The following is a 143,650-nucleotide window of genomic DNA, read 5'->3' on the forward strand; positions in this document are numbered from 1 at the left end:
AGTAACCCCGGTCAGGGCCTCAAGTGACCTCAAGTGACCCCAATGACCTCAAGTAACCCCGGTCAGGGCCTCAAACGACCTCAGGTAACCCCTGGATCAATTAGCACAGCCTCCAATGACCTCAGGTAACCCCCACAGGGACTCCAATTGGTGCTGTTTGTTTTTCCTTTTTCCTTTCCCTTTCCAACGTTCTCTGCATTCTCTGCACACACAGTTGTAGCTCTGCGCCCTGCTGTGCTATCGGCTCCTTTTCCCAGTAGTTTTCTGTGCCCTTTCCCCAGGCAGAGAGAGAAAACACGCTCCAGGGCCCCTGTGCTGCCTGGGTTCCTCCTGGCTGCCGGGGCTGAGAGCAGCTCTTTGGGTTTCATTTTCACGAACAAAGTGCAGTGAGAACCAAGGGCAGGCTCCAGAGAAGGGGCTCGACCTGGGGGGGAGGGAATTGAATCCCCTTTCATCCTCCTGATTGGTGCTTTTGGTCAATTAGGCTAATTGGCTGAACTTACACAAGCTGTCCTCACCCCGTGTTCCAGTTTGGTCAAATTTGGAAATACATCCTCTGAGAGAAGGCAGGCTACAACCACCCCTCCCCCACCAGGTTTGGGAAAAAATAAATTATCCTCGAAGGAAAGACAAAGAGATAAAAACTATTTATTTAATAAATACACAGGAAAAGGATAATGATCCTAAATGATAAACCCTCCCACTCTGCTGAGAGAAACCTAGGGGAAAATTCAGAGTCCTTCCATAGATCTCCCTCTCCTTCCTTGGAGCTGGGATGAGGTGGTGGGCCCACCTTCAGGGCCAAGGCCTCGGTGGAAATTCCTCCCGATGTATTCTGATGTTGAAACCGTCCAGCAGAGAGAAAAGGGCAAAAAGCGAAGTCCCAGGAGAACAAAAGTTCAACTCTCCGAAGGAAAAGGAGCTGAGGAAAAAAAACCTGCCGAAAGCTGGCTGGAAAGGAAAGCAAGCTGGGTGCTTCCCTGCCCTCTCGCTCTCCTGCCGCAGCTGAAAAAAAGTCTCTCTCTCTCTGTGACCTTGAACAAGCTGCAAACTGCTTGGAAAAGTTTTTCTCAGTTTTTCCTCCCCCCTCCCAGGCTCAGTTTAAAGGCATAGAAAGGCACAGGAATTAATTTCTGGGCATAGGGCAGCGATATGGGATACACATCATAAAGTCACCCCAAGCCACCCCGCGTGGGCGGCTTTTGGGGACATTGCCCAGAACTGCCCCCGGGGCCTCCAAAGAAAGGTTCCCTTGTCCACCACCTCCCACGCTGAGCTTAGCTCCCAAGTGTGCGTTGTCTCACTTCTAGGTTGATAAAGGTGTCCCAACGACCTCAAGTAACCCCAAATGGCCTCAAGCAACCCCTGGATCAATTAAAAAAGACTCTGATGACCTCGAGAAACCCCAAAAGACCTCAAGTAACCCCGGTCAGGGACACCAATGATCACAAGTAACCCCAAATGACCTAAAGTAACCCTGGTCAGGGACACCAATGACCTCAAGTAAACCCAGTCAGAGACTCCAGTGACCTCAAATAATCCCTAGCAGGGACTCCAATGACCTTGAGAAACCCCAAATGACCTCAAGTAACCCCTACCAGGGACTCCAATGACCTCAAGTTACCCCTACCAGTGTGACCTCAAGCAGCCCCCGAGGTTCTGCACCCTCATCTCTCAGGGAGGAGCAGCGTGCAGCACCCCGCAGCAGCACATCATAACCAGGCTGGCAGGGGCAGGGGTGTGGAGCAGACTCTCCCCCAGCTTCCCTCCCAGCCTGGTCCATCCATCCATCCTCTTCTCAAGGCGCTGGCTCCTCAGCAGCAGGATCTGAGCAAGCCAGGGAACTCACCTGGCTCATGGTAGCCCTTCAGTTTCGCTGCACACAGTCAGTGCAGAATCTTAAACTGAGTTAAAAAAACCCAAAAGCAATGAATATTGCTAAACAGAGAAAAAGCATAGAACAGCTCAGTGGGCACAAGCCAACTGAGTGCCCATGTCTCATTGTTCCTGGCCTCTCCCAGCCCTGTGCAATGCGTTTGGAGGGAATGGGCAAAGGCAGCTGTGAAGGTAACGCCCACAGTGGGAATTCCCATCCACACACACAGTCACCAGCAGTGGCTGAATAAAATGCACCTGCTTGTCTTTCCCACTTTTAGCAAAAGAGCATCTGGACAACTGCTCCCCCTTTGGCATAAAATTCCAATCAGACAGACAAGTTCCCGTGCCTGCTAGGAAACACACTTCAGGGTTCAGCAAGGGCTGCAGTGTGGTGAGCCCTGGTACAACAGCAGATCCCGACACCCTTCACAATCCATTTCCAGTGCTCTTTTTTACAAACGGCACACTGATGCCTTCCCAATCGCTGTCCTGGCGGCCGCCCCCTTCCCTTTGCTCCTGGGGCTCCCTGCGCTTTTCCCGTCAGGGGTTGTAAAATCTGTGCCGTAATCCTTGCCTGTACCTTTACCTTGTTCTCATCCCTCCTTTCATATCTTTCATATCCCTGAGGTGCCTTTCTAGCCAATTCCTGCAAGGGCCCACTTGGCCACCTCTCCAGCCCCTGCTCCCACTGCCTGTGGGCTCTCACTCTCCCACAGCCACCAAATTCTTTGCAAAATCACTCATCTCCCCAGTGACCCAAACAAAATCCCTTCTTACATCGGGCCAGCCTTTGGTGACACTTTTGGCACACCAAAGCCGCTCCCTGTCCAGCCGCAGTGTCCAGAACTCCCCAGCACACCCGTCCAGGCCCCCGGGCCGCTCTCCCAGCACCACAACCTCTGTAAAGCACCGGGTCCCGACAGGCGGGCACAGCCACGGTGCCACAGGGATGCGCAGGTGAACGGAATATCCCGCAGCCTCGTGGGGCCGGGGGACACTGCAGCCCCTGCCCGGGGGGTGCTGGGGTCAGGCACCGCCCGGCGCTGGGCCCCGGCCGCCCCACAGCCTCAGCTCGGTCCTGCACCTCCCCGCAGGCCCCAGCCCGTGCTACCAATCCCACCTTCCACACCTGGCCTCACACTCCTCACCATAGAGAAACCCCCTTAAGTCCTGAGTAAAAAGTGGGCAAACCCAAATCCTCCACCCTGGCTCCATAAGGGCCCAGGGAGGGGTGGGGCTGTAGCAACAATGCCTCCCTGTTTTCCTTATCCTGGCAGCTGGGAATACAAAACGCTTGCAGCTGGCCCTGTATCAGACTGCATGTTCTGAAGACAAGGCAGAGAACTTGCGAGTCCTCACTGTTCTCTCCTTGCCACACAGCCTCCCACTGCTATGTGCCCGAGCCAGATTTCTCCACACTCCCCTTTGGCCAGTCCTTTCCCAAACCAACGCCACACTGCCCGCTCTGGGGGCGGGTTGCCAAGACCCTTTCTCAGTGCCTCTTATTGCCCCCTCTGGGCGTCCATGTCCTGAGCTGCCTCTGGGACAATGTGCAAACCATCTCAACATTCTCCCTTCAGAGGTATTTTGGGATTGCCATCCCTGTGGCCGACACCCTTTTTCGACTTTCCTTTGCTGCCCACCCAGGGCGCCCTGCCATGTTTTACTCCCTGAAGTTGTACTCACCGGTGGGATTTGCCAGGACCCTTCTTGACTTTCCCTTACTGCCCCCTCTGGGCATCCATGTCCAGTGGTCCTTCCCTGTGGACTTTTCACAGATCCCCCTGGGCCACCTCTCATCTCTCTCCTGGACAGTCTCGGGTACCAATCAATGCCCGGTGTCGGCCAGCGCCGAAGGGAGCTGCTCACCGAAACTGGGTGAGGCGCCTCCAGCTCCTCTCGCCACGTGCCGGACGGTGGAAGGATCCCGGACGAGCTCCCAGTTGTCAGGAAAATCCACCAACGCCTGAGGTTTCTGTCCAAAAAGGAGACAGAGGAGCCCTGCAACTTTATTGGAGTCAAGGGAGAGAGGCCACCAGGGCACAGCCCGCGGGGTTTCTCTCTCCAGGTACCAGAGGGCACAGCCTCCCTTTATCCCAAACTCCCGGCCGCACGGTGCCCTCTTCCCTTCCCCACTGCTGAGGTACCAGGAAGGTGCAGCCTTCCCGAGCTGCCTAGCCCACATTCCCCCTTGAACCTGGCATTTTCCCCCACAGTTCAGGCTTGTGCAGACCCCTGTGTGTTTCAGGAGCCAGGCTCCCTGGGCTCTGCACCAAAGGCAGTGCAGACAGTCAGACCCATTGCAAAGATGTTCATACCTGTGGCTTCACCCCTCGAATTGTTTGTGAAGACATCAGCTTTCCTCTCAGACTCTTCAGTTGGTTCTGGTTTTATTTCTTTACCATCATATCATTTCTTTTTCATACTGAAGCGAAGGAATCTATTTCCCCATTGCCAGGGAAAGACAGCTTCAGTATTTTTATAATGCTCCTTTCTGATTCACTCCTGGTTTTTACATTCTGCTTGGGGTTTTGTGAGATAATGAACAAAGTGGGTCTGATTCCTTGGGAAATAAAATATACAGAAGTGATTTAGTGCTGGCTTCCCAGACTTGGTCATAAGAAGTTCCCTGAAGCAAGCTGGTATTTCAAAACCTGGTCCCGAAATGTATATTCATCTCTGAGATGAAAAGAAAAGATTCTGGAGCAAATCATCCACTACAAAGACGCAGCCACGGGAATATATTTATGATAAAAACAATGGCTTAGCAAAACACTTCATTACAGCAGAGAGAGAAATCAGACAGGCTTTGAGACAAATAAATGCACGCAGCCCTCAGTCCTGAGGTGTGAGGGGCATTAAGACTAAATGAGTTTGTGTTCAGAAATGTCACAGCTCTCCTGCAAATCAGCGTGAGGCCTGACCCAGCCAGGCGTGGGAGCTCGACTGTGTCCTCCCGAGTGGCTGCAAGCAGCCTTTAGGAAAGGCACAAGAGGTCTTTTCAGGGGAGTCCTGCGTCATCCTGGAAAGCTGGGACAGGGCTGACCCACCGAATAAACAGCTCCTTGCCTTCGTCTCTGGCACGGAAATGCTCTCTGATTTATACACTTTGCTTGCCTGATTTCAGAGTCTGAGTAAGACTGACTTGACATTTTATGGCTACTTTTAGAAGCAAAGAGAAGAGAAAATGAGAAATGCACTGGGCAGGGAAGGACATTTTCAGCTGGAGATTTCTGTCGGTGCTTCTTGTATTGGGTTGCCACTTGCAGAAAATGTTCCAGCTGACAATGAGGACAAACCAAACGTATTCAAAAGCACAAATATTTTGTTTTTAGCAACATCAAGGAGCAGACGTGGCTGGGGAAAGGGTTGTGACAGCAGGGTTAACGAGCCATGTACACCCCCAGAGTTTGGTCTGTTCCAGGGATCAGAAGGGACTGAAGCCAGTGTGTTCTCAGTGACAGTAAATACAACCAATTGCCTCATTTTAAAAACAATTAAGGGAAAAAGAGCAAATGCTGTATTGAACTCATTTGTCTGCACCAGAACAAAAGCAGAGCACAAATGGTTACCTGATGTCGGCGTTTTGGGCGCACGACAAACGGGACGGGGAGCTCGGACAAGCGTTCCAGGAGCTTTTTTATTATTTTATCAGTCTCACATGCAGAGCTGAGACAAGAGATGGTACAGAGCTCACGCTGTCCCAGAGACATCCAAAGATTTCCTGGTTGCAAAGCATTCTTAAAAGCCTTTTGTCCAATAGCGTGCTTCTAAAAGTTACAGACATCTGGCTTAACCAATCAACAATAGCACACGTACTCCAGTTACACACAATGCTGGCTTGTTATGCCTTTTTAACAATAGACAATAATCCATTCTTAAACTTAAACTTATCTGTCATGCTAAGCATATTTTATTTTGCAACATCAAAATCTATTTAGGCCAGGCCTAGAGACTCTAACCATTGTCTTTAGTGTCCTTGCTGCTTATAATTCTAGTTTTCCCAGGCAAAGCTGAATCCTAACTTCTTTCTGACTTTATTTTCTGAAACTTGCTTTTATTTCTCACACCTAAGAACCTTTCACCTTTTGTGTTTCCCCACAATTCCCCTCTTGGTACAACCATAAAGAATCCTCTTAACTTTGTCGCTTATTGACTACCTCGCGTTTCAAAGCTCCTCTATGTAAAGGCACTTCTTCTGCTCGCTCTAAGTGGTGCTATTTTACACCACAGCGATTTTAATCCTGTGAAAGGTCGAGTCTGTTTCAAGAATGTAGGTCAAATCCAGCATTACTTGTTTTGTATCCTACTAGTAAGTCTTCTCCATTCCAAGGCCTTAATTCAAAGCCTTCATCCATAACTGCCTGTGTAAGACTCTGAGAGCTTTCTGTGATCCCTTTTCCTACATCATTCTCTTGTACGACAAAAACTTCCTTAACAGATTTGTCTATCATTCGTCGCACACAGCGAAGTATACAAGACACAACTATCAGTATCACCACCACAATCATCAACACATATAAACTTGCCTTGCAAAGCTCCTTCAACCAAGGTGCAGAGCTCCATCCCTCAAACAAGCCACTAGCCATGATCCACTGTCTCTTTGAATTTGAGATGTTAGGTCTTTCAGCTTTTGTATACTTTTGTGGATGGATTCAGAGCAGTCAGACAAGTTCATACAACACAATCCTTCAAATTCCTCACAACCATGTCCATGTGCCAGTAAAAGGAAATCAATTGGTGCTCTATTTTGAAGGGTAGCATATCTGACACTGTTGACATCAGTCAGCATATCACTGATTGCAATGGATGTGGCATTGGTTTGTTTACTCGGCCAACATCCTACCCGATCCAATTGTTTCAATGCCATTGCTGAGGCAAGTTGGGGTATTAACACACTTGCTGGAACCCTTGCTGCATTTTTCCAGGGTCTAAAATCACTGTTACACTTCTCATCATACGGATGAGCAGATCTCTTCCCTCTTTGTTTTTTCTGAACGACTGTTTTAGCATTGGGTGCTAGCACAGTAAGTTGTCCAGTGCTACATGGACAACCTTCAAGGCGTGATAGAATGCCTTGCCAAGCCCTATTTCCACAAATGAACCAATATCCTTTTGGTAATTGTCATGGATACTGATCAATTCCAGAGTGTCCACCCCGACTGCCTGAGCAATTACACCAAAAACTTGAGTTTTTGTAGACAGGGGGATTAGGAGTGACATTGTGTCTGGGAGGATCTCTCTTTTGCTGATTGCTATCTGGAAAGGTAACGCAGAAATCCATTGTCAAGGAGCGCAAAATTTCCAATTCCTGGGGTTCAGCAGTTGCTCTGGGGAGTTTTATGGTCCAAAGATCCCAATCTTTTACAGGATTGCTCCCACTAGCAATTTCACCTAGCTTGCTGTTAAGTTGCTTTTTAGTTAAGGGATCACGATACTTGGGTATCGGCTAATTTTTTACTGAAAAAGTGATTAAACAGGTTGCAAAAGGGTTTTCTGGATTTGAATTGCACAGGCATAAGGTATCTGAGCCTGCTGCCTTAGCTAAGGTGACCCAAACATCTGTTTTTAGTTGTGCCACAGGGAGATCTGCATTGCAAAAAGCAAGCAAAGCTGGCAAGCTCCAATAAAACATTTGATTTTGCTCCATTTCTGAGAGCTGCTTTTTGGCAAAAGACTTTCCCATATATTACAACTCGCAAATTCTGCTTTTGTTCCTTCCCAAAGTTGCCGGGGAGCCAAATGGCAATGGTAAAACTCCCCAAGAGTGGGAATTTCACCTCTGCAGAACCAGTGGGAGGACACACCTTTACTGAACACAATGGATACCACGCTTTTGCCAAAAGAGCTCTACGAAACCAACAGATCACTCATTTAACATGACATGAAATCAAGGTTTGCAAATCCCACGGGTGAGCAAGGGGCGTCAGGTGTGACTCACAGTCTCTCTGCTCGGCTCACATCTGCGCGCCTGCTTCTTCGCTTGTGGCGTTGTCAGAGCGTTCTCGTGTGGGATATGGTTTGACGTTCCTTGCGGGGACCCACTTAGGTCCTGCACCTGCGGAAACATTTGCCCCAAGTTATTAGTTGAAAAGGACCTTCAGTTTGTCCTGTCTCAGGATTTCTGATTAAAACAGGAGGATTTTCTCTCAATTTTGCTTGTGTGTTATTTGAAAAATGCCTAAAAATTGGTGGATCAGGTTCTGCAAAAGAGCTGTTCAAAAAATTAAAAATATATAAAGCTTTACTCAACCTCATCTGTGCTGTTGCCTCCGTTCCCCCCTTCTATTGATCTAAAATACATTTTAGGGATGTTCTTTCAGTGATTGCTTGACCTGTGGGGGAGTGGGCAACACCAAAGGTGTGGCAAACACCCCAATCCATTAAAAACGTGGCCAATTTTTGGGATATGTATGGGGGGCCATTGTCTGTTTTGATTTCTTGGGGTATGCTTAGTGAAGCAGATGCTTGCAAGAAATGTTGACAGGCATGATTGGCAGTTTCTCCTGTGTGAACAGAGGCAAATGCCGCTCCTGAGAACGTGTCCACTGATACATGGATGTTCTCAAATTTCCCAAGGGAGGGGTATTTGGTGATGTCTGTTTGCCATAACTGCAGGCTTTGCAAACCCCGTGGATTAACAGCTCCTGTGGAAACAGGGGCTTGCACTGGCTGACAATCAGGGCAAGTACTAATGATAGTTTTGGCTTGACTTTTAGAAATGTGAAACATCCTCACAAGTGCTTGTGCATTTTGGTGGAAAAAGGCATGACTCAGTTTTGCTTGTTCAAAGCTGTTTGGCAAAGTGTTTGAAGCAACCATTGTCAGGTTATCTGCTCGTGTGTTCCCTTCTGCCAGGAATCGGGAAGCGAGGAATGAGCCCTAATATGAGCAACAAAATATTGGTTAGTTCTGTGCAATCATCTCCAGAGTCGTAGAAATCGTCTTTGGAGACCTGTAAGGAAGAAAACCCCATTCCATTATTAACAAAGGATCCCTTCCAGAGGGGTCCCATTGAAAAATGAGACCATAAAGCTGCAATTTTGCCCCCAAAACTGCAAGGAAAAAAGGTTTTGATCGTCCATGTAGCGTAGAGTCCTGGATCGTGGGTGCTTTTGTCGAGCTGCAGACAGTGCTTGTGCGACAAAATACTGGCAAATTGCAGGAGAATTCTTCATTGCTTGGGGAAATGATTTCCAGTGATACCTCTGCAGTGGTTCACCTTGGTTGATGGCTGGAACCGAAAAGGCAAATCTCGGGGCATCCTCGGTATGTTGAAGAAACAGTCCTTTAAATCGATGATGATGAAAGGCTGGTCTCTGGGAATCATTGATAAGAGAAGGAAGTCCAGGCTGGAAGGGTCCCATACCTTTCTCAGATCATGAAGCAATCTCCAGGAACCTGAAGTCTTCTTATGTATGACAAACACTGGTGAATTCCGGGGACTATTCTGTGGGGGGGATGTGGCCTTTTTGTAGTTGCTCCTTTACTAAGTTTTTGAGGATATTTAATTTTTTCTCTGGTAAAGGCCATTGATTAATCCAGACAGGATTTTCAGTTTTCCAGGACAGGTTTTGACTGGTTGCCATCACAGGCCCACTTCCAGTCTCGCTCCCCACTGGGACAGTACGTCTCTCCCCCACACGGTGAGGGGTTTCTGCACGATGAAGGGACGAACCGTCACTGCCTTCGCTTCAGGACCTGTAATGGTAATCATGGATTCACTCTGCAAACATACAGCGCTCCCTCCGATCCCTGTGAGTGCACCCACAGGCGCCACCAGATTCCAGTCGCTTGGCCAAAACAGAGGGGGTGAAAATCAGGTGTAAATCCAGGGATCCCAAACAAGGAAAGCTTGGGCACAGCAGAATTAAGCTTCCCTATCGTGTCCCAGACATAGAATATCCCAGACATAAAATATCCTTAAGATGGGGGGTGGAGATTGAAGTTTTGTGCCTCTGGAACAATTGTTCTTGCCTAGGGTGGATGTTTGCCATTAAAACATCAGTGGGTGTAGGTTTTTCCCAGTGAAACCAGGGACTAAAGGAGTCAGTCCTTTTCCAGGATGGCCATTTGGGCAGGGATTTGGCTCAGTACTTGGTACCACTCTCCCACAGGTGCCTTGCTCAGCCTGTGACAGTGACATCAGGTGTAGGGGGGGATCCAGCTGTGCCTCTGGTGGTGGCACCACGGTGAAGGGCTGAAATGTGGAGCTCCAAACTGGAGGCAGATCCTGTTCAGAAGTGGTTGGAAATGAGTGCAGTGTTCCTAAGTCCCTGTAGGATCTGATGGACCCCAGGTGCTGGGATTGCAGGGCTGCTCAGCACCTCAGTTTCTCCATCCAGGGTGGATGCTCCTGCAGTGACATCCCTGCTTTCTCTGCCCTTCCCAGAGATCAGCAACGGTGTGGAGACCACGGACGAGCTGTCCTTCTGCTCCGAGAATGGCTACGCCAACGAGATGGTGACACCCACGGACCACCGGGACACCAAACTCCGGCTCAACTGAGGACTCTGCTCCGGCCCTGCGCACGCTCTGGCAGCGAGAGCCGCGCTCTCCTGCTTCCTGCGGGATGGGAACCTCCGAGGAACTGCTGGTCGGGCAGAAACCCCCTCCCGCTCCCCACCACTGGCTGCTCCACCTCCCTGGTTGTGAGGCTGGGGGGCTTATTTTTGTAAATATGTAGAAAAAACGAATTTTTTGTCTTTTTTTTTTTGAGTGTAATTCTTTCCAGGGCATGAGTGGAAATACTGTGTTCATTAAATCCTCAACCTTATGGCTGAAGTTCTTTGGATCTTGATGTGAGAGCCTGAGTCCCCTTGGGGGGTTTTGGGAGCAACACGGTGGACGTGTGTCCCCTTTCTCCGCCTTTCCCTAATCCAGTCCTTCCCCGGTGCAGCGACTGTGTAGCTGAATGTTGTGATGTTCTTGTGAAGTGTTCCTTTTGTTATGGTTTATTTTCTTTTGGTTTTCCCTCATTCCCCTTTTCCTGGGCAATGGAAGTGTAGCTCTGATGCACCAGGAGGCTGTTGGGAGAAGAGAGGCTTGCCGAGGAGAGGAATTGACGCTGCTCCGCCCTGCTGAAGTTCAGAGCCGGGGAAGGGCCTGCACTGGCTCAGGCGCTCGGGCACCTGCTCCTTGTCCCATCCTCTTTCCCCAAAGCCTGGATGCTCGATGGGGAATGGCTTTCTTGGAATGTCCTGCCAGAGTTGTGAAGGCAAATCCTGAGCATTTCCTGTACATTGGGCTCTGCTGGCAGCAGGTTTGGATTTTTTTTTTTCTCCTTTTTTTCCTCTTCTCCCCAAGCTGGGCTCTGCTGGGAGCCCAGATGGCTTGTGACAGACAGGCAGTGCCATGGGTACCATCACTCCTGGCATCTGGCTGAAGTGCCTGCCACTCCAAGTGGCATTTGCAGTCACTCCTTGCTTCCCTTCTGGAAGAGGAGGTGGTGGTGCAGTGGGAGATTCCCCTCTCTCTGGGCCAAGGAGATGCCCGTGGGTGAAGAAACTGCAAATATTTAGGAAGGCAAAACAACCCCGGGATATGATGTATTCCTGCAAGGAGACCTTTGCTCCTTGCTGTAAAAGCAGGATCTTTACAGCTGCAGGTTCATGTCCTCCAAAGGAGCGATGGTCTTGCAGCCAGTGCTGACGGGCTCTGAAGGCAGGAGCTCCCATCAGCAAGTTTCCAATGCAAAAGGCTTTAAACTAAAATCTTAGAGCAGAGATTAAAAGTAAAAAAAAAGATAAATTGAAAAAGGAGAGGAGAAGGCAGTCTGGGGGATGCCGATACACATCACATTCCACACCTAAAGGCAGGAGAGAAACAGCCCTGAGCAGTTTGTTCTTGCTTTGGAACTGCTCTGGCCTTTTCAGCTGAGATCCGGTGGCATTTTGAAGCCCTGGAGTTTAGGGCTTGGTGTGTAAGAGTTGGGGGCAAAAGTGGCCGACTTATCTCTGTGAAAAACCCCATTGATAATGAAAGTGTGCATTTTGGTGCTCCACCACCTAAAAAAGCACCACGTAAAATCCAGACTTTATTCCTTTGCATCTTCCCTGGGTTTTTAGGAATGTATGTGGAACAAGGCCCTGGTCCATGCTCCCTCTTACCTTGCCCAAATACTCTCCTTCTCCATGGTACTCCCCAGTCTGTGAAATACAGTGTGTCTTGTTCTGCAGAACTGCAAGATTTTGGTGGATTTGAAGGTATTTTGAGAACTGAGTTGCTTCTCCCTTTGATGTGGTGCTGTATTGAAACATTCCTGGTGGATTGTCATTGCCAAGTGAGAGATGTTGTTAAACCTCGGCATCTGTTGGTGATCACCTGCATGTTCTGATTTTATCCTTGGAGATGACTTTATTGAGAGGTTAAGTGCTTAAAAGCTTGGAAGTGTTGAAAGCAAACCAACAAAGAATTGTTTTCACAATTAACTTTTTTTCTTTTTTTTATGACAAGACCCAAATTTCATGCATAATGCACTGACTGTTACTGTCCTGAATATTTGCTACCTTTTTTTTTCTTTTGGAAAAAAAGGAGAATGATACTTTTCTGATGAGAATAGAGCTAGACCAAAATAAACTCTGCAATGCTCTGTGAAATAAACTGTCAGTATTCCCCTGCCAGTCTATCGTTGTTTTGTGTTATGGCACTACACAGGGGCTCCACCGCCCGATCCAGGGAGTTCTCCCATTATTTTCTGTTGTTCTCAGCACCTGGCAGCTCATTTTAACCCCACAGGTTGAAAATGCCCTGGGAGCAGTTGGAATCAGAGCAAATCACACAAAAGCCAGGCTGGGAGAGAATGAGATGTTCCAGGTATTTCCTTTTCCCAGTGCGCTTTTAATTTAACGCAGAACCCCTCTCTTCCCCTCAGAGCCTCTATCTTCTAATTTGGAGTTTTTCTCAGAAAAGAATTCCCTGCCTAGGCTGGGAAAAAAGCCTCCAAATTATTTAGGGTGCTTTGGGATGGTGTCACATGGGTTCAGCTGGTCACTTGGAGCCCTTGGCAAGAAACCCGTCATCTCCTGTGCGCACGGAGAAGCTCAGCGTGACCGTAAGTGAATAAATAATAGCAACAAACCAATTAACCCCTGAAAGGCGCTGCCGTTCCGCCGCTGCCCACCGGAGGGCCCTGCTCGGCCCCGCCGCTCCGTGTCCGCCAGACGGCGCCCGCGGGGCTCCGTGGGGGGGTCCCGGGGCCCCGATCCCGCCTCGGTGCCGCGGGCCCGGGACCCGCGCTGCGCCCGGCGGACACCGGCAGGAGCGGGCCCGAGCCCCCGGAGCGATGCTCCCGCCGCATCCCGGCATGAGCGGCCGCTGCGGGAATGGAGGGCGTTTCAGTTCCGAACCTTCCCATTCCGGCAGCTCTTCCCACCTTTAGAAAAGGTACTAAAAGACAGATCCGCTGCTGGTCTGCAGCGTCCCCTTGTAACCACAGCGAACACGCCGCTGCGCTGCCTACTGCCCTTCTCGGCGACACGGACCGTAACATTCCCGGAATCGCGGAGTGCGAAGCTAAACCAAATTGCTCCCGGCTGAAAACTCGACAAGGAAAATGTGCCAGCACGGAAAGCTTCGCTGACCTTCCCCCTTAGGAGTGATCACTTGAAAAGTTTCCAGCTACATCTTGCAGAGAGATAAACGAGGACAAAACGTTTGCTCAGACCTTGCGCCTGGTATTTGGAAACCTGTATTCACTCCACAACCAAATGACGATTTTCTTTCCTTTGCAGCCTGCAAACTGCACACAGCCCGTGGTGCTCTGCACGGCCTTTTGGGCTGTGCACCAACACTTAGATTCTCGCAGAGCCTGACGCACTTCTCGCACACAAGAATGTGCCGGGACACACACAGATGCTCCATTTCCCCTCCGCCTCGCAGCCTTCCATGAGCACACCACACCCTGGGGCTGTGCGCCTTCCTTCTCAGCTGGGTGCACCTCGCATTTTTTCACTGTCACATCCCAGTGTCCAACCTTAAAACGTCCAGCAAAAAACCCCGGTGCTAGAACAGAAGGCCAGCGGTGGCGTTCCCCTGCTGCCTATAAGCTACGGCAAACACAGCGCTGCTGTGCACTTTCCTCCTCAGCTACTCACACACTTCTGCAGTCAGTCTAAACCGAAAATTGCTGAGCTACAGCTGGCACAGATCAATTGCCAGGACAGAGAGCTCGCTCGGACCTTTCCCATTACGTTGGGAAACTCTAATTTGCATCGCAGTCAAGTGACAGTCACTCTCTCCTGGCAGGTCGTGAACTGCAGTCACGCTCTGGTGCTCAGCTAAATGTCCCATCACCCAATTTTAGTCATGCAGACACCAAATTTGTGCCAGGACAGAAGCAACAGGAGGGTAGTTCCTCCTCCTGGCACCACACTGGGGCTGGGCACCTTCCTCCTCAGCTCGATTCCACCTCCAAAATTCAACACATCCAAGGATCGCTCCCACACAAAAGCCGCCACGACCGACATCAGAATTCAATGATATTTAAGGGCCCTTTTAATGCAATTCTATGATTCTGTGATGATTCTATGAAGTATTTGTGGGGTTTTTTTTCCAGCAGGCATCAAGGACAACGTAGTTCTACAATATGATATGTTTGCTTTTGCTTTGCATATAATTTAGATCCTTAGTACCCAAGTAAGAGAGAAAATAATTAGAAGTGATTTGAAATCTGAAGGAAGTTGAGAAATAGAGCTGGAGGCTGAAATGCAGCTCTAGGAAAGGTACATGAGAGAGGCAGGAGTAAGAAGTAAAAAATAATCACAGCAGGAATAAAAAACATAAGAAAAAAGACAAGGAAAGGTGGGGTAGAGAAATCCAGATAGTATAGAAAATGAAATGCCCACTTAATCCTTAAGGCTTTCCTTTCAGGTCAGCCAAGAAGAATCCCAGCAGGAAGCTAATTAAAATTTGTGCCTTTTCAGATTTCACAGAGGAAAGAAGCTCCTGCATTATTTTGGCAACCTTTTAAAACGCCAAATTTACTCCAAACCATTTTCCCTACCCATATCATTGGGCTTCCTACCTGCAGTTTCAGAGATGTGTGGCTCCACCAGTGCCAGCTCCAAGCTGCCCTTCCAAGGAGCCAAAAGGCAAAATAACCCGAGGACTGGATATTTAAGCAACTGAAACCCACCGGGTATTTAGAATACACATTTTATCCAGGACCCAGCTTCAGGCAATGAGGAGAATGAGGTGTCTTCAGCAGGTGATTAATTTAACTCATCAGCTCTCTAACAACCAGCCTGTGATGGGTGTTTTTGAATTTAGGAGCTGGGTCTCAGATAGCCTAAACAAAGCCTATTATAAAAGAGATGTGCAAATACCTTCTAATGCTGTGAAGATCAGGGAATTTCATATTTGTCTGCTTAAAAGAAAATAGCAAGAAAAAAAATAGTAATAATAAAAAAAGGCAGAATAAAAAAGCTGAAGTAAAAAAATCCCAGCCCTTGAAAAATCAGGTCCTAGTTCCTGTTCAGATAATTTATTTTTTATAGGCAGTATTTTTCTCTTTCCAGTGAAGTATTTAAGTCAGAGAAGACTGACAGCATAGGCAACATGACTTATGTAGCTTTTATTTATTTTCCTGTTTGCTTTCATGGCACCAGGATGAGTTGCCCCTTGCATGAAGGTCATTTCAGTGGCCTTAAAAAAAAAAAAAAAAACAACAAAAACCAAACTAAAAGCAAGGTGCCAAATTGACAGTGACTTGAACAAAAGCCAGGAACCAATTATTCTGCTACCGAATATCAAACGATATTTTTGTTACCATGCATCCCTGAGTACCTAAACCTCAAATATTGTGGAGAATTTCAAGCAAAGAAATAATAATAAAAAAAATCTATTTGTTTGGTGTACAAATATACGTATATAAATACATATATGTATCAGAACTAGAGAAAGGAGGAAAAAACAGTCTTTCTTTCAATTGTGTACAGCGTGACTACTAAGAAACACACACTTGTAAAGAAATAGCTGTAACAAATAGCTGTATATTCCCAGATGATCAAAGGAATGTTAAATGCTACCATTTAATGCAGTCAATATCCAAATCCGAATGTACAGTAGCACTGATTAATAACATCAATCAATCGCTATTTTTACATCAGCTGAGCTTAAAAAAACCAACCAACCAACCAACCCGGCCTTTTTTGCGCAAGTTTCCGAAGGGCAGGCGGCTTTTGGCTCGCTATTGACGCTTTGCGGGGAATTTAAAGCAGAAATGCGGGGCCGCGCTGGGCCGCGGGCCTGAGGGGCAGCGCCGTGCCCTGGCTGCCCCCTAGCGGCCGCGGGCCGCACCCTCCGCGCCAGCGCTCCTGAGCTGATTAGAATGTAATTACAATTTAATTAACCCATGGCTGTGGGAAAGAACCGTGAGGCCGCCGGTGACACCCGCGCAGCGACCCTGAGCTTCCTCCTGCAGTGGCGCTGTATATGTGCTCTGTCGCCACTGGTCAGAAAACAGCTGGATTCTTCGGCTGAAGCTTAGTTCAAATATGTCTTCTGTGCATGGTAGTGCTGTATTTATTTATCATAGTTTATTAATTTTACTTTGTCCAGTTCTGGGCTTCTCAGGACATGGAGCTCCTGGAGCACGTCCAGCCGAGGGATGCAGAGATGCTGAAGGGACTGGAGCACCTCCCTGCCGAGGAAAGGCTGACGGAGCTGGGGCTGTCCAGCTGTTTGTGCAGCCATTCAGGCAAATAATTCATATTTCAACGCACAGGAACCTCTTGCTTTATTTATAGCTTTACAAATCATGCAGGAGCTTTTATTTTTGATAAACACCGGATGCTGATGGTTACCAAATATCCTGTATTTGGATTGTTTTGCTAAAAATAGCTTCAGAGAAAGCAGGTCCAGCACTGGTAGTGATTATTCTGACAAACCCCTGGTTTGGCTACAGCAGAGGATCCTTTCTGAACCTGCAAACCTCTCCCAGCAGCTTTGTTACTATTAAGTGCACCCACAATGCTGCTCAATCAGGTGCTACACATTAACAGCTAACTTGTCCTTTTCCCCACCTTTTTCTCCCAAAAAAGAGAACAGGGTTGACTTTGCTTTTCTTTGATGTACAATAATCTATATCTCCAAAGTTAAGAACTCAGAGAATCTGCTCCAACACTTGTCTTCTATATCTTCCCACTAAAAAAAAAACCCAAATAAGCAAAACTCCACAAAAGATTCAGTGCTGTCTCAGTGTCCTGTTTTGTCTCTTGACACTCACATCCAAAATAATACATGTTGTCACACATGCAGGTAAATAGCTGTAAAGAGTTATAAACGAAAATAAAGTAGTATGTATAATGTATAATATGACTAACGTGTAGACAGAGAACCATAATGGTCTATAATGGTAGAAAGGCTTATTGAGAGAGACCCTATCTTTTACTAGAACAACAGAGAGCTAGAAAAAGCCCTACACAGGCTTTTCTTCAGGTTTGAAATGTGTAAAAACCTTTGCAGTCCAGACTACAGTTGGCAAATTTTACCAGCAAACGTTGAGAAATGCAGTTTTAGGGCAGACAAAAACCTTTGCCAAATCTGAAGTACTCACCATGAGTTAAAGCCAAGAAGAGAAAGAGCTAGAATGTCAAAAGGATTTATCTTATTTCTTCTGAAATGGAAACAGTGACCGAAGTCATAAACAAAAGCCCTGACACAGCCACATGCAAACAGCTCTCGTTCCATTCACAAACCAGCAGGCAGCACTCCCTGAGCTAAAGCAGGGCAGCTGCGAGGTTTGAGTGTCCTCCTCATTTTGTGACAGCTGATTTTTCCATGGACAGCATCCTGACTGTCTTTGGACAGTCCTGAGGTGCAGCTTGTCTGCTTGCACTGTTAAACTGTGTTATATTTTAACCTCATTAGTAAAGGGACCGAGTCAAGCTCAGATTTTGTGTCACCATATCCAAGAGTGGGGGGGGGGGGAAGAGGTAAACCACCCAAACTGATTGCATTTCCATGCCACAGCTTTCAAAAAGATCATTTGGCTTTAAAAAAAATAATAAAAAGTAAAGTGCTTTTTAAACTTCAACTCTTAACTCCCTCATGTTCAAAATACCTGTTTCAACATGATGTTCTAATATATGTGCAACCAAATACCTGCATGCAGCAGCATTTCTTGTAGAATCTTGCACAATTAAATAGAGATTTATTTTTTAAAAGTGTCCATTTTCAAGCCATGAGTTGGAGCACCTTCATATGATTGGAATCAGCAGAGAGCCAAGGTGGACCAAGAAACAGCGTAAGCAAAATAGATATTTAGATGACATAATATATAAAATGAGACTGATTTACTGTTGGAAATTTATAAAAAGGAAAATAATCACAACAGCAGCATTGTAAATCTTGGTTTCTGGTGCATTTTTAACCTCAGGAGATAAATGCTGTACAAAATGAACTCTTGAACTCCTAACTCTTCTTCCTCATCCAAGCCGATCCCACCTCCAACACTGATGAGGTCTAGAAGGGACTAAATGCTCAGGAACACAGATGCAAACCTGCCTCGTGGTTTTCCCTGGGAAAACAGGAGGAGAAAGTGCCAGGGATATTCTCCACAGCTCAGAGGGTGAAACTGGGAGGCTCTTGCTTGGCGAGGACAGTGCCAAACCCCCTCAGGACAGGGCTTATGACCTGACAGGTTTCTAAGACACACACGAGCTGCACCTGAGCCCTTCCCACCATCCCCAGCCCCAGCTGGGCCTATTTAACACTACAGTTTTCAGGACTTGTACGGGGTCAGGTCAAATCCATCTCTAAGAAGTAGTATTACTGAGTTTGTGATGCTCATCCCTTTCCCTCAGGTTAAACCCTTAAGCTACACAGGAGCACAGGATGGTATCAGCTAATAGAGGGGGGGGGAGTTTTATCCCAGAATTTTCCTCTTGGACTCCAAACAGCTCATTTTCAGAAGGGAGAGCAATGACACAGCAGCACTGTCTTGTTCTCAACACCTCCAGCATACACCAGACACAGAAATCAGCTTGCAACAAGCAGAAATATTTCCTGACCCAGATTCAGGCATTTTATGAACTTTGAGCCTCTTTCTGGCTGCAGAGATAAAATGCTGTGCTGAAAGTAAGAAACACTGATAGCTGTCAGAAGCAAAGGTCTTTGCCCTCCCTCACTGTGTGTGGTTAAGGACATTTATATGGGATTTCACAACAAAAATGAATGCATTTTTCGGCCCTGAGAGCCTCTCCACTTGATTTGTTCCATTGCTTCTGCTGCGCAGCGCAGCACTGACTGCAAAATGTTACACAACAAGTGTTTGCTGAGTGCTCCAACAGAAAGACACCTGAGCAGAGAAGTGGCATCCTCCCAAGTGACACGTCCTCCTGCCCGAACTGCCTGGTGCCTCCAGGCATCTCCGCCTGCTCACCCTGTGGAGGTCACAGGGAGAAAGGCAGGGGCTTCACACCCAGAGCACTGAAGCAGGAAAGACCAAGAAGTATATGAAAGACGAACATGAGGGGTTAATGAAAATGAAATAAATCAGTGTTAAATAATCCCTGTTTAAACCCAAATAACAGCACTGCAGATAGCAAAAATAGAAATTACCCTGGACTGTTGTTCTTTATTTTGAAGCTAGGGAATACATTTAATTGTACTGTGTTTGAAAATTTCCTAGTGTTTTCTAACAACAGATGTCCAGTTTTCTGAAGAAGGCAATGTGGTCCATTATTGGCCCCATTCACGACCCATAACAAGAGGGTCTTTATACATGGCTACAACACGAATGCTAATCGACACTTGGGGGGGAAATTGTATGGAATTGCTTCAGAGATTTTCTTTATTTATTTATTAGCTAACAAAGTGTTCTATATTTATTCCTTCTAAACGAAAATGATTTGTTCCGAAATTCTGAAGACAATTCTGGTGGTACTGGTGTGTCATTTTACAGTCAGTGTTACAAGGTCATCTGGCACGCTGAATTTTTCCTGCCATTGCTAAAATGAAAGGTACCCCGTTATCTCAGCCAACATGAATGATAAAGTTTGGTTTCCCACTTCCACATCCCCCATCCTTTTCCTTTTTCCTGCTGCAATGCCCCCACCGCCCATCCCAGGGTGGCCCAAGCTCCGTCCTGTCCTGTGTGGGATGAGCCCTGCACTCCCTGTCTGGCCAGGGGGAGCTGCCCCAGTCTGCCCTGCCCGTGGTTTCCAAAGGAAAAAAAAAAACCCCACCTGAGCCAGGAGGGGCTCTTGAGCAGAGCTGGGAGTCAGCAGGGTGAAAACTCCCCTTGCTTTCCCCATAGCAGAGCCATGTTTTTCAATAAATTCAGTCAAAAACCCAAAGAACCAAAAATGCGGCAGGGGCTGAAAATGACCCAGCTGAAAGAGTATAATTGGATTTGGAGAGGGGAAGCCTGTTTCAAAAGAAAATTCCTGGGATGCTTGTTTTTAAAGGGGTAGCAGCAACCTCAAGAAAACAACGAAGCAGCTGCTAGAAAATGAAGGGTAAAGTGAGGTCTGACCTCAGGACTTGCCCTGGTTCTGCAAATCTCTCACATCCTTGGGAGCAAAATAATCCTCAGCACAACAGAACCCAGGTGAATTGCTCCAGACGCTGCTGAGAGCACGAGATTCCCACTGAGGTAAAAAGGGCAAATGTAGAACAAGACAGGGAGACAGCTTTCAGCCACCTAAGGCAGGCAACATTTCTGGGACAAGTTTTTAATATGATTTTTTGGATGCTTGTGACTTAACCATGTTCCAGTGCTGCTGAAAGCAGGTTGTTTGTAGTTGCAATGCACAGCTGAAGGAGCAAGGCTCTATTTACACAACAATTCTGTGGAACTACCACACTGAACACACTATGGGACAAATCCTAGAAAAAATGATAAATCTGTACAAACAAGACAAGCAGAAAAAGTATTACCATTAATGCTTCGTCTTCAGAGCAAGAGACTGCGACAGAGCCTGCCTTGAATCTAAATTAAAAAGCTTCCAGGAGACTGCATAGTTTTGTTCAGAGAGAAACAGGGTGAGCCAAAATTAGAGGCAAATTTAAGAGATGGCAAAGTGCTGAATGTCTCTATTACCCAAGCAATTTCTTCAGAGGGCCAAATTATTTCTAACCTCTGGGGGGATTGGGTCTGCACTACAGTATCCATATTTTGTACAGGAAAGCCACAGTTAAACGCTGCCTCACTGAGGGGTTCAATGAATGCTTCTGCAGAGCCACGAGTTGCTTTTGAATTTGCTTTTTTTTTTATCAGTTGATTTGCTTTCAGATCACACATGGTAACTGCAGAAGAGTTTTTTACTGTAAGAACATACATGAAACACACAGAGGAAAAATTTCATTGCTGTTTGGCTGGATAAATGTGGGGGGGAAACGGGATTTTCCTCATGATATTCATTCTCCTCAGGCCATCACTTTAAAGTCAACCCTATCTGCCACAAACTGTGCTAATTCACAAAGGAATTCATAAATTCATAATGCAAAGTAAAGAACTTCTGCATAAAAATTTTCAGCCTGGACACGAAGATACCCTGTGTTATATATGACTTCCCAGTGCCAGGGGACAGCAATGAAAGAAAAAACAATAGATGGATATATTGCAATATATAGACATAATAAAAAAGAAAAGGCTGATAAAATCTTTCGATTCCAGCAGTTCCAGTATATGGTTTGTGTTCACTACACCCTCTTCCTGTTTGCCTGAGAGCTTATCTTTGACCAAAACCATCATTGTTTAAGGTCTGGCTAATACCCACAAAAACAAGGACAGGCTGAGAAGGACACGAGAGCTTTGATTTCTGTACGGGAATTGCTCAAGTTAGGCTTCTTTTTTTGCCTAGAATAGGACCACTCTTTACATGTATAGGTAAAATTTATCACCAATCATATAAAAGCAAACAGTTCCTATTGGGTTACTTGCAATGACTAATGATAAGTGTATCCCTAACTGTCTTCGGTATGGATTTAGGCTCACGTATAAAACAGGCTTCTTCTCTTCTTTTAAGACCTGAAGGACATTTAAAATCAGGTGTCTCAGCAAGCTTTTGTAGGGATTTGTTTGTATTGAAATCTAGGGTTTCCAATATTTACTTTGCCTAAATAACCTCTTTAAAATTTTCTGTTTCTTTGCACTTCTCTGCAGGAAAAACAATTTGCTAATATCAAGTATTAAGGGAAATTTGCACAGGAAGAGGCAATCAAATCTCTGATTTGTTCAAACAAGACACTCCCTTCCTCAATTTCCTACCTCCTTTCATTGAAGACTACTAAATTCAAATTACATGCTACAAACTGAATGAAACAGAATTCCTCTCTTACCAGTTCCAACTTCATGAGTAACCCCGTAGAGACACACACCCAATCATTTCAAAATTTATACAAAGGCTTAGCTTCAGCTATATTTGTCTTCAGTGTATTTACTCGTGTCTAAATGTAAATGGGTCCCAAAGCACTTAAAGAATCAGAGGTCTGAGTTGCCACAAGTGCTTCTTTTTCCTTCTTTCTTTCCTCTGGAATTCTTCCTGTCCTCCCTGGTACACTGAATGTGTCTGAGCACGTTCTGCAGGGTCAAACACTGCCCTGCAAAATCACACGGCAATGTGACTTCGCTGTTTGCAGCCCCCCTGACAGGTTTGTCACAGGGCACGTTGGGAAAGCACCCAGCTACTTCACCAGCAGCGAAAAGAGGGGTTTAAAAGAGTCAGATTAATTGGATCATTCATCACCAAATTTGTCTTTGGAGCACAGTTAGTACTTGCCTCACAGCTGATCATTGTTTACTTTATGGAGATGAATAGCTTTATTCAAAAATACTATTGCACTATAATCTTACAGTTTAGCTTCTGCACTCTAACATCTCTATTTTTATTATTATTTTTTTTTAATTACTCTGCATTTTCACAACCTCTGTCTTTGAAGGGGGAGGAAAAGCAGGACTCTGGTCCCCTATAACTCATTTGCCAAGCTGTGCTAGCTAATCCCTTTAAAGAATAACCTGCTGGCCAAGGCTCTTCTGGAGCAAAGCAAAGACTTGGTATCGCCAGCCCCATGGAGCACCCACGAGTTCAAGGGGCAGGGGACCAGAGGTCACTGCTGAGCCTTCACCTCTCTGACAACGGCACGCAGAACCAATTTCCTCTGGGCTTTATTTAGCAGGCATGAGGCCAGCATGGGAAGCAGCCCTTCCCCCAGATGTGCAGCGTAAAAGGAGTTATTTATCAGTGAGCTCCAGAGCCAGGCTGTGATCAGCACAGAGCAGGCCTCTGTGTGACACAGCGGCTCTCCTGTTCCCTGAAACAATGCCTTACAACAGCTAAATTAAAGCTAATCTGTGCCTGGAGCCTGTTTTCTGGCATTATTCTCTTTTAGAGGACACTGCTTTACACCCATTTCTCACCAGGATTCCTGGAAGAATGGGAAGATTCACAGGGCAGGTGGTGGCACTGTCCAAGGTGAGCAGCTGAAGGGACCTTGGGCAAACACCAGGGGTTTCTGACAGCCCAAGCCCCTTCTCTGCTGACCATTCCAGCAGTCTCTTCAACACAAGCATTTTTCTTCCCAAAAAACCTCCTAAAATGGTGGTCTCCTTGCTCTCCTTGTTAAACCCCCCCCCCAATAAACAGATATTAAATAATGCCTGTTCTTCTAAGTTCCTTTCCCAAAACAATTGGGTCTCTCCTCTCCCATCTTTGCCCTTTGTTAGGGGAAGTACCATTGCACTTGTTTTGCATGGAAAAAATATGTCACATATAAACCATGAGATTCTTCTGGGACTACAAGGACCACAGGTATTAATCCATGGTAAATTGTGGGATTGGGCAAATTCTCTTCATTAGGCCTGTTTCAGTATTCTTAATTCTGTCCTTCACTCTAAAGCCACATGGGTCCTTTACAACCTGGAAGAACAAGACAACTTCTCTTCTAAGGCCTTGCAACTGTAATAAATACAAGGAAATTTACTGATTTACTGGACTGATAGACTGAAAACAGTGTAAAATCATCCTTCCAGCACTTGCAATTAGAAGAATAAAAAAAATCTTTCTGGAGCAGGAAGGGGGGACTGGCATGAGTTTAAGCAGAACATTTCAAGTACTGGGACTGTAACTGAGCCATCCTAAACCTGGGTGCTTTCAGAGCCCAGGCTTTAAAACTAATCCTTGCAGATGGCTTTGAGAAACTGATGTTTTTATCCTCATTTTACTAAATTCTAGAGATCTTTTTAAACTGTAGAGCATTTCAAAGCATCCAGGCTTTGGTCTGAGTCAGAAAAAGTAGGGCTACAGAAATCTCAGTCCCACCAGCTTCATCCTTTTTCTGAGACATTATGACACAATTATCTTGAGAGTAGATGACTTCTTTTCTACGTTTGGTTTTTGGTTTTTTTTTCAGAAATGTTAAAAAACCACACCAATAGCGGTAAGATGAAACTGCAAGTATTCACTGGCTGAGACAGAGGCCCGACATAAGAAATTTCAGAGCACTGAAAAATAATTTACCCCAGCAGGGGCAGGATTTTACAAGGGAAGCTGTTGGCCAAGTGTAACTCTTGGCAGCACTGCCAGCTCCACTTAGAAGAAATAACGTGCCTATGCAAATCAGCCAGCTCTTGAAAATTCACAAGCCCCAAAAGCTGCACCTCAGTCGTGCAGCCAAAAGGAAAGGCTATTCCTTCAATGTTAGCCATATTTTGAGTAATTTCCAAAAGGATCCATTTTCCCAATCTTTTACGTCTTTGAATGAATTAGAATTAGGGAAGAGGGATCATTACACCCTAATTCTGCTCTCAGACTTTCCACAGTGCCATATTTCTTTCTCCCTTGCTTCTGAGCCACACCTTTAATGTCATCGGGGTAAGGGAAGGGGTTCAGTGTCATGGGGAGAGGATGTTCTGACACTTTGAGAACAGGGATTTGCGTGTCTGGACTTGGCTTGTCTCACCTTGTCCCACAAAGGCCAAGCAGCGTGGCCCCAGGAAGAGGAGACATGAGTGAGGGGAGGCAGAAGTCTCGATGGTCTGAATTTCTACACCTCCATCCCCTTCCAACATGCCCATCTTTCTCCCCTGAGGATACTGGGAAGTGCAGTTTAGGAAGAGAATCATTAAATACCTGCTGTGCAGCTTTTCTCCCTTCCTGCAGTGCAGTGCTTGCCTTGCTCTCCACCCAGGAACAGATGAAGGATGCTTGTTTTAGCTCTTCCTTTGTCCCAATGCCTGGATCTCTGCAGGTTTGGATTTGGATGCTGCTCCACGTGGACCCTCAGCAGCAGAGAAGCACAAAACAATCTCTGCTTCCCTTCCAACCTCAGCCAGTCTGTGATAAGAAGTCATATCAAGATGCAAATTAAAAAATGAAAGCTTAATTCTTCTACTGCAGGGACAAAAGCATCTCGATGATTTTAAAATGAAACTCATCCTTAATCTCACCAGGGAGTTTGAATTTTTGCTTCAAAACAGATGTCACTTTATCTCACCCAATAAATTAACTTTCTCTCTCTCCCTTTCATTTAGCACTCTTTGCCCAAGCAAAGTGCAAATTTCACGGATAGAAAGAAAAAAATATTAAAAAAAGCAAGCAGAAAGAGAATGGAGGAGAAAGAGAAAATCACGTGGCTCAGATACCAGGGCGGCTTATTGTGCAAGGCAGACTGTATTGCTCTGCTCTTGTGCTTGAATAACACAAAGACATTTTGTTAATGTAGAGCCCATCACATCTGAAAGGCCTACTCAACCCTGGGCAAATTTTAAAAAATCACCTTCACCAATTTTAAACTAAAAACCACAATAAATACAATGCTTCCTTATTTGTCCCACTACTGAGATTAATTATTTATATTAATTATTAATACAAACCGTAAAAGATAAATTATCTTTACCAGCCATGACAATACCCAGTATTTCTTTTAGCACCTGCTAACAGCTTTTAAGAATATCTAATGTTTGCAGCCTTGCACAATATTTACATTTCAAACAAAACAGGAAAACTTCCTGCCTCAAAAACAGTCGTTTCTGATAAAGCCACTTCAAATAATCCTCTACCTCTCCATCTCAAACTCAACAGCATCATTTCACCACTTAGTACGCACATAAAAGAACAAAGGCTGTAAGGTAAGTACCCAAAAGGCAGGAAATTTAGTAACCAAAGAGTGCGTCACAAAACATCTTAACCCCCGTCACTTACAGCAAACACCGGCCTGCAATGAGCTCCATTATTGCAGGGCTGCAGCACAAAGCACTTTGCAGGGACAGGGAGAGAAAGACACCACTCCAAGTCCAACCAGCCGCTCCTAATCCAAGGGCTGCAGCCAGCGAGGCTTTTCTTCCGAGGCGTATTTGCTGTATCTGCCACCTGGGTGACATTAAATTAATCACCATGGGCTGGGCAGGGAAGGTGCAGCAACCTCCCGGCCTGGGATGCTCTGCATTTTTCCCCTGCTTTTCCCCTGCTGCTGGGCCATCCTTGCAGATACAACTGGAGTAGATTGGGGAATGTGGAATATTTCAAACTCTACTCGATAACGTGGTTCCAGTTATAATTTTTACTTCAGCATTTCTGGGCTGAAACCTCCTTGCTGTGACTTTGCAAAGGGGAATGGGCTGATTTTATTCCACATATAAACTGAATCTCATTGACCTCAGGAAGCTCTGCCGTTATCAGTGTGTCCACAGGGCTGGATTCCTTAATCAAGACACCAATGAGTGCATTTATTGTTACTCTGTAATGCTACCACATTCATTTCACTCCCCAGTCTCTCCTCATCTGCCAGTGAGCAAAGTGTTGTGGAAAATCACTTCATCAGGAAGGAATCAAAGGCCATTGCGAAATTTTCCTTGGAGTAATCCCTTAATCTGGCAGTTTTCTGAAGAAGCCGTGCATCTGTGATGTGCAGACATCTCATTGCTAGGGAACAAAGCTCGCCTGTAGTTACTGCTTGATGTTAAATTCAAGCTTAAACAACACTGCTGTAACTGTTGCTCCTGCATGACACAGCCTTCACATTTGGTTGACATTAAATTGTTTAAACCCAGCATTTATTGTTTCCCCAAACAATGCTGCCATTCTCAGATTTTAAAGTGCTGCTAACTGTGCTTTTTCTTCTTAGACTTCCTCAGCTTTTCCATCCCAGACCCTGCTGAGGAGTGTGTGGGGTGGGTTTATCATCTCCAGCCAGCTCCAGTGGCAAGTGAGGCGAAATTTTGACTCTCCTGGGTGTTGGATGCTTATTTGTGAAAATTTATGCTCATCAAGGCAGAGGCATCAGCAAACCTCATATTCTACTCTGTTCCTGAAATGTTTTGAAATTTCTGATAGCCCAAATATTTCAAGGCAGTGGATATGTTAGAGAATGTGTGTAACGCCCACCCTCCTTAGTTTGACATGATGGGGGAAGAGCAGGATTTTTCCTGCCCAAGAGGATTTCCGATTTCTTGAAGCACGCACGAAAAAAAAGGCTATTTAATTATTTTCTGTAGGTAAATGCATTTGCCAGCACGGCTGTAACCAGTGAAGCTATTTCAGTCCATGCGAAAATGCAAATCTAATTCAGTTCAGCAAATTAAACTGCCTTGTAGGTGCAGCCTAGATCAGCTCTCAGAATAGAATAAAGGACTTGGGCCAGTATAAATGCGTCTTCATGAGGATTTTGTGCTGTTGCAGCTACAACAAACCGGGCTGTGCTTTCCTTTCCCGTGTTCTCCAGTGACATGACTATGCCAGCAATGCTTTTAAGAGCAAGCCCGACTTAGGCAGGTCTTGTGTGAGTCTGTCAAACAGCCCCCAGCAAAAGCAAACAAGCTCTCACTGGTGAGACAAGGAGGGAACTGGCTACAGCCTACATCAGGCTCCACTGAAGGCTAACATGAAGGAGATTTAGGCCACTGGACTGGATTCAGGATACTCAGGCAAAACCCATGGTCATGTGAATTGTGTCAAAAAGCAGCTTGCCCCAAAGGTAAAGGCTCTCCTCTGGAGTCTCAAAAACATATGTGCCAAAAACTTATCTTTTAGTAGCTCAGGTCTTGAGTAACAAATTCTTTCCATTCTTTGAAGCACTTTCCTGGCATTCAGCTGAAATTGAATGCGAATTGTAGGATCCATTTTTCCTGGCGCTGAAAAAAATCCACCATCTTTGTGTTTTCCACCACACAGCCCCACAACAGGCCAGGTCTTCAGGGGAGCAGAGCTGGGACTGTCTGGATAACACCAGGTCAAACCTCATTCCTCAACTTGGTTCTCCTAAAGAACCCTCCATCATCACTGACATTAAAAAAAAATTTATTCTCCCTCAGAAGAGACAGATGGAAACACCTGGGCAATAAGTTTAGTTACTTTATGAAGTTGCATTTTCTGCTCTCTGACACAGTGTTCCTCTTCAGGCCAGGGTACTAAAACAAATCTCTGCTAAGTCTAAACTGAATTTTGTCCCCTCCTGATTTAGCAAGGTCCTTTACAAAGCTTTTGTTTGGGCTGCATGACCGGGAGCTGCTCCCTGTTCTTGGAAATTAACCCCTAATCATCCACACTAGCAACTTTGTCGCTCCACAGTCATCAGAACAACCCTTTCCAGTGGGAAGCTCTTTCCCAGGATCTCATGGGAACGTAGCATGCAAATCTTGGCTTCATTTTCTGGTTTTTTTTTTTTTTTTTAACAAATAACCAGGGATGCCAAACACACAAGCCCTGCAGTAGCTCGGAGCTCAGAGCAGGTTCACTGCAGGCCCCACGCTGGAGGGGGTTTTGATTGTTCTGTGGCTCAGGGACAGCCCTGCTTCCCCATGGAAATTCCTGGAGCTGGGAAGGGGAACCTGGCTAGAGAGGCTGCTTTGCAAAGCCCCAAAGTGATGTCACCACTTTGCTTTAAACCACCCGATGTTGCCAGTATCTCCATCTCCTCCTTCAAGCCTTGACACGCCCCCTCAATATTCGAAAGTGAAATTGCCAAACTGCCCTGAGCAGCCCAGAGCCTGTTACACACCTGTCAAACATTCTGTCCATGTCAGCCATGAGCCTTCATCCAGAGGCTCTCCAGAGCTCATCTCGCAGCAGGAGAGCCCAGCTGCAAACCCTGCTCCTGTCCTTCCAGGACTGGGGGTGTCTCCAGCAGAATGGAGTCAGCACCTGTCTCCTCCTCTGGGCTACACCCCACTCTCTCATTCATTCCTTGCAGTCATGCAAGTGATGAGAACATCTGTGGCACAGACTTAAATAATATCAGCCTACTGATTTTTCAAGTCAGACCAACAGGAATCTGATTTAAACCCTGGAATAAATTTGTAAGTAAATGGCTTAGCCTCCCTAAAGCCAGTGTCCTCATGTGGGCAATATCCATCACTTCAGCCTGAGCTTTGGGAACAGGATTATACAGATTTTTGTCCCCATGCAAATGGCAGCATTAGCCCTGAATTGCCTGGCTTTTGCTAGCTTAGATCAGATTCAAAATTATTTTATGCAGGATTTTGACATTTATATTCTTTAATGCCTCTGACTGACCCTCTTGTCTGCCAGGCAGCTGTTCCTCTGTTGGCTCTCCTTTCTGACATCAGCTATTATGCCTTTAAAAGTGCAAATAAATAAAATTATAAATTAAAAGAGTGAAGAGGAAACATGTGCAGAGGACTTCTTAAAATTTTTTTTGTAGTCATCAAAGGCAGCTGACCCCCTCTATGCTTCCATGTTGTGCTTTGCATTTGTTCCAGCAGAAGGACAATGAGAAATGGAAAACACCAGTGTTCATTATTTTAGCGTCTCCCCAAATGTGTGTATTGGTTCACCAGGAGAAAAAAAGGAGATGGACTTTGCACTGCATTTAATTCACTTCTAAGTCTGCCCAGGCCTGATACTGAAATCTAATCTCCAACATAAGTTTCAAGTTTCCACAATTAACAATTCCACAAAAGTCCTCTTACCTCCCTTTTTGCCCTCTCCCTCTCTCTTCCCTTTTCCTCACAGTTTCATCTCTGTGAAAAACCTCTCACCAAAGCTTCACCTCTGGGGTTAATTCAACATGTAATTAAGACTCAGATTAAACACAAGAAGGCAAATTTTTCTTTGGTCTCAGGTTTAACCAGGGCTGTCCTGAGCCAGGATGGGTATAGGTATTCCGTTCGAAAGACAAATTAGAAAATATTCTGTTAACTTGTGCTGCTTGACAGAGAAATTTTAAATCAGAATATCTGAATTTCAGTTGTTTTCTTCCATCATCTCCAGTTTTGTACATGAAAAATCATACGAAGTGGCAGCAGACAAATTGTTTGGGACAAGCATATTGTCTTAGTTATACTGAAAAAAAATATATTTGGTGCACAATTAAAATGGCCACTGCTTTCAGTTTGCCTGATTATAATCTTTACCATATGACTTCCCTCTTGGAACGTGCAGCTCCTTTTTGTGTGTTTGTAGGAAAATATCTTATAACTGAGGGCAGCTAATATTGGAGAAAATACTAATTTCCAACTGGAATATGTGTGAAGGATCATAAGATGGGAGAAACTCAGATTTGCAGCATTATGACACAAAAATACAATGTATTAAAGATGACAGATTCAGCAACTTCTTAGCCTCTGGGTGTTTAAATTCAGATGTTGTCCAGGGGTCTGGAATCTCATCAGCTGCTGGTCCTGGGCTGCAATAGCACCAAGGAGGATCCTTTATCCCAGTGAGGTTGTCAAGCACAGAGTCCAGGCAGAGGGACTGTAGGAAACTGCACTTCTCTTGCCCAACATTAAATCCGTTTTGCACAAGCCTCTCTTGCACTGTTGTGGGCTTTAAACTCACCTGCAACGCTGCTTCCTACAGTCCCTCTGCCCCAGGCATCGGGAGCACAAAGAGGTGCTAAAACACCCCGTGCACAGCACCACCTGTGAACCTGTTAACTGTGTTTTGGCTTCCCTTCTGTCCTGTTCTGCGTTCCGAGGGGGAATATTGGGCATGAGTAAGTGTTTGGAGCTGTTTTGCTAGGAAAGCATGGGATAGATCACCGTGGAAGGGACAGCCAGCGGGTGCAATCTCCTGGGCTGTTCTTCTGCCTCCACATGTTGTAACAGAGAGCTCTGCTTGTGCAGAACAGGGCAAAATGCAAATATTCAAGCTAAATGAGGCTGCTGCTGAATGCTCTCTTACACTTCTGTTGTAGCCTGGACATGTCCGAGGGATCCGCCTGCCAGGAGATCCCTTTGCTATATTTGGGTGACCTTTGCTAGGGATGAAACTTCACCTAATTACACCCCCTGTGCCTCGAGGGTTCAGCAGCCGTGGCCACATCCCACAGGACTGATCTCTGCTCCAAATGGTGCTTGGCAGGCAGGTCTGCCACTCCAGGGGCTGAGCAGCCTTCCAGGTGGATGAGCTGGGATAACACCGGGCTGTGGGAGCAGAGCTGGGCGAACAATTTCACAGGGAGCCGATAAACAGAGCCCAGCCAGAACTCTGGGACTGTCTGCTGAGCAGCCTGGGTTATTCCTCTGAAGATGCCTTTCTGAATTTCTCCAAGAGTATTTACTTCTCCATTCCCTAATTTCCCTAGTGGGTTAAGATATTTTGTCCAAAATACCTCTATTTGTCCTACAAAATTCAATAAATCATCACTTTGCTTCTGTTGACCCACTTGTGATGTGAAAATGATAAAAGCAAAAGTCTCACTTGTTACAGAAACATCTCCAGGGTTTGGAGATGTTGATTTGAATGAGTTTTGAGGTTTTTTCCCACTTACTGTTAGGACAATTTCAAGCAGTAAGTCATATTATTATTTGAGCAGCACCAGAGGAAAAGAGCTACTCCACATTTCCTAGTTAGACCATTGGCCGTGCTCACCCAGCAGATACCATAATTTCACATCTCATCAACCTGGCAGGCTCCAGCATAGTTCTTCTCTTCAAACTCCCAGTTATTTTCTAGCCTACGTGGTGAATAAAATATATATGTACATATACATATATAAAAATAGTTATTTCTTGTATTTATAAATACTCTTAACTGTTTATAAAACCAAAAAGGGACTGGCTGCCTCCTGAACAATGTTAGCAATAAAATATTCCCCAGCATTCCTGCACATCAAAGCAATGCCCAGCGAAGTGTGACATGATGAGAACTCTGTGATTCAGAGGGGCCAGGACTTTATCCACGGAATAAAACGGGAACTATTTCTGCAGAGACAGAGTCCAAACATTGGCATAGGAAGTTGTAATAGATTTTTACATGACACAAAGCCAAAAGGATCCAGAAATGACTGATGTCTCAAATTCCATAGCAAAAATCCGACAGAGCCCAACAGAAGATTTTCCCTTGACTGCAGTGGTGATGAGACCAGGTATGAGGGAACAAAAATCAGTTTTTGATGCTTAGTATCCGTTTTAACATAATGAAACGTGCTACCAACAGCATTCGAACAGCTCCTTCACACAGTGCTTCTTGGAAAAGTAGCATCAGGAGAAAATCAGAGAGGAAAAGGGAAACCTCTGACTGCTCATGAACGGCTCTGGATTTTCACTGCTCCCTTCCCACCAGAGTAAGGCAAAACTGCTGCTTTTGTATGTATTTTATTGGTTCTAAACACGACTGACAGCACTGCTCCCTCTGCAAGCTGTTACTACAACCAGTGGCATCAGTTTGGTTGCACTCCATTTTCTGAAAGAGATGAGTTAGTGGTTAAGTAATAAAATACAGAATGACCTCTTTTAAGGTGGTGTGGGATATTATGGGGAGAGTTCTCCAAACCTCTTCACTAACACAGGTAATGAGTTGCCTTTTGCTTAATATTTTCCTCAGATTCCAAGCTGTTTCTGCTCCATGGACTGGTTTTAGTCCAGTGAAATAAAGACACTCCATTTCCAAAATTTATAGGGTTCATTTATTACCTCTAGTAACATATTATACTGTATAAATACTCTATCCTTGTTATATGTCCTTTTAAAAAAGCGATAACTTAGAAGATCACATTAGACAAGAAGTATAAAAATAAATACGCTCATTATATGCATTTATTACAAATTATAACCCTTCCCAGAAGGGAAAGAAATATGAAATACTTATGAAGTATATAAAATCTATAGTAATATATTTTACTATATACATATGGAAAGCCATATTCTCTTATGGTCTATGGACTGGCACAATCTTCAATGATGTGAATGCTGGCGTTTTGCTGTGGATGGACCTGCAATCCCTCAGCTTTGCCTTCCCACCTGATCAGTGACTGAGCTCTACAAACCCAGCAGAGGCCACAGAGGATGTTCCCATTTGTAATGGGATTCTTTTTTTTTTTCCTTTTTAACTCATGTAATATCCATTGGCTAGGGTAAGGCCAAAGGTCTGAGTGTGAAAGCACGACTGGAATGCTCACACACTCCATGAATCTGTTCTGCAGGAAGGCAGCACCAAGCCGGAATCAGAAAAGCCAGCAGAAGGTAGGCAGAAGGCACAAAGAGCAACTACTCAGACTCGGATTTCTGCTTTTCCAAGCCTCTGGATTACACATGTCACCACAACGGCACTGGAGTGGCTGAGAGAAATGGACAGGCACATTGGGATGACATAAAGGTACTTTAAAAGAAACATGAAACTCTAGTGATTTGTGGAGTTGATATTTGTTCTTGGTATTTCTTACTCTTGACAGGTAGAGAATATGGCTTTATTTTTATATAAAACTATTCTCTGAAACAATAGCAGCCATGAATGACATAGTTAAAGCTCCTTTTCCAATCTTTTTTTTTTGCCCTTTGTGAGGTAGGTAAGCCCTGACCAATTATTTTAAGCTTTTTCTCTCCCCTTCCTACACGTGGGGATTTGATCAGTACCACAAGATAAATCCAAAAGAAGGGAGAAATAACGGAACCCCAAAATGTTTGCCTGAATGTGTCTCACTGCTCACGTTTGGCTTAATTTGTAACAGGCTGAAAAAAAGGCAATTGTGATGCCTTTGGGCCTTATCTGCTGAAGGCAAATGAGTGACATGGGTCTGCTATCCCATCCAATTTTCAGTTGGCAGGGGATTTTTGGGATGCAAAGCCAACTCAAGCTGTTTGCACTGTCCCACCTCAATGGATCCTCACCATGAATTTTTTACGCAAAAACACGCGCGCTGCCTCTAGCCCTCTTTTGTGTTTTTCAGTGCACTGGTCTGAAGGAAAAAATAAAATAATAAAAAAAACTTTCTCGCTTTCCCAAGTCGTCCTATCTAGCTGCAGTCCGTGGCGTTGCAGAAGTCTATCAGGTGCTTGGGTTTCTTGGAGGGCTCACAGCTTTCCTGGGGCAGCACGCTGCCGTCCGAAGAGACACATTTCAACAACCTCTTCTTGAAGCCCTTCCCACACGTCTTGGAGCAGGGGGACCAGTCCCCCAGCTGCCACTGCGGGCAGGGCACGTCGGCGCAGGGCCGCAGGTTGCTGGGCTTCAGCTCGCGGGCGCAGTCGGCGGCCGGCCGGCCCCGCGGGTCCCGGCACTCCACCGCCCGCCGCTGCCAGCCCGAGCCGCACGACTTGGAGCACTCGCCCCACTCCTCGATCACCCACTCCGAGGAGATGATCTCCCTGATGGCGTTGAAGGATTCCTTCTTCCTGCCGGGCGCCTTGTCCGTGCCGGGCTGCGCCGGCTTCTTCACGAAATAGGTGAACTTGATCTTGGGCTGCGGCAGGTCCCCCACCGTCAGCACCTGGATGGTCAGGGGCTCCTTCAGGGGGCTGAAGCTGCGGATGCGCTCCAGGGCGGCCGAGGAGCCGCTGTAGCGCAGCACGCTGCCCTTGTAGGTGATGTCCTGCTCCAGCGTGGACAGGGTGTAGTCACCGTTGAGGATGTAGGTGCCGTCGGCGGCTTTGATGGCCAGGAAGCTGCCGTCGTGCCTCGCGCCCCGGTGGTTCCGCTGCTTCACCTCGATGTTGGTGGCCCCCGCCGGGATGGTGACCACGTCGTGGTAGCCAGGTCTGCCCGGGAGAAAAGACAAACACTGAATCTTCTGCTCTTCCCTGGGAAGGGAAAAAGCCTCCGAGCACAAGACTAAACTTTGTCTGAAGTCAAGGCATTTAACTCATTAGTGGATGAATCCCACATTGGCAGAGGGGCTTTCTTTTGTGCTGGGATCTCCCTGCAAGTTATCCCCAATCAGACAGATAAATAAACGCTCAGTTCTAATGACAAACTCAGGCAACATCCACTGGAAAGCCAGAGCTTCCACCCACAAAGCACCCACACGGAGATGGTGAAGCAGCAGCCCTACACTCACTTGGCTCTAACGAGGGTGCCAGACACTTTCTTGCAGGTGGAGCCGTTGCCCCCGCAGATGCCGCACTTGTCGAACTTCTTGTTGGAGCCGATGGTGCGGTCACAGCCGGCCTTCACACACTGCCCCTGCACGCACACCGACGTGGAGTCGGGGCTGCACGGGGTGCCATCCACCACCTTGGGGACACAAGGAGTCTGGTTACAACATGCACAGTGCTCTGAAACTGCCTAACACAAAATATGGACAGGTGGAAAACTTGCAGCACTGGTCATTTTCAGGGCTTTTGGAATTAAAAACCAGAGTAGCCCACAGGTAGCTGGAGGTATGTGGTGCTACTTCATCTCACTTGCAAAAATGATGCCATGGTGAGAAGAGAAAACGATCTCAGTCTTCATTAATACACCCCCCCAAAAAAAACCTACAAAACTGTTTTACTGATTTCATATAAAAAAGCCCCATTGCTTTCTAGTGTCACCAGAAGGCAGCCATGTCCTCAAAGCACACTGCCAGGGTTGCTTTTAATGCTGTTCAGCACATCCTTTATTTCTAGGAGTGCTGTTCCACAAAAACCCTCTGTGTCATCGCCCTGGTAGTTCCTGGCTCTCACCATCTGATGACAGCAAATTCAAGTAGCTATGCAAGATGAACATTTTTCCTCGTGTTTATTTTAAGCTGTCAGCATATTAGTAACCAGTATGAGAAAGCACCAATGTTCTGGCAAAGATCCCTCAGAGTTTTCCAAACCTATCTCAATGCAATCAGATTGGTAGAAGGAGAGGGAAGGAAACCAGGGTGGAGTGGGAGTAGAGGAGGTGGAAGAATTGTGCCAGAACACTTAAAACATGCCTGCAATGATCCAGCTGTACTTGGAGGAATAATCCAGTTTAAATATGAGAAAGACATAACTTCAGATTTCTACACTGCATGACTCTTCACATAAAGAGAGAAAATAAAAATCCTCCTCATGATCAGAGGGAAGGGGTGCAGTTTCAAAATACCTTTGGCTGTAGAACAAAGAAGTATCCCGTTCCTTTGGCTCGGCAAACCAGCTTGCATCTGTCCTTTGGAGACACACCGGCAAACTTGGGTGTCCACTCCACTGCAGGTCCACTTCCAAAGGGAGACTTGGAAAACTCGTTGTGCTTTTCACACTGTTCCTCCCTGAACGTTTTGCCTGCAGGCAAAGACAGGTGGGCATGAGACCATCTCTGTCCGTGCTCTTCCTCCACAACACACCAATCCCGGGTGTCAAAAATGGGGAAAAATTACCGTTGTTGTCTGGGCAGTCCTCGATGTTACAGGACCTGTACTGCACCCGCTTCCCTTCGCAGTATTTGCCCCCGTTCCTCGGGATGGGGTTGTCACACTCCCTGAAGGAATACTGCACTCCCCCGCCACAGCTGCGGGAGCACTCGCCCCATGCCCCCCAGGACCCCCAGCTCCCATGCACTGGAGTCTGGAACGACAACAAAAGCAGGACACAAGTTAAGACAGGAAAATCCATACAAAGCCACACCACAAAAACCATCATCATGCTCCTTTTCACCCAAACTCGTTAAAAAGCCTGCCCTAAGTTTGTTTATTAGCATTGAATCAACCCCTTCTAACAGATCCCTTCCATTGCAGCATTCTCCCAGCGGCTCCGCAACCCAAGCTGCGCCGATTTCTTTTTCACTACTTACATCATAATGCTTCTTCTCAGTCTTATTCACACACTTGCCATTCATGCACCACTTCCCTTCCCCGCAGCTGGTGCCGTCTGCCCAGGGGAAGTGTTTGGTTTGGCACACGAGCAGCCCTCCGGAGGTGCCGGTGCACCACAGCGTCGTGCACGTACTGGCTGCGTCGGGGCAGTGCTTGGACTCATCTCCAAACGTGAACTGGCACTGCCTGTTGGCATCGTACAGCGTGCCGGGCAAGTCAGAAGGGAGCTGGATGGGCCTGTGGGGCTTGTCCAACAAACACTCCCCTGAAAAAGTCGGAAAAAAAAAGAAAAAAAACACCAAGTCAGATGATGCTGTGGGTTCAGTTTTAAAAGGGATCTGCATTTGCTTTCTAACAGAAGCCTTTGAGCCCACTTGTGCCAGCATTTTTGTAAAAGTAAGGCTCTTCTAAACTCACTGACAGCACGCCAAAGGTTAAGTCTGTGCTGAAGCACTCTCGTTGAAAAAAAAGCAAAGCAGTAAAGCACAAGAGCTCAAACGCCACATGAATGGAAAGCTTAATAACCTTACCATGACCGTTATCCAAAAATGTTGTAATCATGTAGGCACTGCATGGAGACCAGGGCTGGCTGCGGTCCAGGTTGGAGAGCATGGATGCCATCATGTGGAAATCCCGGCTCATTCCATTGATGCCAGCACACTGCTTTGCATCGTCATGAGGCATGTTAAACACGTGGCCTTCGAGAAAGGGAGAAAGGGAAAGTCTGTGACTTTAGGAAGTCTGTCCTACGCATTACCAACAGTATTTTAAATATTGCTCTAGAGCTGCTCATAGCCCGGTCTGTAATTAATAACCCGAATCTGAACGCTCCCAGCTTTCAAGCAGATGGCACTGGATCTTCTTTCCCCTTTTTTTTCCTGCAGGCACACACACAGCTCTTGCAGACAATGCTGTGCAGGCCGGATTTGCTTTCCAGAGTCCAACCCTGCTCCAAGGCAGGGCTTTGCCTCCTCCCGACTGCTCCGGGGAGGTGCAGGCTGGGCTTTACGGCATCAAGCTGGCTTCAATTAATCCCAGGGAATAGCTTTGCAAAGTTTCAAGTACCTAATTCGTGGGCTGTTGTGAAGGCAGCCTGCAAACCATCGTCTTCTATGATAGAGCAACTGCGGTTTAGATCACAAACTGTTCCCACATCAGCCATCCCAAGAGTATCACATGTCTTGGCACCGCACAGGTCCTGTAAAAAAAGGCAGTTTCGTTATTAATCAGATCAGAGACTTAACCTTGGCAAGAGCCATCCAGCCCTGGCAGTTTGCCTTTACTTATGGAAAGAGCATAAATATTCAGCACTTCCATGGGTATGATGGCAAAAATCTGTCTCTGGAACACAGGCGAGGGTTACACGTAGAAATAAAATGCATAATTTCCATCTGAAATCTGCTAAAAATATATGGGGCAGGAACACAGTGCACAAACTGTGAGTTCAGAAAGACAGTGCACAAACTGTGAGTTTCACCCGACATGGTGCAAACAGCAAAAAAAAAAATCAACAAAATAAAAAGCAGCTCAGCTGCTTTTAGCCTGCTTCACTGCAGCCGTGGTGACACACGACTGCCTCTGGACGCTTTTTTTTGGAGGTCTGCTGGCAGAGGGGGCAGGGAGCAGTGGGGCTGGATGTGACCTCGGTGTCCCTCACCTGCCTGGTGAAGAGGATGGCCGTGTCGTAGTGCTCGGCGTGCCGGTCGCTGGGCGGGTTGTGCTGCTTCTGCCAGCTGCAGAAGTTCCTCAGAGTCAGGGCGGCGTTGGAGGAGATATCCGGGCCCTTGCGCTCCTCGTAAATGACCATGATCTTCACCACCACGAGGCTGATGGAGTTGCGGATGCTGGGGTGCTTGTACAGCTTGGCGGCCACGGAGAGCAGGGTCAGCAGGTAGTGCTTCAGCCCGCTGCCGTGGAACTCGGCCATGGACTGGTCTGCCACCAGCAGGGTCTCCACGTAGCGGGGGCTGGACACGAACCTCTTCTTCCTCCTGCTTCTCGTTTCTGCGTTAAAAATAAGGGAAGGGAACGCGCAGGTGAGCACAGCAAGAGACCACGGTTTAAAAAAGCCCAGACCCACTCAAGATGTGCACCCAAGGTTTGTGCTCCCGCCCCCGAAGCCCGGCGATCCCGCAACCAGGCGGGCACCTCGAGGTGGGCACCTCGGGGTGGGCTGCGGGGCAAGCAGCGGCCAGGCATCCCCGCCAGACGCCCCTCTCCTCCCCGTCCCTGCGGAGGCCGGCGCGGCATCCCCACGGTACCTGCGGGCTCGGCGGGCTCCGGCCCCTCCGCCTCGGCCCCCGCCTCGGCCACGGCGCAGCGGGCGGCAGGGGCGGCCCGCGGGACGCCGCGGAGGCGCAGGAGGTGCGGCCCGTGGCGGTGCGCGGTGCCGGGCGCCGGCTGGATGAGGTACTGGCGGCCCCGCAGCGAGAAGGCGCCGCGCAGCCCCGCGCACAGGCTGAGCGCGGCCGCCGAGCCGGGGTCCCGGTTCACGGTGCCGGAGTAGAAGCAGCGGGAGAGGTCGTCCTCGGGCGGCGGCGGCGGCCCGCCCAGGTACTGCAGGGTGAAGTCCGGGGCCAGGAAGCTGCTGTCGGGCTCCAGCTCCAGCGTCAGGCGCTCCCCGAAGGCCTCCAGGCGGAAGCGCTCGCGGGCGCCGGGCGCGCCCAGGCGCCGCGGCAGCACCAGCGCCCTGCGCTCGGCGCTGCACAGCCCCAGCAGCGCCGCCAGCACCGGCGCCAGCGCCGGCAGCCGCCCCCCGCTCCTCATCGCTCGGCGCAGCCCTTCTCCTCTCTTTATTTCACTTTATATGGAAGTGGATATGGAGATGTGGGTTTTTGCTTTCAGGTTTTGGGGGGTATCTGAGTCTTTCTGCCGGCAGAGGACCGCGCGGGAGCCGCGTCCCGCGGTCACTGGAGAGGCGGCGTCGGCTTCCCCATGGCCGGGGCGCGGCGGCGATGCCGGGGAGCGCGGCTCTGCGGGGGCAGCGCTGCCCCTCGCTCCGTCCCTCTGTCTTCTGTCCTGCTCTGGCTGCCGCTTCTCCTGCCCGCCTCCTCCTCAGCCTTCCCCGGCAGCAGCAGCGGCGGGCGGGGAGGACGCTCCGGCGAGTCTCCGGCAGCCCCGGGACGGTCCCGCCTGCACTTCCAGGGCGCCGAGGAGCCTCCCGTGCTTTGCGGAGCGGAGCGCCGCGGGCCCGTCCGCCTCCGCCGTGCGGGTGAATGCGGGAGCGGGGCTCGCCGCCGCCCTTTATGGGGTCCAGCCGTGCCGCCCCCAGCCCGGCGCTGCCGCCGCGCCCGCGCCGCTGAGATCACTGCGTGCGTAACGCGCCCGCGGGCGGCCCCCGCCGCGCCGCCCTCCCGCCGCCCCCGACGGGGCGGGACGGCTCCGACACGGCCCGGGGTCGGCCCCCGCTGCCGGCCCCCGCTGCCGCAGCGGGCTGGGCTGCGCCCCTTCCCTGCCCCGGGGGTGCTTTGTGCCCGGCTCCGAGCGCTGCGCCCCGCGGGGACCGCTCGTGGGAGCGCCGGGATGCGCTGCGGGTCCGTTCCCTGCCCCGCGGGGCTCGGGGAGCGGCAGGTGGACGGTCTGGAGCTCCTGGGGCGGGGGGGGGGGGGGGGGAGAGGGGGGAAGGGACACACCCCTGCGCGCCTTCGTGGCTTTTCCTTCTATTTTTCTTCTTCTTCTTTTTTTTTTTTAATTTTAATCCCCCCCCCCCCTTTTCCCCCTTCCCCCTTTCCAAGCAATTCCTGCCCTTTCTCGGCCCTAATAGCTGCAGTCGGTCATGCACCTGTACTTCTGAGAAATGGTTCCTTTCCAATCACTTAAACAGGGGCGTTTACGTAGGTGCAGCCAATGTTTTGCTTTGAAGCCATAACCCAAGCATGGTGGTGCTGCTAATCCCCTTAATTCCTATGTGTGCAGCCCCAGCTTTCTGCTTCTGAAGGCCTTTTTGGAGGAGGAGGGCAAAGAAGTGGCGTAAATAAAACCAGAATGTGTGTACCTGTTAGTGACAACTCCTGGGCTTCCCAGTTAAGCAAAGACGCTTGTGTGTCTGTCAACACATCATTCAATACAGGTGTGAAACTCGGAGGCTGAAAACAGAAGGCACAAAACCTTGGGATAGGGCAAACGTTTCTAAAATTTTATGTATCCACTGTTTTCTTGGGATGGAGCGTCCCATTTATGGCACTAAATCTAATAACCCTAAGGCTTTTCTTCCTAATTTAAACCATGTCAGACAAACTTGGAACCACATGTGTGTGTCAATAGCACAGTCTGACTGCCTGCTAAGTTCTGACAATACATCCATTTCCCATGGCGTTCTGTAAATCTTGCAAGTTTAGAATTGCTCATTGTTTGAAGTTGTGCAAAAAAAAAAAAAACCATATGGGAAGATGAACCCAGTTTCCCAGCTACTTGCTCAACAAAAGTGCTCTTGGTCCCACAGAGTGATGAGCAAAATCAGAACTAGGCCTCAAATGTGGGATTTTCTTTGGGACACAGCAGGAAATGCTGGATTGACTTCCAGAGGCTGCGACTGCTGCCCTTTAATACTTCAGCAGCAGCAAAGTCCATTCAGTTATGAATAATTTTTCACTTGAGTTGGAAATGTGTGTCAGTCTCTACCCTTATCTTTGAGATCTGTCTGTGCCCAGCTCTGCTGGGCTTTTCCTAGGATAGAACACAACAAAGGTACTATTCATTCATGCTGTTAATTAATTGGTGTTGCACGTGATACCTAATATAGGGAATTACCAGTTTAAAAGCCTCGAAATAGAAACGTGGAGTGGAAAGGAAAGCATCTTCGTAATTTTTTTTTGAACTAGCATTGGTTCAAGATAGAAACTCTTGCTAATAGCTGAATTAAAAATATGAAAACCTCCTTGTTTGTCAGCATAGTCAGTGTCACTCGGATCAGCAAGGACCAGAGCAAGGCCACCAAAGGTGTGTCCACGCAGCTGCCAGCTGCGCCTTTGGTTTTGCTGCTGGTTTTTGGTGTTAATTCTCCGATTTGAAAAGATCCTGACCACCTTAAAACAGCTTTTTCAGGCTGAAAAGTCTTCCCCATATCCCACCAGGTGGCACTCGCCTATAAAAATTTGTTCTGGGAGTTTCGTGGTTGATCTCCAGCTTTCCTGGTGCAAAGGCTTACATTTTTGCAGCGAGCTTTACAGTTCCCTGATTAGCACAGAAGTTTTCCTGGCCTTTATGTAATATCCAGGGAAGTGTTTCAGCAAAGAACTCAATTGTTCTGTTGCACTACCTGAACACAAATCGTGTTGGGAAGCAACTTCTGCAACAGGTTTGCTGGCTGTCACACCTGGATCACCACCTGGATCATCTTGTAAGTGCTTGACGTGCTTCCTCTGACCAACCCCAGTGAGTTTAGCTGGATTATTCAGGACACTGAAGCCTCTGTACACATATTTTTAAGCTGCATTGTACCAAATCTGTGCCAGCTCCAATCACAGTTTATGTGAATTAAGAAACGCACTGACCTTTCTCAGGATTTCACTTAGAGAAAGACCCAGAAAAGGCATAAAATTTGTCTTTTGAAAGAAACTTCTAGTGCTTGGAGAAAAAACCAAATCCAGTCAGGGATGCAAGATGCTGTAACTCCAAGTAAGCCACCAGATAGCGCCACCACATCATCGTTTTGGGGTCAGATCATCGTATTTTGCTCTGCAAGAATAGTTTTTACGGCTCAGACCCAGGCGCTGTCGGTCTCTGAGCAGGATTAACAATACTGAAGCTTTAATTTCTTCACCACTGTTTGCATAAACGGCTGCTTCCAAAATCTAAAAATCTAAAAATGCAACACAAACAACTACCCCAACCTTATTTGTTTAAATGCTGCAGAATGATTGCTTGTTTCAGAAACTGTTATAATTTAAGAATTAAAACAGCAGATGGCACATTAGGCCCATTGAATAGGGGATAAAAGACTTGATGCTGTTGAAAAAGTCCTCTGAGAAACACTTCCAAGATTATTTCTGGAGATTGTTTCTCTATGATGTCTTTGTGTTACGTGTGATTAATTTATATTTTTCCATTTATTGTTCATTTTGAGGCCATTAACCGTTGGGTTTTGTTAGTAGGATAACAGGGCTAAGAGAGAAAACCTCTAATTTTGCCTGTTTTGATAATCAGCAGAAATATTAAAAAGCAAAACAATGTCCATCGTCACCTTAATGAGAAGTACACATTTTTATTTTGGAGGAGAATCATGGGATTTAACATGGTGATGCGTTTCTTTGTAATTTCTGCTTGTACATTGCTGGTTATCAAAGTTGCCTTAAAAAAAATAGATGCAGAAATTTGGGCAGCCTCCAAATTTTATTGCTAAATAGCCCACAGAGGCCTCTCTGCACTCAAAATGAGCTGCTCCCTATTCTTTCTACTTTCCATTATAAGCTCTTATCAAAATGGGATTCAGCAGGAACTTGGGCTGACACTCCTGGCTTCGTGAGTCAAATACTTTGCTATTTAAAAAGGAGGTGGTTTGCGTGAGAATGTGAATTCAGACCTGGCCATATCCCACATAAATCCACGGTAAGTGGTTTAAAAGAGTTGAGGTCTGACTCTGTGTCTCACTTGCTGGTAGTAGAAGTATTCCTGCTGAGGAATTTGTGCCACCATCTAAATTTCTTGTGAACAGCTGACTTAAATATGAATTTTCATGGTCAAAACAACTGCCAGGGATCAAATAAAAGCAGTCAGGCAAAACAGAACACTGCATTATGGCATGTCTGCTTTAAAAGTCTTTCACAAGTTAAATACAGCTTTGACGAAGGCTCCAAAGTCCCTTGGCAAATGGCAAGGAGCACATTCATAGTGCCCTGAGCTCCACTGACATTTTGATATTTTTATCACACTGGGATTTCAACAGATCCCACACTTTCTCCTGTGCTGTGGACAGGGGGTTGCACAAGCACTGCAAGACATGATACAGTTTCTGTGGAATTCCTCCTAATGAAAACTCATCACTGCATGTATTAATTTCTTACCTTGGAGACTTCTGTGAGTGATGCCACACTCCTTCCAAAGCCACTGTCCAGTAAGATTTCCATGCTGTCCTGCCTGGATGTGCTGGTCATTCTTTCTGACCAGAGCCCATATAATGCTGATACACCTGCCAAGAAGTTTGAATATTAGCAGCAAGCATTTTCAGTGGAGTTAAATATCAAACTGGGCAGTTGCCTCACCCTGGCTCATCCCCTCTTCCCCCAGCCTTCCTCCTTGTTATGCTGGGTAATCAAAAGTTGGCCATGAGTGTATTTAACGAAGGGCACAAACCTTTAAGGAAAGTGATTAACCACTCTCCACTCTCCAAACAATTTATACACGTGTTTAGACTCATCTAATCCATGCTTTGCTAAAAGCTTGGATGGGCTTTCCTCTTGGTTTGTAGGGATGTGGCTCAAATGAGCAACTCACTGCCATTAAGGAGCATCTCCTAAAATCCCCTAGTGAGTGTTACCCTTCTTTAACTGGTAAAATCCTGAGGTACAAAGAGATTAAGCAATTTCTTAGCAAAAAGACAAAATACCTTTGTTACATCAATGCAATTCTTAGACATTTGCAGAACCTGTAGCTCTGCCAGAATTTTCAGGACGGGGCTCATGATGTTGCTGATCCGTTCTTGCTTTTTGGCAGTTTTATCCACATTTTGATCAGAACATTGGTTGCTACCTCTTTTTTTTCCTCATGCTTCCAATCCCCCTTGTTTCCTAGCGTTAGGCTCCAATTTCAGATTGCTTTTTGCTTCTCTTTTAATGTTGGGGATGAAGTACATGGGAAATCTTTGCTTGCCATCAGGTACAAGGGCATGTAAGTCAGTAAGACTTGTTTAGGTGTCTTGGGATGGAACAAAGTCCAAAAAGCTCTCCCTAAATCCTGGATTTAGGTCTCCCTAAAGCCACATAATTTCCATATGTCAACACTGATATGCTCTTTTAATCACAAGGTCAGCTGAGCTGGAGGCAAGACATCACCACATATTTTGCCTGACATAGCAGGATGCCTAATATTTCCATTTTATCAATGAAAAGAGTGAAATAAAAGGTTGTAACACTCATCTTAGGCAAAGAACTGCAGGATATTGTGGTGGGCTGACCTTGGCTGGATGTCAGCTGATCCCTCATTCCTCCTCCAGAACAGGAGGATGAAAACAAGATAGAAAAGCTGATGAATTGACATAAAGGCGGGGAGATCAATTACCAGTTACTGCCATAAGCAAAGCGGAGTTATCTTGGGGCAAGTTAATTTAATTTATTGCCAATTAGAGTGGGATGGTGAGAAGAAAAGACAAGATCTAACCCCTGCTTGCATTAGTTTTTCCCCCCTTAGTTCCTGCCTCCTCTGCCTCGCTCCCATGTGGTGCAGGAGGATGGGGAATGGAGGGCTGTCCTAAGCCCGCGAGAGCTCCTCTTTCATGCCGTATGATTTTCCCGAGCCATGCCAGAACCTACCACCAGGAACTGACAAAATAGATCAAGCTGTTCCATCAGGTTTGAGTCGACGCTGCCCCTTCCTGGCTGTCCCTCGCTGACACGTCCCCAAGGAGGTGTGTGAGGTGAGGAAGCCTCTGGCTGCCCAGGCGGGTGTTGCGGGCAGAGGAGCTGAGCAGTGGCAGCCAGAGCCTCCCTTTGCTGCTGCCTCCCGTTTTTGGAAGGTTTGACCTCTCTGGCTGTCCCAGTTGCCTGCAGAGGCCTGGTTGTGTCTCCCTGGCTGAGCTCAGGGAGCCCCTCTGGCACAAAACCTCTCTTGCACAACTGCAATTCCCACTGTTAATACCTTCCCCCCAGGAGCAGCCCCCCCCGCGGCAATGGGACACGGAGCTGGGGCACAAAATAGGAACAATGGGGACTCAGCAGACACGTAGGCCCCGCTCCTGGGAATATTTATAGTCAGGCTTAACTCAGCATCGTGCTAACCCCTCACAGGATCCAAAGCTTCATAAAAACTTGGCCGAAATGCTCTGTTTACAAATGATATCCAGAGGAAGCATGTGCAGTGTCTTCCACAAGAAATGAAGCTTTCAAACAAAACACCCATCCATCGCCCATGTCAGCTTGTCCCGCAGACACAGCAGGAAATCAACAGACAGTAGTAAACCCACGCAAACAGAATTTCTATTTTCACTCTTGCTGCTCTTAGGTCTTCTGAAAGAAACATTGTTGCTGCTTAAGACCAAACATCAAAAAGTTGGTTGACAAAACATGTAACTTCCATTTAGCATGACTCAATTTCTCCTCTTGCTTTGATACGCAAAACCCTTATGCAAAGCCCTTGCTGTTGGGGACCTAAGAAAAGAGGGAAGAGGTGAAATAGGCATGGGGAAAGCTTTTGCCAGTATTATTATATCTAGCAGTTAATCTCAGTATTTTGACTCATTCTCTCCTAGTTGTTTCTCACCTTCTGTTTAATTGGAGGATTAGAAGTTTTAATTCCAAATATATTTCGATATGCTGTTAAAATATTGCAGGGAGAAAGATGCATCATTGTTTCACATGGAATATTTTTTAGCATAATAATTAATTTAATTGCCTGCACAAGCTCAGCCATCCTTTCTGACCATAAGATGGACATGACTGGAAGGTGGACATCATATCCCCTTTCCCTCTGGCATTGCCCTCTCTTGTTGGGAAAGAGGCCTGGCTCTTGTGCCCGGTTTGGATCCATGGGGAACACAGCTGAGGCAACCCCAAATTCTTTGGGTTGCAGCTGGCTCTGCCTGCCTCTGTTGCATGCTGGGCAGAGGGACATCTGCACGTCCCTTGGGAAATGCAAGTGGGCAAGAGGATGCAAAGTCCTCTCTGTGGCTGATCCGGGCTGGTTTGGGCTCTGTGGAGGTGCTGGTTGAGGTCATGTGCCTGCTGATGGGCTGATCCTCAGGGCAGAGTTGGGCTAGTCCCCGTTAAGTGTGGGATTTAACGAGGAATGTGGATTGGAGGAGACTTCTTGGGCTTCTGAGGCTGACATTCCAATTATTTCAATTATGCCAGAAACCATTCTGCTTATATGTTATGTGTCTTCAAAGCCGTCTAGGGAAGCCCCTTCCCTGAGACCTCCAAGCTCCCAGAGTAGAACAGCACAATTTCCAAGCTTCCCTGACCCACTTTTCCTTTCTTGATTATTTAAAAATCTCAGAAGCTTTTGCTCAATACCATTTATGAACTGCGTGTGGTATAAAAATCCCCGCTCCAGTGCAAATATGCACAGCTGTCACATAGAACACACTTTTTAAAACCAAGGCACCATCAGGTATTTTAGCAAACAGGTAAAAATTTTCCACTTTATAAAAACATACATTTATGTAATCCTAGTGATGCCAGCTGAGCTGGCTTTGCTTTATATGGTAAATACACCAGCTAAAACAGGTTGTGCAAGAAATTGCTAATAAGGCAGAAAAGTGAACCCAAATTTAACTGAGAGGGCCCTGCCAGCTTTGCAATTTGGATTTCAAAGCTCTCCAAGAAAAATATTCTCTTTTTACCTCCTCAAAAGGATCCAAACTCAAACATGGTGTCGGAAACGAATTGAAACGCTATGAACACTCCAGCTATGACATCAGGCACTCACAAACTGCAAGCAGTGACAACATTAACTCGTGATTTTTGCTTCAGGGAGGGCACGTGTGTAGATGTGCTTTCCAGCAGGAGGGATGGAGACAGAGGGCTGTAAAATTGAATTTGATGAATTTCAGGACTGCATTACGTGTATCTACCTCGCACCCCAGCAATGGAAAGGACGCGCTGGTGAAGGAAGCAGCTTCCAGACCCCTGTCCCTAAAACGCCGCAAACCATCCGTGCACAAACGCCCTGCCTGGGCTTGTTTCAACATCCGAACAAATTTGCAAGCAGTTTTGATTATCCAAGAGTAGGGGAATGCAAGCCTTCTGACACTTCTAGAAAGCCTCCAACAAGCACTTGGAGCAGGAATCAGTGCCTGGGGAACATTACCACACAGAGATAAGTTTAATTACAGACATCAGCATTTTGCTGGAGAGGCTGCCTTGTCCAAAATTTTGCTCTATATGTCATTTCAACCCTCAGAGATAGCACAAAAAGGATCAGCTGGTGTTCTAGACTCCAGGGCCAAGTGGTGTAAATAAATGCTGCTCCACACATGAGTAATTCCTTTGGCTCTGTGTGTGCTGCCTCTGGGTCAGGGAACACAGGAAAAATGCTGACCTGGTCTTTGTACTCCTAAGGGGTGCTCAAAGCCCAGCTATCTCCAAGACCTCTGCTCTCCCTACCAGGTGGAATTAGGCTTTGCTACGGGAAGTGTCTCATTTGTCCAGGAGTTGGGGCAGAAAGGCCTCTCACCCCATTAAGGCAAAAGAAAAAGCATTACCTACTCCAGTACACTCAATTTCTTCTCACTAGGGTGAAATTAGTTGACCACCAACCTTTTCAAAGGGACATTGTAATCTAATCCTATTTAAAATCCTATTAGAAGCATTGGTTTATGGCTAGATTTTGTAATTTTCATGTACCAGGTAGCATGGGAGCAGTATTTTATGTACACTTTTAATTCTGTGTTGTCAGAGCAGGCGTTACTTTGGATTTCCGGATGCTTGGGTTTTGTCTGGTTTTGACATAGATCTACTTTTAGAGCTAGCAAGGAATATTGAATTAAGACCGAATATAAACAATTAAATTAATGAGCATATTGTTGATCGTACATTAAGAGTCAGGAGGAAGAAATTTGGTGCTATAGGGTGTGACTGAACACATAGATAATTATCTTATAAAGTAGCACAAACATTGGCCAGAGCTGGAAAAAAGCAGTGCTTCTAAAGAGGAAAATATTTTGCTGCTGGGGATTTGTGTGCTAAGAAGGGGCTGGAGCAGGCGGTTCTTTATGTAGCATGGAAACACTCCCAGCCATTCCTGCTCCCATTGAGTTTTTTGTCATCCCTGCGCTCTCTAGAAACAAGTGACACGTGGCTTCCCAGGCACAGAAATGGTGGCAAGTCTATAGTTGCTTTGATTAAGCTGTTCTGTAGTATTAGGACCACCCAAAAGATGGCACTAAACAACTTTTAGTCCTGCTCACATGCACCCACACACACGAAATAATACTCAGAAATAGCTCACTAGCTTAATTCTGTAATTTTGTGGGCAAAAGTAGGAATCATTTTAGATAATTCTATGTTAGACCCAACAGGAAAATTGAGGAGACTTTTATATAAGCAGGTAAACTTTGCACTGCAAATACGACTTCCCATGGCCCACATGAAAGCATTCATGCTCTTGTAAACATGACAATGTGACATTTGGTGAGCTGTGAAAGGGGCTTAAGATTACCCAGGAGTTAGGCACTGCACTTAAAATATTTATTTCTTTAGAAGCTGTACATTGACCTTTATAAATCTGTGGTTATTGGGCCCAAAGTATTTTTATTTATGTGGGTGCAATGTGGAGCCATCTCACCAAAGCCCACGGAGCTCTGTGGAATGATGAGGGTTAGCAAGGGGCTGATGGCCACTACCTTTTTTAATAGGTAGGGCTGATTGTTTTGATTTTTAAATTAGCTTATTTTCTGCAATAGGAAGAACAAGACATGTTTTTGCTAGTCACTTTTCATTTTATGATGTAATAGTTGAAGGAGGAAAAAGAAAATCCTTTCATATTTATAACCTCTAAAAGCTCAGAAGTGGCCTCTAATTTACACCAAACCATAAAGATGAGAGTGTTCCGAGAAAATGCTGGAGGAGGAATCCTCACATCCTGTGGGAGTAATTTTCTACAATTACTTCAGTTTCATGATTCTAATCAAATACATGTTAATAATAAACGATATGAATGAAAGAACACTGAGCACCACCTTTGCTTGGAGCAGAAATCATTTGGGTAGCAAAAGAAGTTGAGAGATCCAACACCTTCCACAAATATTTGACTCCCCTTTTTATGAGGCTCCTCTTTTGAATGTGGTTGCCTGTAAAACTACAGCTAAAGTAGGAGGATAAAAAGAAACTTCCCAGGAACTAGACAGAAAAGCTTGCACCAGTTGCTCCAAAGCTTGTCCCCTCCATGAGTTGAGCAATTCACTCACTTCTGCCTTTCTTACTGCCTAACTATCTGGTTATAATCAAAATAAGAAACTTGGATGTTGGGGTTCTCTTCAGGGAATGAGCTGGAGCACATTCAAGAGGATTGAGTGCCACCTGCAGAAAAACTGCACAGACATGAAAGCAGCAGCTGGCTCAATTACACTTATTCACCACGGAGTAAAGAAGGCCAAAAAAAGAGAGATAGTGGAAATACACACACAGCAACTGGGTGAGGAGCTGGGCTCCCTTTGTGCTGGTAGCACAGCAACAAGGGTTCCCCACCGAGAGATTCTGCACAATGCAGAACAGTCAAAGCCTCTGTGTATTTCATGGTTACATTTTGGATCTCACAGTCCCAGCTCCTTGAAGCTAAAGGCTTGCCAATATTGGATGTGCAATAGGGATACTGAGTTCTAATAACCACTGCTAATATATAATTCAATAGACTCTAAAAGCTCTGTAGTTACAGTTTTGATGTTGTGTATCAAGGCCAAGTGAAGCAAATATTTACCATCTCTCCAAGGCCTTCCTAATTTGATTTTAAACAACTTCACATTTTAATTAAAAAAAACCCAAAACCAAAACAACTGAAAATAAGTTGCAGCATAAATATTAGGTCACTCCACAGGAGTATATCTTGGGCAGGGGTAGGTGAGCAAAGCATTTTTCTGACAATCATTGCAACCTTCACATTCTGAGGGGATTTGAATGCACTGCAGATATTTTCTATAGCAGAGAGGAGGTACAGTTTCTTACTTTGAGCTTGAAGATAACTTTGCAATGAAGTAAGAGCTGGAGGACGTCAAGGGGAGGGATGATAGGGAGGGAAAGAGGCTGAATTGGAACATTACTAATTCTCACAATGGTAGCTCAGTGAAAAAAAATGCTGCAGAACAAACCTGCCTTCATCCAGTCAATTTTTTGGAAAGAATTATGGTCATTTGGAACTGAGTTCTTACTTGAAAACTCTTTGGAAACAGGATACTGCTCCTAAGCACTTTGAGCCCTTTGAGACCTGGAATGAGATTCATCTCACTCAGCCTCAGACATCTGCATTGTGCCTGTCTGCATCTGAACCCTGAGTCCCTTTGTCCCTGGAAAGGAATACATATTTGGAATGTGCAATCCAGCTCACCCACCATGGACATCCCCTGTAGGCTGAAAAGAAGAGCACAAGTGAAGTGCCCGTTCTCTCCCTGCTGAATCCAAAAGGTACCTATAAACACTGTTCAGAAGCACATCCAAAAGTCCTGGGAGAAATCCCTTCCCCAGTGTCAAAATATTTTTTTTACATTCTTGAAAGTCCATTAAACAGTTGCAACAGCTTTATATATTTAGGCTTTAAAAAATAAATAAATAAGAGGAGCAGTGTAATGCAGCCTTGGCAGACAATGTGGCACTGGAATAAATTATGACAGCAGTGTTTGTCTTCATAGATCTGCTCCCAGAGAAGTCAGCCATTGTTCCATAATGCAGCCTGTAGAGCAGTCTGAGCCCAGGGATGGATTTGTCTGGTCAAAGGGAGAAACATTTTCCATCTATAAGGACCTAGACCACTGAGGACAAGCAAGAGCCTGTGGGGCACGGTTCACCTGATCCTAAGGCCAGTGGCAAAAGCCACAAGCATTGTACCTCTTAGGTGCCTGCCTGTCAGTCCTGTTTGATCTCTTCAGTCCTGTTTAGTACCTTTACAGGCGATCTGGATAAGGGGATTGAATGCAGCCTCAATCAGTTGCAGAAGAAACCAAACTGGACAGTTCTGGGCCCCTCACCATGAGGACATTGAGGTTCTGGAGCGTGTCCAGGGAAGGGAACGGAGCTGGGAAGGGGCTGAAGCCCCAGGAGCGGCTGAGGGAGCTGGGAAAGGGGCTGAGCCTGGAGCAAAGGAGGCTCAGGGGGGACCTTGTGGCTCTGCACAAGTCCCTGACAGGAGGGGGCAGCCGGGGGGGTCGGGCTCTGCTCCCAGGGAACAGGGACAGGAGGAGAGGGAACGGCCTCAGGCTGGGCCAAGGGAGGCTCAGGGTGGAGATCGGCAGGAATTTCTCCATGGAAAGGGCGCTCAGGCCTTGGCAGGGGCTGCCCAGGAAGGTTTGGAGTCCCCATCCCTGGAGGTGTCCAAGGAAGGCCTGGAGGTGGCACTCAGTGCTCTGGGCTGAGGACAAAGTGGCATCAGACACAGCTTGGACTCAGTGATCTTGGAGGTCTTTTCCAAGCTCAGCGATTCTGGGATTCTCTGTCAATTAGCAAAGGTGCCTGGGTTGACTAATTAAAGGTGCTGTAGGCAGGGCCAGTGCTCCTGTCTGCAGTGTGGAGCTGCTTCTGTGGATGCAGCTGCAAGAGGTGGCTGGAATGAAAACATAGCTGCAAACGTAAACCTGATGCTGAAAGCAGCTGTAAAAAATCCTGGTAACAGAGGAACAGTTGTTTTATATCACTATTTTGGAGCCTAGAAGCCCACGGTACATTCCTGGCTGTGGTTCTGCTCACTGTGTGACTTAAACCAGGATAATTATGACTTTTATGTCTTCCAGTTGCTTCAGCAGGGAAACAGGGGGAAGGGTATCTGCTGGTACTTATTTGTCACCACTTCATTTGACCTGTGCAAGCCTAGACAAATTCTGAAATCTTGCAGCTCAACTTCACAGTTAAGGGGAACTTGGGGATATTCGATTAGGATTAGGCTTTGAATGGCAGCACTATCTTTTAGCTAGGCTAGGCCTGGATCAAGCCAGCGTAACTTACCTGGGAGAAAGTCCAACCAATGAATTAATCAGTCAATCCTTGGACATGCAAACTTCAATTTACTTCATGGCATCATATGCATGAGCTTCGCCTTCTCATTTCTTTTGCTTCTCCTGTTACTGCAATGTGTTGCTGAACCTGGAAGTAAAACCATGAAAATATTGACCTCAAAGGATTGGATCCTTGTCTCTGCTGTTACCTTCCCCTCTATTTCCCATGATTTCCAGCTTTTATGTGTGTTTGGGTGCCCACACTGTGCTTCTGCCATTTGTTTGCAAAATATCTCATAGGCTGAAGCTACTGTGGTGGAAATTATTAATGACCCCAATGCGTGCCATGCCTAATTAGACCTGGAACTCGTGCCTTATCTTCTCAGAGGCAGCTAAAAATCTCCAAGGGAGTTGAATCATGATGGTTGTGGTGCATTTTGATAAAACTTCCAAATTCAGTCCATATTAGAGAATTCCTGCTTTATAAGCATCTGTTCATTCTTGATTCCCTTCATTTTTGACATTCTTGTAAATTTAAGTTCATTTGCCACACAGGGGCTTGAAAGAACAGCACATTGAGCTGTTTGCTCCAATGCTCTGTTACAATGTTTTCCCATAATAAGAGGGCATGAAAACATCCAGCTATCTGCTGGAAAATGTACTAATTATTTTCTGAGTGGTGAAAGGTCACAGCCGACAAAGCAAGGGAAAGACAAGCAAGATCCACATAGCTCTGCACTGGAATTACACCTTGGGAGGGAAAATAATAGTTATTAATACAGCCCATAAAAGCAATTGTAAAGCTTTTCTAAAAGCATGTTGTCAAACAAGGAATTTAAGACTTATTTTGTGTCACGACCAGGAAGAACTGCCCATAGAAACAGAATTATGGGACTAGCAAAGAACAGGAACATTTTATTTTCCAATTCATTCAGCAAACTTTGATCATCGTGCAGGAAATAGCCCAGACTTGAGAAATCCTGCCACTGACCTCGAAGGTAGAGTAAAACTAAGGGAAAAGGGGAAATAACTCACCAATTTTTTAATTAGTATTATGCCAAGACTTTTAAGAGTTTGAATTCCAAACACATGTTCTAAGAAAGGAAAACATTTTCTTTCACTGAACAGCCCTGGGGGTTCACTACCTTTTTCTCCCCCTCAACTCTCCCTGAGAGGTGTTCTTATTTCTTGTCTCTTGCATGTATGTGTAAAAATACAAAGTCATTTGTAAGGAGTTCACTTAATTCCTCACTCTTAGCTCACATTCGTTACACATTTTGTTTGGCAGAAGAGAAAGGAAGAGTGTGCTCCAGCCAGGGAATGCTGCTGTCCACTGAAAAATGCATTTGGATGGAGGAGCTCTTTTTCATGGATGGATTGTGGCTTTTGGCAGCAGAGGTGGCAGGAAGCAGTTGCCATAACTACTATACCATTAAAAAAAAAAAAGGCTTTAAGTAAAGAACCATTTTTGAAATGATGGTTTTGTTACCGATCCTGGTAAAATCCATCAGTTCAATATGATGGGTGGCAGGATCCTGAATGTGGTCTCCTGAGTGTATGCTCAGGATATGCTTTTAGGGCTAAATTCAGGCTTTGGCTTGTAAGGTACATAGAAGAGGAAAATACACAGCCAGCCAGAGAGCTGAACATAATCTGCCTTGCGTGGGATTTCAGGTTTTGGCTGGAACCACACTCCGGTGTTAAATAGCAGAATAAAAAAAGAGTATGTTTTTCAAAAGCTTTAAGGATGGGATTTACAAATTCGCTGGAATGAGTTAGAAATGGAAGTTACATTTTAAGTGTAAATCTAGTTGTAGACATAATTTAATATTTATCTCTATTCAAGTGACAGATACTACCCAGATAAAAAGCCCAGATATAGTTGATAAACACTGCAAACAACTGGAGTAGAACCCAGGGATGGTTTATACTGGGTCAAACCCAGCTGAAGGCTTTTCATCCTCAGCATTACACCACACATTATTGTCCCTGGCAAATTACTCTGGCACTATTTGCATGCTGTTGGAATCCAAAAACATTTCACACTGCTAAAATAACCTCTGTCTGTTGCCATATAGACACCAATGTAGTTTTGGTGGTCCTCCAGCTACTTCCCTGCAGTGCTTTGAGCTGTGTCCCAAATTATGTACTCACAGGACCAAGTCAGGTGAATTGGCCTCACACACCGGCTCAAGTACTGGCTCCCAGGCAGGATTTATCCCTTCCTCCTCACAAATTTCTGGGATCAGCACCTACGTTGTCCCTCAAAGAGCCTCTGCAACCTCTGGTCATAATGCACCTTCAGCTGGGGCCCTCCCCCTGGTCCCAGGCTTTCTACATTGACCAAGGGCCCTTGGGGCTAATCTCGTTAACCAAGCTAATGCCTAAATCCTGTGTCTCTGAGGTGCAGCTTCCTGGGAAGAGCAGGTGTCCAAAGAAATTCTCTTTTCCCTGCTAACCCTTTGCTCTGAAAAGTGTTCCATTCAGAGGTACCTTAGGAGTGACTGACTCACTCCCACCCCTTTGTGAGTTGTAATGCACATAGTGGCTACCATTGCTTCCACGCAGGAGTAGGAGCCTCCTGGAATATGTAATTAAATAAATCAACTGGGCTTTAAAAAGGCCTAAAATGATAAACCCATCTGGGCTGCAGCCTTTAGTTTTTTAGTAACAATATCCACATTCTCTTAAAAAAATGGGCTATGAATTCTTCAGCTAATGCTTCTAATGGAAATCCATATTTATCCTATTGGAATAAAAATTTTTGTTCCTTATATTTATCTGTTAAGTTTAACCTTGTATGAAATTATCCTACACCATCTGGGCTCCCTTCTTAGTTAATTCTCCCTCCTTGCTGTATCTAATTGAAAATTAAGGCATTTTTTCCTCTATCACCTCTCCATTCTCTTATTTTAGCTGTTCTGCTTTATTAAAGCTTACCCCAAGATATTGAGTTCTGTGAGATCTAAATTAACTCCCTGAGTTTTCCAGAGCTTTTGGATGCTGCCTGGTTATGGCTCACATCCAGATTCAAGAGAGAAGAGATACAGTTCATAGATAATGTTCCTTCTTGGAGTTTTCCCCTTCTTTTTCTCTTTTGTAGTTGTAAATGAGAAGAAACTACATCTCCTAATTTTTTTTTCTGATGTGTTTTTCTTCTTGATCTAACTGGTATTAGACATCCTCTTTTCCATATTTCTAGAAACCTGACCAGCTCTGAAAGCAAACCAGGTGATGATTTAAATACGCATTATGAATGCAGCCAAAGGAAATGGCTCTGGGGTAGAAGATGTGGGCTCTGGGGAAGCAGAGCCCGAAACTGGAGCCATACTGGGGAAGCCTTGAGCAGGCTGAGGCAGGCAGAGACCTTCTGGAGGCAAAGCTGTTCCACAGCAATATTACAACTTGCCTTAGGTTCTGGCTTCATCTCTGCCTGGCCTATTTTGGGGTAAAAATAGCAAAAAATGCACAACAAACTCATCCCAATATACTAAATGCTCTGATGGAGAGGGAAGCAAAGCATCCTTCGGTTCTTTCTTCTGTTCTCTGAAGGAAAAGTTCTCCATATAGAATTCTTTGGCATTTGATTTGATCCCGACAAAGGGGTGGTGTTGTGATGGAGATTTTTTATTTCCTGCATGCGTGGAGAGGCTGAGGTTTCCACAGCCAGGTCCTGCCACTTCCCTTCTCCCTTTGAAACCAAGCTGAGGAGCATTACAGCGTGCCTGTGCAGCCAAGTCTGCCTGTGTATTTTGGCATCTGAATGCCAGACTGGTTGGTAATTTCCCCTTAAATCCTTTCATAGCTCAAATTCCTGTCGAAACAACCTCTATCTCTGGTTTGCCATACAGAGCCTGTCTCGGCTCTGCTGCTCAGGTCAGCCCTCACAAGCAATGCCATCACATGTTGCTTTTCTTCCTCTGTGTGCAGCGTGTATTTAAAATGAAATATTGGCCCCAAACCCCCCTCTGGATGGCTGTCAGATCTTAGCATGCCACATAAATATCAGTGAGAAAACATTCCTCCCAGCCCACACAGAATGCGCCCAGCGCTGTTTGTTCTGGACAAAACCCGGCCCAGCGCAGCGAGGCCTTCGGCAAAGGCCCGCTTCCAGTGGGCAGGGCCCTGCCTCAAATCGACCACTTTAAAGTGCTCTCGGAAAGTTTCCAGTGTAATTTTTGCTCCCCTTTAGTTACAGACCACCTTTACTAGGTAACTAAGCCTGTTTGTTGGGCAGCTGCCATCTCAGCCCTTGCATGGGTGGCCTGCTGCCAGCTCTCAACTCTTTCAAGATGTGAGTTCCCCGGTGCTCTGGGGCACGGCAGGACCGTCCTGGTGCTCATTGTGACATTCCTCTCCGGTACCAACGTGGCTTTGCGGGGCTGCTTTCCAATGGGCTTCTCCGCTGCATTGCCAGTCAGGTGCAATTTGCACGTTTTTTGTCCCCAAAATGTAGTTTATGTGCACTAACACGTGTGTATGGCTCTTATGGGGGGTTACTAGGGCAGAATTCACATCTGCAAACCTCACCAGGGCATTTGGCCTTGGATCGTAAGCAAAATGTTCCATGGGCATGGGACACATCCCATTGGGAGAGGGCACAGCACCTGCTACCCAGCAGCTTAAAGCTTAAAAGGAGTAAGGGCCTTACACCCTTCTTTCTCCCACACCTACGTGTTCCAGAATTTCATCCAACTTCCTTGTCTCGCTGTATTTCTTTAGCAACACTTGGAGCAGTCAGGCTACGGTGGCAATGGCCAAAATGGTTGTTTCAATAAGCTCAGCCTTAGATTGCTACAACAAAGCCTTCTTGAGCAGCTGCTTAAGAAAATGTCTGTGGTTTTCACTTAGATGTGGGGTTTTTCCCCAGCATAATCAAGAGAAAGCAAAGAGATTGCCGCCCTGGCCCTCCAAGCGTGGAAAATAATATTTTTTCCTTGGCTTTTGTTAAATTATTTTCCCACGCAATTACTCTTCAATCCTGTCCTTGGGTCAGCTTAGAATGGTGAGTGGTCTAAGCATGATGAATTTATTGCTTTAAACTTCACAGAGTGCTGGAGAATGAGGTAACAGCATAAGCAATGTGGAAAGACTTGTACATTTTCTAGTTTGATTACTGGATGTGCTTGGAGGTGTACAAAACTTATGAGGTTTTTTTTTCTTAAAAAAAAAAATTTGGTTTGGCTAGAAGACTGAAATTGGATCAAATCCATCTTGCATCCCCACCTAGAAATGAGACTTGGGTGTACAAGTTGAGAATCTTGGGAATAGACATGTCCCTCCTCACATGTAATTACGGATAGTTTCTGAAGAGGTGAAATGTCACAGTATGATGAGATGGAAAATGCATTAAGAGAGAATGAGTTCATCTTCCTGATACAGAACAGTCCCGCACAGTTAATGGGATTATGGCAGCACTGGACATTTGGGAAAGTCTGTAATGCTGTGTCTGCCTCCATTTGATTTGTACACCAATGGATTTCCCTTGCCAGTAATGGCTTTCTCGGAGCTACTGCAAACTCTAAAGTGGGAAAGAAAAATGGAATTTTGGGAAGACAGGACCTGCCATGATCACAGGGACATTGCAGTTTGTTATGCAAAGCTGTGGAGGAGGCACTCATGTATCCACCAGGTGATAACACTTTTTTGGGAAGAGCTTGGGCCCCTCTATAGGTACTGACAGCTCTGTAAAGCTGCACTGCCATTGTTCAACAGCCTAGGAAAAAAAGCTGTTCCTAGGCACATGTAGACTGTTTCTGTAAATAAGAACTGATTTCATTCATGATTTGTAAAACACAAGAAAGCAAAACCTCTAAGTTAATAAAAGACAAAATCTCAAATTCATAAAGACGCCAGCAATCAATGGATTAGACACACACATGAGGAAAGATTTAGACAGGATAGGTTTGCTTTTCCTTTTAGGAAGAAAATCTTTCTGCAAAACATCGTTTTCAGGAACAAGAAAAACTCCAACTTAGTGTTGTGGAATGTGAAAGGATAAGCGAGAAATCAGCATGAAAATGAATTGTAAGATTCTATTAGAAAAGGTTATTTTTAATAGTGCCTTCAAAGAGCCTCACTTCAACTGGAGTTTGTCTGCAGCTCTGTCTCCCCAAAAAACCTCTCCCCTCCCTGTGCCACCACCTCAGCACACAGAGTGCTCCAACATCAGCACTTCTGGCAGGTCTTTACTGATCTGAGATTGGTTTAGATGGATAATTATGAATCTTATAACAAACACCACCTTCTGCACTTTCCTGCTGTTTTGTGACTCCCCAAAACACTTTAGAACTCCACCCCACCACAACTAAAATGCAGTGGTCACATACAGAAAGAGTATTTACGCCTTAAATTTATGCTCAAGCTCTTTATGCTCATCTGCCTGCAGTGGGGCACAAACAGCAAACAGAGGCCCCCAAATATACCATATAAACAAATATTTTGGACCTATGATACAGTTTGTATTTATTACTTTTACTGAAATCACAGAGTCAAGTATTTTAGGATTACAACTGGTAAATTATACATATGTAATAGTTTACAAAACAAATTATTGGCCTTCCATGTGTCATAGTACACTGTAGACCTTGCACAGTTCAGTTCAAATGAATTTATATTTTGCTTAACATGTTTTTATGATGTAAACTGGCTGACACAGTAGTGCTCTAAAAATACTCCCTCTGATTAGACACACACTAGGATGAAAAATAAATTTTTGTGACACATCTTGGTTTCTCAAAAGGTTCTGGTATTTCAGCCAGGTGACAAAGTGACTTCCCACAATATGCTGACACCAACAGTGCATAAAGAGGCACACAAAGTAAACTAAGCAACCGCTAACTTTGTGCTTTCCCCTTGTCTTCTCTGCAATACCTCATTCGTTTTCTCTATCTGATGCTAAGCAGATGACCTGGCAATAGAAGTTACATTTATTGCTCTGCAGAATTATACCCTATCTCCAACTTACTTAATTCAGCACATTATTTCCTGTATCTGATGGGATTTAAACAATGCCTGTATGCCTGTCACAATGTTTCATAAGATAAACTATTTGCAGATTTCACAGTTCACATGATAAATTGTGTAAACCAGTTACTATAAATAAAGAACTATGCTGTCACTTAGAGTGGTGTAAGTCTGAAGCTCCTCCTGCAAAGCCAAGTGATGCCACGAAGTAACTCTAAATTTACATAGGCATAACTAAACCCAGTGTAACTTTTTTTCCCTATGAGTGGGAGGAATGGAGACCCAAGTACTCACATACCCAAGCACACATGAAATACGCACCTGCACTTAGCCACGGGTGTCTGAACACGGGCTATGCCAGGCTGATGCTTGTGGAGAGGATTTTACTGTCCTTACACTGACTCTGAGCCTCCACTGACAACTTCCAGGGCAAAAGATGCTGTGAGTTTTGTCCTGTGACTCACAGAGTGCACAGCAGTGGGATGGTGTTGGGATGTTTGGTGTGGTGTGGGGAGAAGCTCTTACACCACTCACCTGTGTTTGGGGCTTTTCAAATTTTATCACTGAAAATTTGTGCTTGTAGTTAAACCTTCTAAGCCCCAAAGCACCTTTTGGGGTGGCAGCTGAGGATCTAATAATCTCTCTTACATTAAGAGTCATTGCTGGTGGGTGTGATAAACCAGAAATATCTGCATTTGCAATGTTACTTGAAACAAGAATTGAACTAGCTTTACTATACCAGTTAGTATCAGGGCACCCATAGGAAAAAACCCCTTGAAAATGCTGCACATGGCAAGTATGAATGCACTCTGGCAGCTCTATAAAAATGAATCACTTCATGAATAAAAGGAACAAACCCCTCCAAACCAAGCAACAATTTTTTGTCCTGACAACTGCAGTCTATGCCCAGAGAATCTAATTTTGCCTCTTGCCATAGGCTCCATCTTCCTCAGTGACAACAGCATGGCATGAGGAGAAACGTTCACCTGAACATACTGCTGAAAGTCCACAATTAATGATCCATTAAAATCCTGTTCAAAGCCTGCCCTTAAGATCATCAAAGCCCAGGCTTGGATTCCCTGGGGTTTTGGATTGGGCTTTGAATGAGGAAGCATCCCCCACTAGCCATCCCTAATTCCTCTCAAGCCTCGTGGCTGACTCTGGCCTTGGACAGCGCCTGGGTGGCAGAAGAGAGGCTGAGCTGGAATTTAACTCAGGTGAACGTGGGCACTGGGGAGCGAGGTGACTTCCAGCAGTTTGGAACTGTTCATGTGCAGTCTGTAGCACCGCCCTTGCAGAGCAGGGGCTACAGGTAAATGAACTGACTGCAGGAAAGCCGAAGGTTTGGCCACGTCGCATTTCTCCCCTCACACTGCACCCAATTCTAGTTCCCTTGAGGTCTGCAGGAGTTGAACTGGATGAAAAGTGGAAACAAACAGGCATTATTCTCATGGAAACATGCTTTGCTGGCTTTTTTCATCTAACTTTGCCTGATGTGGTACAAAGAGCTGAAATACAATGAAGTAAAACATTGCAAAGGCTTCCAAGTTGGGCTTTTGACTTTTTATAGCCATATATACATATTTATATATGCATATAAACAGCAAAAACACGGAAAAACCAGCTTTTTAATGGTTCAGTCCTCATAAACCAAATCATATGTTGTTCAAGCTATTTTATAAAGAGACACCCAGGAGCTTTCTCTTTAGTGTTGTCACTTAAATGTAAGAAGCTGCATGAGAGAAGAGTCCTGGCAACTCAGAGTAACTTCATTCCCATTGAGAGGACTCCCAGCTACTGAAAATCTGCTACAACTAAAGCAAGGGGGTAGGGTCAGCCTCGGGGGTCAATCACTGAGGCCTCTAGCATGAATTGCATGTGCCTTTGAGACACAAGTCTGTCTTCTGACTTCTTTAGGAGCCATTACGGGGCTTGTTTTGGTCCACAGACCTTTGGGACTTACTTGTTGAGAGCTTTTTGAAATGTTAACAAGGAGTTTGGAGCACGAGGCGTCATGGAATTAAAAATCTACAACTTCTCTAAGGAAAAGATGGCAGCAGAAAAAGAATATACATCTATACATGTGTGTACACATATACTCCTGTTCCATGCAAAGTCCTCTAAATAAAATCATACAAAAAATGACCAGTGCCATATATTATGTAAACTCACAAGGTGTACTTCCAACACAAATCCGAAGCATAAATTAAAAGAGAGCCAGAAAGAGAGCCAGAGACGATAGCAAAACATTTTAAATATAGAATTTGCACAATTGGTATTTTGTTAAATAAGAATAAATAAATTCATTACATCCGTTCACATACCAGTTGTAAAAACAATAAATTATTTTATTTTTTTCAGTGCTGTGTTGCTTTTTTTTTTTTTTTTTTTTAACAGTTGTTATTAATCCACAAGATTATTCCCTCTTCCCCTTGTGATAAAACTGTTTCCACAGGAGGGCAGCTAAACTTAATTTCTTGTACAAAGTCAAACCAAAGATGCCAGGCTTTTTCCTAACGAGAATATCCTACTTGAAAAGCAGATGCTGTTAAACCCACTGATGCTCAGGGGTCCAAACTCACCTAAGGGCACTGGATGGAAGTGTGTCCCAAAGTCAGCGTGAATTTAACACTGAGATTGTTCCTGGCCGTGCCAAAAGCAGAACTCCAGGTTTCCATCCCTCGGTGCATTTCCTGAATCCAGCTGTACAACACTGGGTAGAAATGTAAACAATGATGTCACAGTGTGAGTGACACAGAATTCAGCTGAGAACAGACCTTGCACCAATTCTTCATTCATTAGGTGCATGGGACAGCTACAACTGGCACAGGCAAGATTTGGAACTGGAGTGTGATTTAGGAACACCTGAAACAGCAAGTGTTAACTTACCCTTTATCTTACACTTTTAGGGTCCTGCCTTGGTCTGTCCCCTTTGCCCCCTCACATCTTTGCTTGTGTGAATTCGCTTCATTGCTACACTGGTGACAAAAGTCACTGCAGTGGTTTGTTCTTGTATTTATTTCTAAGTAAACTCTTTCCTTTTTAAAAGATACTCCTAATCTAAGGAAGCTTTGAATTTATACCCACATATGGCACGCCTAGATAGCATCCAGAAGCTTTACTCAGCCTGCTGAATATATAATAAATTATTACCATGATGCACACACAAATACTTGCACATTCTGTCTCTATTATGACAGAACACAAATACCACTTAATGCAGCAGCTGTATGCTGAGACAAATGTTAAGTCTATGCTGAGACACATTAAATCTCCTGATTTTTCCTCTCATGATGGTTTCTATTTGTTATGGATTTTTTGGAGAGGTTCTAGGACATGTGTAATACATATATAAGCATCAAAATTAGATTACTTGAAAGGAAAAATAAGGCATTTCAAAGTGATCTTATTTTAATAGGCAGAGGAGGCATAAATGTTTACTTTCCAGCACCATGCAAATATTCTGAGCCTTGATCTCAGTTCTTAGGTTGGGATCAAGATTAGATGGGGAGTATTCCTCAAGACCCACAGTTTTGCACACGGACTACTCCTGAACAGAAGGCCACACCATTTTTGAATGCTGATTAATAACATTTGTTGGCAATCCATTTAACAGAGGAGGAGGCCCTGCCCTTGGTACTGTTTATTTAAAACAGGGTAAAAACCAGATCCTTCTCCAGATTTCACAGTTGTAGATGTAGCAACTCTATGCTGTTTTGAAATCATCACATGATTTTTGAGAGTTCACACAAACATGCAACAGTTGCAAAAACATGTTTGTGTCAGCCTGGAGTCAGACCTGCCCTTCTTGCTCCACACTCCAACAAGTTTTCCCTGCTGATTTCATGCCTGGGATTTTCAGAAGAGCCTGAGGTGTTTCAGTGCTCAAGTACCACTGACTTACAGCTGAGGCTTGTCTGAAAATCCTCCTGCAGTCTCCTACTCTCCTGTGTGGATGAACAAAGGAGTAAAAAATGGGGTTCTGCTTTGATCAGTGGTTTTTTACCATTTCTTTTGGTACCTGTTATCTTAGGGCCTAATTCAAAGCCTGCTGATATTGAAGAGAGTGATTTTAACAGGGTTGCTCCTGGGCCTCCACCTGCACAAGGTGAAATGCCCATCCTCAGTCACAGAACTTCCACAAGACAATAACGGGATTCAGGAACTGCTGCCAAGGAAAACTGTTACCAGCTACTGCCTGTGCTGTGGAAACAGTTTTATTGATATTGGACAAGTCCTCCACATCCTGATGTGGTTTGACTTCCTAGTGACCCCTCTTCCTCCCCAATGTGGTAGATATACAAAACGTGAATGCCTTCTATAGCTTTAAAAAAACCCCAAAACACACACAAAACACAAAAAAAAAAAAAAAAAGACAAATAGTTATAAACTTTTGCTGGTAAGATGAATACCAGAGTTAGACATGATGGACAAAACAGTGATAAAATATTAACTGTTTGCTGTGTTTTTTTGACCTTTATAGCCTCTTGAAAAGATGTAGGTACATTACACATTGTTAAGTTCAAGGTGGAAGCCATAGAGAAAATAACAGAGAAAGCAGCTGAACACAGCCTCAGAACATCTGAGTCAGAAGACACTTGAATACCTCACCTGTAATTTTTGGTTCTCTAACTAGTTTTCTACAAAATACAGTATGCCTTTGTTTCATGGAGAGGAGCAGCTCGAGCAGCTATTGTTCAGTGACAACAAGGACCCCAGGCTGGGACACAGCTGGAACAGGGGAGGTTTACAAGCACAGTGTACACAAACTCCTCCTGGCAGCCAACTCCTCCTTTGGTGCATGCCTGACACACACATGAGGAGGAGCTGCTGATGCTCCTGCTGTTGGAGCAATGTGGGGTTCCCTGCTCTGCAAGCTGCTGCAAGGCTCCTCCTGAGAATTTCTGTGTGGAAACATAGGATTTGTCAGAGATAATTGATATGCTGTCAGGAAATTCCTACCACAAAAACCTATTTCCTTTTGTCAAAACCAAAAGGTATCACTTTTTAAAACCAGCAGCAAGCTCTTCATTTTCCAGTAAAACATCTGTGGCCCTTTCTGAAGGATGGACCAAGTCCACAAGGGCTGCAGATATACTTTGGTCAATCATTTTGCTTATGTAGTTTGTCTTTTGATTTCTTTAATAGAAGGAAGTGATATCAAGTGATATACCAAATGAAAGATATTTACAAAACAGTATAAAATAAGCTACTGTGGGATCATGGGGATGTGTGACGTTTCCTAAGGACATACTGTAGTAGAGGTAGGTGAAAAAGGGGAGATGATTCTGTAACCTTCAAATATCCCAGGATCCTCCATTCACTAGTTTTTCTTCTTTTGCATTATTTTATTTTACATTTTTGCAGACACAGAGGGCTTATAACAACTTTAATGCTTACTTTCTTTGACATATTAAGACCACCCTACTATTATTTAAAGCAGTGCACATCTTCATTTGGTCCAAATAGGCAGATTCTGCCCATAATTAGAGACTGAACGCAAGTACATTGAAGCCTTTGCTTCTCTCTGTCTGGGCAGACCTGACACCAGTATGTCAACAATGGCTTACTCAAACCTCTTAGAAAGAAGGTCACCACCACAGGTTAGCACTTTTTCAGCAAGCACTGTTTGAATGCTGAGGGTCTCTGGGAGAGCAGGCATCCCTTGGCCAGTTTCCCGTGCCCATCCTTGCACTGGACAGTCCTGGTGTGCCAGCCCGTGTCGCACGTTCGCGAGCAGGAGAGCCAGGGCCCCGTCACCCAGCGGGGCTGCGCGGCCGGCGCAGTCACTTTGCTGCCGCCACCGCTGCTGGGGACAGAGTTTGCCAGCTGCCCCTGTTTCTTTGGCACGAAGAAGCTGTAGCGCACGTCCACGGGCTGCGTGGGGTCGGTGGCCAGGATCTGCACGATCAGGATCTCCTTGGTGGCCGAGTGGCCCATGGCGTGCAGGAAATCATCCTTGTGGCTCCAGCCGCTGTAGTTCATGACGGTGCCGTTGATGTCGATGATGGTTTCCGAGGTGGAGATCATGTACTTCCCATTGACCAGGTACTCCCCGCTCTTCTTCTTCAGGGCCAGGTAGGCCGTGAACCTGCTCTGGTCCTTGCTCTTGAACTGCCGCACTTTGATGTGCGTCGCCCCTTCCGGGATCTTCACCACGTCCGTGTAGCCCTTGCTGAAGGAAGGGAAAGAAGGAAGAGTCTCACTGGCATGACACAGAATCACTGAATCAACTAGGCTGGAAGGGACCTTTAAGTCCGACCTATGGACAACAACATCTTGCTTCATTTCAGCTCAGGCCACCTGGATTTTCCCTAAGATTAATTTAACCAGGTTCCGCTCTTGGCCTACTGTGTTGTTCTTCGTGTTCTCCAAGAAATTCCTACTGCACTTCTTGCAGATTGCTTCATCTTTAGCTTTAGGGACAGTCTGACGTGGGTCAGATACCAGAGGAATGAAAAATAACAGATAGCTTATAGATTTCAGCAAAGGGTGGGAGATATGAAATACGATGCGTGCGCTGCCTGCCAAGGAAAAGATAATGAGATATGCATTGGTTACAGCTGTTTCTTGCTGTCTTTGCTATAATGATGATTAAGGAAAGCACGAGCAGAGGAACAGCTGGGTAGAGGTACCTTGGGAACATTTAAAAATAATCTTGATCACCGAGAAAAAATTTGTTTACTTTGAAATTCATAAAGCCGCAGATTAATCGTCAAGTGTCTAATAAGAGGGGCACCCAATGGCTTCATTTGTACCATCACTGAGTTCACTACTACTTATGAAGTATCTTAACTGGGATTTAGAAAAGGAGATTAAACTCTTTTACCAAAAGTGACAAGCATTCAAAACCTGCAAGTGTGCTGGAATTTATCACTATCTCAAGTATGTTATTTTAACTTTACTGATATATAGAAGAAAATCTAAAGGCTTTACACAGCTGTAAGCTACCAGCTGGACTTTGGAGATGTGTTTTCATTCCTAAACCTGTGACAAAGCCATCCTTCAAGTACCTCGTATCTGAAAGGTTTAATGAGAAAAATTAAAAAGACATGAAAGTGATGGCATCTCCTTTGGGATTGTTTAAAGAACAGACTGCTAATTTTGAGAACTTTTGGCTGCACAAGTAGAGACTGCACATATTACAGATGAAACATTTGTGCTGCTCCCCTGCTATTTCCAGCAGTTATGGGACAATGACTTAAGACTCCATTGATTTAGCACCTCCATAAAGCTGGAGGAATATGGTGCGAACCCAGCCTGGGGACTGCTCTACAGCACTGCACAAATATTTTTACACAACAGTTGCCAGAATAACTCAGTGCAAACATGTCATTAAAGTTACAAAATCATTTGTTCAAAACCTACAAGCAGTCCTGGAGAATTCAAGTTGTCTGCACGAAGAGCTGTAATGCTCCATGTGCACAGAGAAGCATCTGCAGCATTAATTCTCCTCTTTCCCAACTTCTGATAACTTGGCTTTATAGCTTTTTAAACAAAAATCTTAGGAAGCAAATTTCCCAGAAGATTCTGTTTTGCCTGCTTTAAAAGAAAAAAGAAGTACAAACAAATGTTGTTACGGCAATTGTCTGCAATGGGAAATACTGTTTTTGCCCTGTAAATTTAAGTTTCCTCTACGCTTAATGTACAGATTGCTAAAATTTGGTTTATAATGGACAGCAACAAGGGAGCTGCCATTTTTCAGTGGAGGAAAGAAAATTTTCCTACCAGCACTGCCCTTTCATACAAAACTGTAACAACAGTTTACAGACAATTAAGATTTCACTATTTTAACCGGGGGTTTATTTTAATGTCAATTACTCACAGAGAAGAATCGCCTCAAACAACTTTTCCAGTAAAAATAAATCAGCAGTCCAAAATCCAATCAAAATCATATTAGAACACAATTTTACCCTCTAGCCAGTCTCATGACACTTAAAGGCATGATTTGAGGAGAAAGATGGTAACTTCACAGGGATCATTATAAAAAATCTCTCCATTTCCAAATGTATCTATTATACAAATCTGGCCTCCCTGAAACTCATGGGCCCCTCTAACACTTTTCCTGGAGCTTGATTATTACTGGATCACATGAAATGTATCTCCCACTGTCATCTTCATTTAGACATCCCAGACATTCCAGTATTTACAAATTGGAAAAGGTTTGGTTTATATAATTACTAATTTGGATGGAAAGCCATTCTTTTTGGCAGAGGTGTTTTGGCGTCGTTAGGTGAGCAGTCATTGGTTTACCAGGATGGAGATTAGTTATGTTTATTTTTAGAATAAATTCACTCTCCAAGTCCTTTTTGACTGCTATTAATCAGTCTGTTGAAATGTACAGAAATAAAAGATCATTTCAGGAATCAGATTTCAACTTCTGGTAGCTTTCAATATACCATGTAAGAATTTGGAAGGTATAAAACAAAATCAAGTTTATATATAAAAGATGTTTAATGCAGTCACTGACTCTGAGTAGAAATCGTGAACTAAAAGTTTCTATGCATAGATCAGTCCTTTGAGACTTTGGCATCTGTATAAACGATGATGAAAAATCCCCATTTTTCTATGAATCTTAAGAATTGAGGAGGAAAAAAATTAGTTCAGACAGAAAGGACTTGAGGTTGTTCTATTAGTACCGCCCCCACAATGGGGTGAGAGAAAACCATGGCAGCAGTTCCTTTTATTTTACTAGTATTAAGTTTTATTACAGTGAAAAGGTGAACTCTGACAGAAAAATGGCTCATGGATAACTGCTCTAAATATTTTGACTTTAAAATATCCATCTGGAGATTGATATTATGCCAATGGACATGAAGGGATATGAAGGCATATGAAGGGATATAGTCATGCTTACGCCTAAGATATTTCTGGTATCTCATCTGTTTACTTGATCTCCACACATACTCAGCAGTGGGAAAAGGTAATTTTAGGGTATAACCTCTCTCAGCTATTAAGGAAGCTGTTTACTGCTGCCTGCTTCTCTCCACCACTTATACAAGGAATGTGTGTCACAAAATCAGGTGGGGTGTCCTCAGTGTCACTCAAAAGAGATGAGATGAAAAAACATTGCTAATGCAGCAACAAGTGGGAAAGGCAAAATTTCAGAGATGCAGGTAATTCTGATCCAAACAACTCTGATTCACTCCTGTCCCTTTTTCTCTGTCCTCTAGGAGCCACAGTCCATCTGGCACAGCAAGATCTGCAAGTGGCACGAGTTGCTGTGCCTTATTCCTGTTGATGCTCACCTGCATCACTGGCGCTTTGTGTCAGAAATGAGCTGGGTGCAGTGTTTTGCCAGTTGATGCTTTGCCAATTTCAGGGTAATGCTAAGAGCCAGCTGCACACATCTGGAAACTGCAATAATCTACAGGCAATGTGGTTTTTTCCCCCACGTGAAAGCAAACTGCGTTCCGAGACAGAAAGCAAGCAGCACGTGGCAGAGTTACTATTTGCACAACAAGATGCATTTACTACTGAGATCAGTACCTCTTTTTGGTGAAGGTTCCCATGACTTTAGTGCAGCTGGAGTTGTCTCCTCCACACACCCCACACTTGTCATACTGGAGCTTGGATCCGATGATCCCGTCACAGCCCGTTCGGATGCACTTCCCTCGGACACAAACTGAGTTGCTGTAGGGTCGACACTCCGTGCCATCAGTGACCTGAGGAAGCAAATAAAACTTGGTTCAAACTGCCACAGAAATTTGCCTTTTTGGATCCACTTGGCAAAACCCAGTTCCTTATTTAAGTCACCAACTCAGAGCAGGTCACCTCCCCTGACAGACAAGACTGATCTTCTCCCATGTTCTTGGCACAAATCAGATGAAATTTAGCAAAAGGACAAAAGCAAGGACAGATAACTTTCAGTTTGGATTGCATCTGATAGAAGTGACCACAAGTCACATCTCTACTACTTGGCTAATTATGCCATATTAATTGCTTCTGTAAGAGTTACTCTGGACTCCTTAAACATAGTTCAGGGTTTGACTTATTCTTTTCTCCTAATACTCTTTCTCCTCCAGAAAACCCCAGAATGACAGAAAATTCCAGGCAGAAACTCCTCTATCCACTCCTGAAAACAAACTAGCACAGAGAGGCCCATATTCTTCATGAATTCACATACTGAGAGGTGGAAAAACTTCTCTCATCTTAGAAGCCAGTTCTGGCCCTAATGTACAACTACTGGATTGAACCATTAAATCTAATCACACAGTTAAATCTTTGAATCATATGATTAACTTCTTTTCCCTGGTGGTAGAGAAAGATTTCTAAAATATGGGACACTTCTAAAGAGGAGCATGAAACCCTGACTGGAGCTGCCATTACCTTCTGAGAAAATACCACGTAATAGCCGGTTCCTTTGGCTCGGCAGGTGAGCTTGCAGACATCTCCAGGCAGTACTCCAGCATACTTGGGGACCCATTCCACAAAAGTCTTGACACCCTTTGCATCAGACTGATAGCCATTTCTTGCTTCACACTGCTCTTGTCGGAAGGATTTAGCTGTGGAATTATTCACATCATCAGTGGCTATTTCAGACCACGCTGCAAATATCATTATGTCCATCTATTATTCCGATTTCTTTCCTACATCATTTTTAAGTTATGTCACGCCACTTCTTTACTTAGAACTGGCCTTCCAATCCCTCTACTGTTTTAGCTTGGAAATCTCCCCATGGCATAACAAGCATTAAAGGTGTAAAGTTTGCATTATGTTTCATTTTAGAGGACTGACTTTTTTTCGCTCAAGCGTCCTTTCTCTACCACATCCAGGGCGAGGTGTGTGTGAAGAATTAGGATATTGTACTAATGCTGAATGTCTTGCCTTGATAAATACATTTTGGGGAGGCTACAGTGGGCCTTTGCTGTGTGGTTTCAGGCAGACAATCAGTATTCAGTGTCTGCGAAGGGAGGGCTGGAGCAGGAGGGCACTCACCGTTGGCGGGGCAGGGCGTGACGTTGCAGGAGCGGTAGATGGCCCTCTTGCCCGTGCAGTACCTCCCGTTGTTCCTGGGGGCTGGGTTGTTGCAGTGACGATAGGCAAACTGAACTCCCCCCCCACAGGTACGGGAGCACTGTCCCCAGGGTCCCCAGGACCCCCAGTTGCCATGGCTTGAAGCCTGAAAAACACACGAACAGTGGGAGGTGAGTGCGTCATCCAAGTGCGAATGGAGTCCTTACATCTCAAAGTCACTGCTAATGCTTTCCTCAACTGAAGGCAATTCCTTGGCCATTTTATCAGGGATAACAGGTCTTAGGAACCTTCCTTCTCCCAGCAGAGTTAATTTCTATCTTTTATTTGCACACTGATGACATCTCATTTGCACTGTGGGTGCAAAGGCAATACCGGGCCTTGCTCTGCACAGCCGTCTTCAGCCTCTTCACAGAACACACTCACATTTTCATGTGCTGTTCTCTTATTTTTTGCTATTCCTACCAAAAAGGCCCCTTAAACTGGCTCCAAGGGGTTCAGCTCCCAGAACATATCCGTAGTGCTAATCTGAGATGAATTAAATCCAGCTATTGTGATGTGTAGGCATTGCCTGGAATTACTGGCAAGAGGTGGAATTGTCAACTCTGCTGCATTGGCTACAGTATTGCAATATCATGTAGAAGTATATAAATCCATGAAAAAGGGTATAGAAATCCATTTTAAAAGGGTGTTATAAAGGCTGTAGCTTGATTTGAAAGGCTCCCATAGTTTGCAAATATTTTCACAAAGCTCTACAAGTCTGTGGATCTTCTATGGGTGAAACAGAAGGGGCTACAGTCTACCCAGTGAATTTAGAAGTATCTGAACTGTGCAGCTGACAGCTCTCATGAGCCTGGGGACTCTGCAGAGGTATAAAGTAGACATAGGTTCTCTGTCACTGGAAGCATAAACTTCTCTGCTCCAAAGATTATATTCTGGATTAATTTAATCTGCCTTTTTCTTCATTAGAATTAGGGCCCTGGGGCCTTTCAGATGAGGGCTGTAAATTAATTTAGAGATGTAATTTGTCTTGCATTCCATGGCCAAGAAGCCCTGATAACTGATTTACTGAATGGGCAAATCACCTCCTCTGAAAGGATGTTCCCAGTTTTCCAGGAATGAAGGCTCTCCTTAAAGAAGAAAATACATTTCCTGAACCTCAGCAGCATTTTTCCTACACCCTCACCAACAACACCCCAATTACGTGCTAAAAAAACAAGGCAGCTTTCAATCTGGCTTCCACACAGCCCATTTCACTCCCACAAAAATCAGCACCTCTGAGGGATCACCTTTCAGAACTCCCCCTGGGGTCACGGCCGCTAACTTACTGAGTAGTATTTCTTCTTGGTTTTGTCCACGCATTTCCCCTGGAGGCAGATCCTTCCCTTGCCGCAGGGGGTGCCCTCGACGGCGGGCAGCTTCTTGGTGAGGCACACCATCTGTCCCTGGCGCACCACGGCGCACCAGAGGCGGGAGCACACGTCCATGCCGGGGCACACGGTGTACTCGGCGCCGAACGCCAGCTTGCACTGCCGGATGGCATCGTACGTCTGCCCCGGCAGCTCCTCGGGGCCCACGATGTGCTTCCTGGGCTGGTCCAGCAGGCAGTTCCCTAGAAGAGAAGGCCAAGCTGTTGTTTACTCAGTTATTTACTGCTATTTCCCAGTTTTCTCCGCAGTGCTGCAAAGTCGTTCGGGTGACAGAGAACTTCCTTCGAAGGATGGTGACATGAAGGCTGTGAGGTGACACCAGATCTTGCATGAGGTCAGACTGCTGCCACCGTGTTCTCACCCCGCTGTTGAGCTGCCTATTCCCACCCTGAGGTGTAAATGAGTTTTACCCAGGTCCTTTTGGCATTTCAATCCTCTGTGCAAGACTCAGAACTCATTCTGAGCTATTTATTGGTTTGTGATTTAAGGACTGAGCAAGACTCACGTAAGCAAGACTCAAAGTAAGCAGAGCTCTCATTTGAGTTTTAAATCAGGATGTCAGAAATGGTAAAGCTTCTAAAGGAATGCCAAAAATATCAAAAACCACAGACTTGTAGCCAATGAAGCCAAAAAACCCAAACAAAACAGAACAAAAAATAAAGAATTCTCCCAGGCCAAAGGAAAAATAAAAGCTGCGTATCAAAACTAATGTTGGCATTAAAGCTGGATTGGACTTTACTTCTAAGGAATGATACTTGGCTGCTTGTCCACAAGTTTGAAAAGGGCTATCCATTTAATACAGAAAACCATAAATAACAAGAAGAAAAAATTGCATGAATGTAAAGATTTGTATGTGTTTTAAGGTCTGCAGTGCTCAAGATTTGTCTGGAATGCTCTAAAAATGAGAATTCCCATTTATGTTCTAGCTATCTTCTGATAGCTGTTTGTTTTACTATTGAAAACCTCACTTGTTGACATGCAGAACTATTATTCAGTGTAACCTCTTTCACACTTCATGAAGGGGATATGTGGTCTGGGCAAGCTTCACTCATCCTCGGCCAAAATAACTCACCACAATTTACCTACTTTGGAATCCACACCAGCGTTCTTCACTTGCATCATGGCTGAAAAAAGCCTATCTATAAAACCCTCACTATTTACACAAAATGGAATAGAATTTCAAGCTATGGCAGGGATTTAAGCAAACCAAATACCCCATTTCTCAATAGCTTGAGTGCTCCTTCCAAAACACACACTTACTGCAACTGTTCTTCTGTCCTTCTAAAGACTAATGCCAATTAGCCAAATTAGCCAAAAATTCTTTCTGCATGATGACTTGCAACCAAAAACTCTCTGTCTTGTTAATAAACCTGTTCCATTTGCTGACCCTGATTTACCCTAGCCTTATATTTAATCTGGATTATGCTGAATTTTTAATGCAGACAAGGTGTGCCAATGCTAGATGTCATGAGATAAAGATAATTAAAGGTACCCTGAGTTGCTGTAGTATAAAATATGAGAGACATGACGAGGAGTGAGGAAGCACCTATCTTTTTCCTGGAGTTTCTGGACATAATTTGCAGAAGTTCTGGCAAAAATACACTTTGTAAAAAGTACGTAACAGTGGAAATCCTCCTTCATATTCCTTGTGAGGATGGAGGAAGCCACTGAAATGTGAGGGCAGTGATGGTAAGGCTGTAGAATGTCAATGTTTAGTTTATATACTGCTCTTGTACCTACACTGAAGTTTATCAAACTCCCAAGTAGGGCTGTTATTCAGTATTTTAAAACATCATATTAACACTTCATTTTGGCTGGAAATAAAAATTTAGAGAAAAAAGGAAGAAAAGTCTCATCCTTGCATATACTCATCTGTCAATCATTTCAGTTAAAACCCATTCATATGTGAATAACAAACAGGTTTCACAAGCTTGCACAGCAAATACAGCATTCTTGCCCCTCCAGAACACAGGGGAAGGAGATCCAAACCTCTCCTTTACTGAGGAAAGGTGTCTAATTTCTACAAAGCCAGGTGCTCCCGCTGATCTCACACGATAAATTCAGAACTGAAGACAGGGAAGGCCCCTAAGGATTTCCCATGGGAAAAAACCCCCGTATTTATATAGGTAGACTGTAGCAGTGTCTGTGTTTGGACAGGCTGCAATGAAGTGAGGTGTTTTTAACACCAGCTGGTCCAACCTCCTGCTTGTCATGGTCAGAAAGGACAGAGCGGGCCCCTGGCTGGGAGGGCAGGCAGGGCTTCCATTCACTGCGTTCCATTTCAACATCCAGAGCATGTACGTACTGCTATTCCCATTTTTTTTTGTCCTGGGCACCAAAGAACATCTTTGTGCCCTGGAATAGAGCAACATTGTTGGCTGATGACAGTGCTAATTAAGCCATCTCATTATCTCTCTCAATGCTATGTGTAATGTATCTTGGGGGGGAAGAAAAAAAAAAGGCAGAACAAGATCTGTGCAGGAAGCAGATAAGCAGGATATAAATTAATTAAAATACAAACAGTCCTTGTTCCAGGTTGCACAGAGCACTGGGACTGAACACAGTCGGTCCCAAGCAACCATCCCACAGCCTGGTGGTTGGCATGACAATAAAGGCAATTAGTACCTTTGGAAAGGCTTTGCTAAAAGCAGATGGATATAAATGTCACTCTCCTCTGGACACAAACCGAGCCTTTTCTTCCTAAATGTCAAACTGTTGTCTGGGGTCATCTCATGAGTGTAAAACAAATGGTGATATCATGACAGAGCTGTTTATTGTTCTCAGAGCAGGCCCCAGGAGACAGAGAATCAGCACCTTGATCCTCCCCAGCCCCCTGGCTGACCTTGGACGAGACATTTCTGTTGGGATTATTCAGCTGACTTCATGTAATGCTGGTGTCTGCAGTGCCCTCAGCTGTCAGGTGTTTCCCTACTGAGAAAAATGAGTTTATGGTGTCATTCAGCATCACCCATGCACCCAGTGCTGCTGAGGCCATTGACTGTCAAATCAAGTCTCCAAATCATTTGAAGTCAAATCATGGACTTCCATTTCTACCTCATGGATGGCGTTTGTGTTCTGTTAGGACAGATGTGTGATTTAAAACAAATAGCTGGAAAATTGTAAATTTCTACAGAAAAGAAGAGTGTTACTTAAAAAAGGTCTCTGAAGGGGTGATCCATCAAGAAAAGAGACTCCCTAAACATTTTGTATTTGAAATCACACCAATAGCATCAGTAATAAAATTAATTCCCAGAGGACTATGGACCTCTATGATGAGAGGTTCAAATTTTCTATTAATAATTTAATCATACCAATAACTCCTGAAGACTACACACCTGAGTGATAACTACTCATGAACTGAGGAGAAAACAGTTCAGAGTTCCTTACACTCTCTGAGAGGTCATTCATGGATGGTGGGAGAGTTACCTCAGGAACTCAAAAGGGAAAGTTCTGTTCATTCGTGGAAACTAATTTGGTAATATTAAATCAATGCCAGAGCAATATGGACCATAAAACAGGATAGTATAGATTAATGGATCTAATAAAATTGAGAGAAGAAATTAAGTCATTCAGACAAAAATGTTTCAGAGAGCACTGAAATCAGCCGACAAAATATTTGAAAGCAAACCTTGACATTCAGCAGACACACCATACTTCTTATCCATAAGCATTTTGGTTACCACAACAACTTGATCCATTCACTCAATTATGTCATTTTTATCTCAGCATTTTGGAATTTGAGTGGTTTGCTTAATAACTGCAGTTGCTTTGGGAGCACAGGGAAGACTTTAAAATTCATTAAAGAGTGAAGATTATGCTTTTTTATTTCTACTTTCGGAAAACGGAATTTTTGTACTTATTCCCCAAGGGGTAAATGTCATATTAAGCAAATAAGCTGCCATAAAATGTTCTTATTAAAAAAATATAGATTCACTGTAAAAAGTACCATGTAGCTGACACAAGGAGTGATAACACATACCATGGCCATCATCAAAGAATTCTGTGATAGTTGCTGAAGTGCACTTGGACCAGGGTTTTGAAGCATCAATGCTGGTCAGAATGGAGGACATCAGGCGCTTGTCTTCCATGGAGCCAAAGTTCTCCTCACAGAACTTGGAGTCATCATGGGAAAGCCCAAGCAAGTGCCCTGTGGAAATGAAGCAAATAAATAACATTATATGACTATCCAGAGTTGACCAGCTGGAGCTTACAGTCATGTGGGGGAAGGGAACTGTACTCATTTATATTTATCAACAATTGGCTTCTTACTGTTTTTCCAAATCATCTTCAGCAAGAAAAACTTTGTGAAGACGTTCTGCAACTGTCTAGAAAGGTGCTGCGTCTTTTTTAAGAGATAAAAATAAAAGCATTTATGACGCAGCTAAACAAATGGTAAAAGAATGAATGGGAATAAAGCTGCAGAGAGCTCAAGCCTGAACTTAACACTCAAAAAAAAAAAGAAGTCCAACCTAAGCCAGAAGTTGATTAGTAAAATATGCAGGGCTAAACTAAGAGCGCTATAACAACAGGGACAAGATCACCCATCAAGGCCACTACAGAAAAAAAGCCTGATGCCCTGAAAGGAACACATTCTGCAAGATTTGGCCTTTTTCTTTTTTTCAGGCAGGTAAAACCATTTTTCTTTGGCAATACTTTCTACGTAAGGCCAGATAATGCTGTTCTGCTGCACTCAGACACGGCTGACTGTCAGGAGGTACATGTCAAGCTTAAATCTGACACAGAACTACATAAAGACTTGCTCTGAAGAGATGACAACAGCTTTGTTTCATTTCAGACAAATGCTGGTATTGAGTAAAACAATTCACTGCTAAGATTATTATTTCAAACGGCTGGATTCCTCTGACAGAATAACCAAATAATCAGTGCATCACTTATAACCTACAAAGCAAATTCTCTGGAAGTGGGCTGAGGATTAAATACATTGTATTTACATTGTATTTACTGATCCAAGACTGCTCACAGTTGTAGAAATTACCTCACTGCAGAATGTTTGTGAAATAAGGCAATGAGGGTCTCTCAGTGGAAAAGGATTTTCATTTCTGAGTCACTGCCTTGGTACTGAACAGCTCTGGGTGAATGAAAAAAGCTGGAGCATTGATCCAAAGAGTTTGGCTGAGTAACATCCCATGGCACTCAGCACTGGTTCAGAGTGGGATATGAATGATAGTTGGGTGCACACCAGAAACTCGAGGATGTAATTTTTCGGAGTGCTCAGCATTTTATAGCACCATTCAGAACTACCCAGAACTCTGTGGCATGAAGCTTCCAGTCTTTTAGGGCAGAATCCCAGTTTGCCACAGCCTCTGGTACCACTCTGCAGCACTTCACTCATGTAAGATGCACTTTTGCTCTCTGCACAAATCCCTTCTTGCATAACTGTCCTTCACCCTTCAGAACTGCCCATTTTACGTGAAGGACATCCCATGTAAGTGCACAATTAAACACTTAACACAGTGCACATATTCACAGGCCTGTTAATGCTTCTGCAACTTGGGCAGCTCTTGAGTTTCTCTCCTACCTATGACATCTTTCTTTTTTCTCCTCAAGGAGCCAAATAATAAAATATGCTTTGGATATGAGGAAGCTTGCAGGCAAATTTCAAGCTCTTCACTTGGAGCAGAGAGACTGAGGATTTCTTCATAACACTGTTGCAATTTAGTCTCCCTCCTCAGAAAAAGGCTGGCCAGCCTCTGTGGAGAAGTTCAGAGTAAATAAATAAAATGAAATGCTTTTCAGGCCATTGTTCAGCACAGAACATTTCATCCCAAATACTTTGGCAAAAGCAGAGGAACCTGAAACAGGGTCATCTCCTGGAAAGTGTCAGGCTACTGAATTCACCTTTAATGAGAGAGCAGCATAACTTCTATGCTTTACAGTGATAAATGGGGTGAGCTGAGGACACACCTCATTAGCAGCGTCTACTTTGTCATATTAAATCAGGCCATTGTTCCAGTGCATGACGAGAACTAAGTCACTTACTTGGCAGACTTCAACCTTTTGGAGGAGAAGCTTCCCAAAGGATTTGTGAATCTCCCTTGTTATGTTTAAAATTTTCAGAAATAATTTTAAAAAGCCATCATGACAAGGATGCAGTAAGTAGCATATAATTTCCAAAATACATAATTCTGATTGTCAGTATTTGAGCTTCTAAATTAGCCACCAATGATGTTAGTGAGGATAATAGCATTAAATATATGGATTTTAGCTCTCCATACTGATTTGCCAGTTAACTTTTTATGCATGCTTACAAACACCGTGAATGCAACTCTCAAAGGATTTTATGGAGCTAAAATTCCTAATTCTTACCACAACCTAAATTTCTCCCTGTCCTAACTTTGCCTTTTAAGGCACTCTGACCAGACTTAGAAGTGATTAAAGCATATGACAAACTCCCAATGATGCTGAAACCTGGCTTTGCATTTCATTAAAAAAAATCAAAATTCAAAATATCACACGGCTCTGTAATCTCTAAGTACTGCCTGGCTAAGTTTTGTTCTTTTTAGCACAGAAGTGAGAGCAGCAAAGTCCTTCAACACCTGTGCCCTTCATCCTTTTGCACCCAAAAATTAAGGATGGGACACTTCCCTTCCTATTTCAAGAAGTCTCTCCCCACCACGCCTCACGTGCATGACCGTGCTGGTGTTATTACATGATATTAGGGTGGTTTCTGGCATTTTCTGGTGGGGTGCTTCCCTTCCAAAGTGGAAAGGCTGATCCTTCAAGTGACCCTGTATGGAAGCAGAGCTCTGGAGAAAGCTCTGGACAGAAGTAAAGACTCGAGGAATACAAATCTTACGAAGAAGGCTTTTAAAAACAATGCCAATTTTAGCCCCACCCCATTTTGTATGACTCTGAATGTCAAACCAGGCTGTTGAAGAAAAAGAAAAGGCTCCCAGCAGCTGTGTGAAATGATGACTGATTGAGAATGGGTTCGTAGATCATCTGCTGTTTTCTACTTAATGAAGCATCTTACTGGTGCTGACAGTTCCCACCGAGTGAAAATGACATAATATAATTTTACCAGCAGGATGGTGTTTAGTTAAGTTATGCTGTAGGAATGCATGAAATGGTGAAGGAAACAGATGGAGAGGAGGCAGGGTTTGCCCTCTTGTAGCCAAGGAGGAGGTGGCCTGCTTGTAAATTCATCTCAAACTCCAAAGAGACCAACGACCTACATGGAGTAACATCCTCCCCTCACAGCTTTCCCTGCTGAAGGCCAACACCTGCTACAGCCCAACACGAAACAATACCTTCCATGTGTTCAAAAATGATCTCTGTACCTTGCAGGAATGGGGTGTATCTCCCTATACAAGGTGGGAATACTCCAGAGCAATTAAGTTAAAACTTTCATCCTCTCTGAGGAACAGGACACACTACAGGGAAACCAGGAGTGCAACAGAGCTGGGCTGGATGTGTGGTGAAGCAACTCTCATATTCCCAGGAGCACTGGGAAGCAAACCAGAACCACAGGATGTCCTGAGCTGGAAAGGACTCACAAGGATCATTCAAGTCCAGCTCCTGGCCCTGCACAGGACAGCCCCATGAATCCCACCCTGTGCCTGAGAGTGTTGTCCAAACATTTCTTGAAGTTTCTGGTTTTCCTTAATACACAGTTCTAGACTATCTGCAGAGTTTCTCTGAGTGAACAGCAGGCAAAATTACTCTCATTCATTTTTCACTGGTATTTCAAGCATAAGAAACAAGAAAACAGAAAATATCCACAACATAGAGCAAGCCAACCCCAGCTTTTGCTAAAGCACAAACCAAGGTGGGTCTCCTGGAAAAAAGCCACCAATCCCTGCTTATGGCCAAGAACTTGAACAGCACGTCAAAGAGCAGCTCTTGCACTCCATCTGACCACAGGACACATGCAAGGTGACACAGCAGGCTGAAAAATGCTGCAGGCACTGTAATTTGTTTTCTCAGAGAAGCTCAGCTCGGATGAAGCATGTGTTTGCCAGTGAGGTCATGCCTTTCACCTAATTTCCAGTTGGGACAACTGGGCTGCAGAAGAAGGTCAAGAGGTTTGCCCCAGGTTACCCCGTGAGTCGGTGGCTCTCAAGGGATCAGGGCTCAGGAAGCTCCTGGCTCAACATTCCTCAGGCTAATCACCAGCCCAGACCTTCTGCATTAGCCTCATGCCCTCCCCTCGCTAAACAAAGATTGCATGAGGGAACTCTGTCAAAATAAAACCATTTCTTCTGGCATGGGCTCTTTTTCTAACTCCTGTGAGTATGTGACTCCTTCTTAAGAAATTCATGCTGGTATCACTCAGGAATCCTCCTGAAGTCATGATGGACCTAAGCAATAACAATTAATAAAGCTGGTGTTTTTATAAAACAGAAGTGATTTGAATTACACAAGCTTACAAAAAGATTGCATAGAATATAAAACTGGCCATTCCTCTTTTTTATATTATTGAGCTTTCCTTCCAGTTTTCTTTTCTTTGACTGCTATCAGTCACTTACGAAAGAAAAAGGATTAAAAAAAATCACTCTCTCTTTTCAATCTCCAGCCCAGAAGCAGTTTTTAATATTTCTGGCTTAAAAGAGTTCTTCAGACTCAACAAAACAATAGTCTGGAGTGCAGCTTCTTCTCAGGAGCAGACATAAAAAAAAAAGCCCAAATCAGACATTCACCCACCAGTGCTGCAGACTTTACACAAAACAAACCTGTGCTGAGCTGGCTCATTGTAACAGACTTGTGGGAGATTACAGACACATCACCCCTGTCAGACAGGCAATTCCCAGGCAAGATTCTGCCCAGCCAGTGTGGGCCAGGCAATCACAGACTGCTGTGTCCACACAGACTTAAATAATCATTAAAAAGATGTGGCCTTGGAGGTCCCCACTACATCTGCTGCACTAATTAATGGGGCATGTAGAAGAGAAATGTTCATTTTAATGAAGAAGTGGGAGAGGGTGACACCTATTTCACACCTGTTCAACTCAGAGGAACTTGGAAAGAATGTAATTCACAGCAGTTCATGGTAAATGAATGAACTCTGTGGGAGTACACAGTGAAGGAATGTAAAAATTGTATTGCCTGCTGCCTGTTATTGGGCAATTCTGCCTTCCTACTCTGTACCAGAAGCACCTTCCCCACAAAAGTTACCTTATTGTATCGGTATTATCTACCTGCCAAGGAGGAAAGCAATCCCTACTCTACCCTGCAGTCTGGAAGGCTGGAGGCACAGGCTGAACACTGAGCTTCTTTTAGGATCATAAAATCAGAGATCACTTAGGTTGGAAAAGACCATTGGGTACAACCATAAACCTGACACTGCCAAAGCCACCACTAAACCATGTCCTTAACATATTTTTTGATAAGGACTGCTGTGAAATATTAGGCAAAACACAGAGTTTTACAGTTTGCTTTAAGCACCACGTCTGCTGCAGGTGGAACAATGATATATTTTATATTACAAGTTAATAAAAATATTTCTGGGCAAGCCAAGAATTTTTATTCTAAATTTTAACCAGCAACCTTTTAGACAGCTGATGTTTGCTTTTTGAGGCATCAGCTTAATTTTCTGCCCCACCTTCAGCTCTTGTGAAGGCTTAGCTTTGTCTGCCCATCTCTTCATCAAAAGGGGTACGTTCATGAAGGCTTAATTTGAGAGCTTTTGCAAGCAGAAGTTAAAACAGAACTTTGAAAAAAGGTTCAAAGAGGAGGAATCAAGTAATTTTCCTGATGCATGTCAGCAGAGAAGACTTGGATGAGTGTACTCTCTCGGTTTTTTGTTGTTTTAAGAAAGCAAATCTGCCTAATTATGATTACCTGGATATTCGTCTAAACATCATCTGTCATGAAGGAAACATAATATGAGACTCAGACAACCTCCACTGTTTTTTTCATGTGGCTGTGAGACTCTGTGCCCTTGGCAATGTATCCCCCTTGAAATGAAAGGCTACAGGAGATTTGTAGCTGTCAGGTCTAAAGCTTGTCTTTATCTGCTTTATCTTGACAGCCTTGAAATCAAAGGGCTGCATGTTCAGCAGAACATGGGGAAGAAGAGATTGCTGTATTTAGTTACTTTTGAGTGTACACAAAATGAGCACATGTGGTAAAACAAGGAGTGGGAGTATCTTTTGACTCTTCTATGGACATCAAAAGAAAGACTCCTTTAAGTATCACACACGTTGTTCTCGGTTTCATTTGTCACTGAAGAAGGGTCAGAATCAGAGTCTGCTGTGAGTTAGACATGGTATTCCTTCCTCAGTGGCCTACAGCTCCAACACAGCTCAGGCTCTGAATAAATAGCTCCAATCCACTCATAGTTCATGGTATTCTGATGTATTTCAGTGAACCAGGTGAACAGAGATGCCAGGAGTGATACCTCACTTCTAAAATGCCTTTTTTTACAGAAAATTATGCTCTCAAATACATTTTGCTGATGTAGCTCGTGACACTTTTGTCCTCAGTGGTGACAGAGGCCACAGAATGATGCCATGCTGGAAAAGATTTGGTATCATACTCCTTACTTAATATATGAAGAAAATTCTTGGCTGTGAGGATGGTGAGGCCCTGGCACAGGGAAGCTGTGGCTGGCCCCATCCCTGGAAGTGTCCAAGGCCAGCTTGGAGCAACCTGGGACAGTGGAAGGTGTCACTGCCCATGGCAGGGGTGGGACTGGATCATTTTTAAGGCCCCTTCCAATCCAAACCATTCCATGATTTTCTAGCTTTAGTTTCTGTGCAGTCCCTTGGTTTCAGGCATTACACAGCCCAGCTGTGGAGGATGTTGTGATAACTCCTCATAACCACAGAAAATGATGCTGAGCAGGGACCTTGAAAAGGCATCCTGTGCATCCCTCTGCCCTGGGGTAGGATCAGCATCCCCTGAGCCACAGCTGCTTCAGCCAGCTGGCTCCTGTGAGCCTCCAGAAACAGAGCCTCCCCAAGCACTTCAGTCCTGCCCTCAACTGTCCTGCTTAGATGATTTTGGCTAATGCTTAAAGCAAATCTTCCCTGCTGCAATTGCAGGCCATTACCCCTTGTGCTGTCCCAGGTGGACAGGGGGAATGATTTATTATGCAAATTTTTGCAGTGATTTTTTAAACATATTTGAAGGCTGCTTTTATCCCACCCTTTGGTCTTCCCTCCCCAAAAGTCACATGTGAAAGATAAAAGGAAACTAATGAACAAAGGTTTAATGAGTTCCACGTAGCAATGCTAAAGCTATAGCCTAAAAATAAAATACTTGGAAAGAACATCAGTAAACCATATTACTCAGGAGGACAGAAGGAGTAACTGCCTGCCAGAGTGTTTGTGTAACAGAGGAGTAGGAACATTGCAAAAGGTCAAATGAACATTATCACTGAGAAAAAAGGCTGTATTGGCTCTTTTTTTAAAAGTAAGTTTCTCAAGATTGATGGAAAGAACAAAGATAGATCTGATTTAAGCTGTTAGACCCATGTAACTCCCACGGAGCTGAACTGGAGCTTTGCCTGCTTGAAGGCTGCAGGAAGGATGCTTTTGTATTTAAGGACTAGATCAAAACTCAAGAGACTCTAGGTCAAAACTCAAGTTTAATTCTTGGCTTTCCCTGGGATCCTTTTGTGATTTGGGGAAATTTCCTATTGATAAAACAAGCAGTAGCTTCATCTATATCCCCTTGAACTCTCCTCATTTTGCTTTTGTAGATAGCAAACTGTTTAGGGTGGTGGGCTGTCTGCTGAAGCAGGTGGGACTCCAGCAGAAACCTTCTGACCATGACTGTACCTCAAAACACAGCACCAAGCTGCCAAACATGGATATAACCCATCACAAAATACGTTAAATGTAATTCCAACAGATTGACTGTGCCTGTTGCTGATGCTGGATCATGCTTATCTTCACTTTATAACTCAGCACTGTCAAAGCAACAAATCTTCAACCCAAAAGTCCAGAGTATCAGAGTGAAAATCTCACTGTTTTTGTTTCCTGATGGTTATTTTAATAAGGGATATATGGAGAAGCAATACAGTGCTGCCCTATGAAAAACATTAAAGAACTTGAGATTATGAGCAATCTCAGGTTCTTCAATGCTCTCCTCCACATGTCCCCAAGAGGCAGGGAAGTGCGTGAAGCAAGGAAACATCATTTTTACAGACAACAAGCTGCTGATAACAAAGGCTTGGAGAATGCTACACACTGTGCCTAAGCTCAGACAGCTCTGCAGAGCTGTGGAGGTGTAGCTGAAGGAGCTGCTAGGAGTAAAAAAAAGCATCCATATGCCACAACATGGTGATGAACTGATGATTGCAGGCAAGAATCCAGGGGGTTATTTTTGTGAAAATGAAGCTGCTGTTGTCCCAGCTGACAGCAGCATGTCCCCTGCTAGAAAATAACCAGATACGGATTTACTGTTGGTGGCTGGATGTCTTGGCAGGCTATGATTTCAAAATAACATTTAGGGTATTAGCACTGCCCCCCTGTATTCTCAGGAGAAACAGGATTATCAGATTTTAAGTTACAAGGTTTCTTCCTGATGCTTTTATGTTGCATTATCTTCTTTTTTTTCCCCTTTGACTTTGCAGACAAGCTATTACTGATTTTCCTACATGCAAGTAGGACAAAATTCAGGTCCTACCTTATCAAACTTTATATAAAGATCTCTACCTCTTATTGCCAGCTAATCAGTTGTACCAAGAATTTGGCTGCATCTATTCCTTCCTGTGCTCTCCTTTACAGGCCTGTGGAGGTTTTGCCTGTTGCTGCCCATCCATTCTCTCCCCCTCAAAAACCACTGGTCAAAATCCATCTATTTTATCTGAAAGAAATAAAACAAACATCTCACGCGTGATGTGGCACAAACCCTGGCAACTGAAGCAGCAGGTTTATTCTGCAGCAAGCTGCTTTTTGGCTTCCTGTGCACCAATCCAACCTGAGCCCCTGGGCTGGGCATCCATCCTCCTGTCAGGTTTAGCTGCAGTTCAATTTACTTTGGTTGCCTTCCAGAGAAAGAATTTGAGCCTGGAAAATGCTCTTGGATCCTTCACAGGGGAAACAAGAGCAATCACATCCCCCTGGAAGCCACAGCGAGGACACTCTGAGAATCAAGTCCATGTTAATGGTGCTGCATCTGCTCCCCATGCACAAAAACAGCCGAGAGTGACTCTCCTTCACTCAGTGGCTCACCCTGACCTTCCTACTGCCAGAAAAGAACATCTCAGGCTCAGAGCATCCCCTCTGACTGAGGAACTGAGCCACTGTAAAATTAAAGCTACACCCTGCCCACAGGATAGGGGGAACTTGAAGATTTCTGGATTGTAGGAAGAAACCTGGTCTCCAAATAAAATAAAGCAAGGTTTTCCCCAAAGTGCTTAACTAAAGGATATCCATGCCACACTTTTATTTTTCATCCTTTTTTGACCTTTGATTTAAGTACTCAAGCAATTTTAGCTGTTTTTTCTTCTCAGCTTCTCCTACTTCAGGCCACACACACAAAGATCATTCTGTGACCTGACACCCCTCCTTTCTTAAAAACTTCTGGTGAGGAGGAAAAAAAAAGGATGTTATTTTAAACAGCCTCAAAGTAGAGGTTTTATGTCCATTAGGGTTCTTATTTATTCATTTCAATTCATACCTTTTTTACATTGAAAATTATAGTTTTTAGAGATTCCTGTAAATTCCTAGGTATGAAAATGGCCTTTCTCCAAAATGTGCTTCTAGATCACTAAAAATAATTCACTTTTGCTTATATTTTCTCTGTGTGGAATTCAAGGTAACAATGTGAACATTAGCTGCTCATCCTGTCTTTACTGATCTGTGTTCTTTCATTTTTAATCTACCTAAAAATGTATTTATTGCTGATAAAATGGCAGGAAAGACATTGCTTTCCTCTTCACACACCAGATCCATCAACACTGGCACCACGAGGCAGCTCCTCACCCAACCCTGCCCACTGACCCTCAGCAGAGGCATCACTTCTAGGTGCAAGGGGACACAAGCAGTGTCCCCAGCATGCTGGCTCTGAATGACAGGCTAAGTTTGCCATCTAACACATCCCAGGTTTGTGACGGCTCATTCACAGCATCCACATCCCATGTGAACCTGTCTTTCTGCACTGCTGTAGCTATCTCCAAATGCACTGAATTAGTGACTCCAGAGGAGTTTTTATTTTGTTTTGACAAAATTGCTTACTAAAATAAAACTTCTGCTTTAGGGGTTCATCTTGACACAATATTTCATGTTTTCATGCAACGCCCGATCCCCTCTCCAGCCACTACTGATGTAACTCCTTTGCAGAGCTATAAGAGGAGCAGGGTTAGGATCACTTGTCACTGAACAGTCAGGTCATTTTCCATCCTTGGTGACCTCTGTTTCCTGAGCTATATGTATAAGGCACTCAGATCTCAGCCTCTACCTGCAAGCTCCTTGAAAATGGAACCACTGCAATGATACTCCCAAAGCAAACTTTACTTTGGTTTGGCACGAGGTACAAGGCAATTCAGCAGCTGGCTCTCTGTGGAAGTTCTCCTTTCCTTGTTATTTCCTTCCAAGAATATTACAAAAAAAAAGAAAAAAGAAAAAAAGAACATTCTCCACTTTTAAATTGCTGTTCACTCCCCAAAGTGAATAGCCCTTATAGCAAATGCATTTCCAGTGAACACAGTTCACAAAATACCAGTAAATTAAACATGATCAAGATGGCAGCAGTCACTCTGAAGGGATATATCATGACAGATGTAATATACAAGACCACAAACTTTCTTCTGTCACTAATTCTATCTTAAACCCTTCTGAAGGGTACATGCAAGGCTCCTGATTTAATTGCTGTCCACTGAGGTGGAAACTGAAACAAAGCTGAACAGGTTTTTTGACCAAACCTTTATCACCTAAATACTATTTAACTTATTATAGGATTCATAAAGGTGGAATTTCCATACACTTACGAAGATATTAGAATTATGTTGGTTTTGTTGCCACAACAGCTTTTCTCTGCAGGTAATACAAGGGAAAAAATCTTCCTAACGGTAGCACATGCAACAAGTTGAAAAATGTGACTTATTTTCCAATAAATAAACGCATGCAAATGACAACAGATGGGCCAAAAGCTTTCTCAGGAGGGCCATGCATTGACATCTTTGGACAGTAGCAGCAGCCTTTGAATTTTCACTTCAACTGCTGCTTAGAAAGGCCACTGTCAGGAAGGAAACACCTACTGTGCGCCTTCCCCTGCCTTCTGATCCCTTATTAGTTAACCCTGAAGTGCATATGTACACAGCCCTAATCCCCAGGCGGGGCTCTGGGCCGGGGGAAATCTGGAATTAATTGCGGGGTATTTTGGTTCCTAATGCAGCTGTTGCGAGTGTTTGGCTTGGCGGGGGAACAGAAAAGGCACTGCATACCAATTTCGTGAGCCACCGTAAAGGCTGCGTGGAGGCCGTCGTCTTCAATCACCGCGCAGCTGCGCTCGGGGGAGCAGATGGTCCCAACGTCTGCCATTCCCAGGGTATCACAGGAATGATGCCCACACAAATCCTGCCCCAGAAGGGAGAAAAAAAAATTCAAAAAATCATTAAATTAAGTTTTGGCACTCAGCAGTAACAACCGGTTAAAGTCGCCTTCGGCAACAGCAGGACCTGGATGAAAATATCAACGTAAGGTTTCCAGCTAAAGATGTTAAAAGCACAGCAAGCCAGTCTACGGTAAGGTCAGTGGGAGTATTTTTATGGACTTTAACAGAATTTGGATACATTCTGAAGCTAATTGCTGTTAGTTACATTTGTATTTCTGCGGTGCTCACACTTGCATTGAGGTAGGTACCTCAAACATTCTGTGAAAGCATTTCCTCATGGACAATAAAACCAGAAAATTCTTTTTATTTACACTGACAGAAAGCTTCAGCTTTCTGATCAGTCCTTGAGCCAGAGATCACCTTGCTTTTCTGAAGCAAATCTTATACCTGCACTTAAAAGAAATGACATTGTTACGCGTGAAACCTCCTTTTGCATCTGTAAAGCAGTACAATTAATAGTGTGTTACCCAATAATATACCAAGCATTTAAGCAATTCTCAGAGATTGCTGAGAGTCAGTGATACGAGAGAGTGCAAAATCCCAACAACTCAACCACTTCTCCCACATGTAGATATGGGGTGTCTCCAAAAACCGTGCAGGTAGCATTACGTTTTTCCTTTCAGCTTTGGTCAGACAGTGTGGTTTTATCACCAGCAGTAACTTTTCTGTGCTTCTGTTGGAGCAGAGGGAAGAATATTAGTGTGAATGTGCATATGTCTACATCTTTTGGATGAGAAGGAAAAGTAGGGGCCATGCTATTTGGAACACTTCAACGTTTCATTGTGGTTGAATGAAACTGTCATTTTCAAGGCATGACAAATGGTATTATCAAAATGATCAAAGAGCACTTTTTTCCCTTCATTTTTAAGATTCTCTTCTTCCCTTCTGATCTCTTTCTATAAGGACTTTCTTTAATGAAGCCTTTCATAATTAATCCATCTGAATAAGAGACACCTTGCAGGAGGCTTCAGAGCAGCAGTGTTCACTGATTTTGACAGGTTAGGCAAACTTGGAAATGCAGAGGATTCAAATCCCACTGAAGTCAAAGAAAACCACACAGAGTTCACAGATACTGTGACAGAGCGTCTCTTTACAAACACACACACAAAAAAAGAAAAAAGGTGTTGGGTTTTTTTTCCAAAGAAAGAAATTTTTCAAGCTGAAATACAAAGCAATATTACATATATGGAGGAGAAATTTCAGGCTCAGTTCTGGCTTCCAGGTATCTGGTAACTCTTGGTAAATTCACTCTTGTTGCTACTTAACACCAAGCTTTAAATGCCTCACTACCAATGACCAAAACAGCCTGGCAAGAAGAGAGGGAATGTAGTTGCAAAGTATTGAATTTCCAAATTTTCACAGGTGTAATCCATGGTTTAAGGCAAACTTCCATTCTGTACCACTGCAGGTAATATGCAGACAATTTTCTCTCTAAGCCCCCAGACTTTGCCTCTTGCTCTGCATGGGTTATGGGAAGTATGGGATGCATATTTCGAAGTATTTTAAAAGAAATGCACAATTTTTCCAGTTCTGTTTAGGCAAATAAACTTTGCATCATTTTCAGCAGCTCTCAACCAGCGTTGGGAGAGGCCTCAAGTGAGGTCATGTTATTCTTATGTCACATATCTGGGGCATATTCAACAAAGAAGTCACCATCCTTAAACTCCTACTACTTTTGTTTGGGTTCATATCCGATTAACCCTTTACACTGAACTTGGTCCTTCTCACCCTCCACAACTCCCTGACAGGAGGGTGCAGCTGGGTGGGGCCAGGCTCTGCTCCCAAGGAACTATCAATGGGACAAGGAGACACAAACTGGATGTGTAGGCTGGACATTAAGAAGAATTTCTTCATAAAAAGGGTGATTAGATATTGGAAAGAGCTGCCCAGGGAGGTTTGGTGTCCCCATCCCTGGAGGTGTCCAAGGAATGACTGTATGTGGACTCAGTGCCATGGTCTGGTTTACAAGGCGTTCAGCCACAGGTTGGACTCAATGATTTCAGAGGTCATTTCCAATCTAACTGATCCTGTGATTCTGTGACAGAGCAATCTGACCTGAATCCACACAAGCAGCTGAACTGAAATTCTTACACAAGTACCAAAAAGCACATAAATCAGACAGAAAGCAACTTACTGGAGGAGGGCAGGACAGGTTGACAGTGCCAGTAATAGTATAAACTGCATTAATTCAGGCTTTGCCTCTGCAGGCAGATTCTGTATCACTCATCTGCTCTTGTATTTGGGTGTCATTATCACGTAGATTCTGACATCAGTGCTGCTCCCAGTGTAGGCACAATGGTATCAGCACCCAGATGCCTCATGCCAGTCAGGATTTACTCCCATTTGCACACAAGAAGCAGCTATGCTGGGAATTTACACCAGCAGGCACAGCCAGACCTCACAATGATTCACCAGATTTCATGACACAAATATAACTAAAAGAATATAATTTCTCTAAGCAGGCACTCTCATAAACTTGCATAGAGCTAATTCTGATGGGATGTGTAGAGCAGGGAACATTAGGGCAGGGATGTTACCATAGTCTCACCTCAGCATTTCAAAAGCTGTGCACAGGACTGCATTACACTGTCTTCCCTAGACATTAGGGCTGTACCAGAGGCTGGTCCTAGGAAATCCCACAGCAGGAAAGACATGATTCTGCAAACTGCTTCTATGTAAAATCACCTAGCTCCTCCAATTCCTCAAAGACAGCTGGAAAACAGGTGTCCTCAGACAGTGTGCAACCAGCCATCCCCAGAAAGGAGAAGAGTGACCACTCTGGGGTCAGAAAGTGGTGGCCAGTGCTGCAGCAAAGCAGCCCAGCAGCTCCGTGGCCAAGTCCTTGTGGCCCCCCAGCAGTCGGTGTGGGAGTCCTGCAGCCGCTGCCAAATCCCAGCTGGGAAACAGCAGAGGGGCTTGTAAAGGATTCTGGGAACAAGGACAGGAAATATTTTCTGGCATTAGCTCCTTTGTAAGAAGCTGTTAGGGGGATGTCTGTGGGTTGCCCATCTGCTGCTAGAGCAGGGCATGCCATGGCTGTGCTTTGAGCAGAGCACGGATTGAGCATCATGGTTCTCCCTGCCAATTCCAGCCCTTGGATGCTCATTTGCAGCTAAGGCTGATATTGTCAATAACCATTTAGGCAGATTACTGAAAGCTCAGCTCCTCTGTGTTGTCATTGTCTCACTCATTCTTTCCTTCTCCTGCCTCTGCACGATTTGAACTGGAATATATTTCTATTCATGGTATATACTATAAACAGAACTACAGCCTATCAAGCAGCATTTCTGAGACAAATACTCTGAAAAGTTTGCTTTTGGGTCAATTCACCAATACTAGCTTCTAAACAGCTTTATTTCAAACGATGTTACTGAAAATCATGCCTGCTTACCCATCAAACACTGGCTTATGGATTATTTGTTACCAAAATCAATAATTACGTTGTTTTTTGCTTTCCTGGGCAGTCCTGGAAAGCAGTCGACTACTTTCATGAAGTAAACTTTCTGGGAGTACAGTAAAAGGTTTTATTTTCCTGGAAAATATTTTAATTTTTTGTTAAAAACAGGCTTCAGTGTAATGATGCAATCCTAAAAAATCTGTGTGGGTAGCCTCAACTTTTCATACTCCAGCTAAAGCACGAGGAAAGAGGCGACTCATGATACATAAAATCAGTTTCCAATTATTATTTCACTCTGTTTCTTTTAGAAAAAGAAAGTTACTCAGTTCTGTATACTCAATTGCCTTGAATCAGCGGCAGAAGCTTTAAAGAATGTTTTTTGATATTTCTAAAGAAGGAAAGCAGCCTGGCCCTTGATCCGCTTTACAGTAGTTTCATAGCAGAAGAATGACAAGGAAATGCATTTGCTATGCAGGAGGCAATAGATGCTAAGACTTAAGCTTTGGCAAAGGAGTGGCTTAGTAAAGCTAAGCTGTACATCACAAGTCTGGTAGTTAATTAGACAGCTCATTAGAGGCCAAGATTTCTTGGCATTCTAAATCCATCAGGAGCAGCTGGCTGGCTGCCATGTATACATGGCATTGTTGTGAAGGGAGATAAGTGTCACCACGTCCTGGCTGGAGCAAGGAGTTTATTTCACCTGAAACGTGTTCAGTAGGTTTCAGAACAAGAACCAACTGTTTAGTGAAACCTGATATTAGGTCAGAGCCTGCTGACCAGATCTAAAACAGGATGTGAGCACCAACGAGGACAATTTGGTGGAAGGTAAGGGTGGAAGAACACGTCCTCAGGTGTTTTATCTACCCCTCATAGGGCTTGCAGTTTGGGATCCTGTGGGCCTCTAAGTGCCACAGTTTCACAGTCTGGAACAGCTGGGCACTTTGCTTACTGGGGTTCAGATATTTCATGTTTCTCCACCTTTGCCCCTGAGGGATGCTGAGCCTACAGAGCTTCTCAGATCAGAATGAGAGGAACCCACAGGATTAGGCTTTGTACCAGGCCAAGCTGCACATCACCTTCTTGTAATGCACAGCTAAAACCTTTACAGTTCTGTTCACTTGCTTTTCTGGTTCCTTTACAACAGCTCATCAGTTAAAGCCTTTTCCCAGTAAGAATGTGATCCAGCTACAAATTCCTTCCAGGGATGAGGCCAGCTAGAAGAATGTTTCTTAGGAGAGCACTGTATGGTCTACACCGGGCTACTGCCATGCACACAGGGAGCTCTGGCTCCTCCTGAAGCAGCCCCTGTGCCCAAGGTTTCTCTAGCCCAGGCTGCACCTGAAGTGCAGCCAGTGAAGTGATCCAATTTTTGGTCCCTATTGCTCATCCTCCTTCTTTCCCACTGAACAGCCTGTGGTAAATTACAGAAACAGCCTTCTCTCCATGCTTGAGGAACCCAGACCACCTCAGTCCAAGTGCTGCACTCCACTCAGCGGCTTCAGGTCATGATTCCTCTCGTTCTCACCATATGAATTACTCACTACACAGTGACAGACCTTTGGTCAGAGGGGTGGAAAGTTTCCTTAACACCTGGAACAGCTTACGACCTCCTGGTTAAGGACCCCTCCTGGGAGGTGGGCGATACAGACCCAAAACCCCTCAAGCAGAGGAAGGAATTAAGCACGACTTTCCGACTTCCAGCAGCAGCGTTCCCACCGCAGCCCTGGGCAGGGAGGCTGGGTGAGGTGGTGTTAGGAACACACACATCCACCCTCCCTTGTGCTCCTCGGCAAAGTGGGTGAACTTTTATTGATGTCACAGCAACGTGGAATGGCACACGTGGTTTAAAGAAGTAATGTTGAACAAACAGAAAGGATTCAGGGTGAGGAAGGACTCCTGTCAGACTCACTGGGTTACTGCTCTGGGCTTTCCTGGCCACATTCTGAGAGAGTGGCCAAAACCTGGCTCCCTTCTGAGGAAAACCACAAGGGTGATACCTGCCATATCTACCAAAACAAAACCCACATGTTTTTCTCCAGTAGTTTAGCTTAAAAATTGAGGTCGTTTGCTTTTGGGGTTCATGTGATAAATACGGGCCTGAGGCTTAGGCATTTGAAAGAAAACACAGCAGAGTTATGCAAACCACAGGTTATTTAAAAATATGGACAAAACGCACATAAAGCATTTGGAATCTGCATGGGGAGGAGAAGTTTCAGACAAAACTGGTGACTGGTGACCAAGTAAAAATGTGTGATTTAACCTGCCTAAGCCACAATTCCTTTGTGGGAAAACTCCACACCATCTCTCTAGATCAGGGTGAATCAAACTTCTCCTCTATCAGTTATGTCCCACTTTATTTTCCCTAGGGACATTATTTAAATGTATTAGACGTGCAACAAAGTTGGTGAAAACCCTGTGAAACTGCTAGACACATCACACTACCATTTCTTCAGAGTAATAATAACAACCAGGGAAATCTATTCTATTGATCATTGGTACAGTGACTTGTTTTACTACTAGGGGATAATAATTGTTGGAAGATGGTAATAGAGAAAAGAAGAAAAAAAAAAGAAGAAGAAAGAAGTAGAGCTAAAGAAAGCATGTGCGCCATGCAATGAAATAATCATCTACAGAGCTGAGATAATACAAAGCTTGCTGTTAAATTTCAACAGCACTGCCAGATGGACAGTTAAACTAAATCAAACATACCAGCCCCATATAATTACTGTGTAGGAAAAGGCAGGACAGTGGCCTTTGGCTCTAGCATGAACTCTAGCTTGAGCCAGGCATGATGGAACTATCACAGATGATGCTAACAAGCACTTAGGAAAGGATTTTTTCTTGCTCCTAATGTCTGTATCTACTGTGAGAAACATCTATTTTAATCTTCAGATGATTCAGAACTGGGGGGAGAGGAAGAGAGCTGGATTTTGTCCAAATGCATTCAATAGTTCACTTGAAATTTAACTAAGGGCCATTAATGAAACAGATTGGATGAATTCTAGAGGATAATTGCAGAGCAGGCTGGACCTCAGAAAAAAGATCAGTGTGAGTTCAACTGCAGATTGCAAGTCCCATCTAATCTGTTTTGCTACTGTGACAAATAATCTGGCAAGTGTTTTGTTGCACCCATAAAAATCTGAAGATTGTCTGCTTCCAGCTTCTGCAAACTGTTCACAATAAAAAAGGCTGAAACAGACTAAACTCTAAATTTGCTGTTGACTTCACTGCCACTGAGAACCAGTGATGAAACACTGAATTCTAAATTTGCTGTTGACTCCATTGCCACTGAGAGCAAGTGATCTAATCTCCAGGGAAAGAGGGCTTTGCAAGCTCTTCCTCCTCCCCACCACACAGCCACTTCCCTCTGGGGTGGAGAACTCACGTGGCCACCAGAATTGAATCCCTGCACCACCATATTCCATGGAGGATGCTCTAAGATTCACGCGGCCCTAAGATTTACAGCTGCTGTCAAGGACTCAACCACAAAGTTGTCCAACAGCAGGGGACCCGTGAACTCTTCAAGGCTGTTATGGTCAAGCTGCCTTGAGGAAATTTAGAAATATCAGAAAATTATCACATTTTCTGACTGTCAAGTCAGAGCTCTGTCGTGCTTGATCCTGCTCATCGTGGGTCAAAATGAGAGATGGGATCACTGGGAAAATACACTTCTCATTATCGGATTTAAATAATCATTGTGGAACCCAACTAAATTCCTGCAATATTTAGTGACAGATAATTTCTGTGTCCACTGCAGGTTTTCACAATGGCCAGGCATGTTCCTCTAGTGCTCCTTTCATCTACAGAGTAAACATAAGGACCCACTGCAGCTAATGGACCCTTGCTGCCACTGATAAGCAACACAAAGCCTAAAACCAGCTTTAACATGTTGCCTGTATCACCCCAAACTGAATCCATGTTCACAGTGATTTACTATGGTCTGCAGCATAATTGCTTTAAAGCCCTTATCCAATTAAATACAGATTATGACCAGAAGGAAGTGGCTGTTTTAACTCAGAATCAGTAAATTTCCTTCTAAATTTTTTCGCATGGGAAGTGCTTCCTAGTATGAATGATGATGATGACCATAATTTGAACTTATATAACATAATTTGAACCACTACTAATTTAATAATAAAGGAGAGCTGCCAATGCACTCTCAGTCTATCAATGGTTACTAATTTATCTTTGAAGAAGTAAAGACAACCACAGAGGGCAAAGCAACACTGCTGAATTCTGTCGGGATTCTTCCCTCATGAGGAACTCAAATAAAGCCCTCTTTTGGTGTAAAAAAACAACATCCAAGCAAATGTCACTCTGGAACAAAGATAATTATTATATTAGGGATTTGTATGGCACCAGCCATGCACAATGCAGATTCTATCTACACAAAACCAGTTCCATACAGCCGAGGCCAGGCATTCAGCTGACAAACGATCTGCAAATATTATTCTATTGACGGAGAGACACGAAGCTCAAGGTGGCCTCAGTTAGTAAACAACGATGGAAAATGTACCTCACACGTTTGCCCAAGGCCTGAAACCCGCAGCACTTAGAAAGAGACATCTGGATGTTTAAAAATCAGCATGACGATATTCAGAGCCCATCAAAACACGCAGCCACGGCTTGGCGTCGTGTAGCTTAGCAACCAACTTCATCCATCCAAAACAGAGTTGTAAAAGTGGTGCTCTCCTGCCAACTGCTGCCACTCTCATTGAAAAGCTAAACCGGAAAAAATCTCTCCTTTAGTTCAAAGTGGGGCTGTTTTCTCCAGGAAACATGTCCACTGCTTTTTCATCCTTTAACCCTTTTCGTGTTTACATTCCACGGGGAGCAAATAGATTCATGTTGACATTTCAAGGGTAAGCATATAAAAATCGTGTGGGCTCACACACACTCCCTGCAAAGAACATCATGAACACATGTAGCAAGAAACTCCAGTCTGGCTCTTAGTTCAGTCAAACACTGCCAAACAATGTTCGTGTGCACACAGCAAAGCATTAAAGCAGATTAAGTTGTCCTGAATTGCATCTAGGAGCTAATCCCAGAGTTAAAGCTGTTAAAATGTAAACCAAGAGAACACAAGCCTGTGCTTTTTTTCTCATAAAGCAGCCCTGAGCAGCAGTACAAGCAACATTTGCATCTTAAGAGTGGAAGCAGATCACAGGAACTACGGTGTTTTGTTGATTTTGAGTACTACTTACATCCCAAAGAAGTAACTCTGTGCATTGCTCACGAGTCTTTGACAGTGGATTATTGATTAACAGCACCCTCTCTGACAGGAGGGTGTCCATGCAAAGAAATACAGCTGAGCATCTATAAAGCAGGTGCACTTTAGAGTCGTATCCTATCTCAATCCAAATTAACTTAATAATTGATGTTACGTTAATTAATTGTCCAAATTGTCATACAGCCCAGGGAAATAAGTGGGAATACTGGCAGGGAGAAACACTCTTCAGAGAGAAATGATGGATGCTGGCCCGGGCTTAATAAGCCATTAGATAAGATGTTTATATCAAAACCCAGAAGCTTTCTGACCCAGTCCAGGTAGCCTGCTTTCATTCAGGTTATAGTGATAAAAAAATGAAAGCTTGCACATTATACTGATGGGCTTTAAACTGCTAAAAGGGGCTCCTGTTGTACAAGCGATGCCTGACTGACACAGAACCTAATGTCTCAACTATTTACAGCTAGAAAAGCGAGCCAGGCGCTTTTTTTCCCCCTTCTGGAGCAACTCCTTCCACAAACCATCCAAAGCATCCTTTTTGGCAGGCTCCTGCGATGTAGCAAAGCCGGAGAACTCAAATGAACGGAAAGTCATGCAGTTATTTTTTTCGTACTTGGGGAAAGGGAAAAAAAGAAAACACCAAACCCAAACCGCTGCAGGGATATTCTTACAGAAGAACTTCATTGCATAAACTCGGCCACATGTCTACCAGAGCAATGTCCCTTAACGACCTCTGGCAATGCAATTAATCAACAACCCAGCGTGGAGCAACAGGACACACCTTTGCATGGGCAACACCGGCCACATCCAACCCACAACTGATCAGGGCACCCACCTGGGGGACAAGACAGGGACTGCAGCCCCTTGCCACCAGCCCAACTCAGCTTGTGCAGCTCTGTTTACCTGCGGTCTGCATTTACGTCCTACACTTGAACCACAAGTGCTGCCGGCTTCCAGCGCGGTGGAGCTATTCTTGCTGGAAATAGCGTCCCAATGTGCTCCACAAGCAGGACGTCTGTACTCTTAAGGTGCTCTCCACCACTTTCACTAGCAGGTTTGTTTGGGGACTAATTTAGTTTAGGAAGTGCTATCAGCCCTTCCTGCCTGGACCACCTCTGCAGAGAGAGAGGAGCCACTGGGACAGACAGGACAAAGTCACGTCTCAAGCAGAGGGACTTTAGGCTGAGTCCCACGACCAAAGTTCCCACCTCTCCACCTGGCTGGGGTCCCAGCACTGCACTGGTGCACCCACAGCAGGGCTGACAGCACAGGGCAGGGGACGCACACATCTCAACCCCTCTGCCACGCCGGCAGCTGTGCACGGGTGCCGGTCCCTGATGGAAGAGCTGGATCCACGAGAGGGGAGGCAACCCGTGGGCAAAGCCGAGCAGGGCGACTGGAGGTCCACCAGCCCGGCCACCCCACGCTCGAGGGACACCTCGTTGCTGTCACGGCCATGCCTGTGGCCAGGGCCATGCCTACCTCGCGGGTGAAGAGGATGGCGGCATCGTAGTGCTCCTCGTGGTCGTCGTCGAGGCGGTTGTGCTGGTGCTGCCACTTGCAGAAGTTCTTGAGCGTGGTGGCGGCGTTCCTGTTGACCTCCAGCCCCTTCTCCTTGTCGCCCAGCGCCACCACCTTCACCACGGCCAGCCGCACGTGGTTCTCCAGGCTGGCGTGCGCGTAGAGCCGGGAGGCGATGGAGGCCAGGGTGAGCAGGTAGTGCTGCAGCCCCTTCCCGTACTTGCGCACCATGGAGGCGTCGGCCACCAGCAGCAGCTCCACCTGCCGGGCCCGGGACACGGAGCGCCGCCGCCGCCGCCGCCGCCCGTCCCCGCCCGCCGGCCCGGCGGGGTCTCGGGTCTCGCAGCTGGTGCGGGCCGGCACCGTCTCGAAGCTGAAGCTCTCCCTGCGGAAGACGTGAGGGGTGCGGGCCGGGCCCTCGCCATAGATCCGCGCTCCGGCCTCTCCCCGCGGGCCGCGGCGCGCCGGGCGCACGGTGTAGCGGGAGCGGCCCACGGCGAAGAAGCCGTCGAGGCCGCCGCAGAGGTTGAAGACGGCGAGCGAGCGCGGGCTGCCGTCCACCGTGCCGCGGTAGTGGCAGCGCGGCCCGTCGCGCTCCAGGTCGAGCAGGAAGCGCTGTCCCCCGGCGTAGAGCACGTAGCCCGCCCTGCCGCCCCCCGCGTAGGTCGGGTCGAGGCGCCGCACGGCCCCGCGGGGCGGCCCGGGGGCGGGGGGCCGGGCGGGCGGCGCGCCGGGCTCGGCAGGTGCGGGCGGCGGCGGCGCGGCGCGGCCGGCACGGGCGGCCAGCAGCAGCCACAGCAGCGCCGGCAGCATCCTCGCCTCGGCGCGGGGCAGCGGGGTGGCGGTGATAGTAATTATAGTAGTAATAATGATGATAATAACGGGAGACGGCGTTGGAAGGAGCCGGCCGGCGGAGCGCGGCAGCGTAGTTAAGGGATGGGAAGAAAAGGGGAGATGCGGGGAAGGGAAAAAAGAAAGAACAAAAAAAAGAAGAAGGAAAAAGAAGTTCTCCCTCCCCAAGTCAAGTGTGAGTGGGAGAGAAAAAAATGTCAACAAAAGCCGCTCGCGTGTGAACTTTGTGTTTCTCTGCAGGGAAGAGCCGGGAGCACATGGAAGGAGAGAGAGAGAGAGGCAAAAAAAAAAAAAAAAAAAATTAAAAAAAAAATCCCAAATCGCTGCTGCCGGGGAGGCAAAGTGAGGAGAGAGGAAAAGGAGGAGAGACGGCTCGGAGCCGGCAAGTAGAGAAGTTTGAGCACTTCCCACTCCTCTTCCACTTCTCTGCTGTAGTCACCGGATCATCACCAGCAGCTGCAGCAGGGGCAGGTCTGCTGCGACTCGGCACTTTCTCGGGGCTCCGGTGGCCTCCTTTCCTTCTTTTGCCCTCTTTTGTTTTGAAGAGAAGGAGGAGTAGGGGAGAGAAGAAATTCAGGCACCCAAAACCGCCTCGATCGTCTCCGGAGAGATGGTTAAAAAGAAAAAAAAAAAAAAAAAAAAAAAAAAAAAAAAAAAAAAAAAAAAAAAAAAAGAAAAAAGCCCAAGAAGCGGAAAACGTCCTGGATTTCTGTAAAAGCCCCCTCCCTGTATCTTTCCTGTTGTTGTTGTTGTTATCCCCAGTCTGTCGATGTGAACAAGAGGAGAAGGGAGAGAAATGTGAAGATGAGAGGAGGTGGAACAATGAATTTATAGCGGAATGCCATCCTGCAATGGCAATTTCAACAATTCGTCACTGCAGGCTGCCTCTTAAAGGGAGAGCTTCAAAACCACCACTCCCACACTTCCTTCTCATTTAATCAGACACAAGGAGAAACTTGAGGGGAGGCGGAAAGGGGGAGGGGGGGCGGCTTCGGGAGGAGGAGAAAACCAGCGAGAGTGAGCGGGAGAGAGGGAAGCAGGAGAGGAGAAGAGCCGGAGGAAGCCGGGAACGGGAAGAGAGCGACCGGCAGGAGAAAGATGTTCGTGTGTGTGTGTGTGAAAAACGCGAGGTTTGCCCCGAATGGCTGGGAGCCGCAGAGCCACGCGGGCTCGGGATGTCCCCGGGCCGGCAGGGCTGTGCTTACCTCGCGTCCTGCCGGGGCTGCGGCTCGCAGTGCTCGGGGAGGAGGAGGAGGAGGAGGAGAGGTCCGTGCCTGGCTCCGGAGGCAGCGAGGGAGCGGCCGCGGCTCTGCCGGGCTGATGGAGCGGCGGGGGCAGCGGGGAGGGGGTCCCGCCGTGTCCCCGCTCGGCCCCTGCCCCGGGCAGCGCCGAACTTCCCGTCTTTGTCTGGGCAGCCGGTCTGCACCCAGCCTGTCATTAAGGGCCGGCAAGCTGTCATCCACTTGGGCGGACTGTGATTCCCCCGAGCCCCGGCAGCAGGGTGGGCGGGGAGGAGGTAATGCTTGCTCTGACCTTCGAGGTGACTTCGGACCCTTAGATCTCCCCCCCGCTGTCACACAGACCCACTAACCCGGTCCACTCGTCTGCCACTCCCTGCTCGGGGCTCCGGCAGGGGCACCGCAGAGGGCAGGTGACTGCAGTCACCTTTGCACCTAAACATTGCCAATGGAGTGAGGGGAGATGGCAAACAGCTCATTCCCTGCCGAGTCATGGGCTGGAAGGGCTCTGGGAAGGTGAGAGCAACGGGGCTCCTGAGGATTCTGACTCATTTCCCCTTGCTGAGGTCCAGACCCCCCACTGAGAAACAAAAGTGTGTGTTTGTCCCATGTTTCCTCTCCACGTCCCAAGACAGTGCCAGGAACAGGTGTTCTCTGGCTGCAGGACTCCACAGGGCTGCAGGTCTCCAACCTCATCCTCACCTGCAAGCAGCAACTCAGCCTGACCACTCTGTCTGGAAGAGAAGGACGTGCACACCTGTAATGCTTGGCAGGGTCAGGATGGGGGCTGGGATGCACAGACCTGCCCCAGTAGCTTCCAGGGGTTGCTTTGTGAGTCCACCACTTCTCTAAGGGACAGCTTAACTAAAGCCACAAAGGCTCCAAAAATTAATATTCCCATGTTAATGATTGCATTAACATAACCCTGAGGTTGTGCTTATGAAATAAGCACCGAAGTTTTGCAGGTGTTCATTCTTCTTTTTCCATTTTTCTGGAAATGGTGATACCTGCGAATTAAAGTTCATTTCTCAACCTCCTGGTGGTTTCTTTTTCTGCATTTCAGTGTTCTATCATCACCAAAAATTCTTGACTGGAGTCAGTAAGTTTCAAAATTAATAAGAGTTATATTTTAGGAAGGTCACGTTAACTTTTTTGGGCATTGGGCCAGGACTATTCAACATTTAAAAATTTAAACATTTTCTCAGTTACTTTAAACTTGTTATAAAGTTAAAAGAGCAGAAAAAAAATTTAAAGGGAGAGAGAGAGAAGACATATTTTGATTGAAAAAAGAACCTGTGATTTTCTTGGATGGGTTTTACTTTTCCTTTGAGCCTAATGCATGTCTGCTCAGCACCAACAATATTTTTATTGACTTCACTGGGACCTGATCAAGCCCTGGATTTGCAAATATGTCTGGGTCCAAAATCCCAGATACCCCTGGGAGAGGTGCTAGAGATGAGATCTGGGATAAGGAATGTATTTTGGATAAGAACCTCAGCAAGTCTCATTAAAGAAGTGTTAGTTTGTCAATGAAAAGGCATATGGTGCACAAGAGGCCAGTGTAATGTTCTCCCAGGCTGCAGCCTAATTCCAACTGTCCAGCCATATAACCTTGGAAAAACAGGAATGCTTAGAAAGGCTGGTGATAATTAAATGGTGTGTCCCACTGCTCATCTCTGGAGTTGTCTTTGATTTCTCAAATGACAGAAGAAGTTGGCTGGGCTGCCCTGTTTCACTGAGCAAGGATCCAGGCTTTCCAGGAAGGTACAAATTAGTTTGTGCAAATTACCTCACAGATTAGGAAATCTGTCCTGTTTACATTTCAAAACTGCAATAACTCAGCACAGCAGTGCAATAATGGAAAGATGGGCCAGTCATGCCTCGTGCAAGGAGAGGGAGCATCTTTTAGTCTGAGAGCCTGGAAGTGCAAGGATAAATCACTAGAATGAATCATCTCTTTCCTCACAGTTTTGCCCTCTTAGCCTCTTTTTACAGTTACAGCACTGCCTTTAAACAAGAAATCCTGTTAGCATGTCCCGAGTTGTGGATGACACTAAATCCTTGTCAAACAGTTCTGACCTGGAAATTTCAAGGCTGACCTTCCCCAACTGAGAGATAGAGAGCCACAAATCCTCAATTAGCTTTGAGGCACAACACAAGTTTTGTACACTTTGGATCAAATTCAATCCCGATGAAAGACGACGCAATCCTCTGGAGTGTCTGTGAGCTACGAGCTGCTGTCATTACAGTTGTGTTCCACCCCCTGCGTTCGTCCATGAAACCCTTCAAATAAGTGCCTGGGTAGCAGGGCATTCCTGATCCTACAGTGTTTTAGCCACATAAGAAACTGCTCTGAGCATTATAAACACTCACATGAAGGAGTAGCTTGAGAGATGTGGAGATGCTGGCAAAGATGTTAATGATTTTATCCAGGTGTCCTTCCAATTCTTTATAAAAAGGTCCTGTTTTACATCACCTCTTTTTCAATTTTCAGGCACATTAGAAGGGGTAGAAAACCATAAATCCAAGGTCCTGTGTCTGCCCACAGCCCCCTGACAGTAGTCAAGGCCTAGCAGGGATGTCCCACCCAACACACCTGTCTTTCACCATGAATTTAACTCTTCCTTCCTGGAAATTAAAATACTTCTGTTCAGCTTTCATTGTTCTGGTGTTAGGGCTGTCTGGCATTTCTCTGTCATTGCACAGGGAGGATGGCAATTACTGTGGGAAGTAACATTTGTTCTGTAAAATTACAAGAAGGCCGAATCACACCCAAGAAATTTGCCCGCCCAACATGTTCTAAATACCAACAAGTCAGCATTTGATAGATCATGATCGACACAGGGCTACAGCTGGGAATGGACCCGGGCTTGGGTAAGATCCTATCCAAAAATCTACCTGTAGGAACACAATTCTTAACACAGGGCAGCTTTCTCCCTCCTGAGGGTCAAAAGCCTCTGTTCTGTTAACTTGATAGGAAATTTTATGATGATGATGATCAGAGGGATGGAGCAGCTCTGCTAATGAGGAGAGGCTGAGAAAACTGGGATTGTTCAGCCTGGAGAGAGAAGATTTTGGGGTGACCTAATGCAGCCTTCCAGTCCCTGAAGGGAACGTAGAGGAAAGATGGAGCAAGATTATTTATAAGAGCCTGTAATGCCAAGACAAGGGGGAATTACTTCAAATCGAAAGAGAGTATGTTTAGATTAGATATTAGGAAAAAATTTATACTCTGAGAGTGGTGAGGCACTTGAGCAGGTTGCCCAGACAAACTGTGGGTACCTCATCCCTGGAAGCATCCAAGGCCATGGTTTCTTGGTCTTGCAGCAGTTTTAACAATGCAAACATTATGATTACAGTGCTCAAGGCTGCTCATTTTAAAGCTTCCCTACAGTGATGCACTAAAACCACTGAAGAAATTTATTTCTAAAGAGCTCATTATTAAATAAAATCCTCATTATAAGTAATTCTGCAAAGTACTCTTACAGATTAATATTTTAGGCTAGTGTTCTGGATATTCCAGCATTCAGAATAAGTTATACAGCCTTTAACCCCCACCCTAAGATGGCAACACAATCAATATTACCTCTTTTTTTGGACCATGTGTCTTTCTTTCTGTGGCTTGGATGCTGTGAAAACCCACTCAGATGGAGAGCTCCTGGCAGCTGTTTTGAGTGACTCTATCTTGCTTGTTGATATTGAAATGGGTTTGTGGTTGACAAATAAGACAACACCACCATTATTGGTGCATCCTTCCTGCCAGTCTCACCAGATGTGTTGGGAGTTGAGTGCTCCTGGAGACTGAGGTAACTTCTGCATCCTTCTCCTCTTGCCTGTGGCAAAGGCAGCTCGCTGTGGGCTGCACCTTCTCCCATTTCCACAGTTGGCATTCCCTCCACACACAGCTGGCATTTCCAAGGAGTCCAGGACAAAGTCTTTACAGGCCTGTAGTGGTTTATTTAAAGGTCAAGTAACATCTACCTCAGAAAAACAATCAGGAAGTATTTTCACAAGGAAGACACAGGCTGGTGCTCCTCGGTTTCTTGGATGCCATTAGCCAGGTTGTGCCCCTCACAAGCCACCCCTGCATTTGGCCACCACCCATAGCTGTTGTAACTGGCCAGGCTCTTCAGTTTAAACAAAACCATGAACTTAAAGCCGTCACATTTGGTGAGGAATGCAAATGTTTTTGGTGTGAACGCTGTGGCTCTAAGGCAAAATGTTTTACTTGCTTCTTTATGGTCAACAACATCTTCAAGGGAGCAAAGGAGACGCCTTTGGCTTGGGGTTTGTGTTTTTGTAAGTGGCATGTGCAAGCAGTTGATCAAGGGTATCACAGTTCCAGCAGGCTGAAAATTTTACATTTAACACCAGCTTCATTTTTCTGTCAGAGCTGAGGAGGCGGCCCTGAGGGGTGTGGAGTTAAGTGGGTTGGGCACTTCTAAAATACTGCGTTGTTTTACTGTAACAACACAAGAATATTGTGCGTTTGTGGGTACCGTATCAAATTAAAATAGGAAACTGCCCGAGGCCTGGCTAGAAATCAGATTGTTGAGGTATCAGCTCATGGAGGAAGAAAAGAGATTTCTGCAAGATTAATCACATATAAAAATATATCACGTAATAAAAGTACACCTCTTACAGGTATCCAGGGGAGGGGTGAGCTGACTGATAAAAGAAGCAATGAGATTGTCCAGTTAAGAGGAAAAGGAGGTGTAAATGACAAATTGTATTTCTTACATTTTCAGGCATTAACCTGGAGAATAGACTGGAATTGGGTCCTCACCTTCCAACAACTGCTGCAAGAAATGGACTCATATAAGCCGTAACACAAGTGAATAATTGTGACCATTGAACCTACCATGAATTTTGTTTAAAAACACATGTCGGGTGGAGGCAGTGCTCTGCAGGAAGTATCACATGTTAGTAGAGTAAGCATCAGACCCTTCTCCTTTTTTGTTTTCTGAACAGCAGCAAGATAATCAGAGGAAGGGTAAAATGTTAAAATTTCCTTGTAAAAAAATGACACTTGTTATAAAAATATATTTTAAGGGTGCAAGATATGCATGTGATGTATTCTACAGCTGTTCCTTCAGAGGAGTAGAAGGCCTGAAAAACTCTCGAGTGTAGTTTATATGAGGAGCAGCAGACATTTAATTAATCTCAGCCCTAGAATTTTACAGCCAATATGTGGTCTCTGAACATCTCTGCTCTAGTTAGCAGAACATCTGTAGTAGAAAAACAGAGCTCAAATAAATCTGCATTCTCTTGCACCCCTCCAAACCTTACCACTTTTTGTCATTATTTCTTTAAATATTTTTCCAAAGATTTGAATGTTCAGCTTCTCCCTGTCCTCCCAGCCCTTCTTCTGCACACAGCCTGGATATAGATCCTATATTCTGAAATAGCTAGGTCTGAAATTCTGGGGCAATGATAATAAAAGAAATGCCTCAAATGTTCTTTTTCTTTTCTTTCTTTTCTTTTTCAGTCAAGTTCTCAGTTGCTGCAAATTGGGACGGTTCCACGTGGGCAAATTGTTAGAGGCATAGCTTTATGAATTTACACATCTATAAATGATATTCCAGTGCTGGAGGTGGAATATCTTTTTCCACGTCATCTGAGGCATAAACCAGAAAATGTACTTCCCTAGACTTCAAAGTCGAAACTGTAAGAGTGATTAAAGAGAAATTTAAAACAAACATTGGCTTGCCAGATCTCACCTGGCATTAATACACACGCTCCACCACTTCAGAGATCGAGTTCTGGTTGCCGTGTGCACAGATTTTTCCATCTCAGTCCTGGTTGCCCTGAAACTGGGGGAGGAAGGACTTTGCAGGTCCTGTGAGGAAGGAGGGAATGCTCTCAGGTGGCACCACTGCCTGGCCCAGAGCTTCTTCTGGCTTGTCCTCACTCCAAAGAGGAATTTTTGTCATGAAAGGGAAAGGTAGAGAACCTACAGCTTGCTCTCCCAACATTAATCCCAAAGTTGGATAATTTTGAGAGCTCTTGCTGTCTAAGAGGGCGTGTAGGTGCTCCCAGGGTGCTTTTAGGGTAGGATCATGAACCTGCTTTTGGATTCTCCTGTTATCTCCTGACTGTGCTTTGGTTTGCACCAGGGAGGGGCCACGGAGGATTCCTTTGGGATGAAACTAAACCAGAAATATGATCCCATGGGCACACAGGGCACAGGAAGAGATAGAGCTAGACCAAATAAATCCACCTAGAGATGGATGCACATCCTGAGCCAACTGTTCACGTCCACATCTCCCACCTAGCTGCTTTCCTTCCTAGAGCAGCCAGTCCTGCTAGTTTTGAGAAACATCAGGACACAAACAGGCTGCTGTGTCAGCTGAGCCCTATGCAACCTTCCTTTTTAAAGGTTTTAGACACTGTGCAGGCTGAGATGTTGCATCTGTAAGACACGGATGCAGGTTTTGGGATATATTTTCCTGTCCTTAGCAGTGGAAAGCTTCAATTTAATGATTAGCAGACATGTTAATGATCAGCACATACATTTTAATGTTTAGCACATACCTTGCAGAGCACTCACTTCCCTCAGAAGGGCTGGGAGGTCCGTGTGACATTTAAATGCTATTTTAGTCTTATTTTAAGGGCTGAAACGGGTCTCAAATGATGCATTAGGCTCAGGCTGGCCTTGGGCGTAAGGGCGCGATTCACCCCGAAAGAAGAGCCCAAACACCAGTCTCATCACAGCTGCAATATTCATTTCTGGAAGGCACCCAGCAGGTCTTATCCAAGCCACTACAGACAGGCAGTTTGAGTTTTTCCAGTTCCTAATGATTACACAGTATCCTGGAGTCAGTTGGACAACTTCCACCGAGAATGAAACTCCTTGTATTTAATATCCCCCGAAAATAAAAGTGGTATAAGAGAAGGGCCTCAGTCTTTTTCTTCTTTTATTGCTGCTGTTGAAAAGGTTTAGCCCACAGGGATTGGAGCACTGGGCAAAAATACAAAATATGCAGTACATCCTGTTACACCAAAGCAGGCAGATCCTCTCCCGTAACAACCAGACCGGTACAATGGGAGACTTTGTCTGGTTTTCCTGACCATGCAGCCTGCATGGGCTGTCATTAGGGTTTCCATTTCAGGAAGTTAAATGGTGGAAATTGATAAATATCACGACTCCTTTTTCACCATTGTTCCGAGAGGGTGTGTGCTCGAAAGGGATGGGGGAGTTCTATTACCTGATACTGCAACGGGCCACAGGAAATTATTTCCCTCTTTGCTGGACACCCAGAATATCATCAGATATGGCTCTTGGAAATCTTCAGCAGCCATGATACAAAGAAATTTATAAATAAATAAATAAATAAATGCAGTGTTTAACAGATATAATAGATGGGCAGAGCAGAGAACAGCTTGATCTTGAGTTGATGTGAACAACTGTCCTTTCAAAATCCATCTATCCTGACCTTCAGTAGGAGAAAAACCAGAGCAGGTCCCCTAGACAAAAACACCCTTCCACTCTACATCATGCTATAACATCTCTTGTGGCCTGGAATGGATTTGCAAAGCAGTACCAAAACACCCAGCCCACCTTTCAGGGCATTGGAACAGAGCAAGAAACTTCCCAACCAACCCAAACTTTTGCTCTCCCATGTTGTCTGAGTTGCAGAGATTTCGTCATAGCCTCAGGGCTGTTATCCAAGTCACCTACTCTCTCTCAGAACACTTCTGCTTCTCTGCTGCCTTGCCTGCAATATTTTCAGATTTTTTTTCTCCCCTTGGAACATTTTGAAATGTTCATGTCATGGTCTAGATCATAACCACACCGGGCAACCTTATTTCCTTCCTGATGTTTACTGGGGTTTATATGCTCCAGTATGAACTGACAAATGTGTGTACTCAAGCCCTTGCCAGTGAACAGCACGACTTTCCATGCTTCATAAAAACTCACCCATCCCCGGTGTAGCAGAACCATTCTCCTCTGCTCACAGCAGGAGTTCACCACTTCCAAACACAGAAACCATATGGTGACATGTTTTAAGAGAAAACATAACCAAGCAATGTCCCACCCATGACCTTTCCCAACAAAAACCTCCCCTTTCCATGCTGGAACTCCATTCAGGACAGGCACCTGGTGCCCCACAAGGTGCCAGCTGCTGTTGTGTGAGGAAGATGAGTGTTGGCACTATGTTTTTGCCATGTGTTCACACCCAAAACACTCAGCTTGACCCATTTGACTCATTAAAATTTGGTATTTTCAGGGAAGAAAATGAGAGCTTTTGTAAAGGTGTTCCAATGCTTATTAACCTTAAAAAGTGGCATCTAACTCCTAATCTGGATCCCTTTAGCTGCAGTGCCCAGACATCACACCTTATTAAACATTTTCCTGCCAGTCTGAAGAGTCTGCTACTTCTTTTTCCTAGTCAGTCAAATTATAGATAATAGCTCGTCACTCTGGCCCTTCCCTTGAGAGGCTTAAGCACACTAAGGACCTTGTGCGTATGCAAAGAACAATTTTTCAATATTCCAGTCCATGACTTGGCCTCCTTCAGCTAATCAAAAATATCTCTAAGCTGTGGATATTGCTGCTGGACAAAGCTGTGCTGCAACTTGACTTCCATAACTCTGTTGGGCAGAGACCACACCAGGAACTCATTACCAAGATGATCAGAGGGCTGGAGCAGCTCTGCTGGGAGGAAAGGCTGGGAGAGGTGGGATTGTTCAGCCTGGAGAAGAAAAGCTTTGGAGTGACTTCAGTGTGGCCTTCCAGGACCTGAAGGGAGCCTACAAGAAAGATGGAGAGAGACTCTTTACAAGGGCCAGGAGTGACAGGACAAGGGGGAATGGCTTCAAACTGTCAGAGAGTAGGTTTAGAGTGAATATCAGGAAGAAATTCTTCCCTGTGAGGGTGGGGAGGCCCTGGCACAGGTTGCTCAGAGAAGCTGTGGCTGCCCCATCCTTGGAAGTGTCCAAGGCCAGGTTGGATGAAGCTCTGAGCAACCTGGGATAGTGAAAGGTGTCCCTATCCACAACAGTGGGGTTGGAACAGATGATCTTTAAGGTCCCTTCCAACCAAGGTTATTTTATGACTCCATGATTCTCTATTTGCAGGCCGCTGAAAAAATTATTAAACTGTGTAGTGCTAAGATTTGTGTATTTTGGTATAGAGCAGGAAAGTCTTGCTTGATACTGTCTCTTTACCGTCACACATTGAGGTCTCTCAATTTCCAATCTAGTCACTGTTTGCTGTTTTCTACACCTCAGCAAATCCACATGCACAACATTGAGCAACCACAGTATAATGAGGATGAATAACAGTTCTTGGTTGTACAGTCACTTCCTCCCTATCCCCTGCGTGCTGCGGCGTTTGCCTTCCAGCCCCAGGGCTGCTGTGTAGGACGTGGCTGTTGGGGTCCCTCAGAGTGAAGTCAGGCTTCCTGAGTGCCACTGACAAAGACATGACCTCACTCCAGCCCTGTTTTGGCTGCTTGGACACGTTTCTACTTATAGGGCTTAGGTAGCACCTCCCTCCTGCACTTCACAGAGACATAAACACCCCCTGTCCTTTCCTGCTTACATCTTCTGAAGAGCTCATTTTGGTAAATTCTAATTGCAGGGGATTTTTTGTCTTACTTAGAACAGTCTGTCTGCAGTTTGTTGTAGATGAGGTCAGACCAATTTTGTAGGGAAGAGCATTATAGCAGTCTTGCTTTCTCACTCCCCCATCAGCGGGATCAGGAGAGAATTGGAAGGGTAAAAGCTGGAAAACTCGTGGGTTGAGATTAAGACAATTCAATGGGGAAAGGAAAACCCACACACAAGCAAAGCAAAACAAGGAATTAACTGACTTTTTCCCATGGGCAGGTGCTCAGCATCCCCAGGAGAGCAGGGATCCCCATCACATGTAATGGTGACTTGGGAAGACAAACCCCATCACTCCAAATGTCTCCTCTTCCTCCGTCTTCCCCCTACTTTATATCCTGAGCAGGATGTCACAGGGTCTGGGATATCCCTGTGGTCAGTTGGGGTCACCTGTCCTGGCTGTGTCCCCTTGCACCCCCAATCTCCTCCCCAGGAGCACGAAAAGCAGGAAAGGCCTTGGCTCTGTGTGAGCCCTGCTCAGCAATAACAAAAACATCTCTGTATTATCAACCCTGTGCTCAGCACAACCCCAAAACTCAGCCCCACACCAGCCACTGGGAAGAAAATTAACCACCCCAGCTGGAACCAGCACAAGGAGAAAACATTTGGTGGCTGAGGAAAATCTGCAAGTCCTTGACAAAAAGCCTCACTGCACATCACTGTGCACAAGCTGTACTTGTCCTTGGAAGCAAACCCTGACTGAGGCACAGTATGTTACTGGTTTTGTTTTGGTTTTGGTGGTTTTTTTGACCTGTGTGTTCTTTTACAGTGATATGGAGTAGTCCCCATTCTAAATAGTCAAGGAATGCTGCAAGAATGCAGCCTTCATGCACATATGGAAATGAATGACTGCACGACATGCAAGGCCCATCAGACCGTCTGCTGTCTGCAGTGTAACCCCTGTGGCCCTCTCTCCTCCCTCATTTGCCTAACCCTGTTTTAACAAGCACCTGGAATGGTTCAGCTGTGATGTTCCTGCTGTTCCTGCTCTGCAGGCCCAGAGGACTCCCTCACATACTTCTCTTGACACAGTGACTCGTGTGGGGCAGAGGCAGAATTCCAAAACAAAGCTGGCAGATGCTGTGGGTCCATGAAAGCCACATGAAGTTGGAGCTCTGATGGTTTTCATTATGTTGTGGTGTGAGTGCCCTGCGTTCACATGGCCTGGTGGATTTTAGCAGTGCCCTTAGTTTGAGTTTCAGGCTCTTTCTGCAGATTTGAGGGCACTCTGTGTGCATGTAATGGGGGTGATTTTATTTTATTTTTTAATGTTGGCAAGCGAAACACTCTTTTTCTCCAGCCTCTTTACTTGCACTTTGCTGTGCTACCAGGAAAACACTGGGAGAGTTATTGGTCAATGCCTCTTAGAGTAAAAGTTAGTAATGTTTCCCAGTAGTAAATGTTGTGGGAAAGACATGAATTCCTTTCAAGCTCTGAATCAGATTCTTTTTTTCCCTTCAAACCACCGCTCAGATCTGAGGAATTCCGAAAAGAAAGGTTTTCATACTGAACCCAGAACTCTCTGTATTGTTCATGGGACTGTCAAGGTGCTGTTTTTACAAGGTGTGATTCAGAGAGCCCAGCCACCCACACGGCAACTGCAACCACAAGAGGCAACACTTCAGAGCATCCTATCTGAGAATCCATCTAGAGGACATTTCAGACAGACCTGAGGCTCCTCTGCTCTTGCTTGGAACTGTCTGGACACGAGCCAGCTCTCATTTAGAAGTCCTGCAGACATGTTAGCTCAGTTCTGTGTTTGAGCTAATATCAAAGCCCTTGCAATCATCTGCCTTGAGATGATGCCTTGTAGGTAAAGCTCAGTCCTCAGGTGATCCGGGGTTTTGTTGCCTCCGTGGATGTCAGAGGAATTTCGCCTCAGAATAAAAGCACTCGGGGGAGGAGGTGTTTTTCTGCTTTCTGTTATGCCATAACCATTGCTCTGGCCCAGCAGAATTTTCTACAGAGCCTACAGCTGGTTTCAGGGAGCCTCTTTGGACCCTGTTGAACATAAAGCAGGTTTTTAACAACCTCCACCAGCCTTCTCTGCCTTGCTTTGCACCCTCTCAGGCCTGGCCAAAATCTAGCCCTTAGCCAAAGCCTGTAGGACTCCTTTCCTATTGCATGTACTTTGCAGATAAAAGAATAACTTGAATCAGAAGAAAACCAGGCAGAACCCCCTGCCTGCCGTCACGTGTCACACCCAAAGCAGTACCAAGGGTTCTTGGCTCTTGGTCTCAGCAGACAACAAGTTTGCACCTGGAAAATTTTGGAAGCAAAATCTTTTCAGGAAAAAGGCATCTGGCCCAAAACGTAGTATGGATTCCTTTGTTTAGTTTAGCTGAATCCCACGGTTTTGCATTTTCATCCCTCAATCCTCCCTACCAGAGGAACAAATCTCTGGTAATTTGAACACATGTATGCTCTGCACTGACTCCCGACTCTGGTAACTTGTTCCATATTCTCAGCACCATTTGCATTAAACAGTTCTGCCACGTTTCCCCTGTGCTCCAAGTGCAGAGAAACAGATGGGCAAACAAAGCAAGGAACGGCCCTGCCTCGCTGCACCTGAATTTTAGTTTGAAATCTATGCAAACTTGGGGACTAATTAGGTCATTTTAAAATAAGGGAAATTCCTGAAAAATGTTTCTTTTTTTCTACTTCTTCAAACGAAATGAAATGTGAAACCACTCCAGATTACAGCATGTAAATTGATGTGGAGATAAGATTTGTTTTGTTTGAGACTCAGAAAGATACTTTAGGTAAAGCTCCTTGTTGTTGGCAGTCTACTTTCTTTGCTGAAACAGGATTTAAAGTCATCATTTACCAGCTTTTTTTCACAACACTTTGATGGGAGTAGGAGGAAGGTGGTAGTGGGAAATATTTCCATGAGAGGTTTGCTGAATGGTTATGAAAATGTTGTTGGATTTAAAGCCCTGTGCAGGACAACCTCTCTGCTTGGTTTTTTTCTAAAAATCAGACCCATGGTTGACTGTGTCTTTCACAACAGGTTGATAATGCCTGTACCTTTGCAAAAAAACACTCAAAAATGAATGTAGAAAGAATGAAACCTCTCTTCTGTTAAAGAATGCTGTCCCAAAGGCTGTTAGGCAGTGTTTTAATCTGAGACAACTGGTATTTTACTGACTCAGGCAGCAGTGCTTAATGATTGTTAACAGTATTTAGTGACTGTGAATGTTCAACCTGTATTTGCTTTGCTTTCTGTTTTGTCTCTGACTCCCTTCACTAAAGGCTGAAAAGCTCCTGAAAAGATGGGAAATAGTTTTGCAAAATCTTTGCTAAAAGGCTGGGAGATCTTTGTGATGTTGAGTGTGTTTGTTACCTGCCCTTTCCAGCTTTTCTGCCTCCAGGAGCAAGAATGAGATGGAACCTGCTGATTGTTGGAAAGCCCCACACCAACTGCTGAACGTTAACTTCACAAAATAAATAAATTGCCTTCAGCTTAATGTCTACCCTAGTGATTTCGTGGGGTTTTTTTTGTTTGTTTAGTTGGTTGGTTTGGGGTTTTTTTTAAGGGCTGGAACTTTTTCTTGCTTTTTAGCATAACAGCAATAAAAGTCCCTCAGTTAAAAATAAATACAGATTTGGTACCCGAATTGCTACTTAGATAAATTTAAAAGACTGAAACTCTTGATGAGAGGTTTTCTGGAAACCAGACAGCAAGCTGAAGCCACACAGCAGAGTGGTCTTGAAATGTTCAGTGCCTCTCATATGTACATAAAAATCAGGTTTTCTGTTCTTTTGGTTTGGTTTTTGGGCTTATTCGGGATGAGTTGGACATGGCAGATCCTTATCCAACTGCCTTAAGCATCCATACTTGCGGGGAGCTGGAGCACCTACAAATGACCTGCAAGTCTTGGGAAACGGCAGCAGAACCATCCTCACAGGTTCCCACAGTTGCATTCCAGAGAAGTGCCTGAGGCTGTCCCGGAAATCCTAAATACCGTTGAAAGTCACTGACAAATGGCTGTGGAGTTTTGTAAAACCCCCCAAATAATCTAGGAATAGGTTTAGTAATCCCCTGAAATTGCATGCTTTGGAAAATCCCAGCAATGTGGATTTACCATTACAAATGAGAGACAACTGTGGAAAATCTGTGAAAAGGAAAGTCTTTTTCGTTGTCCTGGAAGATCTCAGCTATCACATTTTATCTTCTGCTGCATCTCCACCTCAATTTGTTCTGAAATCTTGGAACAAAAGAGCACTTTGGTGCCCAAGCCATTCAAGAACAGTTTCCTTACAGATGAAATGACATGTCTGAAAGCATCTTGAACCTCTTAATATTATTGCTGGGACACTGAAAAGGTTCTCTTTCATGTATTTGATATTAGGACAGTGCTGACAGATCCACAGCCTCACCTAATAACAGTGCTTCAAGAAGTGAGATTTCACTAACCATTCATCCTACATGGCGCAATTTTATTTTTATCATTCTGTTTGCCTAAACAAAAGCAAACTTGCCTAATTTTTCCTGTACTGCTGTTAGCTGTACAAACATTTACTGACTCACCTAAGCCAGGGTTTCCACTCAAACAGTTTTTACCCAGCTGAATGAGGTAATTTAAATGGTCATTTACAACTAAAAAGAATTTTCTCGTACATCAAAACATAAGTTTTACTTTTGGTGGAAGGGAGGGTAATTTGCTACAATCAGTCTTGAGCTAGGCTTTATTTTATACTGCAGTAAATGTTGCTACCCATCAACTCCAACCAATTAAAATGGCATGGGTGTATGAGCAGCCTGTCCACAACTTCATTCTGCTGCTTTTGTTCAGGGGAAAAGGATGAGTAAAACGTCTCCAAAGGGTATTTTATCGAGGCTGACACTGCAAAATGAGCACTGTGAGGGTTTTGTTTGTTTTGCTGGAGGTGTGGAGTTGTATCCAGGTTCCCAAATGATGGAAAAATTCAATCTCCTCTGTTGAAAGATTCACAGGGTGCAGCAGTCTTTGAACCACAAGCAACCAGGGAAGTGGAGGTACAGGAGGAAGGAGTGAGGGAAGCACTCACTGTGCAGGCTGCCTGAGAGGCCATGAGCAAAAGGGACCATCATCTTTTTGCAAGGATTCTTTTCTCCTCTTCCCTCATTTTAGTTTTTCTTTAAAGAAATAGGATAAAAAGGTATTAGTCCCAGCTTTTTTAGAAGGAAGCCAGCACTAAATCTTGCCTCCTTCTAGGCTCTGCTTTCTATTTTGGTGATGTGAGTAATGGGATCTGAATGCCCATGGGCCCACTATTTATTCTGATCTTCTTTCCTATTTTTCCTCTACATTTTTAGTTTAAATGCAGTCCTGATTGTCTGTTTCTAAGACCTTGATTAATGGGAGCAGCCCACATCCTTAGCAAAGCCAGGAATGCCTCTGTGACACTCTCCAAGCTTACCCCAGGTAGGATATTCCCTGAACTGCAGTGGAGTCAGCCAGCTGCCCTCGGTGGTTTGGAGCTCAGACCCAAGGTGTGTGGTGGAATGTGCAGGAGAAATCTGGATCAAATTCCTCTTCGGCGTCTGTTTTATAGAGGAAGGAATTGGTTACTGGGGCTTCCCAGCCCAGGTCTCAGTGCTCAAGCATATCATCAGCCAAAAAGGGAAGAGTTATGAAGAGCCTCTGACTGCTGTTTTCAAAAGAAATGCCTTTCTCAGGCCTCTGCACTGGAAGCATCTGTTCTTATTTATGCAGTTTTTCATATACAAGAGGATATCATACATATTCATTCTGGAGAGATTATTCCTGATTGAAAAAAAAACCAAACCAAAATCCAACCCAAACCAATCAAACCTACAGCCCTCCCCCCACCCCCCGCAACTTTTGAAAGGAAAATAAAAATCTCATACCTTGAAAATGTCTCCAAAAAAGGTGAGTCTGGCTCCTAGGTGAGATGTTTTCACCCAGGCTGGCCCTGCTTCAGCAAAGCACTCAAGGGCATCCATAAGCCCTGTTCACTCCAGTGGGAAGCCTGGATTTTGACTGGATTCTGTGGAACAGCTGCCAAACAAACTCGTGGTGCATCCTCGCCCTCAATGGTGCAGGAATGAACCTGATGAAAGCTGTTCGGAGAGTCCACTGGAGAAAGCCAAGTGCTCTGTACAACAACAACAACAACTTTTATTGATCCCATAAAACTCAGGAACACTCCTCTTAGCCAGGCACCTATTTTTGCCTGCTATTTACAGAAAATGAACCCTGTTATTCACACATCTAAAGCCAAAGAGTGCTCTTGCAATAAGTCCCAGCACTTAAAGTACTCCATTAAAGAAACATCAGTGCTCTCCCCATTTGTGCAGCTACAGAAAATGCCTCTCTCCTTTGGAGCGAGATAAGAGTGATTCATGGTGATGGAGAGAGGAGAATTTATCCTGATGATTCAGGGAGCTCTGTAACCAATCTAGCTCCCTAATAGCTGAGTGGGAAATGAGCAATTGAACCATGTACCAGTGGGATCCTGGGCTGCAGGGGGAAAGGCGTGGCCAGCAGGCTGACGGAGACGATCCTCCCCTCTTCTCTGCGAACTGCTGTGTCCAGTTCTGGCTCCCTGGTTCAAGAAAGACAAGGAATTACTGGGGCAGGTCCAGCTGAGGTCAGTGGAGATAATGAAGGGCCTAGAGCATCTCCCTTATGAGGAAAGGCTGAGGGAGCTGGGGCTGTTCAGCCTCGAGAGGAGACAATCAAGAGATCAGACAGATCCAGTGGTGCCCAGAGACAGGGCAAGGGGCAGAAGGCACATCCTGAAACACAACAAGTTTGTTAGGAGGAAAATAGGAGGAAAATCTTCCTTACAGTGAGGGTAACAGAGCACTTGGAACAGGCTGCCCAGAGAGATTGGAGTCTGCTCCTCTGGGGATATTCCAAAGCTGCCTGGATCCTGCGTAACCTGCTCTGGGTGAACCTCCTTTAGCAGGGGAGTTGGGGGATGATCTCCAGTGTTCTGTGATTCTGTGAATCACTGCAGGTTTTAAAGCTAGGCTGCTCTTTGGGCAGTATTCAGACACGTGTGATTTCCAAATTGGCACTACGGAGACAAACATGGCTTTATTAGGGAGTGACACAGGATGGTGGAGAGAAAAAGGATGAAGAAGAGAAGCCCAGTTCTAGTATGCCACCCACTTAATCCACAATTATTGCCTGTATACTCCTATTTATTCATGACTAGCTCAGCTGTTTCATTGCTCCTGTCCCAGTTGTCTTGTTCCTTGCCCTGACAGATTCCAGCTGAAATCAGACCCTAGAGGAAATGAATTGGGTTTATGCCTGTGTAGAAGGGTTGCTCAAGCAGGATATCTGTTTATTAAAGCACAGTCTGGCAATTCTCATAGGGTGTCTAAAACTTGTAAACTTTTAATACAAAAGGAAATTCAAAATGCAATCAAGAATACAATGGGGTTTGCAGGTTCATGCAGTTATCCCTCTCCAATCCTATAATCCATCCTTCCGTGGTGACTTGCATGGTTCTGGCCTGATCCTACAACCTTATTCACATGGCAATACATATATTCCCATTACTAACTGTTTAAAATCAATATATTTTATTACACGGTCTATACATTTCAGAATCAGACCTTCTGAGAAAAAGATAGTATTGTTTGCAGACAAAAGAGTCAAGAGAGTAAAATATTATTTATGCTGAAATGACCTAATGGGAGATTCTATATTAATTTCTCTCATATGGAGAAAACATATTTTATATAATTTTTCTAAACTGAGAGGAGAAACCTTAAAAAAAATTGTTCAATTTAATTTAGAGGCATAAAACTGAGCCTTGTAGAGGTGTGAAGTCATCATCTGGTCCATGTTGCTGTTGAGGACTGGCTTGTAAGGAGAAACAATTAAAGAAAAACTTTGTCTGGTGTTCATTAATTGTATTAACATAAAATACACTTTTACTAGTTGGTTCTTACATTTTTAGGAGAAAAAGACAGCTCTGTCACTAGATGTTGGATAAAGGACGTCATCAGCATGTGATTTCTTTGAATATCTTTTATTTTTAATGTTTTTTTATTTCTGAACCAAGGATAATTCCTGTTGACTGGTTATCCCAGCACAGAAATCTTAAGAGTGGGAAGGCAATTGTATTTTCATTTCTGTTTGATTGCTTCTCCTCATTCTATTAGAAAAGTTAGACTCCCTCACACAGCAATGTTATCAGCTCTTCTAAGCAGATAATTTATGAGCAAGCCCAGATTACATTTGGGATGAAACGACCATAAATCTGTAGTATCTAATAACATGGCTTTGAGAAGAAAAAGTAATTTGGAATTGGTAACCTTAAGCGCAAATTTGCCTCTGATACCAATAAACCCCTTTTCCCTAGGAAGAGCTAATTCTGTGGCAATCAGCTTCTCTTCTGAGCCTGGAAAGAAAAACAGAGTCTCACTTCCACTAAAGTGAATACTGAAACAGGATTTTCACCTTCCCAACAGTGCTGATCCAGACTCTGGAATAAATTAAACCCTGAAACTTTTAACTGGGGAGGGCTTGAAGTGTCTGAGGCTGCTTGAAACAACAGATTCTTGGCACTAGACGTTTCTTGAGATGCTCTTTCCATTGTAAAAAGGATTAATAATAACCAAACATCGCTGGTTAATTTCTCCAGAGTCCTTAAAGGGTGGAAACAGTGTGTAGATGAGGTAGAACCCGTCACTACTCTCAGCATTCAAAACCCTGCTGGGTATTCATAGCCTTTGAAATGTCTGCTTTTAATTATGCACATTGCCTTTCTGCCAGGGAGCAGGTGGAACAGCTTTCAGCTCGACTGGGAGCTCACATAAACTCCTCTCAGCAAAGCCTCTTCAAGAGCATTCTCGTTCAGGGCTGCCTGTGTCAAGCTGAGACTTCAGGTATGCACAGGAGAATTTTCTCCTTCCAGTTAACTGTACAAGAAGTAGCTGGGAATTCAGTGGAACCTGCACTTCCCTTCTTGCTCTGCTATCTGCCCAGCAGCCAGCTCTGTGGCTGTACTGTGCTTTGGTGTAAAAAACCTCTCTCTTTGTATCCAGCCTGGCATGGAATCATAAATTCATAGAATGTCTCAAGTTGGAAGGGACCCATCACAGAATCCAACTCCCCATTCCTCACAGGACTTCCTAAAATGAAACCATATGACTATCAAAAAAAAAAAAAAAAAAAAAAAAAAAAAAAAAAAAAATTAAAGGAATGTTAACTGGGAATGTCCTTCAGAAAATGTCACGCTAGTTTTCTTTTTATAGCCACATCCAGCAAGGTATTACATATCCAAGGTATACACACCTGTGTGCTTCACTGTGGGATTGTTCAGCCTGGAGAAGGGAAGCTTTGTGGCCTTGCAGTGCCTGAAGGAGCTACAAGAAAGATGGAGAGAGACAATTGACAATAAAGGGAGTGACAGGATGAGGGGGAATGGCTTCAGACGGAAAGAGAGTGGGTTTAGATTGGATATTGGGAAGAAATTCTTTTAGTGCGAGGGTGGGGAGGCCTTGGCACAGGTTGCCCAGAGTTCTTGGATTCCCCATCCCTGGAAGTGTTTAAAGCCAGGTTGGATGGAGCTCTGAGCAGCCTGGGATAGTGGAAGGGGTCTCTGCCCATGGCACAGGGTTGGAACTGGAGGATCTTTAAGGTCCCTTCCAACCCAAGCCATCCTGTGATTCCACGGCAGAAATTCAAACAACGCGTTCATGAAAAATGTCAACATCAAGCTTGTCCAAGCACCCAGCAGTCATTCTTATCTCTCCCCTATCTTTTTGTCACTCTTTGTTCCAATGGCAAGAATAACTCCTGTACAACAAACACAGACCTGCCATTTGTTCTTATTCCTTCTCAAACGGAATCTGTCAGGGCAGCTCTTCCCCCTTTTGTGGCAGTTTTTTTCCCAGGTTTTCCCTGCGTTGTTTATGGGCAGAGTGAACACAGCTGTACATGCAGGCATGACTGAAAGTCAGGCATCCAAGCTCCCTGCCTCGTTACGAGTCTGCATGTGCCAAGGGGCTCTGGTGCACAAGCTGTTTGTTGACAGACATAAGGAGGTGGAGGTTTGAAAATTCTTGCAGATATTGTTACACTATACCAGGAATATCTGTCAACAATCAGGAGAAATCCTACAGACCCAAGGTCTGCTCCTTGAAAATGATTCACAGAAACTTTGGTAAAGTTTGGTTAAAGAAGACAGAGATATTTACAGGCTGAAAGAATATTATATTTTTAAGTTCTGATTTGAGAAACAGCCCTAAATATATGTAATTGTGTTTTTTTAGTAAGTGTAAACATAGATAAAACTCCAGTCTAGTCAAATGAAAACAATCCAATAGCCCCAACCTGCCCTAAGCCTCTCATCCCCTTTGGTTTCATCTGCAACTCTTGGACAGGGGAGAGGAGAGATTGTGAAAAGACAGCATGGGCTGGGCACAGCCACAGCTTTAAAAACTCTTAATATTTGTCCTGAAAATGAAAAGTATGGGTTACTGCCACTCAGTACCTGGATTTTGCTGAGCAAACTGTAATCACCCATCCTACTTTTCTTCTGTTGGCTTCACTGTCAGGAGGTTCTCCAGTACAAGGCTTTGGTTTTGCAAGCAGTGCAGGGACAGCTCTCAAGGGCAAGGCTATAAAAGCTGCAGATACTCCACACCACAGACTCCTTCTTCATTTGAGAAGAAACTTTCTCCGGAAGAGACAAGATTTGTGGTGCTACGAGGTTGTAATTAAGGAGAATGCAGACAGGAACTTATTGTCTGTGTAACACAAGCAGAACAGCAAAATTAAGTGGAGGGAGGACTACTAAAAGTAAGAGTGAAGGAGGGCATTTTTTCAACAAGGCTGCTGAAAAAAACCCCTGAAATAACACCAGTTCTTACCTTCAGCATCCTGAGGTTAGTACATTTCTACCACAAACCCTTACAAAGGCAGCTCTTTACACAGGTGTTAGCATTTCTCAGATCAAGTGACCAGCTCCTCACAGCTATTGCACAGAGATGTCACTGTCAGTTTTCATTAGCTGGAGATGCAGGCAAAAAAAATCAAAGTAGGGCTTAAGTGGGGTTTAAGATGGGTCTAAGCTCCTTGCAAAGCCTGAGGAACAGCTGGCATGCAATGTAAGCATTGTTCATCCAGCATGGAACAATCGTGGGTCTTCTCCCCTTACAGGAACTCCCTCCTGAAGAGCCTGTTAATCCCTACTGGGGCACTGAGCACCAGCAACACCATGAGAAACACAAAAGACATCACTGAAACATGTGCTGGTCTGTGAAAATACCCATGTGGGACAGTGAAACCTTGCAAACTGTAAAAAAACCCACCCCAAAATGTCGGCTAGGGTAGGAGGAGTGATCCTAATGCTCTTAAAGGCTCCCTCTGTCTTCAGCACTGTGATGGAATTTCACATGTCCCTCAGACTCCTCCCGAAGCATGATCCAATGCCATGTTTTTCCACATGTACCCATCTCATGCTTTTAATAATTAGAGGAAATAGGTTCTCTGACGTGCAAAACCCAGTTGAAAGTAGCTATTTACACTTGAAACAGCCTTCAACCCATTAATTGCTTCCCTCTCTCACCCTCTTGTACTGAAATTGTGGCATGTTAAGAATAATCTAAGAAAAACTCACGCCACAAATAGTGATAAAATATCTGCTGCTTTCCTTTAATACTATTCTGGTCCTACCAAAGTGCAGCTTAAAATACTTGGTTTTTATCCCCCTCTCTTTGTTTAAGTCAGAAGTGTAATGGCATTTGAGCTCTTTTTTCAAAGACTTGTAATTGCCCAGATGATAAAGCTGGACACTGTGGCAAAAGGCATAATGGAAGGAATGTGTTTCACTTCTCACCTGTCTTTCCCAAAATGTGCTGGCAGCCAAGGATGATATTTGAGAGCCTTTCAAAAGAATGCTTCTCTTCTCTAATAAAAGGAAGCTTTATTCGGATACTCTTTTTAATTCCAAGGTCCAAAAGAGCTCTCAACATCCTCAGAAGCTCAGCTGGATTGAAATGGAAATGTTGGAGCCAGCACATGTGTTGCTACTTCTTTTGGCTCAATATTTCAAAAAGAAAAATAAAAAAATCGTTATTAAATCTGCTAAAGGGCTCAGTTTTGCCTGGTCCTCGGTGACCTGAAACTCCCGGAAGGCGATAAAACGGAGTGCTCAGCCCCTTTTGGGATTCTCCACATGGGCCCTGCCAAGCACATGACTTCCTGACGTCTGCTGAAGCAGCAGTACCTGCAAAGCCATGACACTGCTTGAGGTACTGGGAGAGTGCTGGAATCCAGCCCTTTACAGATGAACATCACAAATATCCCAATATTTCAAGTAACTCCTGACATCTGCAGACAGGAGAACCTCTCAGCGTTGCAACACTGGGCAGGAACAAGCACAGAAATACTAAATAGAGGTAATGAAGCACAGAAATAATAAATCTTTAAATTTAAATGGAAGCAGACATTGTGTTCATCTTGCTCAGCTTTACCCCCCAAATTTCCAGTCACTTAGGTGGCTTGCAGACAACTCTGTTGCCCTTGCAAGCGGTTATTCAAGACCAAAGAATAAGTTCTGATATTTGATCAGACTTGGAAATTACCTCCCTAAGCTTTTTTGGGAACAAAAATGTCACAAAATCATCCAGGGTAGTCATCAAGCTGTATAAGACAACATTTACACAGGTCACTGAGAAATGTCTCAAGATTTACCAGTGCATCTCTTTGTTTTTGGTTTCCCACACCTCCATCCCTTCAGAAAGTTGTGAGTTTTCACAGAAAACACCCAAATCCTGTGAACATGTGCTTGCCTTCTAAAAAAATAACAACAACAAAAAATTCTTAAAAACCCCAAATGCTTTCAGCTGCAAACTCATTTTTGCATGGTTTCCACAGATTTAAACTATCTATGTTTTCCTTATGGCTGCCAGCATCTCTATTTTTTTTTTCTTTTTTTCCCAGAAACCAGGCCTAGTTTTGGGCCAAATAAAACCCCTCTGTCACTCACCATGTACATGTAGGGACTGACAACCCCTTCCCTTACAAAGCCCAACTAATGTAAAGTAGCCAGAAAGCATTAAAAATGTTTTTTAAAAAGCATTAAAACGTATTTCCAGAATTGGCCAAAGAATTTCTTCTCTGCTGGGGAGTTTAAGCTCTCAATTTAAACCCTTTAATAACAATGACATGATCACTGTTATTAAAACCCCATTATTTTTATTTTAAGCCTGCTACTAAGCAGTTATTACCCTATAAAGTACTTTCATAACTAAAATCCTTGTCAAGGGGTGGGTTTTCCTGTGTATTATCTGTGTCTCCTTTCACTGACTTCAACTCCCCCCCACATTTCTCGAGGCAGCTGTGTTGCACCAGGCATCCCACGACTGACAGGGAGCCTTTGCTCTGCCCTGCACCTTCCAGAGGAGCCCGAGATTTGAATTATTTCTCTGCCTTTACCTCTCTACTTTTGAAAGTCTTTCCTCTCACCATCCCTTCCAGCTCCAAATGTTCTTGTCTTGCTATTCCTTCTTTTTCACCTGCAGATTTCTTTGCAGTTACCAAAGAATTAAAAATATGTCACTGTAGACCTCCTTGTGATAGAGAGTGGCTAACATCAGCCACTGTCCCAGTGAAACAAGGCCATACTCCTTCTTCCAGAGTAGTGGATCTCCAAAACCCATGTAAACCTGGACAATAAAACACCTGGAACTACATGCACATCACTGGTTTAATTCAAACACCAATTAATGACATTCAAAATTGAAAAACCCCCAAACCTTTAGGAGTAGCTGCACCTCTGTGCCACTGAAAATGCTTTGGGTAGCTGTGATATCTCTGCAGGGTTGGCAGCAGCAGCAAAGGTCCTTTGGGAAATTTGTGTCCTTTTGGATCAGCAGAGAGAGGCCAGGTGGGATCCCCAGGGCTTCTCAGATATCCCCAAAACACACCCGTGTTTTGGCACCTGAAGGGCAGCACTCCCGTTCCTGATTAAACTGAGGCTGATACCACTCCTGATAGAGCCCAGGAGATAAGGACCAGTTTTTCAACCTCACAAGCTCTAAAGAACTACTCTGAAAAGTGAAAAAAAATTTCACCAGGTTTTTAAATGTATAAAACAACTTCACTTCTTCTTTGAAATCATTACACTTTATAAAAAGCAAATCACAATCTTGTTCTAATTTCTTAGGTTATTTCTAAAACATTCTTGCTGTGTTTTCCAGCTTTTCTACAATTATAACTGCTTGGAAACTCTTTGTTTACTGTTAAGTGTTCCAGGACATGCATGATTCTAGGAGATATGAGTTTAAAAAAGAAAAATTGCAAAACTTACAATATGAAACATTCTAAAAACCCCACAAGTCTTTGCAACCCTGGAGCCGTCCTGATTAAACCCGACTTTGTACAGCTCAAGACTTAGAAGAACTGGATGTTAGAATAAGATTTTCAGGAAGGCTTGCATTTGTTTCGGAGATTTTTGCTAAAACTTTATTCCCGGTTATATTGCCTTTAAGTGAAACGCAAATAAATGACTTTTGGAGTGAAAAGAGGTCGAGTGAAGCATCACTTCTGATCCTGATTTGATTATTTCAAGAAGGTGCAGAGCAATTTGCAGCAGTTGTGGGTAGGTAGCATCCACTTTTGGTTTGTATTCACTACCTCTGTAGCAGAAGTGTGGAGGGTACTTATGAAACTGGAAAGTCAGAAAAACATAAACTTTTAAGAGCATGTAAAAAGGCTGAAAGAGTATTTTTTTTTTTCAATGAATAAAAATGAAAAACAGGCTTTATGGAAAGTGCCAAGGAGGCCCAGAAACCCCCACCCTCCACTTTATAACTCCTGCCTTGCTGCCAGGGCTTCCATCAAGAAATCTTTTTATCAGACAGGTGGCCCTGACAAAGAAGGGGCACTTGATGGTAATCTAATCTCTGAGAGTGTTTTCAGTTGCAGGGAAGATGAGAATTATTTAAAAAACTCTCTCAGCGAGAAAATTAAGGAGAGACCAAAAACATCTATTTAAAACTACTCATAAACCAAACTAATAATGAGCAGAAAATGCTGTGTGAAGCTGCACTGCAAATGGTGCTAACTGTTTAAAAATAACTTCCATTAAAAGGAATTTCTCAAATTGCCAACCTGCCTGTCTTCAAGAAGAAATAAAGTTATCAAGGTTGCCTTGCTTTTGAGTGAAGCATTGTCAGCTTTTCTATTGCAAAGATTATTTTAAATTTGGATTGTGCTGCTGTCCATGAATGGCTGGGGAACATGGTGGGCTGGGAAAGGAGTAGTTCTTGCAACCACTGAATCACATTTCTGATCAAAATAGTTAAATCATATCTGCATGGCCTTATTCTTTACATATTTTTCACTTCAGCATAGACAGAGCCTTAGGAGTACAGCTCTAACATCTAAAACAATTATTAAAGCAAGTTCTTTTAAAGCTCTCTTACTCACATTTTTGCCACCTTGCTACTGCCTCCCTCAGTTATTCGACACACATTTGATGTAAGACAGCTATAAAGAGAAGAAAAATATTACACAAATTGGCTCTAGCAGACAAGCTCAACTCTGCTCCCACATAATTGTGAAAACAGGGATCTTCTGCTGGCTGGGAGCAGCCTCAGCACTGATGTATGGCTTTGCCCTGATTTTCCTTTAGTTATGCTCAGAACAGATATTTTGTTTCAATCAGGTACCAAATCCATCTGTTTCTCAAAAGCTGAAGCTTTAGGCTTTCCGCATGTAACAAAAGCCGTCTCTAGCTCTGACTCAGGCATATATGTTCAAAGCAGAAATCTGGGAGAACGGCAGCTTGGTTAAAGTGGAAAACCTGGAAAAGCCTGGAAGCGTGATTTAGCTGTCTCAATTTCCTTCTTTCCCCCGCAAGTATCATTTTTTACAGCTGCTTTCATCCCAAATTCAGGTTCAGGTGCCCAACAGAGCCCATGGTGAGGCAGCTCTGGTCACCCACCCCAGCTCCCTCCTGGGCAGGAGAACCATCTGCAGCACAGCTCCAGGGTGACTGCATCACTTTCCTGGGAAAGGTCCCGCTTCCTTCCCAGCTTTCCATGAGACAATACCCAGCTCCGTGGTCAGGAACAGAGCTGGCATCTTCTCAGGAAGCAAAATCCTGTGGGATGGTGTAATTCATCCCTGAGCACCTGCAAATTATTATTGTTCATGATGAGACTATATCTTTTGGTGTTTGTTTTTTTTTTTTTTTAATATTTGGTGACTTTCTGGCAGGTGCATTTGAGGGAAACACATGTTATTAGTCATTAAAGGACGTAACCTTAGTGGTGGACCTGGCAGTGTGACATTTTTGATTGAACTTGATGTCAGAGGTCTTTCCAACCTTTATAACCCTGATTCTTTGTGATTCTTTATCGTCCTGCCTCTCCAGGTCTGTGGGATTTGATTTGGGTGGGAATCCTGACCTGCTCTGGCACTGATGAGGGTGGACATGTCCCCTCACACAGCCCCTGGAATGCTCTGCTCCTGCCCTGCTGGAAATTTCCAGGGAGCTGGAAATGAGGCAAGAGGATTTAGTGTGCTTATTTAGATTCAAAATGTATCTTATAGTTAAAAAAAATAAATTACATACTCAAAAGTTAAATTAATCTTTAGCAAATAGGAACATAACATTGCAGTAGCAGTGTCTCAGATGAGTTCACTGGACTTTGAATCATTGAAACCCACCTGCCCCAAGCCCCTTTGGCCATCTTTTTAGAGTATGAAAATTTTGCTACTTTTTTAGAGTATTTTCCTTTTTCATGACTGTCTCATGGAAACAAAAATGTGAAAACTTTGCAGTTTTAGACTTTTCCTACAAGGTCTCTCATTTATAGTTCTATTCTTACTCCAGAACCTACAAACTATTTTCTGTTCAATTTTACTCTTAAAAGAAATTATTGGAGACCCTTCTCCAGATGCTAAAGCAGCAACAGAAGAAACAGACGTTTTGTAAAAAAAGAGTCAAACAAAGAATCAAACTAAAGATAACCTAAAAATATTTCCCCTGTTACTTAGAGCAAACTTGCACATACCTCTTTAGAATATATCCTTTATTTTTGAAATAACGCTTCCTCTTTAACTAAAATTACCTTCTAGCATGCTCGGAAAATTCAAGATCATTTACATCTTGTTTTACATCACCTTTTAATGCTGTAAGATGAGAAGAAAATAGTGTCTGCTACACAGAGGTCTATCTGAGAGCCTCTGCATTTGTTCTCCTACAACAGTCACTGTAAAATGATCCCTCTGCTCACGGCTGGGAAGTTTTGAAAGCCCAATTTTCCTCCTCCTCAAGGCTTCCTGCACTGTACTTTTACTACAAAATCCAACTTGCAGTGATGTTGCTTTGTAAAAATGCAAGGAAAGGATTTGGAGTAGGTTTTAAGTGAATTGCTTTGCATGCCCTGCTGTAGTTTGTTGGAAGGCTCTTCTCATTATCCTGGTTTTTATCACAGCTATTAACATTTATCAGTGGGTGCTCGATATAAAGATTGCTCCTGTATAATGAGCAGGATGAAAGGCCCGTTTGTGTCTCTCCTGTCGAGCACTCTGGAGATCTCTTGCAAACTAATTACCTTGATGAGAGCAGCTTGCAAACACAAAGCACTCCAAAACCCGGGGCTCATATTTCTCAATTTGTATGAAAATGCACTCAAACCTTAGCCTTAAACGAACTCTGCTTTAATTTACACCTAAATATACACCAAGAATAACTTCGCCAGCTCCAGCGCTGCTTTGTTCAATCCTAGGGATCTTCCCAAACAGATGTAATTGGAAGGTTCAGGGCTTTATGTGTTACCTCAACATCAACATGCTCATGAGTCATCACTGTTAGAGCCCTAAAATTACACACAACTAAGGCTCCTTTTCCTTCTCATCCTGATCCCATACTGCTGCGATCTGATGGATTCCCACCTAAAAGAAGAGCAGTTTTAGACCAGAAACGTCATGGTGGCATCAAGCCAAGGCCCTTCTGATGAAAGGCAAAATGCAAAATGAACAGCTGATATTTGTTGCTCCTTGAAGTAAGTCCAAAGCAATTTAACAAAAGCCTGTGAGCATAAATTGTGATAAAGTAACACTGTTGATTTTAAAATCCTTGTATCAAATCACAGCTCGTAGTCTTTCAGGAATTTTGGATTTACAAAATAAACTGGAAAGGAAATAAATCCCAAAGTGTTCCAGGGCAGGTTGGATGGGGCTCTGAGCATCCTGGTCTAGTGAAAGACGTCCCTTGGCAGGGGATTGCAAAGTGGATCTTTAAGGTCCCTTCCAACCCCAATCTTTCTGTGATTCTATGGAAAGTTTCCTCTCCGAGTGATTTTCCCTCCAGAGATCTGGTTTTCTCCCTCAGGTGTTGCATCTCTCCTCTAGATCTTAAACTCCCTGTAGCAGAAACTGCAAAATAGTACAGCAGCAGAGTAAAAAGAAAACATTTTAAAGATCAAGATGCCAGATGCGTAGCAAAGAGGACAGGACAGGTCCATGAGTAAAGGAATGGTGTTGATGTGAATTAGTAGGGTCACTGTCTGAACCGTGTGATGACACTGACTTAAAAAGTGGTGTGTTCTTCAAACAGTAGCAAGTGATTTGATTTAAAGTCCAGATACTGGTAGTACCATCAAGCTGCTTTTTAGTCCCTTTAGAGGAGGACCAGAACATGGCTTTTGTACAGCAGTATAAAAACATCACCCCTTGTGCAGGAGTACAGGATCAATGGCAACAGGAGAGCTCTCATGGCTGGCAGGGGAGAATCCGTGGGAGCAGGACAGGAAGGAACTTCAGGAAGGAGAGAGCTTCCTGGCATTCAGTGAGAGCTTAAACAGATCAGGGAGTGAAGGGAAAGGCAGCGGAGGGCCTGAGCAGCCAGGTTTGACAGGCAGAGAGAGCAGCAAGGAAGATGATTTTGGCAGAAAGTGCTCGTGCGCTCATGCATTCAAGAGGAGGGAGAGCTGTGATGGGGAGAGATGAGGGAAGAGAGAGAAAAACTGTTTAGCCAGTGGAACAAGGCCTTGGAAATAGTTTGAGAGCAGAGCTGGATGTATGGGGTGATGGAGAAAGCAGCCACAGATGATATTTTTTTCTAATTCAGTAGGATGGAAAGGCAATAATATTTCTAACAGTGATAAAGAGGTCGGAACATGAAGTGGGATAGAACCTTGGCCATCATATATCCAGGATAAACTCCTCAGGAGTAACTGTCAGGAATACACTGATAGGAAACAATGAAGGGAGGCAGTTAAAAAAAAAATAAAATAAAAATTCAAAGTTTGTCTTTTCTTCTGTTCATGTTTGCTTCAATTCCAAGTGGGTAAGCAAGGAGTTTGTTTGCCCATATCAGATCACAAAATCACAATGTTCTCCCTCATTAACCTCAGAAAGGGGGAGAAGGACAGAATGAACAGCTTTGTGACAAAGGTAATTTTGCTGCTGCTGCCCGTGAATCAAGAGGATTGCTATACCTGTCCAGTGTATCCTGCACGGCACATTTCCACCTTTTTTTGTTCAGCTGAGCAGGATTTTATTAATTTTCACATTTTCATGCTTCAGGTCTGCAAGACACACACCGTGCTCCAGCATAAGAATTTCCTTCTAACCGTCAACCAAGAGCACACATGGCACTTCACACAGTGTGTGTCAAAGCGAGTCAGAACTCATTACACATTCAAGAGTGGCCAGATACTGTTTTCTTTAGGCACTCAATTAAAGGCAGGTGTCTGGCCCCTCATCAGTTCTAGGTGGTCTTTTCCTCTTGGGTTGTTTTCCTTTTCTTGGTGGTGACTCAAGCGCTTTCTTCACTTTTGAAATCTGTAAAACTCCCCATGATCATTTCATATTCTCTCTGGTTACATGTGCAAAAGTTTCCAAGGAACAGTCAGAGCTTGGTAAGTAATTTTTCTTTCTTCTTCTCCTAGGTATAGTTTTATTCCAAATTTCTAGTGGTGGTTAGTGATCTCAAAAGAAATGGAATTACAGATGCAGGAGTGTGGATGGCAAGACAGGCCATTTTCCATTGATGAGTTCAGAGGACACTGAATTCTGTCCGCTGCTGGAAGACCCCAGAAACAGAACAGCGATGAGGACTCCTGCTTTGTTTATGCTCTAATTTTGGGACTTGAAATTTAACTCCTCTCTCTGTCTCATCCTCTCCACAGAAAAGCTGAGAAGGCACCACGTGTTCACATTTAGCTGCTTCTGGATGTAATTGCACGAAACTCACATTGACTCTGGGATCTCTGCCAGGGTACATGCTGACAGAAGACAGCACAGACCTTGGGTTGATAATGAACCTCTCTTCAGTCATCAATATTTTACATTAAATAATCATAGAGTGAGGTCAAGAACTGCAGAGGGCAGAGGGATGTAGAGGGAAAAGTTCAGAAAACGCTCGTGAGACTATGTGATGAGGATCATTTGGTGTGAGGAAAAAACATTTTAAAATGGATTTTTTACCTGTACCAGTCTACTAGAGACAAGCTGCCATCTTTGGGAAAACACTGCTCCCCAGGAAACAGCCACCTGCTCGTGGTGGAGCCACATCACCCTTGAATAAAAAGCACAAACACTTGCTCCAGCAAGTGTTTTCAGCAGCGGTGCAAGAGCAAGCTTTGCCCAGTCTTTGTGCAGCTGTGCCCTGCAGGAATGGTGGATGGAGCTCGAGTGTGCCAAGATCACGGGCTCTTCATGCTCTGGAATTGCAGAGCTCACTCCTCCAAAGCTTCCTCGGCGCACAAAGGGAGGAGCAGGGAGGGAGCAGAGGGTGGGGATCAGAGGGAGAAGGGTCTGGCTGTGTGTCAGGGGGTTCCAGATGGCAGGCAGGCCAGCTGGGGCACGGACAAACCAGGCTGCCTGACACCCAGAAGTGCAGGACAAGCAGCTGCTGCATGCGCACGGTGTGCCCAGAACACATCGGATTTGTCATGCGTGTGCAGGCCATCTGTGAGGCAAATGCTCGGCAGCCCCAGCGAGCTGGGGTGGAAGCAGGAGGGCTGCTGAGGAGCACCACTGTCACAGGGCAGCAGCTCCCTCCTGAGCTGGGGGAGGAATGGCTCTGCCCCCCTGTAGTCCAGGCTGCTGGCATTTAAAGGGTTTTTCCAGGGAGAGCATGGCCATGAGAACATTGCACACAGCTGTGGAAGGAGATGGATGTTAAATTGTGCCCACAAAACACATCTGTTCTGGAAAGTGGGCAGCTGCACGTGCCAACAGCTCATTTAGAGAAACCAAAGTAGCCATTCTTTCACCATCCTTTATACAATGCCAGCTGCTGGCAGGGAAATACTCACATTTCTTGCCCTCCCACTCTTACAGGGCACTGCTGGAGTGTAAGGAAAGCACAGCCAGTGGTCTGCTTGGGATTTAACCTGCACCTAGTCTGGATGCTCCAGAACTGAGTTTAGTAAGGTATTCCAGAATTTTAAAAAACAGGTTGGAAAGGACCTCTGGAGGCTCTGTATTCTAAACTCCAGGCTAATTACAGACTTGACAGGGTTTTTTCCAGTTGAATTTTAAAAATCTCTGAGGATGGAGGGACTTCACAGCTCCCTGGCACCTGTGCCAGTGCTTGGCCACTCTCAGAATGAGGAAGTCTAATACTCCTTTAAACAGGAAGGGAAGAACTTTAAATCACATTTGTACCCCGCTAGTTTTTCTCCACTTAAAATCTTGTACCCTATTTGTTCATCCTTTCACCATCAGTTAATGCAGGTTGCATTTAGCATTTCATATACAGGCCCATTTCTTCACCATATCGGAGTAAGATTATAATCAGGAAATACGAAGTGAGAACTATGCCTAAATATTAGAACCAAACGCAGGTTTTAAACTTCTTAGCAATTACTTTTTCGTTTGAGGGAGGAATAATATCTGTATAATCTGACTAAGCACTGCACTACCTTCTCCTTCTATCTTTTTATTCGCATGGAATTTCCCAGATGTATCATTACCCTCACTATTTTAGCTTGGATAAAGGGCATTCCTTTACATAGGATTTTTCCTACTTCACAGGGACTTCATGAGTTTAAATGTAAAACCAAATTTCTGTGGGTGCCTAACGCTGTCCCCAGCTCGCTGGCACGAGCCGTGGCGTGTCCTCAGTCAGAGGGGACACAGCGTCGCTGCTGCGACATCCTTCGGGACCGGCTTCGGCAGCAGAAAGGCGCCGGCTCCTCCAGGGAGGAGAAACCTCAGGGGCGATGGTCTGGGCTCGCGTTAGTCCGAAGGCAAAGGAAAAGAGAGGGGCAGTGGTCTGAATTCCACCAACCAGAAAATGGCAGCGAGGGGCTCTCGCCCTCACTTTTATAGGGGGTTTGAAACCGGCGGGGAGAGGGAAGGAAGCCAATGAGATACAAGCCGGGGGAGGATACAATTCAACAAGAGCCAGCGGGGGAAACCAGGAGATACAACAAGGAGCCCATGAACAACCGAGTAACAGAGAACTTTCCCGAGCAGTGTGAACCCGGGTACTGCCCAGGGGGATGCGGCTTAGGTCGCTGTGCCGCCCATCGACCCTCCCTCATTGTCACTGTCCTGGGTGGGGAATTCCACCCCAGGGAGAGCCCTGAACCGGTTGGCATTCAGCTGCCCCCGCCCAACAGCGGGCTGGGCCACCGCAACAGAGGGCTCGGAGGAGAAACAACGAAAGGGTGCCGTAACAAAAGAATTTGGGCATTTTTTTTCCTAGTATTCTACCTTTCCTGAATCCAGCTAGCAAGATTTTGGAAGGACCAAAACAACCACTGAAATACACTGGGATTTATACCACTACTCGTCTCTTCGAAAATATTTTTTTCCTTTTCTCGCAATTCTTTGCTACCTCTAATTCAAACCAGCCCCCTCAGCTGTGTGTTAAGTTTCATGAGATGGCAATGCTGCCTCATGATTCAAAGAGCCACGACACAAAGGTCTTGTCCTCTTGTTCAACATGATCTTAACCCGACATCAGAAAAGATGGAAATGATGTCCTATGAAACAAAGTTTTATCCTTTTAAACAACTGCAAAAAATGCCTTGCAGCTTGAGTGAACACTTGTTTGTCGTCCCAAAGTCACAAAAGTTGACTTTTTTTCATGTGGCCTTTCATTTTTAATCTTTGCAACAGAGCTGTGATGCCCACAATGAAAGGTGACATCCCTCAGGCTACTGGGAATGTTTGAAGTAGGAGCAGAAGCAGGAACCAGGTAAACAGAGACTATTTATACCCTGCTGGAGACAAGTCATGAGGCTGTAATGGACAGCTGTAGACAGGCAATGACATAGTGGCTAATGAAAAGAAATAGGAAAAAGCAATTGGAAAATTTTCTTCCTTATTCCTTCTATGAAAAATAAGTAGGAAAAACACCCGTGTAACTGGGAAAAAATGCAAATCTTAAAGGTGTCTGATACCCTTCCTGTTATGCTGAAAGAAATGGGGAACTGGAAGCAAGCGAGAGGGGAAGAAAAAAACCCAAAGCAAATAATCAGCTTGTTTACAAGGAAGATCCCAGCAGCTGGATGAGCAGCAGGAATGGAATGGGACGGGATGGTCTGGCCCAAGCCCACGCTCCCCACAGGCGCAGCCTCCTCACAGGAGTGACAGCATCCCCAGCCAGTGACCTCTCAGACAAGAACACAGCTTCGCTGCTCCCCGGGGCTGGGGAGCGATGCTGGGCACGGGGCCGGACACCTCCTCACGCTGAATTAACTGTGCTGGAGCTTTCCTTCTCTGCTTTCCCTTTTGTTTTCAGGTTTACCTACTCCTGGTCATGAAGTTAGGTCCTTCCCATACCATCCTGAGCTTGCTGGTTCCTAAATCAGCTGCGATGGATTCCGATGACCCAGCAGAGTGAGGCGTTTTCCCTGTGATCCTGGCTGGGACCACACCTGCTGGAGGTGCTGTTGGAACAGCCTCGGGAGCAGCCTGGAAATTTCTCAGGCGCTTTGTCTACTCCAAAGGAAAGTTTTGGGGTGATTTCCTTTGCTCCCTCTGAATCCATTTTCCCTTGATTTTACCTCTCTGTGTCTCTTTTTTCCTTTTCCTTCCCAGTATCCCCTCAGTTGATCCATGCTCACTGTGCTGCTGCTGCCATGTATTTTCCTCTTTCCCCTTGTACTCCTTCCCACTTTCTCCTTTTATGTCCCTTTTGCTTTATTCATTCACCTTTCCTGTTACCTCCTCTCAGTTACCCTCACCTCATTCCTGACAGGTGGCGCTTCTTTTTTTTTCTTACTAAGTTGCTCCCTTTATTTTCAAAATCGCTTTTCATGGCTAAACACACACAGCAAACCCCTTACATACTACATAAAGAGCCAGAGGACATAAACCAGCTGAATTTGCTTTTCCTGAGAAGGCTCCATGTCACATCAGTCCTGTGATAACACAATGACATGGAAATGAGGGACAGTTGGGCACAGTGACCTCCATCACTGCACTCCCACTGCCCTCCCACATCCATTGTCCTCTCCTGCTGGCTGTGGTGGGGCGCTGAGGTGGTTAAAGCACAAAATCTCTGATTTTGGCTCACAGAATGTGGTGGCACTAGGGCAGTTCAGTGCTCAGATACTCAGCAGATGAGTCAGGGAGGCAAAAGTTCAAAGAAGGGCAACATCTACAATCAGAAACATGCTTTGAGCCTGAGGACTAGAGGAGTTAAAAATAGGGACATGTGGGCTTAATTACAGAACAAAGGGAAAAGGGGCTAGAAAAAGGAACAATTTGGGGAAATTAGGAACAGTTGATCAACCAGAGCATTGCAAACAGCCTCAGACACCGCTCCTGCTTTCCCTACGCAAGCGATCCAAATCATGTAACAGATGACCCGTGCTCTGCATGGCAGTCAGATGCATGGGGGGCTAAAAACTCAAGATGTGCAGCTGAAAAGGTGATTCTTGCAGGGTAAAGATAGAGGTTAACTCCGTCCTTGCAGGAACTGTGCAGGCACACAAGCTGTACAGCCTTCAAACCCACAAAATACAAGACCTGCCTGATCTCTCTTTGATCAGGCTAATTCATGCCCTCTTCCTCAGGCCCTCACAGCCTTGCTCCCCTGTAAATTGAGTGGATTCTCTTCAGTTTTCTCTGCTTAATGAAATATATATTTGAGCAATACTAGGGCTCTGAAGATATTCAACTGTATTGGCTCTTTTTGAATACTGTATTTCATTGGGTATATCTGTATGTACATAACTGTTTCTAGATATTAAAACTCTAATCAAGGCAATAATAAGTTGGTGGCAGCTGTTCTACAATTTGAAAATGGGCTAATGGGGGTACGCTGACTTGGGCCTAAACCCTGCATTAGCCCTGAGATTTCTTGACCCAATTCTGTTTGCCTGTTTTGAACAGCCTTGGTGCTTGTACAGATGGTAGGAGATTGTCTCAGCTCTGAGGCAAAGAAGAAACCTACCACAGCAGAGCAGTGGCCAAAGCAAGCATGGAAATTACTGGATCAGTGTATTTGACTGCTGCTTTCCTTTCTTCTTGCTCTGATTCCAGCAGGGATGTTTAAACATGCCTGGCTCTGTGCACTGTCCAGTGCTCCAGCTGGACTTGGATTTCACATTTGCCAGCAGCACTTGGGAGTAAGTGCGGTGGCTTCCTGGCTGTGTCTTATTTTGCAGCATTGAAACACCATTTTAAACATTATCTTTTTGTTCCAGCATTTATAATTCAAATTTCTGAATACTGAACATAGATTAAGATGAGAATTTTAAGCAGAACTGTTTCTTTCCATTAAAATGTTCCCAACAGAAACCAGAGAAATGCCATGGTAAATTCAGAGGCTTCATATAGCACAAGGAGCCTTTATGGCAGAGATCTCACTGTGTCATCAAACTGATAAAGAAGCAATAAAAAAAGTGGGTGATCAGTTTTGGTGATTTGTTGTGGCGATTACACGGAAAAAAGGAACTGATTTTCCCTCCCAGCCCATTTGATTAACGTAAGAACTTTCCCCTCAGAACACAAAGAAATACCAGCCAACCTTGAGGACTTGCAGTCCTGAGCAAACCCTGTCCCATACAGAATAAGAACCTACTCTTATTACCTAACCATGCAACAACTCGTGTGTTTTGTCACAATTGTTCTTGGACACAGAGATATTTCATCCAGTGCTGATAATTTACAGTCATTTTATCACTTAAACCTGTTTGCTTTTCTGATTTGAGCCACTCAGATATGGCAGAGATCAGTACTTTGAAGGAATCTGAGGATATTTGTTTTGGATCACATTTTCTTGGACGATAGCAAAGAAAAAAACCCTTTTTCTTTTTTTTTAAAACCTCTCTGACTCAGCAATCACAGAAATTATAAGAGCCACTGAAACCTATCACAGAAACCTACAAGGATAATTTTTTTTGACTACCTGATTTTTATATGGTCGTTGTGTCATCTGCATGTTATTCCTGACATCTAGAATGGGTGGAAGATAAAGAAAAAGAAAATCTGTACTTGAACTAACAGAATAATGATCATCTTTCCTCTAAATAATAAACCTTATTTGCTCCAAATAACAAGCAAGGACATGAGAAAACACTCTTCTGGGCCCAAAGGGTCTCCATGGCCAACCTGACTTCCTTTTTCACCCATCTGTATCTTGGATGCCACCAGTGCCTATAAGAAAATGATCCTTTCTCCCAAGATGCATCAGTGGAGAGCTCCAGGATCTTTATGCTGCAGGAATTATTTCTGGTCACCAAAAAAAGTGAGAACAGTTTTAGAGTGCAGCATATAAATTGGTTCCTGTGGACATTATGGAATGGTAGGGAACAGCTTGAAAATAGCGTTTTCTAATTTCCAAAGCAATATTTGAAATAAACTTTCCTCTTTCTCCCCTGAGGTATTACTGAAATGATGATTTCTTTCTGTTTCCAAGCAAAGAACGTTTCCAAAAATATTTTCTTGCTTAACCCCAACATGCTGCTGAGACATAAAGTTATAAATGTTTATTTTCTGCAACTCCCAGAGTTTTATTTCTCCTTCTTTTATGTAGGCCTGTTTTGCAAAACTTGATCTCCAGTGCCCAAATGTGGAAAGGCTGATAATATACACTGGAACCAGCATTTGGGGAACTTGTATATCTGGAGAGCTGGTTTGAATAGAAATTGTAAAAATGCACTAAAGAGGAAAATTGACTGCCAAAATTAGACTGACACACTTCAGGACTTTAAAGGCCAAGCTTATTGCAGAATGGCCTGATTAGCTCTGTCTAAATTCATTATTGAAATACAGTTAATGTTGGTGTTCTTCAAAACTCTGAAAGATGAAACGTGCAGCAAACATTTGAATGCACAGACTTCAGCTTTAGGGTATTCTTTTGGAATATAGAGTGTGTTAAGTGTTAGAAAGCACTGGACATGTTCAGACAATGATCTGCTAGGAGGGTGGCTGAATATTCTCTTCAGTTTGACCTCAGGGCTCTCTTCTTGGTTGAAGCTTTTCTTTTCCCCCGGTAGTTGTGGTGCTCAACTTTGCTTCAGTGGGAACGTATTTAGTAGCAAGTTGGGAGTTTTCCTTCCTTGTTCCTCCAACAGATTTCAGAATTTCAGTCCAGCCCTTGATAACAAGGTTTCCAAGTACCACAAGAAAGTTTGATGTCCAGGCACTTCAACAACAAAATGCTGTTTCAGTTACTGCCTTGAGGGCTGGATGGGAACTGATGGTGAAGGAAGGCAAAGCTCAAGATCCCAGCCTGAATCCAGAAATTCACAGAATTGTTGGAAGTTCAGGCCCTCTGCTGCCCCAGGTATTATTTACAGGAGCAAGGAGTGCCAGGACGTCAGGGAATGTCTTCAAACTGCCAGAGGACAGGGATAGATGGGATGTTGGGAAGGAATTGTTCCCTGTGAGGGTGCTGAGGCCCTGGCACAGGGTGCCCAGAGAAGCTGTGGCTGCCCCTGGATCCCTGGAAGTGTCCAAGGCCAGGCTGGACGGGGCTTGGAGCAGCCTGGGACAGTGGAAGGTGTCCCTGCCCATGACTCTGGTGGGACTGGATCATCTTGAAGGTCCCTTCCAACCCAAACCATTCTGTGTTTCTGTGGTTCTCCATCTGCCCCTCACCTCCCTCTGAAAACCCCCAGCCATCAATTAGTATCTGACTGTGAGCTTCAGGAGCACTGCTTCAAGCAAGGAGAGATTTGTATTTGCTAAAAGGCAGCTTACCCAGTTTTTACCCAAATTCTCCATTTGGCCTTTAATCACAAAATTTCATTCACAAACCTATTCCCAGGAGAAAATCCAGAACATACAGTTTCAACTTTCCCTTGTACAGCATGTGGATCCATTCCTGGCTCTGCTGGGAAAAAGAAACCCCTTTGAGCTAAAGAGGGCAGTAATAGAAATTCCATGCTCACACGTGCTAGGGTTTCATTTCAGTGACATCATTTATCAGTTTGACTTTGCCAAAGGGAAGAAGTTCACGTTGTAGGATTCAAAAGCAACATCTAGGATGAGATGGGTTAGAAAGGCCTCAGGTTTCAAAAGGACATACCAGACGTGAGCCTTCAGTCTACTCACTCGAGTTCATTCCTGGAGATTTGCATTTGTAACCAAAACTTTCTTCGTTTCAACCTTGAAATGCACTTAGAAAATGAAAACACATTCCAGACAGTAAAAAAGGCTGTGTTAAAAAAGCTCATATTATTTTTTGGAAAGACATGAAGAGAATTTAGGAGGATTTCATGCAGATTCTCTAGTGAAAAGGCATGCCAGATAAAAAGCTTAATCACGTTAACTCTCTGGAAGACAAAAGGACTGGCACACTTTGTGTATGTCAACTTATAGAAATCCAAAAACTCCACAGAAGGGTTCTTGTAACTTAATACACTCTGCAGCCTCTTTTTAGTTCCTGGGATACATTTTCTAATATTCATTTTCTTTTTTCACCTTGCTATGTATAACTTAAGCAGAAGCTGGACAAATGTCAGTGACTCAAACACACAAACACAGGTGACTAATCTAGCTAAGCCTTGGAAATAACTGTGTGAATAAAATATAAACCAGTTGGGCTAATCTAGGAAAGAAAAAAAGGAGATCTCCAAGCAGCAGAGATGAATTCTATTCCTGCTCCAAACATCGAATGAATGAAAGAAAAGAAAATTGGCGTGTGAGGATCTCCTTTTCCCTTCTGTTCAGAGCTGGTGTTACATTTCTCTCTGATTGTGTCCCTTATGGTTTGGTGCCCTTTTGTGCACCCTTGCTCCCCCTTAGACAGCTTGTTCAGGCACATGTGACAGCAGGAAGATCAAGTGAGCAGAGCAGAGGGCGAAAAGGAAAGCTGGTGAGAGCGTAGCAGATGGCGCACTTCTGCTCGGGAGTGGTGTCCCTGAAAGGCTCATTTAGACACCAGCCTAGGAACAAGGAATCCCATAGGATTTTCTGTTGGTTGTCTCTAGACATTATCAAAAGTGTTGTTTTCTACTTTAAAGGGACTGCGTTGGGAAATTGAACCTTGTGAAATCAGCCAACTCTAAAACTCACTAGAGGTGGGAAAGGGTCAGATTACTCGATCCAGGATCCAGTTTTCCCCTCGTGCAAATGGTCACCATTTGGTGAAGTTCTCTTACATAACAATTGTTTTCCTAGATCACGGCAAATCTTCCTCCAAAGCTCTTTCTTTTATTGTGCTAATGCAGGAAGGACCATGATAATGGGTGTGGAGGCTTCCTTCCCTCCAGGACTCGATTTCAGCCTCTCTCAATTTGTAGCTGAGAAATATTCGAACACTCCATGAATGTTCTTGTGCTTAAAGACCTTCGGTGAGAGCCTTATTCCAGGATTTTACCCAGCTGCTTTCTGAATCCATATGAACTCTCAGGATCCACAAAGAATTCCCCAGGTCATCTAGGAAATAGATGAAGAAATGTAATATTTTGGGGGGTTTTGCTGTGGTTTTTTCCTGTTTCTGTTTGAATCTTCCACCAGTTGGTTTAAGTCAGTTCTCCTATAACAGGTGCCTACACCTGAGCAAGTAGAATTTTCCACAGAAGGCCCTCAAAAGGCAGCTCTGGGTCTTTCTAAAAGCAGGGTCCTCTTTGCACTTAAGGCAGCGGGGAATTTGTATGAGCTGGGACTTATGGGATGATGCTTTAATAGGATTAGGGAGCAGTAACAGAATCCACAGCTGGAAATATCTGGGGAAAGACTGCAGAAAGGTGTACGTTTCTATTGTCATTTGATTTGAGGAGGGAGAAGAGCACAGAGTAGTCCTGTCTCTTCCTTACCTCTCCTTTTTGCGGCTCTGTGTGTTTTTGACAATTCTTCTGGGTTTGGACTCCACACAGACGAAAGGAGCCTTTTCCATACTGATGAAAACATAGAAGGGAAAATTGGTATAGCTCTTCTGATGGGAAAATGAAGATCAAGAATGCTGTTAAATTATAATATAGGCCTAAGAGAAAATAGAGAATGCTGGAAAATACTGACAGTGTAGCTGGCTTTTAATGAAGGACAACATTTTCCATTACAGGAAACGTAAAGCACTGGAAAACATTTCGAACAGCTATCATTTAAAGTTTTGGGTTTTAGTGGGAAATATCTCTGCTCAAATTGTAGTCATGATACAATCTCATAAATATGGGAACATAAGTATTCTTTAAAGTTTTGGCCTTTCTTCAGCATGTATTTTTTTTTATCCTTTTATATTGTATTAACTTTTTGTTTGCTTTGAAGAGGAAAACACACTCCTCTCTGTGTTTCCATTCCCCTCCCAGTTCTCTTCTTTTAATGAGATGTTTGACTCAAATATCATCCTTCATGTTACCCTCCTAAATTTTTATGTTCTCTCTGTTCTTGTTCCTGCCAACATCAGAGTCTGCCTTCTCCCTTTGTAGAGCTAAATGGCCTTCTTAAACCCAAAAATTCTCAAATCAACATCTAAACTGATGTTTCTGTCACCTCTTGAGCATACACCCCTTTTAATTTGTATCACTTGAGTTTTAATCAATTCTTTCCTGATTACCCAATTTAATTTAAGCTGTTCTTCTGCTGTGTCCCTCCATAGATGAAAATGAAATTAAAGTAACAAAATCCCATTGAGCAGTTTATCAATAAATCTGCTTAACATAGAAATGTCCTGTAAAGAAAATGAAAATAGTTTGCATTTGTCCAAAGTGGATAAAGATGGTTCAGATGCTCTGACCTAATTCCAATTCAGCTACCAAATGTAGGCATTTTTTGTGAGTATACACCTTGCTAAATAAGTTTCTTTGTGATGAAATTAAGCTCTTCTGATTAAAGGGGATAATTTGTGTACCATTAAAGATGCATTTTTATGTTAACAGCTTACAGCACTGAGAAGTTCAAATTCCTTTGTTTACTGTCAAAGTCATGGCAAGAGGAAGATAAGGTGAAGATGAATAACACAGACCACCAAAGCAACTTCTTTTTCTGAAGTTCACTGGGTTTAAATTTACCAACCTTTTGCAAAAGCTGATCCTTAATTCCTCTTGAGAAGCTATAATTTACAACTGTTATTTAAATCAAATTATTGCCACTGAAACAGGTGAAGGTGCAGTTAATGTGGATATGAAGTTCACAAAACACACTGTGTATTTTAGTAATGAAAAATGAGGTGGTTTGGTTTTTTTTTTTTTTTTTTTGGTCTAGCTGAAAGCTCCATGGCTCTACCAGCAAACTGCTTTTCTAGTCCCAGCTCTATCCAGTGGTATCTGAGATTCTGGATTACTTCTTTAAAGTTCTGTTTTTCTAGAATTTCATTACTTGGGGAATATTTACTGTCTTACTGCAATATTTGGAGTTATTTACACAGCCCAGCAGACAACTGTGCAAAGATCCTGGGGCTGGTGGGAAGCTGAGCCAGTAATTCCATGTGATCCAGTGAATCGTCCAGTCCTGTGTGACTGGGAGCAGCCTGACCACTATTAAGTGGCAATTTGCCAGGGGCTGGCTCTGGAACCCTCACAATGGCAATAATTATATTTAATTAAGCCTTTTGATCATGCAGAAATCGCATTATGCCGGCACACCAGGGCTGTACAAGCCCCTCATCAGAAGCTGTGCTTTAAATTTGATTTATTACAGGCAAACTCCAAAGCTTCCACACAAAATCCACTGATATGGCCTTTATATCTGGCCCTCCTCTCCCACCCACCCCAGCTCAAACATGCTAAACGCAGTCCCTGTTATCCCTAACCTTGTCATAATTATTGTTATTATGTCTTTTATAAGATAAAAACTGACATTACCTCAATGGTGCAAAACCTGCACAGGCTCAGTAGGACCAAAAGTTCATTCTTGGCAGAGCAGAATTACCTGTAGGTGTTTCACAAGACGAAACACAAACTTTCAATTGCCTGTCACATTCAAAGATATTTCAGATAAGACTCCAATTTGCCTGAAATATTCTCACTAAAAATTGAGGAATGTTGTCACCCCACCAGGAGCACAGTTAAACCCTGCCAAGGAATCTCTGCTAAAGACTGAGCCATTACTCCATTTTGTTTGTAAGGCGGGAAGATTTTCCACAAGCATGAGCCTTAAAAATCCATTTTAAATGAGAAACAAAATTTCAAATTGACAAAATCAAGTGCAGTAGAAAGTTCTTGCTTCTTTTTCTTACAAGTCACCAAAGTGCACAAGTATTTCAAACAGCTTGACATCTGTATTACATAAGCAGAAAGCAATTCAGCTGGTTGCAGAATATAAAAAACAACTTTGACCTTACACTGGAGTCATGCTTCAAAAGACTGATTATTCATACGAGGAAAATTGCTCAAAAACAACTGCTCGGAAATATTCTCAGAAAGAAAATAGATCGATTGTTCTGAGGCAATAATATAATTATGGTATAACAAACTGCATTTTAAAAAAAAATTACTCCTAAGGCTTTTTCTTTTTTCACAATAAGTGCTTCATCTGTTAGTATTTGAAATATTTTATCTTCCAAAATGTTTCCCTTGTTTGCTCAGCGTATTTTTTAGCTTGATTGAATGTAACTGTTCAAGAAGACTGAAAGTTGCTGCTAATGGGAGAATTTCAGGCCATGTTGCCCCTCATTAATTCTGACCCCACTATGGCCAGGAACTGTACCACTGTAGGGTTAAAAATGTGCTGTGTTGGTAGAAAATACTGTAAAAGTGTCCATTAAAATAAAAGTAAATTGTGATTAAATAAATTTTCAAAGTATTCTTGATATCATATTAAATTACATAAATTCTGGATTTATTTTTGGGTAATACTTATTTTCAGGTAATATTTTCTCTCTGAAGGAGGAGGTGCAGTCATCTGGCTGAGGGGCTGAGTGGAAGTTCAGGAAATCTGGGTTCAATTCCCAGCATTGCTCCCAGTTTCCCCCACAGTGCTGGGTGGAGAGCTCAGGCCCTGTTCCTGAAATCTCTTGTGCAGATCCCCAACTCCACTGCTGTGAGCAGTTGAGGATTTCACCAGCTCAGATCATTACCTGGTTAAATGTTAAAGACTGAGGCCATTTCTCCTCAGCTTTCCTCTGAAAACTGTAGATTTCTGTTCTTCCCACCCATTCTCCTTCTGCCCCTGGAGCTTTTAAAATCCATGGATCCAGGTCTGGGCTTGGCTTCTCCATCCAAGCAAACTGAGGTGTCTGAGCCTTGCCTGTGCTCTTGGAGCAGCACATCTCCCACACTGTGCTCGGTTCTTACAGCACATAGAATTAAACTGGGCTCCAGAATCTCTGGAAGAATCATAAAGTCTGGAAATCACCCCTAAGGTCATCCAGTCCAACCATTAACCCAGCACTGCCAAATCCACCACTAGCCCATGTCCCTTAGCATCCTTAGCAAAATCTACAAGTTTTTAGAACACTTTCAGGGATGATGATTCCACCACTCCCCCGGACAGCCCCTTCCTGTGCTTGGCAATCCTTTCTGTGAGGAATTTTATCCTAATCTCCAATCTAAACCTCCCCTGACACAGCTCGAGGCCTTTTCTGTCTTGTCCTGCCCCTGTTCCCTGGGAGCAGAGCCCGACCCCCCCGGCTGCCCCCTCCTGTCAGGGACTTGTGCAGAGCCACAAGGTCCCCCCTGAGCCTCCTTTGCTCCAGGCTGAGCCCCTTTCCCAGCTCCCTCAGCAGCTCCTGGGGCTTCAGCCCTTTCCCAGCTCTGTTCCCTTCCCTGGACATGCTCCAGCCCCTCAGCATCTCTCCTGGAGTGAGGACCCAGAAATGGACACGGGATTTGAGGTGTGACCTCACCACTCAGTACCCATTACAGGGGACAATCAGTGCCCTGGCCCTGCTGCCACACCATTCCTGATCCCAGCCAGAATTCCACTGGCCTTCCTGGCCACCTGGGCACACTGAAGACTCACAGCAATTAATTTAGTCCATAAGCAAATCTTGTCATTTGGGTTATAGGATCTGGTTCACACCCAAGTACTGGAGTTCAATTTTTCTTCAAATCCCCTTTACAGTTGTCCAAATTCTCTC

The 143,650-nt window shown here is 44.6% G+C and overlaps 2 protein-coding genes and 2 long non-coding RNA genes across 6 annotated transcripts; all 4 read right to left on the reverse strand.

The window, feature by feature from the left end:
* Positions 1 to 1,018: 1,018 nt before the first annotated feature.
* Positions 1,019 to 25,415, reverse strand: LOC116437534. 2 transcript variants are annotated; one of them, XR_004237350.1, is made up of 4 exons: positions 24,954 to 25,415; positions 7,820 to 7,936; positions 3,565 to 3,853; positions 1,019 to 1,051 (listed from the first exon to the last, which is right to left on the reverse strand). It is a non-coding gene; the product is annotated as an uncharacterized LOC116437534 (long non-coding RNA). The 2 variants fall into 2 exon arrangements; XR_004237349.1 differs by lacking the exon at positions 1,019 to 1,051 and having other exon boundaries at positions 3,378 to 3,853; positions 24,954 to 25,409.
* Positions 25,416 to 32,361: 6,946 nt separating this feature from the next.
* On the reverse strand, positions 32,362 to 40,026 carry ADAMTS1 (ADAM metallopeptidase with thrombospondin type 1 motif 1). The gene is made up of 9 exons (XM_032095267.1): positions 39,021 to 40,026; positions 38,417 to 38,763; positions 37,825 to 37,957; positions 37,290 to 37,457; positions 36,738 to 37,024; positions 36,325 to 36,511; positions 36,054 to 36,229; positions 35,056 to 35,231; positions 32,362 to 34,756 (listed from the first exon to the last, which is right to left on the reverse strand). Exons 1-9 carry the CDS (start codon positions 39,523 to 39,525, stop codon positions 34,015 to 34,017), a joined length of 2,721 nt encoding a protein of 906 aa, XP_031951158.1. The 5' UTR covers positions 39,526 to 40,026; the 3' UTR covers positions 32,362 to 34,014.
* Positions 40,027 to 40,487: 461 nt separating this feature from the next.
* Positions 40,488 to 53,067, reverse strand: LOC116437542. 2 transcript variants are annotated; one of them, XR_004237352.1, is made up of 5 exons: positions 52,557 to 53,067; positions 47,252 to 47,433; positions 45,225 to 46,058; positions 43,761 to 43,885; positions 40,488 to 42,435 (listed from the first exon to the last, which is right to left on the reverse strand). It is a non-coding gene; the product is annotated as an uncharacterized LOC116437542 (long non-coding RNA). The 2 variants fall into 2 exon arrangements; XR_004237356.1 differs by lacking the exon at positions 47,252 to 47,433 and having other exon boundaries at positions 52,557 to 53,065.
* A 5,918-nt stretch (positions 53,068 to 58,985) lies between these two features.
* Positions 58,986 to 98,399, reverse strand: ADAMTS5 (ADAM metallopeptidase with thrombospondin type 1 motif 5). The gene is made up of 8 exons (XM_032093710.1): positions 97,548 to 98,399; positions 87,272 to 87,404; positions 75,896 to 76,063; positions 71,815 to 72,098; positions 70,451 to 70,634; positions 69,842 to 70,017; positions 69,002 to 69,177; positions 58,986 to 65,687 (listed from the first exon to the last, which is right to left on the reverse strand). Exons 1-8 carry the CDS (start codon positions 98,397 to 98,399, stop codon positions 65,117 to 65,119), a joined length of 2,544 nt encoding a protein of 847 aa, XP_031949601.1. The 3' UTR covers positions 58,986 to 65,116.
* Between the last annotated feature and the right edge of the window lie 45,251 nt (positions 98,400 to 143,650).

This window comes from Corvus moneduloides, chromosome 2 (genome assembly GCF_009650955.1).
Source record: "Corvus moneduloides isolate bCorMon1 chromosome 2, bCorMon1.pri, whole genome shotgun sequence".
NCBI classification, from domain to species: Eukaryota; Metazoa; Chordata; class Aves; order Passeriformes; family Corvidae; genus Corvus; species Corvus moneduloides.

Bases quoted from the DNA above. Each gene is read 5' to 3' on its own strand.
- ADAMTS1 (XM_032095267.1), bottom strand. From the start codon at position 39,525: ATGAGGAGCGGGGGGCGGCTGCCGGCGCTGGCGCCGGTGCTGGCGGCG. The intron at 38,764-39,020 runs GTACCGTGGGGA...TTTTTAACGCAG, and splicing joins GGAGCCCGCCGAGCCCGCAG to AAACGAGAAGCAGGAGGAAG. The intron at 37,458-37,824 runs GTACTTGAAACT...CCTTTCTCGAAG, and splicing joins CACAACAGCCCACGAATTAG to GCCACGTGTTTAACATGCCT.
- ADAMTS5 (XM_032093710.1), bottom strand. From the start codon at position 98,399: ATGCTGCCGGCGCTGCTGTGGCTGCTGCTGGCCGCCCGTGCCGGCCGC. The intron at 87,405-97,547 runs GTAGGCATGGCC...CTTCTGGGGCAG, and splicing joins CCATCCTCTTCACCCGCGAG to GATTTGTGTGGGCATCATTC. The intron at 69,178-69,841 runs GTAATGGCAGCT...TTGCTTCCTCAG, and splicing joins ACGTGGTATTTTCTCAGAAG to GTCACTGATGGCACGGAGTG.